This window comes from Sus scrofa, chromosome 2 (genome assembly GCF_054392235.1).
Source record: "Sus scrofa isolate SSC_HxYL_T2T_F1_AM1 chromosome 2, Sscrofa_HxYL_maternal_Yorkshire_Landrace_v2.0, whole genome shotgun sequence".
NCBI classification, from domain to species: domain Eukaryota; kingdom Metazoa; phylum Chordata; class Mammalia; order Artiodactyla; family Suidae; genus Sus; species Sus scrofa.
The window spans coordinates 66,919,949-67,064,127 of NC_139384.1; the positions used below are offsets into that span (position 1 = coordinate 66,919,949).

General features: G+C 40.5%; 3 protein-coding genes and 1 long non-coding RNA gene across 27 annotated transcripts; 2 read left to right on the forward strand and 2 right to left on the reverse strand.

The window, feature by feature from the left end:
- Positions 1–29,162: 29,162 nt before the first annotated feature.
- LOC102164181 (uncharacterized) lies at positions 29,163–82,214 on the reverse strand. Of its 2 annotated transcripts, XR_014837399.1 has the most exons (4): positions 81,977–82,150; positions 32,732–32,843; positions 32,291–32,496; positions 29,163–31,764 (listed from the first exon to the last, which is right to left on the reverse strand). It is a non-coding gene; the product is annotated as an uncharacterized LOC102164181 (long non-coding RNA). The 2 variants fall into 2 exon arrangements; XR_002341589.2 differs by lacking the exon at positions 32,732–32,843 and having other exon boundaries at positions 81,977–82,214.
- Positions 32,085–45,987, forward strand: ZFP62 (ZFP62 zinc finger protein). Of its 4 annotated transcripts, XM_013991854.3 has the most exons (3): positions 32,085–32,155; positions 40,367–40,460; positions 42,129–45,987. In XM_013991854.3, the coding sequence occupies exons 2-3, from the start codon at positions 40,415–40,417 to the stop codon at positions 44,840–44,842; spliced, it is 2,760 nt and encodes a 919-aa protein (XP_013847308.1). In that variant the 5' UTR covers positions 32,085–32,155; positions 40,367–40,414; the 3' UTR covers positions 44,843–45,987. The 4 variants fall into 4 exon arrangements, with proteins under 4 accessions (XP_013847308.1, XP_013847315.1, XP_005653028.2 ...); XM_013991861.3 differs by lacking the exon at positions 40,367–40,460 and having other exon boundaries at positions 32,085–32,227; XM_005652971.4 differs by lacking the exon at positions 40,367–40,460 and having other exon boundaries at positions 32,085–32,159.
- Positions 82,215–82,744: 530 nt separating the features above from the next.
- On the forward strand, positions 82,745–103,316 carry MGAT1 (alpha-1,3-mannosyl-glycoprotein 2-beta-N-acetylglucosaminyltransferase). Of its 20 annotated transcripts, none has more exons than XM_085009820.1 (5): positions 83,029–83,282; positions 83,558–83,653; positions 83,798–84,230; positions 100,128–100,331; positions 100,780–103,316. In XM_085009820.1, the coding sequence occupies exon 5, from the start codon at positions 100,905–100,907 to the stop codon at positions 102,246–102,248; it is 1,344 nt and encodes a 447-aa protein (XP_084865946.1). In that variant the 5' UTR covers positions 83,029–83,282; positions 83,558–83,653; positions 83,798–84,230; positions 100,128–100,331; positions 100,780–100,904; the 3' UTR covers positions 102,249–103,316.
- A 34,405-nt stretch (positions 103,317–137,721) lies between these two features.
- LOC106508549 (olfactory receptor 2Y1) lies at positions 137,722–140,928 on the reverse strand. The gene has a single exon (XM_021083418.2). The coding sequence runs from the start codon at positions 139,184–139,186 to the stop codon at positions 138,251–138,253; it is 936 nt and encodes a 311-aa protein (XP_020939077.1). The 5' UTR covers positions 139,187–140,928; the 3' UTR covers positions 137,722–138,250.
- Between the last annotated feature and the right edge of the window lie 3,251 nt (positions 140,929–144,179).

A 144,179-nucleotide genomic window follows, 5' to 3' on the forward strand; every position in this document is an offset into this window, starting at 1 on the left:
TGAGCAATGTGGTGCCCTTTCCAGAGAATCAAAGTTTCCATGTGGCATGGTGGATTTTTTTCCTGGAAAGGTGAATAATTGTTTAAGTGGGGGTAAAATGTAGATAAGATTATTGAATATCCCCTTCTTTGTGTGACCCTTACTATGCCAGCGACCAGACCACGCCACCCCAAAATACGCCACTTTGGAATAAAGGATTATTTTGAGCTAAAGACAATTCAGAATCACTCAGTACAGAAAAAGAGTTGTCTTCCCTTATTTGCCTTAGAGCAAGGCAAACATTTCCCCATGGGAAAGCTTATATACCTGGAAGAAGAGAGCCACCTTTATCCCAAAGGCGGTCTGCACCACTGATAAGTCTTCAGAAATAAGCATTACTAAAAATCCCAGGAGTTCCTACTGTGCCTCTGAGGTTAAGGACCCAAACTTGTCTCTGTGAGGGTACAGGTTGAATCCCTGGCCTCCATCAGTGGGTTAAGGATCTGGATCCAGCATTGCTGCTAGGTATGATGTAGGTGACAATTGGATCTGAGGCAGAATAACAACTCAGGTGGTCAGTGTGGGAGCATGGACTTCAATGCATTATTTGATATAGCCATTGATTAACATTTGTGGCTTAAGGACTCCAGGTAGTAAAATCCCCACAGGCCTTTTTTACTATAGGGAGTGTATCTAGGCCCAGGTGGACATTAATCCCTAACCGCCTGTGACTCAGTTTAAGGGAAGAAAAGGGCAAAGAAACCATGAGATTTAACAAGATATTTCCACTCCTAAGACCCCTCTCTATTGTACAAGGACTGACATACGTAACTGGACAAGGCCAGTGGAAGAAAGCCACATCTTTCCGGACCTCATGTTGGTACCCCCACACACCTTTAAGGGATAAAAACCCCTATATGACAATGGAGAGTGGGGCCTCTTCTCCCCTCTCCCAGCAGCCCTGGGAGATATTTGCTTTCCTGTAATAAAGACTTTGCTAATCCAACAACATATCAAAAAAATTATACACCATGACCAGGTTGGGTTCATCCCAGGTTCACAAGAATGGTTCAACATACACAAATCAATCAGCATCGTACACCACATTAACAAAAAAAAAAGTCAAAAATCATATGATCATCTCAATAGATGCAGAAAAAGCAATTGACAAAGTTCAACATCCATTCATGATCAAGACCCTCGCCAAAGTGGGTATAGAGGGAACATTCCTGAATATATTCAAAGCCATTTATGATAAACCCACAGCAAATATAATCCTCAATGGGGAAAAACTGAAAGCCTTCTCACTCAAATCTGGAACAAGACAGGGATGCCCACTCTCACCACTGATCTTCAACATAGTTTTGGAAGTCCTAGCCACAGCAATTAGACAAACAAAAGAAATAAAAGGCAACCATATAGGAAGAGAAGAGATAAAACTGTCACTGTATGCAGACGACATGATACTATACATAGAAAACCCTAAGGACTCAACCCAAAAACTCCTTGAACTGATTAACAAAATCAGCAAAGGAGCAGGATATAAGATTAACATTCAGAAGTCAGTTGCATTTCTGTATACCAGCAATGAAACATTAGAAAAGGAATACAAAAATACAATACCTTTTAAAATTGCCCCTCACAAAATCAAATACCTCGGAATACACCTGACCAAGGAGGTAAAGGACCTATATGCCAAGAACTATAAAACTTTAATCAAAGAAATCAAAGAAGATGTAAAGAAATGGAAAGATATTCCATGTTCCTGGATTGGGAAAATCAATATTGTGAAAATGGCCATCCTACCCAAAGCAATCTACAGATGCAATGAAATCCCTATCAAATTACCCATGACATTTTTCACAGAACTAGAACAAACAATCCAAACATTTATATGGAACCACAAAAGACCCAGAATCGCCAAAGCAATCCTGAGAAACAAAAACCAAGCAGGAGGCATAACTCTCCCAGACTTCAAGAAATACTACAAAGCCACAGTCATCAAAACAGTGTGGTTCTGGTATCAAATCAGACAGACAGACCAATGGAACAGAATAGAGAATCCGGAAATTAACCCTGACACCTATGGTCAATTAATCTTTGACAAGGGAGGCAAGAACATAAAATGGGAAAAGGAAAGTCTATTCAGCAAGCATTGCTGGGAAACCTGGACAGCTGCATGCAAAGCAATGAAACTAGAACACACCCTCACACCATGCACAAAAATAAACTCAAAATGGCTGAAAGGCTTAAATATACGACAGGACACCATCAAACTCCTAGAAGAAAACATAGGCAAAACACTCTCTGACATCAACCTCATGAATATTTTCTCAGGTCAGTCTCCCAAAGCAATAGAAATTAGAGCAAAAATAAACCCATGGGACCTCATCAAACTGAAAAGCTTTTGCACAGCAAAGGAAACCAAAGAGAAAACAAAAAGACCACTTTCAGAATGGGAGAAAATAGTTTCAAATGATGCAGCCGACAAGGGCTTAATCTCTAGAATATATAAACAACTTATACAACCCAACAGCAAAAAAACCAATCAATCAATGGAAAAATGGGCAAAAGACCTGAATAGACATTTCTCCAAAGAAGATATACAGATGGCCAACAAGCACATGAAAAAATGCTCAACATCACTGATTATAAGAGAAATGCAAATCAAAACTATCATGAGATATCACCTCACACCAGTCAGAATGTCCATCATTCATAAATCCACAAATAACAAGTGCTGGAGGGGCTGTGGAGAAAAGGGAACCCTCCTGCACTGCTGGTGGGAATGTCAACTGGTACAGCCACTATGGAGAACAGTTTGGAGATACCTTAGAAATCTATACATAGAACTTCCATATGACCCTGCAATCCCACTCTTGGGCATCTATCCGGACAAAGCTCTACTTAAAAGAGACACTTGCACCCGCATGTTCACTGCAGCACTATTCACAATAGCCAGGACATGGAAACAACCCAAATGTCCATCAACAGATGATTGGATTCGGAAGAGGTGGTATATATACACAATGGAATACTACTCAGCCATAAAAAAGGATGACATCATGCCATTTGCAGCAACATGGATGGAACTAGAGAATCTCATCCTGAGTGAAATGAGCCAGAAAGACAAAGACAAATACCATATGATATCACTTATACCTGGAATCTAATATCCAGCACAAATGAACATCTCCTCAGAAAAGAAAATCATGGACTTGGAGAAAAGACTTGTGGCTGCCTGATGGGAGGGGGAGGGAGTGGGAGGGATCGGGAGCTTGGGCTTATCAGACACAACCTAGAATTGATTTACAAGGAGATCCTGCTGAATAGCATTGAGAACTATGTCTAGATACTCATGTTGCAACAGAAGAAAGGGTGGGGGAAAAAATGTAATTGCAATGTATACATGTAAGGATAACCTGACCCCCTTGCTGTACATTGGGAAAACAAAAAAAATTAAAAAAAAAAGACTTTGCTTAATTGCTTCCTGTGTGTTTGCAAAGTTCATTCTTTGGCTGTATTAACAAGAACCCAGATTCTGGTAACATCTTTCTGGCATCAGATCCAGTGTTGCCATGGCTATGGTGTAGGCTGCAGCTGAAGCTTCAATTTGACCCCTGGCCTAAAAACTTCCATATGCCATGGGTGTGGCTGTAAAAAGAAAAATAAAATAGTCCTTATTTTACATTAGTTTTCCCATGTAGTTCCTAGTCACTTATCCAGAACTTGTCCTTCAAAACCCAAAACTTCTTTCCTTTTTAAGAAGGGTATATAAACTCTAAGTTTAATTTTCCTTTCAGTTTTAAAAGTGAGTTCCCCTAAAACCAATTACTGCCAAGTTTATGGTTGATTAACATCACTATCCAAAAGTTTACTCCCTTTTGTATACTTGTTCCCCTTTAGGACTGAGGAGTATCAAAGAAAAAGGAGGATTGAAACCAAGCAATCAAGGACCCTGCATGGCCCTCCTGGATACAAAAGCCCCACCTTGCCTCAATCCCCCTCTTGTTTGTAGAAGGCTTTAGTCTCCTAGGCCTTCCCTGACTTCCAAAGAGCATATTCAAATGTTACTAATTAGGGAAGTTAGGGAAAAGCAGTCAAGAAACAGTAGTTATGCTAAAAAAAAAAACCCTCTTCCCCCTCAAGGGATATATATATATAACAATCTGATACCTATCTTCGAGAATTCAGCAGGAATTAAGATTCCCACTCAGTGGGACTTGACTGCTTACTGAGAACCCCCAAATGGTCAGAACTGGAAGGTCAATGTTTGAGAATTTGGAAAACCATCCTATTACCTCATCAAATAACCAATCAAAAGAAAGCCATGCCCCCTGCTGCCTTCACCTCAGAGAGTTCTGAGCCCCACATCAAATCCCCACACCTGGGGATCAGGCACTGGGAGAAAGAGCCCATTGAGCATCTGGCAATGAAGGCCAGTGGGGCTTGTGCACAGGAGCTCCATGGGACTGGGGGAAATAGAGACTCCATACCTGAAAGTTGTACACAGATATTCACATGCACTGGGTCCATAGGAATCTAGGTCAGACCTGACTGCAGATCTTGGAGGATCTCCTAGGAAAACAGGAGGTGACTCTGGCTTGTTGTGGGGCAAGCGGATTGGAGGCAAAGCTCTCAGGAATATTCATCAGTGTGGTTTATCTGAATGTGGTATTTTGGGAAAATATGTCCCACCCATAAGCATTGAGAAGCCCCAGGACAAACAACAACCCAGGTGGGATCACGGCCCCATACTTCAGTAAATGGGCTGCTCAAAGACCCCCCAGTCACACAGCCTCCTCTAATCCCATCCAGAGACTAAGCCCCACCCACCAGAAGGATAGGAATCAGCCCCACCTACCAGTGGGCAGTCCCTCCCATCAGGAAGTCTACAGCAAGCTCCTGTACCAATTTCAGCCACAAGGGGGGGCAGACACCAGAAGTAAGAGAGGTCACAACTGTATTATCTGTAAAAAGGTCACCACACCAAAAACTGATAAAAATGAAAAGACAGAGAACTATAACTCAGATTAGGGAGAAAGAAAAAAAAAAAAAACAGAAAAACAGCTAAGTGATCAGGAGGTTCTCAGCCTCCAGGAAAAAGACTTTAGACTGTTAATTTTGAAGATGATGTGAGATACTGGAAATAAAATGGAGGCAAAGATTGAAAATTTATAGGAAACACTGAGGAAAGAGATACAAGATATAAAACTTAAGCAAGAAGAGATGGAAAAATATAATAATTGAAATAAAGAATTCATTAGAAGCAGTCAACAGCATAATACAAGCAGCACAAGAATGAATAAGCGAGGTGGAGGACAGACTAGTGGAAATCACTGATGCAGAATAGAAAAGAGAAAAAAAGATCAAAAAGAAATGAAGAGAGTCTCAGAGAACTTGGGGACAATGTTAAATGCACCAACATTCATATTATAGGGGTGCCAGAAGAAGAGAGAGAGAAAGAGACAGAAAAAATATTCAAACAGTATTCAAATACCTGAAAACTTCCCTAACATGGGAAGGAATTACTCACTCAAATCCAGGAAGCTCAATGAGTACAACAAAAAATAAACCCAAGGAGGAACACCCCAAGACACATATTAATCACACTGACCAAAATTAAAGAGAGAGAAAATATTGAAAGCAGATAGGGAAAAGAAACAAATAACATACAAGTAAATATCTATGCACCCAATACAGGATCACCACAATATATAAGGCAACTGCTAACAACCTTAAAAGGAGAAATCAACAATAACACAATAGTAGTGGGGATTTTAACATGCCACTTATAGTAATGGACAGATCATCCATACAGAAAATCAATAAGGAAACACAGGTCCTCAATGAAGCACTAGACCAAATGGACTTAACAGATATTTATAGGACATTTTATCCAAAAGCAACAGAATACACATTCTTCCCAAGTGCACACAGAACATTCTCTAAAAGTAGTCACATTCTGGGCCACAAGCCAAGACTTCAGAACTTTAAGAAAACTGAAATCACATCAAGCATCTTTTCAAAAAACTATGCTATATGACTGAAAATCAAAAATAAGAAAAAGCAGCAAAAAACACAAGCACGTGATGACTCAACAACATACCACTAAACAACAAATGGATCACTGAAGAAATCAAAGAGGAAATTAAAAATTACCTAGAAGCAAATGACAACAAAGATACAACACTCCAAAACCTATGGGATGCAGCAAAAGCTGTTCTGAGTGGAAAGTTTATAGCAATACAAGCCTACCTCAGGAAACAAGAAAAAGCTCAAAAAGACAGTCTAACTTCATATCTAAAGCAGCTAGAGAAAGAAGGACAAGACCTAAAGTTAGTAGAAGGAAAGAAATCATAATGATCAGAGCAGAAATAAATGAAATAGAAATGAAGAAAACCATAGAAAAGATCAATGACGCTAAAAGCTGCTTTGAAAAGATCAGTGAATTTGATAAACCCAGAAAAAAAGAGAGAGAAAAGGAACCAGGATGGGACTAGCATTCCTGAGAGGGAGCTGTGAAGGAGAAAGGGAACCCACACCCTGGGAAGCCACCTAACTGATGGAAAGATCAGCCAAGCCAGAGGGATCTCCAAGATGCCTAGAAAAGCACAGCAGCAGATCTGAGAACTGAAAAGCAGAGTGAGATGCACAGATCATCTGAACCAGTGGCACAGACACCACAGCCTGAGATGTTCAGGTGGGGGCTGAACACTGACACTTAGGTTTCGGAGGTCAGTCCCTGGGAGAAGGCTGGGGATGGTGGTATGGAGACAGCCTACTGCACTAGGGAGTGGTGCACCACGGGCAAGGGGAGAGGTATGCTAAGGGCTGGGGAGTGGAAAGCCACAGCAGAGGCAACCTGGGAGAAGGTCTGGACCTGCAGGAGAGACAAGGTGCCATTGTTGGGGAGGGGAGAAGAGGAAGGGTGGGTAACCATAGAAAACTCCTTGCATGCCAGCATGCACATTTGCCAGTTCACATTCCCAGCTCTGGGGAGCACTTGCCATCTGCTGAAGACTTGCCCCCTTGATTGCAGGAAGCCACTCACCAGCCCACCGTGCTCTGGGCAGCCCCACCCAGAAAAGGGAAGCTGCTCGCCAGCCTGCCGCAATCTGGGCACCCCTGTCCTCCTGTGGAAAGCAGCGATCTGGCCCACCCTGGACTGTGCCAAACTACAGTTTGACTTCCTAAAATTCACAGAAAAAGAAAAACCCAACCAAGATGAAGAAGCTCAGAAAATATTCGCAGTTAAAGCAACAGGGAAAATGACCTAAAGCAGTCAAGAATGAAACAGACCTCTGCAGTCTGACAGACTTTTTGAGTTCAAAAGAGAGTTAGTGAAAATACTGAAGGAATTAAGAGAAGATATGAACAGTAATGCAGATTCCTTTAGAAAGGAACTAGAAAATACAAGGAGGAGCCAAGAAAAAATAGAAAATTCATTTGCAGAGATACAAATGAAGCTAAAGGCAATAAAGACCAGAATGAATAGTGCAGAGGAACGAATTAGTGATGTGGAAGATAGAATAATGTAAATCACCCAATCAGGACAGCAGACAGAAAACCAAATGAAAAAAACATGAAAGCAATATGAGACCTAAGGGATAATATAAAGTGGGCCAATCTACGCATAATAGGAATTCCAGAAGGAAAAGCAAAAGAAAAGGGATTGAAAATATGTTTGAAGAAATTATGACTGGAAAAAAAAGAAAGAAATTATGGCTGAAAACTTTCCAAATCTAAAGGATACTGATGTGAAGATACATGAAGCACAGAGGGCCCCAAACAAGTTAAACACAAAACGGGCCCACACCAAGACATATTATAATAAAAGTGGCAAAAGTTAAAGAGAGGATTCTAAAGGCAGCAAGAGAAAAGCAAAGTGCTAATTATAAGGGAATCCCAATAAGGTTATTTCTCTACAGAAACACTACAGGCCAGAAGGGAGTGGCAAGATATTTTTAAAACTCTGAAAGGAAAAAATCTGCAACCTAGAATACTCTATCCATTAAGAATATCATTTAAAATAGAAGGGGAAATAAAGAATTTTTCCAACAAACAAAAGCTAAAAGAGGACAACAATACAAAACCCATTCTAAAAGAAATACTGAAAGGGTTTCTCTAATTTAAAAAAAAAAAGAAAGAGGAATAAGAAGAAGGAAGAGGAAGAACAACAACAACAAGAACAACAACAACAACTAGGAGTGAGGAAACCACAATGGGAAATCTGTCACTTAAATAAGCCAGCATACAGATCTAAATATAAAGATGTTTAAAAAAGACATCAAAATCATACACTGTGGGCAAGGGAATTAAGAAAATATAGAATTTTTTTTATTATAAGGATGTGTTTGAGCCTATATTACTATCAGGCAAAGCAAGCAGATATAGGAAGGGCTTAACGTGCTTAAAATACAGGGCAACCACAAACCAAAACCAAACATTACCATTCACAAAAACTGAAAGGAAAAGTACTCAAGCATAATATAAATCCAACAAAAAGAAAAAAGAAGAAACATAGAATCAACTAGAAAACAAGGTTTAAAATGGCAATGAATAAACATCTATCAATAATCACCTTAAATGTCAATGGACTGAAGGATCCAAACAAAAGACACAGAGTGGCTGATTGGATAAAAAAGCAAAAATCTTCAATCTGTTGCCTACAAGAAACTAACCTTAGGGCAAAGGATACGTATAGATTGAAAGTGAGGGGATGGGAAAAGATATTTCATGCCAATGGACAAGACAGGAAAGCAGGAGTTGCAATCCTCATATCAGACAAAATAGACTTTAAAATGAAAGCCATAAAGAAAGACCAAGAAGGACAGTATTTAATGGTTAAAAGATCCATTTAAGAAGAGCATATTGCAATCATTAATATATATGTCCCTAATATAGGAGTACCCAGATACCTCCAAAAAATACTAACAGACATAAAAGGAGAATTGATGGGCATACGATCATACTAGGAGACTTTAACACCCCACTCACAACAATGGACAGGTCCTCTAGGCAGAAAATCAATAAAGCAACAGAGATCCTAAAGGAAACAATAGAAAAGTTAGACTTAATATTTTCAGGACATTACATCCAAAAAAAATCAGAAGACAGTTTATTCTCAAATGCCTATGGAAAATTCTCAAGAACTGATCACATACTGGGGCAAAAAGCTAACCTCAACAAATTTAAGAGTATAGAAATTATTTCAAGTATCGTCTCTGACAACAAAGGCATCAAACTAGGAATCAACCACAGGAAAAGAAATGAGGAAAAACCTACTACTTGGAGACTAAACAACATGCTACTAAAAAGCCAAAGTCTGAATGAGCAAATCAAGAAGGAAAATAAAAAATACCTTGAGACAAATGATAATGAAGACACAACCTCTCAAAATCTATGGGATGTCACAAAAGCAGTGCTCAGAGGGAAATTCATAGCAATATAGGTCTTTCTCAAAAAAGAAGAAAAATCTCAAATTGACAAACTAACCAACCACCTAAATGAATTAGAAAAAGAACAAACAAACCTAAAGTCAGCAGAAGGAAGGAAATCATAAAGATTAAAGAGGTAATCAATAAAATAGAGATTAAAAAAACAATAGAGGAAAATCAATAAAACTAAGAGCTTGTTCTTTGAAAAGGTAAACAAAATTGACAAACTTCTGACTAGACTCACCAAGAAAAGGAAAGAAAAAAAAAAAACAAATAACATAAGAAATGAAAAAGGAAAAGCCAAAACAAATACTACAGGAATACAAAAAACCATGAGAGAATACTATGAACAAGTATATGTCAACAAATTTGACATCCTAGAAGAAATGGACAACTTTCTAGAGACTTACAGCCTGCCAAAACTGAATCAAGAAGAAATAGACCAACTGAACAAACCAATCACTAGAAATGAAATTGAATATGTCATAAAAACACTCCCTACTAATAAAAGTTCAGGACCAGATGTCTTCACAGGTGAATTCTACCAAACATACAAAGAGAAAATTATACCCAGCCTCCTTAAACTTTTTCAAAAGGTTGAAGAAGGAACACTCCCAAAGACATTCTATGATGCCACCATCACCCTAATTCCAAAACCAGACAAAGATACCACCAAAAAAGAAAACTATCGGCCAATATCTTTGATGAACATAGATGCAAAAATTCTTAACAAAAGTTTATCCAACCAAATCCAACAACATATAAAAATGATTGTAGACCGGAAGGTTAACAGGGAAGGTTCAACATATGCAAATCAATCAACATCATACACCACATTAAAAAAAGAAAAGTCAAAAAGCACATGATCATTTCAATAGACGCAGAAAAAGCATTTGACAAAGTCCAAAATCCTTTCATGATAAAAACTCTTACCAAAGTGGGTATAGAGGGAACATTCCTTCACATAATAAAAGCCATTTATGACAAACCCACAGCAAATAAAATACTCAATGGAGAAAAGCTGAAAGCCTTCTCATTAAAATCTGGAACAAGACAGGGATGCCCACTCTTATCACTGTTATTCAACATAGTTTTGGAAGTCCTAGCCACAGCAATCAGACAAACAAAAGAAATACGAAAGCATCCAAATAGGATGAAAAGAGGTAAAATTATCACTGTATGCAAATGACATGATACTATACATAGAAAACCGTAAGGACTCAACCCCAAAACCACTTGGACTGATCAACAAATTCAGCAAAGTAGCAGCATATAAGATTAACTAACATTCAGAATCAGTCACATTTCTGTATACTAACAATGAAATATTAGAAAACAAATACAAAAATACAATACCTCTTAAAATTGAACCCCAAAAAATCAAATAACTGGATATACATCTGGCCAAGGAGGTAAAAGACATATGCTGAGAACTATAAAACCTTAATCAAAGAAATCAAAGAAGATGTAAAGAAATGCAAAGATATTCCATGTTCCTGGATTGGAAAAATCAATATTGTGAAAATGGCCATCCTACCCAAAGAAATTTACAGATTCAATGCAATCCCTATCAAATTACCCATGACATTTTTCACAGAACTAGAACAAACAATCCAAAAATTTATATGGAACCACAAAAGACACAGAATTGCCAAAGCAATCCTGAGAAACAAAAACCAAGCAGGAGGCATAACTCTCCCAGACTTCAAGCAATATTACAAAGCCACTGTCATCAAGACAGTGTGGTACTGGTACCAAAACAGACAGACAGACCAATGGAACAGAATAGAGAACCCAGAAATAAACCCAGAGATTTAGGGTCAATTAATCTTTGACAAAGGAAGCAAGAACATAAAATGGGAAAAAGAAAGCCTATTCAGGGAGTACTGCTGGGAAACCTGGACAGCTGCATGGAAATCAATGAAACTAGAACACGCCCTCACACCATGCGCAAAAATAAACTCAAAATGGCTGAAAAACTTAAATATATGACAAGAAAGACACCATCAAACTCCTGGAAGAGAACAGAGGCAGAACATTCTCTGACATCAACCTTATGAATAGTTTCTCAGGTCAGTCTCCCAAAGCAACAGAAATAAAAGCAAAAATAAACCAATCAGACCTAATCTAACTGACAAGGTTTTGCACAGCAAAGGAAACCAAAAAGAAAACAAAAAGACAACTTACAGAATGGGAGAAAATAGTTTCAAATGATGCAACTGACAAGGGGTTAATCTCTAGAATATTCAAGCAACTTATACAACTCAACAGCATAAAAGCCAACAACTCAATTGAAAAATGGGCAAAAGACCTGAACAGACATTTCTCCAAAGAAGATATACCGATGGCCAACAAGCACATGAAGAAATGCTCAACATCCCTGATTATAAGAGAAAGGCAAATCAAAACTACCACGAGATACCACCTCACACCAGTCAGAATGGCCACTGTTAATAAGTCCACAAATAACAAATGCTGGAAGAGGTGTGGAGAAAAGGGAATCATCCTGCACTGTTGGTGGGAATGTAAGCTGGTACAACCACTATGGAGAACAGTATGGAAATACCTTAGAAAACTATACATAGAACTACCATGTGACCCAGAAACCCCTCTCTTGGGCATATATTCAGACAACACTCTCCTTTAAAAAGATACATGTAGCTGCATGTTCATTGCAGCTCTCTTCACAATAGCCAAGGCATGGAAACAACCAAAATGTCTATTGACAGATGATTGTATCTGGAACATGTGGTATATATACACAATGGAATACTACTCAGCCATAGAAGGGAACGAAATAATGTCATTTGCAGCAACATGGAAGGAACTAGAGACTCTCATCCTGAGTGAAGTCAGAAAGAGAAAGACAAATACCCTATGATTTTACTTACATCTGGAATCTAATATATAGCACAAAGGACCCTTTCCACAGAAAAGAAAATCATGGACTTGGAGATTAGATTTGTGGTTGCTGAAGGGGAGGAGGAGGGTTTGGGATGAATTGGGAGCTTGGGGTTAATAGATACAAACTACTGCTTTTGGAATGGATTAGCAATGAGATCCTGCTCTGTAGCACTGAGAACTATTTCTAGTCACTTATGATGGAGCATATTAATGAGAAAAAAAAGAATGTATATATGTATGTGTAGCGGGGTCATCATGCTGCAAAGTAGAAAAAAATTGTATTGGGGAAATAACAATTAAAAAAATTTTTTAATTGATAAACCCTTAGCAAGACTTGTCAAGTAAAATAGAGAGAGGACCCAAATCAATAAAATCAGAAATGAGAAAGGAGAAGTAACAACATACATCACAGAAATACAAAGGATCATAAAAGACTACTATATGCAACTATACGCAACTATACACCAATAAAATAGGAAACCTAGAAGAAATGGACAAATTCCTAGAAAAGTACAATCTTCTAAGTCTAAACCAAGATGAAAGAGAAAAGATGAACAGACCAATCACAAGAACTGAAATCGAAACTGTGTTCCACAGGTGAATTCTATCAAGCATTCAAAGAAGAGTTAACGTCTATCCTTCTGAAACTATTCCAAAAAATTGAAGAGGAAGGGACACTTCCAAATTCATTCTATGAGGCCACCATGACCTTGATACCAAAACCAGACAAAGATACCACAAAAAAAGAAAACTACAGGCCAATTTCACTGATGAACATCGATGCAAAAATCCTCAACAAAATGCTAGCAAACCCAAATCCAACAATACATTAAAATGATTTTACATCATGATAAAGTGGGATTTATCCCACGGATGCAAGGATTCTTCAATATCCACAAATCAATCAGTGTGATACACCACATTAACAAACTGAAGAATAAAAACCGTATGATCCTCTCAATAGATGCAGAAAAAGCCTTTGACAAAATCCAACACCCATTTCTGACAGAAAACCCTTCACAAAGTGGGCATAACGGGAACCTACCTCAACATATTAAAGGCCATATATGACAAACCAAGAGCTAACATCATTCTCAATGGTGAAAAACTGAAAGATCTCCCGCTGAGATCAGGAACAAGACAAGGATGTCTGCTCTGTCACTACTATTCAACATAGTTTTGGAAGTCCTATCCACAACAATCAGAGAAGTAAAAAAAATAAAAGGAATCCAAATTGGAAAAGAAGAAGTTAAACTATCACTATTTGCAGATGACATGATACTACACCCTAAAGGCACTGCCAGAAAACCGTTAGAGCTCATCAATGAATTTGGCAAAGTTGCAGGATACAAAATTAATACACAGAAATCAACTGCATTTCTATATACTAACAATGAAAGATCAGAAAGAGAAATTAGGGCAGCAATCTCATTTACCATCGCATCAAAAAGAATAAAATACTTAGGAATAAACCTACCTAAAGGGACAAAAGACCTGTACTCTGAAAACTATAGGACATTGACGAAAGAAATCAAAGATGACACAAATAGATGGAAAGACATACCATGTTCGTGGATTGGAAGAGTTAATATTATCAAAATGACTATACTACCCAAGGCAATCTGCAGATTCAATGAAATCCCTATCAAATTACCAAGGACATTTTTCACAGAACTAGAACAAAATATCTTAAAGTTTCTTTGTTTGGAAGCACAAAAGACCCAGAATAGCCAAAGACATCCTGAAAAAGAAAAATGGAGCTGGAGGAATCAGGCTCCCTGACTTCAGACTACAAATCTGTCATAAAAATCAGTCATAAAAACCATATGGTACTGGAACAAAGGCAGAAATATAGATCAGTGGAACAGGATATAAAGCCCAGAATTATACCCATGCACCTACAGTCAACTAATCTATGACAAAGGAGGCAAAAATATACAATGGAGAAATGACAGCCTGTTCAATAAGTGGTTCTGGGAAAACTGGACAGCCACATGTAAAAGAACTAAATTAGAACACTTCCTAACACCATACACAAAAATAAACTCAAAATGGATTAAAGACCTAGATATAAGACCAGATACTATAAAACTCTTAGAGGAAAAAGCAAGCACTCTCTGACATAAATGACAGCAACATTTATCTTCTCAGATCCACCTCTTAGAGTAATGGCAGTAAAAACAAAAATAAACAAATGGGACTTAATTAAACAGGAAACCTTAAGCAAAATTAAAAGACAACCCACAGAATGGGAGAAAATCTTTGCAAGGGAATCGACGGACAAGGGATTAATCTCCAAAATTTATAAACACCACCTATAGCTCAATACTAAAAAAACAAACAACCCCATAAAAAAATGGGCAGAAGATCTAAACAGACAATTTTCCAAAGTCATACAGATGGCCAAAAAATACATGAAAAAAAGTGTTCAACATCATTAATTATTAGAGAAATGCAAATCAAAACCACTATGAGGTACCACCTTACACCAGCCAGAATGGCCATCATCCACAAGTCTACAAACAATAAGTGCTGGTGTGGGTGTGGAGAAAAAGGAACCCTATTCCGCTGTTAGTGGAATGTAAAATGATGCAACCACTGTGGAAAACAGTATGGAGATTCCTCATAAAACTAAAAACAGAACTACCATGTGATCCAGCAATCCCACTCCTGGACATCTATCCAGAGAAAACCATGACTCGAAAAGACACATGTATTCCAACGTTCATTGCAGCACTATATACAACAGCCAAGACATGGAAACAACCTGAATGTCCATCAACAGAGGAGTGGATAAAGAAGAGGTGGTACATATACACAATGGAATATTACTCAGCCATTAAAAGGAAAGAAAGAACAGCATTTTTAGCAACATGGATGGATGTAGAAATTAACATGCTAAGTGAAGTTTGTCAGACCATGAGACATCAACATCATCTTCTATTAGTTACATGTGGAATCTTAAAAAAGGACACAATGAACTTTGCAGAATAGATACTGACTCACAGACTTTGAGAAACTTATGATTTCCAAATGAGACAGGTTGGGAGAGTGGGGGGATGCACTGAGGGTTTTGGATGGAAACGCTGCAAAATTTGTTTGTGATGATTGTTGCACACCTATAAATGTAATAAAATTCATTAATCAATTAAAAATAAAATTAATACTGGAAGATTTAAAAAAAAAACACACAGAAGCCACAGAGACCTGTAAAGGATTGGATGGCCTTTGCATCCTGACTGCAATTCTTTACAGCTTTACCATAAGTTTTTGATGATTGGCTGCTATTCTAGGTTCTCTTTAGGGGCTTTCCAGGTAGGACTCTAGTGGTGTAGCATGATAATGGAAGAAAAAGAATGTATACATGTATGTGTAACTGTGTCACCTTGCTGTGCAATAGGAAAAAAACCATATTGGGGAAATAACAATAAAAAAAAGAAATCCTCACAGTTGTCTGTTTGTGGTTTTTCTAAGAATACAGAGAATGTCACTGAATTCCAGGTTAATCATTACTGCCTGGCCTCATGGCTCCATTTTATTTGGGGTCCCTGTTAGCCACACTGGATCAGTTTTCTATGTTTCTTCAACAGGAGGACTCCTGTTAGTTTTACTTTTCCTTGAGGGGTTTTATTTTATCTTTACACCAGGGAGCTCTCTCCCTCTAGTACCTGAAAAGCCCTGAGTTGCATTTTTCCTCCAAAACTCATGTCCATTATATAAAATATTTTTTACTTATGTAGTTTGAGCTTTTCCTAGGACATTTTATTTTTCTTTTCACCCAAGTTTGCACCTATGAGTTAGTGATGGAGTTCCTAATAATTATTTACAGCTAGATCCATCCTTTCTCCTCTTGGCTTTTGTGCCAATAGCTACTACCTCACACAATTGTCCTGGGAACTAAATGAGATGGTTTATGAAATACTAAGTCCCATACTAGACACACAGTAGGTGATTAACAGATTTTGTAAGCAGATAGGGTAGGGAGTTCTCAGAGAAAGAGAACTAGGCATGGCTTTCTTTACATAAGAGAAGCTAATTTTGGCCTAAGCCATTTCGTGATCTATACCTGGCCACGATGCTTGTCCTTGAACAGGTCTCAGTATTAATGATCTTAAAGGAACAAAAGACTGCAGAAAACCATTATTTGTTATCAGGTAAGGGAAATAACAATAGCAAGGACAATGTATCAGTTGTAAAGACTCCCAATTCTCTTTCAACTAGGTAAAGATTAGCCTGAAGTGCTCAATCACCATATCAACTGGAACTTAATGTACGATAATATTGACCTTTTCTTTTTTTTATTTTCCCCCTGTACAGCAAGGGAATCAAGTTATCCTTACATGTATACATTTTTCCCCACCCTTTGTTCTGCTGCATCATGAGTATCTAGATAGTTCTCAATGCTACTCAGCAGAATCTCCTTGTAAATCTATTCTAAGTTGTGTCTGATAAGCCCAAGCTCCCGATCCCTCCCACTCCCTCCCTCTCCCATCAGGCAGCCACAAGTCTCTTCTCCAAGTCCATGATTTTCTTTTCTGTGGAGATGTTAATTTGTGCTGGATATTAGATTCCAGGTATAAGTGATATCATATGGTATTTGTCTTTGTCTTTCTGGCTCATTTCACTCAGGATGAGATTCTCTAGTTCCATCCATGTTGCTGCAAATGGCATTATGTCATTCTTTTTTATGGCTGAGTAGTATTCCATTGTGTATATATACCACCTCTTCCGAATCCAATCATCTGTCGATGGACATTTGGGTTGTTTCCATGTCCTGGCTATTGTGCATAGTGCTGCAATGAACATGCGGGTGCATGTGTCTCTTTTAAGTAGAGTTTTGTCCAGATATATGCCCAAGAGTTGGATTGCGGGGTCATATGGAAGTTCCATATTGACCTTTTCTGACCCTTGTGACCTCAGTCTACTAAAGCTTGGACTCTATCCAAAGCTCCTTCATGAATATGGGTACACTGCCCAAGCCTCTTCATGAATATGCATATATCTTTAGCTTAAAACTTCCCCCATTTCACTGTTCAGGGAGACACTCATTTGGCAAAGGTCCCAATGTTCTCCTTACTTTACTGACTGAAAGTAATAATAAATTCATTCTTCTTTTGATCTTTAGCTTGGTTGTGTCTTTTGGCTGTGCACCCTCCAATAGGCAAACTTAGTTTTTCAGGTAACATGGTTGTTGGTGTATAATTTTCTGTTTCTGGCTCTTGCCAGCCCAGCCAAAGGGCCCAGCCACAAGCCAGGGTCTAAAATCAGTCTCATCTATCTTATCTGAAACACATTATTCAGGCTAACAGTTGACAGAACAACACAAATGCTAACTTATTAATGTACAATGGGAAATCTTGAGTTGGGGATTGAAATATGCACATGAATAGGCATCTCATTTCTGTTTTCCTTGGTAACCAGAAAGCTGAATTCATAGTCAAAAGATCACTAGGATAGGCAATGAGGACTAAGAGGATTTTTTTTAGAACATATAGGTTCTTCCCCCCATCAAAATCACACATAGGAGTAAGTTGGGCTTTGTAGAAGTTATAAAAAGCAAACAGAAATGTCAAAATCCCACTACCAGAAGTAAGTTTCTTTCTGGCCTTTTCAACCCAATGTAGAGAATGCTTTCCTATACATCTCTTTAAATAGCTAGATCAATTATAGTATATTCAGTTTTTTATCCTGCCCTTTCTTTCAATAGGAGTATTTTCCACCTTGCTGTTATGCCTTCTACCTATTTTTTGTAGTCCAATGTTTCTCAGAGGCTAAGAGAATTCCTTGGAAACTTGTAACAGATATAGTTTTAAGTATCACTTGGAACTCGTAAAATGATTTCTGAGAGTGGATCTTCCCAGGATAATTATTTTGTACACTGGAATTGAGAACTGAAAGAGTTCAGACCCATTAACCAGGACTGGTTAGTGATGCTTTTGCTGTGAGTAATGAAAAGACTAACTAAATGGCCTGAACAATGAAAACATTTCATTTTGTCATATTGAAGAGCTTGATGATGCAGACCAGCATTGGGGCTGGTGAAGCCAAGGTGGGATAGAAGGGAGAGAGAAACTAATTTATTACCAGGAATTGGCTCTTGAAGTTGCGGAGAACAGCAACTTCCAAGATCTTCAGGGTGAGTCAGGATGCTGAGATCCAGGGAGAGCCAGAGTTTTAGTTCTAGTCCAAAGGCAGGAAAAAAGGTGAAGTCCTAGTTTGAAGGCCATCAGGCAGGAAGAGTTCTCTTTTATTTTGAAAAGGGTCAACCATTTTGGTCTATTCAGGCCTTTAATTAACTGCATGAAGCCCACCCCAAATCAGGGAGGACAACCTGCTTTACTCCGTCTACCCATTCAAAGGTGAATTTTGTTCAAGGATAAAGGAGATGTGGTGATAAAGGAGATATGCATACATATGTATGTACATATATAGATATATAGATAGATATATGAATATGACTCAGACATTTAAGAAAATGACACTTTGCCACTTTGCAGCAACATGGATAGTCTTGGAGTGTATTGCACTAAGTAGAATGAGTTAGGCAGAGAGAGATGAATACTGTATAACATCACTTATACGTGAAATTTAAAAATACAAAAATCTAGTGAGTATAGCAAAAAGAACACATACTCACAGATATAGAGAACAAACTAGTGGTTACCAGTGGGGAGAGGAAAGTAGGAGAGGGACAACATAAGAGGTGGGGGAATATGAGGTAAACTATTAGGTATAAAATAAGCTACAGGAGAAGACTGAACAACAGGGAATATAGCCAGTATTTTATAATAATTATAAATGGAGTATAACTTTAAAAAATTTTCAATCACTGGGAGTTCCCATTGTGGCACAGCAAGTTAAGGATCCAGTGTTGCCTCTGTGATGGCACAGCCTTAATCCCTGGCCAGATGCAGTGGATCTGGCAAAGGTCGCAGCTACAGCTTGGATTCAGTCTCTGGCCTGAGAACTTCCATATGCTGCAGGTGGAGCTAAAAAGGGAAATTATGAATCACTGTTTTGTACACCTGTATCTTACATAATGTTGTACATCAACTGTATCTCATTTTTTAAGTTTTTAAAAAGTAAATCTCATTCAGAAACACCCTCACATACAGACCTAGAATGATATTTGACCATTTATTGGGCAACATCAGTTGACACAAATTTAGCCACCATACCATAACTTCTGCCTGCCCTCATCAGCAATTTACCTTCGGATCCTCCTGTGTGCTGCCTCATGGTTACAAGGAGACTGGAGGAGCTCCAGGCATCATACAGACCTTTAAGAAGGTAGCAGCAGGAACAGGCAGTATCAGCCAGCTCTCTTCTGTTCTAGCTTTTCTTTTATAATTTAAAACAAAATCTTTCCTAGAACACACAGCAGACTTTTCCTGAACACCTCAGTGAGCCAAATTGGCCACCTGGCCTCTTTGGCTTCAAGGGGGCAGCCTAGGAAATTGACTACCTGAAAAAAAGAGAATAAGAACCACTGTGGTCGGTCATTTTACACCAATCCTAAATAGACTGGGCATATTGCTACCTCTGATTATTTGGAAGCTCTGTTAGCCAAGAAGAAGGGAGGTGAAATGTCTACTGTGGAGGCATCCAACAGTATGATCCACAGGTCACAGACTAAAATCTCATTCCAGACTGCCTCTCTGAGACTGTACTCTGGGCATCTTTGGGGTTTGGCATATTTATAAGCTCAATCACATTTGCATAGACAATTTCTTGGCTTATCTTCTTAAAGCTGATTCTCTTTATTATGCTGAAGTTTAACACTTTTATTCCCAAAGGGTAGCCTTCTTCCTTCTGTTCCTGTGGCTCTTGCAATTGGAGGAGGGTGCCTTGCTATGGACTCATAGATGGCCAAATTGAAACTTCTCAGAGTGAAGGATGAAGGTCCTAGCACTGACTATCAGCTTTGGTGACCACATGGCTCTGCCCAGATCCTAGGTATAAACAGCTCAGTTCCAGAATAACCCTCCTACCCTTCTGCAGTCAGAAGCTTCCTGCTCTCCCCTTCCCCTGCTGGTTCTGGCATGTGTCCTGGATGTGCTCACAGAGGATGCCTGTGCCACCTCCCTGCCCCCAACAGCATATCTTCTGACCCAATGCCCCATGCCACTGTGCCATCTTGGATTGGGCTAGGGCCCATCTCCGCAGGATACATGGGAGATGTTGCTGTTTCCTTGATTCAGATCTTTCAGCAGATGGTGCCCCATACCTGCAGAATGAAGTCCCAGCACCTGAGAGTTTGAGATTTCTAATAAAGTGTGGGGTCCAGTTGCCATCCTTACTGCCACCTCCCCCTCAGTCTGCTCTGTCACAAAGTTCCTGTATGTTTAACTCTCCCTTCAAAACACACACACACACACACACACACACACACACACACACACACACACACGAGGTTTACTTCACCTTCAGTGTAATCATTGCCTGGCCTGAGGCAGGGTCTCTATCACTCTAGTTACGTGCCCTCAAGGACAGATGATGTCAACATCTTCTTTTGGGGAGCCTTTACTATACCACCCCAACCACTTTGTTGTTGCACTTATGAGACTATATCATAATTATTTATATGTCTAAAGTCTAGACTGCTGGGAATTTGTGGCTTTGTTTTATGACCACTGCAATAATTAATGTTACTTGGATGCAAGAGTGACAGGCAGGTCAAAGTAAATTTTGAAATGTATAGAAACACAAAATCACTATATTGTGTAACAGGAAGTAACATAGTGTTGTAGGTCAATTACACTTCAAAACAAATGAAGAAACTCATTAAAAAAAAAAGAGAGAGATCAGATTTGCAGTTACCAGAGGTGGGGGTAGGGGAGTGAGTGGAGAGAATGAAGACAGTCAAAAGGTACAAACCTCCAACTATAAGATAGATAAGTATCAGGGAGGTAATGTAAAACATGATAAATATAACCAACACTGCTATATGTTATATATGAAAGCTGTTAAGAGACTAAATCCTAAGAGTTCTCATCATAAGAAAAAATTTTCTATGTCTATTTCTTTAATATTGTATCGATATGGGTGTTCACTAAACTTACTATGGTAATCATTTCTGATGTACGTAAGTCAAATCATTATGCCTTAAACTTATACAGAGCTGTGTATCAAATACATCTCAATAAAACTAGAAGAAAAAAATAGTGATAGCGTTTACTTCTGCTCTCCTGGAGTGTGGACTGGACTTAGTGATTTGTTTATAAACAGCAGGGTGCAACTTCAGAGACTAGGGCATAAAAATGACTGCCTTGCCCTCTCTCTTGGATCATTTATGCTGCCATGCCATGAGGACAATCAAGTAAGCCTGTGGAGAGGCCCACCCACCTGGCAAGGAACTGAGGCTTTCAGCCAACAGCCAAGTGAGAGTTCCATCTTGGAAGCAGATCTTTTAACCTGGGACACACCTTCAAATGGCTGCATCCCCATCCACCATCTTTTTATTTTTATTTCTATTTCTATTTCTATTTCTATTTTTACAGCCTCATCTGCAGCATATAGAAGTTCCTGGGCCATGAGTTCCAAGCCTGCAGCACAGCCACAGCAACATCAGATCCGAGTTTCATCTGTGATCTACATTGCAGCTTGAGGCAACACTGATCCTTAACCCACTGAGATCGAACCCCCATCCTCACAGAGACAATGTGATTGGGTCCTTAACCCACTGGCCTACAACAGGAACTCCACCCATCCAACATCTTAACTACAATCTCACGAGAGAATTTTAGTCAAAGTCTCAGTCAAGCTCTTAGATTTCTAATCCTAAGCAATTGTGAGATAATAAATTTTTGTTCTTTCAATCCAAATTTTGAGGGTAATTTATTAGATAATTAACACTAAGATTTAAAAAGCAAAATAATTAAAAATAAATTAGAAGAAAACAGTAGTGGACCTTGAAATGGAAAGGCTCCTCTAAACTGCAAGGAAAGATTCCTATGTTACTTGAATATAGGTTTTGCTAGTTTGTGTAACAAGGGAGGCCATTTTTGACCGCATCACTAGATGATGTCAGCTGATGGTGCAAGAGTTCAGTATGATCGTAGAGCCTTTCTCTTTTTCCTTTTTTTAGGTTCCCTGACTGTGGCAAGACTATTAATGTTTACCAAATATCCACAGTCTCCTCAACTTCCCACTCACCTTTACAGGTAGAATGGAGCTATGTGATTTGGTTCTGTCCAGAGATGCATATATCAGTGATGTAAAGCACTTCTAGGCCTGCCCCTTTTAGGATCTTCCAGCCTTCTCTTATTCTACAGTGACAAACAACCCTGAAGTCTATATGTTCCAGATAGTACGGCTGCAAAATGATCTGCATCACACTTTATATGAGCAACAAATAAACTTTCTTACTGTTCAGCCACTGGAAATGGAAGGTTTATTTGTTAATGCAGCCTGGTCTAGTCCATCCTGACTAAGGATTGCCTTTTCCTATTTTCTCTCTTTCTGGGTCTTTGGGATATTCCATGTATTCCTCAGGGCAGGTCCAGATTGTATGCACGTCTACACAGAAGTCCCCTTCAGCTTAGAGTGCCTTGTATAGACAGATTATCTCCAGAGTTTCAGGAACCCTGTTGCCCACCATGAAGGTAAAAATAAGGACCTGAGTCTTTTCTGTAATTTTCCCTAGCCCAGCCAAGACCAGGACATCATGTTTCACAAGATTTCACTATTGGAATGGTAACCTACCACTGGTTACATTTGACATCCACAGACTAGGCAGTCTTGTGGGGCCCCTACAGACACCCCCCAACCCCTGCAAATGCAGGCATGCTCCCCTGAATGCTTCTCTGGTTTCCAAGAGAGCCAGACCCAGGGAGAAAAAGTCAATTTTTGACTCAGCATAGAAATGCACTTCTAAGACACCAGGTCCTGCCTTAATATCTTCCTCTTCCCTGGAGGATGAATGATGATGATCCCCTTAGGCTCTAATGCTTCCAGGAATGTGACCACAGTAATGACAGCAGTTAATACTGGTAAAGCGCTTATTATACGACAGGCTCTGTTCTAAGTGGTTTATATGTACTAGTTTATTTTTCATAGTAATTTTATAAATTAAGAGCTATTATTACCTATCTTCCAGATCAGGGAAGTGGGATCCAGGGACGTTAAGTACCAACACAGGGTTACACAAATATCTAGAAACCTAGATCCCAAAACTGTTTCAAGAGAAATACTTCGAAGTCCCATTTTCTAAGAGCAGGCCATCCAAATCCTTTAATTTTCAACTTCCCCAAGGTCTTATATAACTATGAGTTAATCCATGTGTACAAGAGGAAGTCTAATTCTCTCTCATTTTAAAAAAAAATTTCCCATCTCCCACCAAATTGGCAGAGGCCTTGGTGGCATCCCAGTGGCCTTCTACTTCATCTTGGTATTCTCTGGTCTGTTTGCAACAACTGGAGAAAAATAATAACTCCAGGAGGAGACCAGAAACCTAGGCTTGGACCAGCAGGTGCCAAATATGTTTTCAGGACAGAATGTTTCATAGATGTCAAAGATCCTAGCTTCAAAACTTTCAGCTAAGTATTCTTGGACACTTCACTTATCATCTCTGATCTATAAGGTGGAGAGATATATAGACAGTGCCTTCATCATAGGGTTGATGAGAAAACTTAATATATCAATATATGTAACATATTTAGAACCAGCACAATATACACACCATAACAGTGCTCCCTAGTGTTGATTGTCACTGCCGATGCAAGTTTCAACCAGGACTTCTGGGAAGAAACACATCTACTTTTGCCCCAAAATGAGAACAATGGGAGAACTACTGTCTTTTCCAGGTATTTTTCCAAGAATTGTGAGTTATCCTTTTAGAATCCCAAATAACTAAGATTTCTGCAGGTTCACCACTATCTTTCTTACAGCACAACAGTGCCAACTGCCACATATGAAATTTATACATCCATTCAAAGCTTCCCAATGTGAAAGGAAATCATTGACCTTAAAAGGTAAACAGCAAAGAGAATAGTAACATTTATGGCAAATTCAAAAATAAATTTCTTTAATATAGAATCTATTCCTACAAGATACAGAAACTCCACCAAAGGTGTCAAGGTGATATTTGATCTAAGAAGGGCCAGTAATCACTGGAGATCTCTGTAAGGGTAAGCAAATTAATCAAGACATGACTTTTTGCCTGCAGATTTAGAGAAAAAAGCAAACCTGCTAAATTCTAATCCTTGAGAGGTGAGTGTATAAAGGGCTCTGTATTCATGGTTTGAGGACTCATAAATTGATATAATCCTTCTTGAGAGCAGTTTAGTGGTCTGATTTCTGTAAGTTTTATTATGCTTAAGTTAAAATTTTGAATAAATAATGCACTCTTATGGTTCAAAATGCAAAGAGTACAAAAAGGATATGTACTGAAAATCTTTTTTCCCAACCTTCTCTTCCAGCAACCCAAGAACCTCTCCACTGACAGCCAATGTTAGTGACTTTTGATGCAAACTCTCAGGAATATTTTTATGAACATAAACAAATATGAACATATTATTTGCATCCTTTTTTGTAAAAGTAAAATATATGATAACTTGGAACATTGATATTTTGCATCTTGGAGGTTTTCCCAAGCATTCCGTAAAGAGCAACTTTCTTTTTATGGGTGAATGTTAGTCTATCACATGATGCTATGGATTGTATTTTATCCCCTTTGAAAAGTCTTATGTAGAAATCCTAATTCTAAGTACTCAGAATGTGCCCTTATTTGAAAATAGGCTTATTGCAGACATAATTAGTTAAGATGAGGTCATACTGGTGTATGTGTAACTGAGTCCAGGCTCATACTGCTTGCCGTGTGGCCGCCAGTAAATAAAGAGACAAGTTGTTGAGGCAGGGAATATTGTGTTTTGTTCAGAAGACCTGTAGTCTGAGAAGATGGTAGACTTGAGTCCAAAAAACCATCTTACCTGAGTTAGAAATCAGGCATCTTTTTTACTAAAAAAGGCAGGGGATGTAGCTTGTTTTTGCAAAGTTCTTGATACTAGAATCCTTTGTTTTTGCAGCTGTCCAAGTAGATCTGGTCACAATGTTGCCATAAACCTCCCATAAGACAAATGTTCTCTGTTACATAACTTTTTGATGAAAAAGTGTTATACCTTTAAAGTTCAGAGTCTTGAGTGGGCTAGCCTGTATGTGTCAGGTTCTAGGCAACTCTCTTTTACAGAGGTACAGACCCAGCTTGACTAAGCACAGGCAGCAGAGCACAAAGTTTAGAGCTAAAGGACTAGATTCAACATGGAGCCAGACTTTTTCTCTGTTATATAGGTTGGGCTCTAATCAAATATAACTGGTTTCCTTATTTTATTTATTTATTTGTTTGTTTGTTGATTTACTTTTATGCCTGCACCCACACTATATAGAATTTCCCAGGCTAGAAGCCGAATTGGAGCTACAGCTGCTGATCTACACAGCCATAGCAATGCCAAATCCAAGCCGCATCTGCAGCATACACCACAGCTCACAGCAATGCCAGATCCTTAACCCTCTGAGCAAGGCCATGGATTAAACCTGTCCTCATGAATACCAGCTGTGTTCGTTACCGCTGAGCCACAATGGGAACTCCACTGGTTTCCTTATTTAAAGGGGACATTTGTACATAGACATGCACATAGGGAGAATGCTGCATGAAGATGAAAGCAGGGATGGCATGATCTGTCTGCAAGCCAAGGAACACCAAAGATTTCCAGCAAGCCACCAGAAGCTAGATGAGACGCATGGTATAAATTCTCTCTCACAGGGCTCAGAAGGAGCCAACTCTGCCAACACTTTGATCTTGGACTTCTAACCTCCAGAATTGTAATACAATCTATCTCTGGTATTTAAGTCCCTCCAGTTTCTGGTACTTTATTATGGCAGATGTTTATTTAGTAACTTCCTTACTTTAGACTTTCTAGGTTTCCTTCAATCTTTTACTTTTAAAAATGCTGCAGTGAATGACCTTCACGCACATCATTTCATGAGTGCATGAGTACACCATCATGGTGAATATCTAGAGCAAAATTGCCAACGCAAAGGATGTATGTGTAATACTGTATGATGTCACTTACATGTGGACTCTTAAAAAATACAAGAAACTAGTGAATCTAACAAAAAAGAAACAGACATACAGATATAGAGAACAAACTCGGGATTACTAGTGGGGAGAGGGAAGGAGGGAGGGGAAAAAAGTTTAAGAGGTACAATCTATTATGTATAAAATAAGCTACAGGAGTTCCTACTGTGACTCAACAGATTCAGGACCAGAAGTTACCTCTGTGAGGATGCAGGTTCAATCCCTGGCCTCACTAAAGATCTGAAATTGCCTCAAGCTGCAGCATAGGTACCAGATGTGGCTTAGATATGGTTTTGCTGTGGCTATGACTTAGGCCACAGTTGCAGCTCCGATTTGCTCCCTAGCCAGGGAACTTCCATATGCCACAAGTAAGGCCTTAAAAAAAAAGTACAAGGATATATTGTATAGCACAGGGAACATAGCCAAAATTTTGTAATAACTATAAATAGAATATAAACTTTAAAATTGTGAATCACTATACTGTATTCCGTAACTTTTATAATATTGTATATTGACTATACTTCAGTTAAAAAAAATTTTTTTAAAAAGGATATGTGTGTGATGATCCATACTGCTAAGTGCCTGACCAGGAATTGGGAGAGTTTGCACTCCCTCCAGCAAGGCAGGAGATAGCTTCTTCCCCCGTTTCCATTACCACTGTGTGTCTTCAAACTTTTGGATCTTTGCACATCTGATAAGAGAAAAATAGTGTCTCTGCGCACTTTGGGTTTGCATTTTTTATTATGAATCATTTGTGTATACTTCTCTGTGAACCCATTTTTCTATTGGATTGTTGGTCTTTCTTATCAGTTTTGGAGGAGCTTTTTGTGTATAAGGGAAATATACCTTTTGTGATATAAGATGAAAATACTTTTTCCCAGTTAGCCATTTGATTTTTCATTTTTATTATGGTGGTTTTAAAATTAAATATTTTTTTGTATTTGAAATGACTACTCTCCACTTTTATGGTTTCTGGATTTTGTTAGAGCAACAAAGAACAAAACCTTTTCTATTCCGATATGACCTAAGAATGGTCCAATAACACCAAGTTTCATGACACCAGCTTAATTATTAACATGCTATAATAGTGCTCCCTCATCACTTGTATTTTTTTATTTTTTTATTTTTTGCTTTTTAGGGTCATGAGTTATGGAAGTTCCCAGGCTAGGGATTGAATCAGAGCTACAGCTGCTGGCCTGCTCCACAAGCACAGCAATGCCAGATCCAACCCACTGGGCAAGGCCAGGGATCGAACCTGCAACCTCATGGATCCTAGTTGGGTTTGTTAACCACTGAGCCACGAAGGGAACTCCAACACTTTTTTTTTTTTCAGGCATTTTCTGGCTAGAAAAAAAAAAACAAGCAAGAGTTTGCTCATTTTTCCACTTGAACTTTAGAATCAATGTGTGTTGCTAAAGAAGAAACTGTTGCTTTTTTTAACTGGGACCATTGCAATTATAGATTAATTTAGAGAGAAATTACATTTTCTGATGGTGAGTCTTTACATGACTGGGAATGGTGCATCCAAGAATCTTTCCATAAATTTAATTAATCTTTTTTGAACCCTGGAGCAATGTAACTTTTCTTCATAGAGGTCTTATATATTTTTTATTAATCTCTTATTTTACTTTTTATATATTTGTTTCCATTTTAAATATAATCTTTCCTTCCCTTACATTATTCTAACTCTAGTTTGTACATAAGGAAACTATTGGTTTCTTTATGTTGATTTGGAACTACACCTCTTACAGAATTCTGTTTTTTCTAGTTGTTTTTTAAAGCTAAAAACAAGGGTTTTCCCAAAATAAAATCTATTTATCTACAAATGGGGTAATTATACCCCTGCTTTCCAATGTTTATATTCTGCTTTCTTTTTCCTTATACAGCTGCAATGAGAAATAATGATAGGAGGGATAACATCCCTATCTGGTTCTCTACTCTGATTGCTTCCAATGTTTCTTGATTTTCCTTGCCAACTATTCCAAAGAAAACACCAAAAAAGCTTTTGCACACTACCATGTATTACAGCACTGATTTATTTTTAAGAAAAGACTTTATAAGAACTTCTATTATTAACAACAGAGAAGTTGAAGAGATTGTATTTCAATAGAACACCACAAAGAGGATTTCCCTTGTGGCACAGTAGGTTAAGGATCTGGCATTGTCAGCACAGCAGCGACGTCGAGCTGCTGTGGTATGGGTTCGATCCCTAGCCCAGAAACTTCCATGTGCCACAAGTGTGGCCAAAAAAAAGAATATCACAAAGAGTAACAACATGAAAAATGATAACGTATAACATTATTTGTAAAAACACTCTCTGAAAGTTGCAGATGCTGTACAATTATAACCATCTGAAAAATTTGAAAATTGGGAATAGAAAGGAACAGAAGTTCTCTAAGATGTTAACTGGTTGTCACTAGGTAACAGGAATAAAAGTGAATTGTTTTCCTAATTTTTCTTTTTAATATTTTACATAATGAATTGATAGTATGCCATAGTGGGAGAGAGACTTTCATATAAAAAATTTGTGACCAATTTCAATGACAAAGAGTAGAGTTGGAAACAAGCCCCTTTGGGCATAGCTCAACATTTATCTGCACTTGAACCACTCCAAAGGGGGCAGAAGAACACAAAAAGAATGGCAAACTCTGGACAACATCATGCGGCACTTTTTGACCTTCTGCAGCAACATATAGAAAATAAAATCTAGAATGAAATGCCAGCCATGTATGTGACTTTTGATTTTCTGGTTAGACACATTTATTTTTTTTATTTTTATTTTTATTTTTATTTTGTCTTTTTGCTATTTCTTGGGCCGCTCCCGCGGCATATGGAGGTTCCCAGGCTAGGGGTCCAATCAGAACTGTAGCCACCGGCCTACGCCAGAGCCACAGCAACGCAGGATCCGAGCCGCGTCTGCAACCTACACCACAGCTCACGGCAACGCCGGATCGTTAACCCACTGAGCAAGGGCAGGGACCGAACCCGCAACCTCATGGTTCCTAGTCGGATTCGTTAACCACTGCGCCACGACGGGAACTCCCTGGTTAGACATATTTAAAGTGAAAAGAAACAGGTGAAATTCATTTTAACAATATATTTTTGGAGTTCCCATTGTAGCTCAGCGGTTAATGAATCCGACTAGGATCCATGAGGACGTAGGTTCCACCCCTGGCCTGGATCAGTGGGTTAAGGAGGCATTGTCATGAGCTGTGGTGTAGGTCGCAGAGGTGGCTGCAATCCAGAGCTGCTGTGGCTGTTGTGTAGGCCGGCAGGAGCAGCTCCGATTCAACCCCTAGCCTGGGAAACTCCATATGCCTGGGGTGCAGCCCTGAAAAGACAACAAACAAACAAAAAGCAACATATTTCGCTTAATCCAGTAGAACAAAAGTGTTATCATTTCAGTATGTAATCAACATAAAAATTAATAATGTCTTACATTCTCTTTTTCTACCAAGTCTTAGAAACCCAATGTGGATTCTACATTTACAGCACAGACTGTGTTTCACATGCTTAATAGCCATATGTAAATACTGGCTGCAATATTGGGCAGGGCAGGTCTACATACTACTCTGATTTGTAGATTTCCAGAAAAGACAGGTATTAGATACTAGAAGAAGCACATGTGCCTCTGTGTGTGTGTGTGTGTGTGTGTGTGTAGACACAAGTCTAAACAAAAGGTGCCTGGAGTACAAAAAATCTTGTGGAGGAAAAGAATCATCTAAAATAAAAATCACCTGAATTAAGATTACGTGGGTCTCTCACACTCCCACACTCCCATCTCCATACTACCTTTCACTGAGCAAAGCCACCCCAGCCCGGACATAAATATTTTCCACTTTGCTGCCTAAAGGGAAAAATAAACAAACTAAAAAACAGTCTTTCCTCTGCCATGGGCAACAGGCTGGCCCAATATAGCAACCTTCTATCTGAATCCTTCTAGAGGCATGTGAGGACTGCTCAAAGTAACCTCTAGAGGTGTGCTATCTAATAAGGTGGCTGTTAGCCACATGCGACTATTTAACTAATTAAAAATTCAGATGCTCAGCCAGCTAGTCATTTTTCAAGTGCTCTACATACATTCTAGATTACTTTGGGAGGGTGTATCTCAAAATTATGCATGTGTTTTTACCTAAATCCAGGCAGCCTGAGAAAGTCCTGGTTGGAAGTTACCTGGGTCTTCTCTGTGACAAAGGATTATTGGGTACTCATGGAGCCAAATGGGTCAAACATCCATTGCTACAAGAAAACCCTTTCTATTCCTTCTACTTACCTGCATCTATAAAAAATGAAAAATAGGTATAGAAATGATGCTGAACATCTGCTCACTTCAGCGTTAAATAAAATCCATCCAAGTAATTTGCATATATTGAACTGTTAAAAAATCCATCTTAAAAAGTTGTGCGTCCAAGCATTTCACTTTTTGCCTAAGAATCAATAGTAATATTCTGCAATTTATATACTTCTTAATAATCCAGAAAATATTTAACATAAATACTAATTTTGTTACAGAAATGCATACTGTGGTGAACAATAAACAAAGCATAAAACTATTTTACATTATGATAAAATTGAGTGATGTATGCAGAATGAAAATATTTTTGATTTGAATAAAAAACACGTGAGGGACATAAAAATGTTTAAGGAGAAAACCCATAAAGATGTAAAATTCATCACAAAGTGGATGATAGTATCAAATAGCCACGAATTTAAAGTACTTTGGATACTTTTTTTTTTTTTTTTTTTGGTCCTTTTAGGGCTGGACTCGCGACATACGAAAGTTCCCAGGCTAGGAGTAGAATTGGAGCTGTAGCTGCCAGCGTACACCACAGCCATGAAGAATCTGAGCCCGGTCTGCAACCTAAACCACTGCTCACGGCAAAGCCAGATCCTTAACCCACTGAGGGAGGGCAGGGATGGAACCCGTGTCTTCATGGATACTTGTCAGGTTCGTTAACAGCTGAGGCGCTCAGGAACTACCATACTTTAAATACTCTTATTAAAGAATGAGAAGCAGTTGGTTTTTTGTTTGTTTTTTAATGTCAGTATTCACAATGTGCCCTCCAAATGTCTTTTCCAAGTTATTAAAAGACTGAAAAAAAAAAAAAAAACTATTACTTTAAAAAGCTTTCAAGGCCGGGTTTCAGAACCCGACACAGAGGTTCCAATCCGCTGACGCCGCTGCAGGTTAGGGGTCAGGTCTGGTCAGGAGACAGCCTGGCCGGGAGCGCCTCCCCAGGGCTAGCATAAGGGCCGGAAGCCTGCGTCCGAAACGCCCACCGCTGGAAGACTGGCGGTGTACCCAGGTCCGCGCACGCTCTCCTCCACCATCACTCCTCCCTCCTGGGGTGGCCCTGGGGCCTCTTTCTGTAACGAAATGTGTTTTCAAGAACAAAGGCCTTTAGGTGTTTATTTTACCGACCCACTTATTTGCTTTACTCTCTGTCCCCCCCCCCCCCCCCCCGGCACATAAAGTCATCAAAAACTGTCATCTTCGCGGTAATTTCTCCGGTTCCAGCCCAGTAAGTGCCACTAGAAGAGCTGGGTAAATACTAAAAGAAAAACCCTCCCCCGGCGTCCACGCCCTCGCAGCCCACCACGGTCACATGCCCGAAGGGGGGAAGCGACCATAGAGTCAGTCCTCCAGCTTCCCAGAGAGGACCCGGAAGTTCCCCGGAGCCGGTGTGGGTTTTTCCGGTAGGGCCGTCTGTGCTTTTGTCCCGCCGGCGGCCGGGCTCCCGCGGCGCCGCCACAGCCAGTACGTGAGTCCGCGGCTGCCCGCGCTCCCGCCCCTGGCCCTAGCCTGCCACGCCCTTCCCTTCGTGGCCGGGTCCTGACTACCCGGGGTCTCGGGCGGGATCCGGGAGGAAGCGTGCCCGCTCCCCACACACACCTCAGGAAGCGCGTTCCGAGGGAGTGGAGCGGAGGGTAGACTTCGGGCCTGCGGACGGGTGTAGGGCGCAGCCCTGGAACGTATTTCGGTCCTTGTGAGCTCCACCTCCGACTGTTGGAGCGGGCCAGGCCCGGGTTGGGGCTGCCTGGTGTGTGGAGAAGGGCCGGGGCCTCGCACCGGTGTTTCTCAGTTCTTCACTGCTGTCTCTGGCGGGAGGGGAACCCTGAAAATTAGCCTCTGGTTGTGCCTACGCGGCAGTTAAGTTTTGCCCTGAGATTTGAGAGTAAATACGGGTGTTGGAGGGATCCCAGGGGGTGATCCGATTGGACCCCGCCCCCCTTTTTTTTTCTTGATGGGGGAATGGTGTTGAGAGACTCCTCCTGCAGGTGTGGGTGGAGCTGCTGGTAGCCACTCCTGGTATTCGCCCCAGGGAAAGCTCACCTGTTATACAGGATCCCGCGGGGAGACTGCCTGTCGCAGGGTCCACAAGATGGGAAGGAATTGACTAGGTAGGAAGTAGAAGGTCGAGGAGCCTTCTCGACCTGAGGACAGCCTGAGGGAAACCAGGCGTTGGGTTGAGAAAGAAGAATGAGGAATGCTGGGGCTAGGTGTGCTGCCCTGAGACGTTTGGACAGGGTGGCCACCAGGAGTATTTCTTTTTGAAAGCACGAGAGTTTTCTTTTTAATAAATTTTTGAATATGTATTGTATTCTTAATGGTTCAGGTATTAAGAATATGAAAATGTATCAGTGAAAAGGTTTCTTTCTGCCTAGCCATCTTGCTAGGCCCAACTCCCTTAGATAACCAGCCGCATTTGTTAGTTTCAGTATATCTTCCCGAGTTTCTTTATGCAAACCCTGGCAAATATGAATGCAGTTAGTTCCCCATTTTTTCACACAGGTGGTAGGATACTGTTCAGAGTTCTGCCCCTTGCTGCTTTTGCTTAATCTGTCTTAGAGATCATCCGAACACAAAGACACCCCCCCCCCCCTGCCAAATGATATTGGATTGCCCAGTTGGTCATTGTTTGGATGTTTTGCATGTTCCATAATTTTTTGGATCTATTCGGGCTATTTGGGTTGTTTCCAATTTTGTGTTACTTCAAACAGTAGTGCACTCAATGGCATTGTACTGGGGCATAACTGAGCAAGGATTATAAAGAGGGGATTAAGAATCATAAATTTTTGTTTTACGTTAACTCAGTTATTGGTAGATTGTTAAATATGCCTAATCGCTATTATAATAACACACGTAGAGTGATGAACAAATTAAATCAGGTAGCTTTTCTCTCCTGGAACTTGTGTTTATGACACTTAGCCTTACAGTGGCCAAATAAAATAATTCTATTAGTTATTCTCTTCAAGCCAGTCTTTGTCCCTTTAGCTTCACAAAATCTCTCAGCTTATCTTTCAGAATCCCTTTTGCTTACCTTCTTTCTTAGGATGATTAGAAATATCCTCACTACCAGGTGTGATAAGATTTTATTTCGTTTTTTACTTTAAGGAAAAAAATCATTTTAAATCATAAGGATGAAGCAGTAGAACCCAACTTATGTTAACCATTTATAATTCTGGTACTCATAAATTAAATGCAGTAATAACTAAAGCACAAATGTACCCTTTTCCCATCTGCGTATCATGTGTCTCACTCCTTAGTCTCATCTTTCATTTCTCCCATTCTCCCACTTCTTTCTTCTGAGTAGGTAAGCATTTTGTGCTCACATCCCTGTTTTCTCTTTTTCTTTCTTTGGTCACCTCCTAGTCCAGTATAATATTCAAGAACTTAAGACACAGAATCTAAATGGTAGGTTGACTTGTAGAATATGATTGACACTCTGGAAATCCAAAGTAGCTGCAGGCCTGTTGCATCTGTTGCTTGTTGAAGTCTATTGTGAAGGCAGGAATTTTTAGCCAGAGTGAGCCACAGTTCCTCTCTTGTGAGTTGTCGAGTCTCTGGAGAAATGGCCCCTGACTCTCCTGGGCAAGGATAGTAAGAATTAAGGGCAGGTTCTTAATATTTACATGAACTTTTCTAGGAGGCTTTGGGGACAGAACATGAACAACAGGCACATAACTGCCCAGAGTTTGTGGGTCATGTGGAAGGACTGGACAGCTTCCTGTGGCTGAAACTTAACTGATGGAACCAGGCTATTGGATCATGCTCTCTGTTGAGAACTGGTGAGAGAGAAGTTCCCCATCAGCTTTGAGAACATTTAAGAAATTAAACCTCTCTGACCCTCTCTCTATGCAGGAGTTGTGCTTTTGAGTGATTCTTTTCTTGTGTCATAGAGGCAGATGTGCTAGCCACCACATCAGTCTTTATTGAATTATAATAACCTCCTCCCAGACTCCAAGATTCAGTTCTGTCTCCCCTCAGTCCATTTTTCCACTGCAACCAGTATGAGTAGTCTTTACTGCTTAATTTTATATTATAAAAAACGATAGGAGAGTAAAATAGTACAGTGAATTCTATACATCCATCACTCAGATTCAACAATTATTAGGATTCTGCTTCACTTTTCCCTTTTACATTTTTTTCCCCCATGCCTGCAGCATTCAGAAGTTCTGGGGAAAGGGATGAACTGACCCCACAGCAGCAACCTGACCCTTAACCCACTGAGCCACCAGGGAACTCCCCCCTTTCATTTTCTTTGTTGAAGTATTTTCCAGACATCATGCCATTTCACCTTAGCATACTTTAGTCTAAAGAAAAGAGACACTTCTAACAGCCACAATACCTTTATCTCACACCATCCTAAATTAATTCTGATTCCTTGATATTATCTAACAGGGACTGGCAGACTACGCTGTCCATGGTCTCTTTTTGTATGACCCGCAAGCTTGAGAATGGTTTTTACTTTGCTTAAGGGATGTTAAAGAAGCAAACCCAAAAGAAAAACAAAGAGTAGAATTGTATGTGGCCCACAAAACCTAAAATTTTTCCTATCTGGCCCTTTACTAACCCCTGTTTTGATAGAATAAGTCATCTTCTGAAATGCATATCTGAGTTTGGTACTCTTTGGCTAAAACTCCTCTGGATCAAGTCTGGAATCAGTATGATGGCAGATGTAGCCCTTATTTTTGCCCACCTATCCAGTTGTGCCTGCTATCTTCTGTTCTAGATGTCCAGAGGGTGGTGAACACCAGCCCTTTTGCAACTGCTCTTCCCTCTGCTGCAACTACCTTGCTTGTCCTGAAGCTCTTTCCAGTTCATTGATGAAGAGGCTCTCCCCTTCCCTCATCCATGCCTTCTGTCTGCTATTTTTATCATATAGTAGTTATTTTCCTGCCAGACTCTCCTCTTTGCAAGTCCTTATTGACAGGGACTTGTCTGATTCTTTTTTGCATCCCTAGGATTAGCCTAGTGGCTGGAGAGGAAAGCAGGGTGTGGATCATAAGTTCCCTGGGCTACACCCAACCTTAGAGATAACTGAGGTACAGGAATGCATCCTCAGTATTGTTTGTAAGGATAACTTAATTTGTTATTCTCTTGATTGTCTTTACAATTTAACAACTATCTTATTCTGAGTGAGCTGCTATAAGAAAATACCACAGACAAAGTGGCTTATAAACAGAAATTTATTTTTCAAAGTTCTGGAGGCTGGGAAGTCCAAAATCAAGGCACCAAGGGAGCTCTGTGGGGTTCTTTTATAAGATCACTAATCCTCTTTATGAAGGCTCCTCTCCTGACCTACAAACTCTTCCTATCCAAGTACCATCATTATGTTTTAGTGTTTTTCTGCCTGTGTGGGTTTTTTTTAGTGTTTATTTGTTTGGTTTTTGGCCATATGTGGAAGTTCCCAGGCCAGGGATTGAATCCACACTACAGCAGCGACCCAGGCCGCTGCAATAACAACACCAGATCCTTAACCTGCTGTGCCACAGGGAACTCCTTTGTGTTTTTGACTGAACTTTAATATGAATTTCATTGAAAATCATTTCTTTTCAATGAAGATGCACATTTATATTGCTCTGTTTTGTTTTCAGTTATTAAGAGGTTTGGGTGAGCTACATCAGGTGATGGGAAGCTCTGCTTTCACACAAATAGAGGAGGTTAAGCAGGCCTCGAACAGGGAGACTCCTAGAGGCTGCCTAGGTCAGAGTGGTAAACTGAAGTATTTGTGATTTCATGCAGACCAAGCCACTCAGCAGCCAATTGAACAAGGAATCCCCGAGGAAATGAAGGGTTCTGTCAGAGAGAGGGGAAAGGGTCCATCTGAGCCAAGGATGAGTAAATATGGTATCAGCAAGGGGGGAAGTAGCACAGCCCCTGGTGTCCAGCAAGTCACTCCAGCTGGCCAGATGCTGAAGACTTCAAGCACCACACTAGGTGGCCTGGAAACAACCATTGGGTAGTTCCCAGATATCCATTTTACAAAACTCAACAGCTGTTGGAAGAAGAATTGGACAGGGATAAGAATGAAGGTAGGGAGACTGGCAGAAGTTCAGGAAGGAATTCAGGAGGGCTTAAACTAAAGCCTTAGCAGTGGAGATGGAGTTGGGGGTGGGGATTTGAGAACTGTAGGTGGTGGAGTTAGCTGGTCTTAAGCAGTCTTTTTGATGTGGAATGGTTAGGGAAAGAGAAGGGCCCACTTATGATTTAGGCAAAAGGGAAGACAGGTGGATATGCAGCTCTGTAATTTAAGAGAGTGATCTAGGGGGTGGAATGGATGGGGAGTTTGGGGTTGGTAGATGCAAACTGTTAGATTTGGACACAGATCTTTTTTATAACAGCTTTTCCCTCCAGTACAGATCCAGTTGAGGTCAGGTATTGAATTTAGTGGTCAAATCGCATTACCTTCTTTTATATAGAACATTTGTGTAGCCTTTCTTTGTCTTTCATGAAAATGATACTTTTAAAGAATACAAATACCTTTTAGTAGAATGTTCTTTGTTTTAGATTTATCTAATGTTTCCTTGTGTTTCAGTTCAAGTAATGCATTCTCATAAGTGATGTGTCCTTCTCAGGGTATCACTTCTGGAAACACATGGTGTTTATCTGCCCCCTTCTTGGTGGTATTTAAGACACCAGGCCAAGGCATTATCTAATGTCCCCACTGTGTAATTAGTATTTTTTTCTCATGTGGTCTATGGGAGAATATTTTAAGACCATGCATATACACTGTTCCTTGTCAGAATTTCCCCCAGGTTTAGAATCCATTGATAAATCTCTCCTGATCCTGGCTTTATTCTAATAGTTGTAGAATGCTGATTTTTTTCTTCCAACTCTACCACTCCCTCCACATTTACCAGCCTGCCCTGGCATTATGCTTTAAGTAAGAGGCCTTCCCTTTCACCCCTGTTTGTACCTGTATAGACTCATGAAATCCTATTTTCAATGGTTTATAATTCTTTTCATAATTACTATGGCACCTAAATTGGGCATTGAAGTTGGCTCTTGTGTCTTATGACATGCCCACATCATTTGTTTGTTTTTAGCATCTCCTTATTTGCTGGCATAACAAGATGTCTCATCTCATCTTGTACCTATTCTGCCTCCAGCCTGGAATCATCCTGGTTCCTTTTAGTAGGTAATGGTAGTAGAGACCTAGAACAAGGTGCTAAATAATGTGCTCATTAACTCAGGTATTTTTGTTTCTTAGCTTTTCAGACAGAGCTAGGGAGTATATGTACATTAACACACCTATGCACACAAGTATACAATACATGTGAATATACATGTGTATAATGTGCACATTTATATATAATTTGGAAATCATGAGTTCACACCCAGTCATCTCCACAGGGTTCTTTCGTGTCTTCCCCTATTTCATATTTTTATGATCTTCTCCAGGAGAGCCCAACTAATCAACACAATTACTCAGTCTCATAATAGATATAAAATTGTTCCTGAGTTGCTTTGCCCATTCCACTACAGAAAACAAGCCTGCTAAAAAGAGTTGTGTGTGGCTTTTCCACACTGCTCCCTCCAAGCTTCCCAAGACTGAGAGTATATAGTATATAGTCACATGTTATATACCCAAGTAACATGGGTTAGTTCTTTATTTCTTCTTGTGGTATTGGTATTCACATGAAATACAAGTGAGTTGATTGGTTTCCATTCACTTTCAGGCTTAGTAGCTTTCCCCATTCTTACTGTTTTAATTTTATTCTTTTTGAATCTTAGAACATTATCATGCTTCTATAAGTAAAAACTATACAAAAAGTTCTACTCAGGGTGTCTTTCTCCCCTCTCCCTTCTGTTCTATTCCCCTGCCCTACCCCTCATAGACAATAGACTTCACTGTTTTCTAGATTCTCTCACTACTGAAAAGATAAGCAGTTAATGTGCTTGCTTTTTAGTTTCCTTACATAAAATGTAACATATGCTCTTTTCTGTATCAATTTATAGAAATGTTCCTCATTCTTTTTTAGTACTCTATTGTGTATAAGTGCCATAGTTTATTTAGCCACTGTTCTGTGCTTGAACATGTAGGGTTTTTTTAGATTTTTTTAATTAAAAATAATGCTACAGGGAATAACTTTGTGCATATATACTTTTGTATTATTGGAAGTGTATCTTCAATATAAATTCCTAGATGGGATTTCTGGATTGGAGTACAATACCTACATATTTGAATTTCTTATAGTTGAGTAGATATTGGCAAATTTCCTTCAACAGGAACTATGCCAGTTTGCATTCCCAGTAATGTTCCCTTTAACCTCACCCACAGAATATATTGTCACCCTTTAAAAAAAAAAAAATGTATTTTGATCCTGCTGTGTAGCACTGGGAACTATGGTCACTTATGATAGAGCATGATAATGTAAGAAAAAAGAATCTATACATGTATGTGTAACTGGGTCACCAGGCTGTACAGTCAAAAAAAAAATAATAATAATGTATTGGGTAATAAAAAATTTAAAAAAAAAAGCTTTGGCAAAGTAAAGGAAATTATCAACCAAAAAAAAAATTTTTTTTTTTTAATTTTATGGCTGCACCTGTGGCATGTGGAAGTTCCCAGGTCACGGAGTAAATCCAAGCCATAGCTGCAGCAACGCTGGATCTTTCAACTCACTGAGCTGAACTGGGGATTAAACCTGCTCCTCCCTGGTGACCTGAGCCATTGTAGTGGGATTCTTAACCCACTGCCCCACAGCAGGAACTCCATCAACCTTTTAAATATTTGCCAATCTGCCACATGACAATGGAGATCTTAGTATTATTTGAATTTCTTATTATGAGTGAATTGAAAACATATATAAGGGCCATTTTAGTATTTCTTTTTGTGACTTGTCTGTTCATGTCTTTTGCCCATTTTTCTATAGGCTTTTTTTAGTCTTTTTCTTCAACTTTTAAAAATTCTTTGTGTATTAAAGATATTAGCTCTTGTATATGATGTATGGTGCCAAATATTTTCTTCCACTTTGTCATTTATTTCTTGATTTTGTTTATGGTATTTTTGCCATGGATTTTATTTTTATTTCTATATGGTCAAACTTATCAATCTTTTCTTTTAGCACATCTGGGTCATAGAAGCTTTAGATATAGAGGCATCCACCCATGTTTTCTTCCAGTATTTATATAGTGTCACTTTTTGGGGGGCTGCGCCTGCAGCACACAAAAGTTGCAGGCCAGGAGTTAAACCTGTGCCACAGCAGTAGCTCAAGCCACAGCAGTGACAACACTAGACCCTTAACCTGCTGTGCCACCAGGAACTCCTAGTGTCACTTTTTACTATTTAGACCTCTGCTACATTTGGAGTTTTTTTCCTGTGTGTGGTGTAAAGAATGGATTTAATTTTATCTGTTTTGAAATGGCTTTATAGTTGTTCCAACATTATCAAAAAGAGTATTTTTGCCTCAGTAATTTGATATACCATCTTTATCATGTATTAATTTCTATATGTAATTGGGACTATTTCTGAATTTTTATTCTGTTCCATTTATTTATACACCAATACCATGCTGTTTTAGTTATAGCAGCTTTTGGGTGTATTTAATATCTAGTATGGCTAGTCCACCTCCCTTGTACCTTTTCTTTTTATCCCCCTGCCCTGGCAAATTTTGTGTTTCCCTGGCAAACTTAGGGGATTTGGTTTTATGGCTATAGAAACTTGAATGTCTTTCTCTTCAGAGGGCTGAGTGCGAGTAGAAGTGCAGGGGCCAAGGCCAAAGAGAAGGGATGGAGCCTGATGTGATGGGAGCAGGATTCAGAGCACAGATAAAAGGTGTGTTGCTGTTAATGGTCCAGAATTCCACTGCTAACCTAATAGCCCTCACATTTTTAGTTACTTGGACTGTTCTACCCAAGGTAATAAAGGGAGCAAGGAACTACTCTGTACCACCATTCCTCAGTGACTTCTAATGATCTCTTAGCTAATATTACTTCATAGCCATTTTGTGAAGCTTTCTCAGATGAGTCACCTTTGGTTTAATAGGTCTATTGAGTGATTCTTTATTTTACCTTCCTGGTAATTATCTGAGTTCCTAGTTCCTCCTGTTGTGTACTTTTTAATTCAGAGTTCATCATTCTAATCCCATAGTATAGATTGGATCATGAGTGTGATTCTTTTACATGTTCCTCCAGAGTATATATCTTTTCTTTTATTGCCCCTGCTTCCTCATCACATGCTCATATATAGTTTCTAAGTAAAATTATGGAGTACTGACCAAGAGAGTCTGATACAAAGGGTAAGAGGGGAAGTCTGAATTTTAACTAAGTCTATCTACACATGTCTCATTGTCTAAGTTTGAGAACAACTCGCTTAAAACTGATTATTTTATTCTCAGGAGTCAGTCTTTTAGTAGGTGGGTGCTGATAGAATGCCATGTGTGTGTAGAGTGCCTTCAAGGGAACAAAGAGTCACTGCTTTTGCCCTAAAATCTACTTTGAGAAGAGTTTACCTTTCCTGAGTCCTGTGTTTTATCTTAAGGTTACAACCATGATCCAGTAACCTGACCTTGATTAAATAATGAACTTGGTGATATAGTATATAGAACTAACAAAGTGACCCCAATTGTTCTCTGTGCTTTATATATTTATTAAATGCTCACATCATTTCTATTGCCATCATTTTACAGATCAGGAAACTGGCATTAAAGAAGTTAAATGACTTTCTTGAGATCCTACAGCTATGTATTTGAACCTAGGTAGTATTAGTTCCTTTAGTTGATGGTTTGTGCTTTAGCTTCTGATCTTTGATATGCTCTGACTGCAGTTAGCTTCTTCATAAAGTAGGAGTGAAAGCCTCTTTGCCTGGCATGCCAGAGTCTGTTCTTCAGTGTAGAGTTCCTCCCTGACTAAACCACTCCCCAGGGTCAGTGTTTCCTTGGAGGGGAAATCCAGGAGGCCACACCAACAATAGGAAGCTGCAGCTTGTTTTCTTCCTCATCTCTGACATGACTGTCCTCATGATTTCATAACCAGCTCCCTAGTACCTCCACCCATATACTGATTTCTCCTTTAGTTTTGCCAGCCTTCTGCTGAATGTGTCTTCTTAGCTTTTGTCTTACTTATTAATATTTCTGTCTCCTACTCTTCAGAGAGTCCTTCTACCCATGGTTTTTCCAAAACTAGGTGGCATTTCCCAAAAACTGATCAGTGTTGCTCTTGGTTCTGTATATCATTTTAACCCATTGCAACTTGCCCTTGTGCTGAGCTGTTAGGCAAGAATAAAAGCTGTTCGTTCCATTGATAATCCAAGGCTCTAGCATTTTGACATTAGTTCCATGGGGCAGAAATTTTGACATGTCCATTATTCTATCACTAGCAGTTAAAAATGGTACCTGTCACACAACATGTAGTCAATAAACATTTGTTGAGTGAATGTGGATGTAATTCCTTTGGTTTCTTCTAAACCAAGTGAACAAGTATCATTTTCATTTTCTTGGTTTAGTGTCACATTTGAAGACGAGGGGCACTGAGGATGAGGACTCAACTGAAAATTATGAAATTGGAAATGCAGAATCTTTGTGGCCAAAAGTGGAAGGTCTTCACAAGAATCATATGCAGGAATCTAAGGTTGGTGAAACTTATGATTGGGATAGCAAAATAGAGAATCAGGTGGAAAAGCCTGAGGGAAAACGAATGAAGGAAGACAAAAGTGGCACCAGGGAAAAGATTGGCAAAACCAAGAATACAGCAAATATAAAAATAGAACATGAAGATGAGGCATCTGAAAAAAGCTTATGTCTGAGCTCAAAACATGTTACACACCAGACTGTCCCTATAGAACAGAAAAGCAGTGAACAAGGCACATGTGTGGAGAACATTAATGGAAACTCTCACCCCAGTTTACAGCAGAAAACAACTGCTGTTAAGAAGTCACATAACTGTGATGAGTGTGGGAAATCCTTTAAATATAATTCCCGACTTGTTCAACATAAAATTATGCACACCGGTGAAAAACGCTATGAGTGTGATGACTGTGGAGGGACTTTCCGGAGCAGCTCAAGCCTTCGAGTCCACAAGCGAATCCATACTGGGGAGAAGCCGTACAAGTGTGAGGAGTGTGGGAAAGCCTACATGTCCTACTCCAGCCTTATCAACCACAAAAGCACCCATTCTGGGGAAAAGAACTGTAAGTGTGATGAGTGTGGAAAATCCTTCAATTATAGCTCTGTTTTGGACCAGCATAAGAGGATCCACACTGGGGAGAAGCCCTATGAATGTGGTGAGTGTGGGAAGGCCTTCAGGAACAGCTCTGGCCTCAGAGTCCACAAAAGGATCCACACAGGTGAGAAGCCCTATGAATGTGACATCTGTGGGAAAACCTTCAGTAATAGCTCTGGCCTCAGAGTCCACAAAAGGATTCACACAGGGGAGAAACCCTATGAATGTGATGAGTGTGGGAAGGCCTTCATTACTTGCAGAACACTTCTAAACCATAAAAGCATCCACTTTGGAGATAAACCTTATAAATGTGATGAGTGTGAGAAATCGTTTAATTATAGTTCTCTCCTCATTCAGCATAAAGTTATCCACACTGGAGAGAAACCTTATGAATGTGATGAATGTGGAAAGGCCTTCAGGAACAGCTCAGGCCTAATAGTGCATAAAAGGATCCACACAGGAGAGAAACCTTACAAATGTGATGTCTGCGGCAAAGCATTCAGCTATAGCTCAGGCCTTGCAGTCCATAAAAGCATTCATCCTGGGAAGAAAGCCCATGAATGTAAGGAGTGTGGAAAATCCTTCAGTTATAACTCACTTCTTCTTCAGCATAAAACGATTCACACTGGAGAGAGACCTTATGTGTGTGATGTGTGTGGAAAAACTTTCAGAAACAATTCAGGACTCAAAGTCCACAGGAGGCTCCATACTGGGGAAAAACCATATAAGTGTGATGTGTGCGGAAAAGCCTATATCTCACGCTCTAGCCTTAAAAACCACAAAGGAATCCATCTTGGAGAGAAGCCCTATAAATGTAGCTATTGTGAGAAATCCTTTAATTACAGCTCTGCCCTTGAACAACATAAAAGGATTCATACAAGGGAGAAACCCTTTGGGTGTGATGAGTGTGGAAAAGCCTTCAGAAATAATTCAGGCCTTAAAGTACATAAACGAATCCACACTGGGGAGAGACCTTACAAATGTGAAGAATGTGGGAAAGCCTACATCTCACTCTCAAGCCTTATAAACCATAAAAGTGTACACCCTGGGGAAAAGCCCTATAAGTGTGATGAATGTGAAAAAGCCTTCGTCACATACCGAACACTTATAAATCACAAAAAAATTCATCTTGGGGAGAAGCCCTATAAATGCGATGTGTGTGAGAAATCTTTTAATTACACCTCACTCCTTTCTCAACACAGAAGGGTCCACACTAGAGAGAAGCCCTATGAATGTGACAGGTGTGAGAAGGTTTTCAGAAACAACTCAAGCCTTAAAGTGCATAAAAGAATCCATACTGGCGAGAAGCCCTATGAATGTGATGTGTGTGGAAAAGCCTATATCTCACACTCGAGCCTTATTAACCATAAAAGTACCCACCCTGGAAAGACACCTTACACATGTGATGAATGTGGAAAAGCTTTTTTCTCAAGTAGAACTCTTATAAGCCATAAAAGAGTCCATCTTGGGGAGAAACCCTTCAAATGTGTCGAGTGTGGGAAATCTTTCAGTTACAGCTCACTCCTCTCTCAACATAAGAGGATCCATACAGGGGAAAAACCCTATGTGTGTGATTGGTGTGGGAAGGCATTCAGGAACAGCTCGGGCCTCACAGTGCATAAAAGGATCCACACAGGTGAGAAACCCTATGGATGTGATCAATGTGAGAAGGCATACATCTCACACTCAAGTCTTATCAACCATAAAAGTATCCACAGTGGGCAGCAGCCCTATAATTGTGAGTGTGGGAAATCCTTTAATTACAGATCAGTCCTTGACCAACACAAAAGGATCCACACTGGAAAGAAGCCATACCGATGTAATGAGTGTGGGAAGGCTTTCAATATCAGATCAAATCTCACCAAGCATAAAAGAACCCATACTGGAGAGGAATCTTTAAATGTGACAAGTCTGGGAAGTCATAGTGGCACATTACAAAAAAGAACTCATGAGGTTGGGAATGTTCTAGATGGGACCAAGATGAGCAAATCCCTGTAGGAGGCAGAGCTTACCAAGTATCAAGTGAAAAAAAAAAAAAAAGAAAAACCTTTTAAGAGTAATCTGAGGTCTATGTTCATGGCTTATAATTTACATAGTATAAATGAAAAGAGTAATTTTTATTTCTGTTCAGTCACACCTAGGAAGGAAGGTCCTAGTGTCAAAGTAGTTGGAATATAAAATAATTCATACTGTGGATAAAACATATCAAAGTGATGAAGTATGAAAAAAAAAAAAAACCCCAGACATTTCTGGACAGAAAACACATAAATGAAAAGACTTCTACTAGAAGTCAAATAGTCACAATCAGAAAGTTTATATTTGGGTAAATTCCGTGAATAGAAATGTAGGAGATTCAGGTATAGCTTTGAATCCCAAGTATCCATTAGTCAGTGGAAAAGATTCAAGAAGGACTTCTAATAGGCAAATTCAGGGAGAGAGAGGCTTCAGGGAATATGAATTTATATAGTAGTGATTATGAAGTATAACCTTGATATAATGGAATGATTTGGGGGAGTGATGACAACTTCTGAAACAAAATTTGAATTTCATTTTAGGAAATGTAAAAAGTGTAGCTTATAAATCTAACAGGAGATAGGAGAGAGTCACTCATAAATAAATGCAAGTTTACTGTACTGTTCTAATGTTGTGTTATACTAGTTGAATGGTTGAAACTTAAAAAAATTTCCCAGATGAACCCCCTCAGTGAATGATGAATGTGTGGTAAGTGAAAACCTCACACACTATGCTACACAATGAAGGGTTCTACCATGGAGAGAAATTCAGCACATTCAGTAACTAATGGAACACATCTTCAACATGAATTAGCACCTTACATGAAAAGAATTGATTTAGGGATTCCTATGAATAGGAATGCTGAAAAGGAGGACATTTTATTACAGGAGCTAAAAAGTTGCCACCAGTAATCAAGGGATAGGAGGAAATTCATGCTTCTTAACAATCCTGTCTAAATGTTTGATTGTTTTTGATTGTTACTGTAAAGATTTCATGCACTACATGTGTGTATTGTCTGTTGTAAAATGTTATGAGTGCTTTGTTCAGGGCTCACTCCCTTGGCCACAAAGAGCCAGATAGTTGTGGCAAGGTAAGGTGAAACTCCAATAAAGTTGTTCCTCAAAAATAAACACGTTGTGACATACTTTAGGTAGAGAAAATGCAGAGAAAGCCATTTGTATGTCATATCTTTGTGAGGTAAGTTATACCAGATCCAGGAGTTCCCATTATGGCTCAGTGGCTAACGAATCCAACTAGTATCCATGAGGACACAGGTTTGATCCCTGGCCTTGCTCAATGGGTTAAGGATCTGGCATTGCTGTGGCTGTGGCATAGGCCAATAGCTACAGCTCCGATTCAACCCCTAGCCTGGGCACCTCCATGTGCTGTGGGTACAGCCCTAAAAAAAGACCAAAAAAAAAGTTATACTAGATCCAAACCCAAGGAGGGCAGCAGGAGAACTCATCCTGCAGGGCTTGTAGCTGAGATTTTATGAGAGATAAGGTGGTAGCTCCATCAGAAGAAGTGCAGATTGGATTGATCGTCATACTGGGGCTGGATCACAAGCCCTGGGAGTGGACAGGTTGTGTGAGTGATCAGTCACCATGTAGAAACAGTTCTCTTGGGAACAGATAGAATATAACGAAATATTTTTAATTGTATATAAGGCTGTTAACTAGGTAACTCAAAGAGTAAAAAGAGTCTTCTGAGAATTAAGTAATCCGTCCAAGAATACTGCGAGTAGGGCTTATCAGTAGAGGCTGGAGAATTCTTAAGTCAGGTATCTTTGGCTGCAGAATCCACTTTTTATAAGAGAACATTCTCTGGTCAAATAGTTTCCTGTTTCTATACATATAATTCCCATGCCTTTAGGAGTATTTCACTTTGCCGCCAAACAAGGTAAGTTTTGATGGAGAGGGTAGAGGTGGTGTAGGGTTGATGGTAGAAAAGGAAAAGGGAAAGAACATTTCTGCTTCTCAACTCCACTTTGAAATGTTACAACCACACTTGTTCTTTGTCCTCTCTATACAACACTGGAAAACCTGACCCTATCCACAGGCTTGGATTAATTTATACAGCAAATAACTTGTTGAGGATCTGCTAGGCACATCCTAGGTACTAGGTACTAGGCAGCAGGAGTAGACAGGAGAGAAACAGCATGAACAAAGCTACTTTGATGGGCTCTACTAAACCATGGGCTTTCTGGGGAACATGATCCACCCACTGGGAAGGGAGGCAGCAGTGACATCTAAGCAGGATATTGAATGGATCTTTTTAATTTTTTGGCTGTGCCCATAGCATGCAGAAGTTCCTGGGAAAGGAATTGAACCTGTGCCACTGCAGTAACAATGCTGGATCCTTAACCTGTTGCACCACAAGAGAACTCTGAGTTGGGTCTTTTTAAATAGAGGAGTGGGCATAGGATGGCCTGATTAAAGACAGCATTGGAAATGTTCAGGCATCCTCCAGAGTGGCCAGCCCATGGCAGGTCTGGAGTGCAGTGGACATAAAAGAAGGAGGCCATGGAGTACTGATTCCCAGTAGTCTCTGAGCATTGACCCATCTTTCATTTGCTGAATATAGGACCAGTTATAACTGTTTTGGATGATAGGTTACTTAAGGTTTCCTTGTGGCCAAGGCTGTTGGTGTGCCTCTGGCTTTAGATCCCCAAGTCCCCCCCACCACGCACACACCTACATGAGCTCCATGTGGGCCTAAGGCATCACCTACTTTTGAAAGAGGTTAAAGAAAAAGGGAGAAGAGAGCTTCCACACGAATGGGGATTCTGAGTGCCTCAGCCTACTAAGCACCAGGACATCTTCCTACTGCAGCCTCCATTGACTTGGACACATGGGAAATGGGCCATAGTCCGCTTAAGGCTTGGGCCTTGAGTCTACCTAGTGCCAGATACATGCTGCTTGAACTAATCCCAAATGAGGAAGGGTCTTCAGGTCTCCATCCAGTCCAAGTGGACTTTTTGGTACAGATCCAAAAAGCTGGTGGCTACACCTGTTCAGACTTATCTCAGGACTCAAGCTGGTTTAGGGAACACCAGCCCCCACCCTCTTCCAGGAAATGTCTGTTATGCAAGAAGAAAGAATTGCAAACATGTAGGTAAATCAAAAACACTTATTTTAAACATTGTCTAATTCTCAAGGCTAAAAGATAAATAGAATTGAAATGTGGGACAATAGGTAAATTAGAAGCTGGAAAATCTGCGTGAAAGCAGGCTAAAGTGCCTGTATTTGGGAGTATGGTCAAGATGCCCTTTATTGAGTTAAATGCGGTTATTGTGTCATGGGCAAGCACTAGAAGGATAGAAATAAAATATATGAATCTAAAAATCTGGACTGGGAAACCTCAAATCTAGAAAAGAAAACGTTGAAAAGGTGAGACAATATTTTGTTTCTGGTAGAGGTAGGCTAGGTTTTTTGGGTCAGTTTCACACCAAAAACATTGAAAAAAACATAGTGTTTAAAATAATGGTGTGCCCTCTCCTTGAATGAGATGGAGGCTGAAGAGTCTGCAGTTTAAACAGGCAAATCTGTTTTAAGATGGGATCTTGTCATCAGAGGTGAACATGAAAGCAGATTTGCCCTAGACTGTTGCTGATGCTGCAGTTACGTACAATTTCACCAGCCACCTACAGAGATTGAAGGATAGAGCCAGGCCCACCCAGGGTGATGAAAAAAAAATTTTTTTTTTCAGTGCCCATAGCATGTGGAAATTCCCTGGCCAGGGATGAAACCTGAGCCAAAGCAGTGACAGCACTGGGTCTTTAACCCGGTAGGACACCAGGGAATTCCATAAGGTGATGAAACTTATAAGTGATTTTCAAAGTTAAGTTGGGTTCCCAAAGTGCTTCCCCTAGGACAAGATAAACCAAATCTAGGCCATTCCCCTTCCCCACCACCAGGGGGCTGTAGAAAATGACTTTGTTACTGAGCATAGCAATAAAAGTACAGCAGAAATTGACAGAACATTGTAAATCAACTATAATAGAAAAAATAAAAATCTTGGAAAAGAAAACATCCTTGATAAATTGTGGTCACTTGCCAAAACTTACAACCCAGGTAAATATAACCTGAGGCCTGGCAGAAGCAGATAAAACTTCCTTGGAAGAGGACTTCTTCAATCTAAACCTCAGGCAACACAATAATTTTTCAGGGGCAATCATCAGTAAGCTAAGATCATGAGGGAAATAAGGAAAAAAGGTAGCATGACTGAAAACCAGCAGGAAAGAATGGACCCACATAGACCACACATTAGAATGATTCGGTACATTTGTGAAAACAACTGCTTAAAATATTTAAAGATGTACTTGGCAGTAGATTGTGAAACAGAAAGAATGAGAATTGGTGAACTGAAAGATATGTTTGGAGTTCCTGTCATGGCTCAGCAGTTTGTAATGAGAATTGGTGAACCGAAAGGTATGTTTGGAGTTCCTGTTGTGGCACAGATCTTAGACTGCTCACTAGTGATTGCCCAAAAAAATCACTGTGTTGCCTGAGGTCTAGATTGAAGAAGTCACCATGACTAGTATCTATGAGAATGTGGGTTCAATCCATGGCTTCACTCAGTGGGTTAAGGATCTGGTGTTGCTGTGAGCTGTGGTGTAGGTCGCAGATGCTGTTTGGATCTAATGTTGCTGCGGCTGTGGTGTAGGCTGGCAGTTGCTGTTCCAAGTCAGCCCCTAGCCTGAGAACTTCCATATGCTGCAGGTGCAGCCCTGAAAAGCAGAAAAGAGGAGAGAGAGAGGAAAGAAAGAAAGAGAAGGAAGGAAGGAAAGAAAGAAAAGAGAGAGAAAGAGAAAGAAAAAGAAAGAAAGGAAAGAAAAAGGAAGGAAGGAAGAAAGAAAAAGAAAGAAATGTTTGAAGTGTTAGCCAGAATGCAGCATGGAAATAGAGAAATATGGGGAAATAGAGAAAGTTTTAACATATTTAATCACAGCCTTAAAAGGTAAGGGCAGGAGGAAAGGGGCAAAAGTAATTGAGCTGATAATATTCCAGAACTGATGAAAAGTACAAGTCTATGGATTTAAAACACAACACAAACTAAGGTAAATATATAAAATCACATCTGACATGCATGGTAGTGCAACTGCAGGAAATCAAAGAAAAAAAAATAACAGCCAAAGAGTTTAAAGTTACCTTCAAAGGAACAAAAAACTCAACAGCAGCAGAGGAAGCCAAATGAGTAGAATGAAAACATCAGTATAAAGGTAGAAAATAACTGTCAACTTAGAATTTTATACCCAATGAAAAATATCTTTTATGAATGAGGACAAATATAAGCACATTTTAAGACAATTTCATTTACCCCCTGCTGACCTGCACTAAAGTAAATTTTAATATAGAAGGAAAGGGGTCTCCGATGGGGTTTTGAGGTGCAAAGAAAAATGAAGAGTAAAATTGCTGAGTAAATGTAACTGAACATTTTACAGCAAACAATAAAAATCTAGAGTTTTTAAAATAATCTTAAGGAGTTCCCATTGTGGCTCATGACTAGTATCCATGAGGATGTGGGTTCATTCCCTGGGCTTGCTCAGTGAGTTAAGGATCTGGTATTGCCCTGAGCTTTGGTGTAGGTCAAAGATGAGGCTTGGATCCCTGTGATGCTCTGGCTGTGGTGTACGCCAGCAGCTGCAGCTCTGATTCAACCCCTACACTGAGAATTTCCATATGCTGTACCTATGGCCCTAAAAAGACCAAAAAAAAAAAAAAAAAAAAAAAAAAGATAGATTTAGAATACCAGATGGCAATGACACATAAGTAAAGAGAGAGTAAAAAGGATTGAGCTATTATATTAGAGTGGTTTTGGTTACTCTCATGAATATTGTAAAATCTAGAGGAATCATACAAATAGGACATACATAAAATTTCAATACTGTAGAAAAAAAATTTTAATCGAAAAGTAAAAAAAGTGGTGAGACCAAAAAAATTGTTAATTTTAAGCCCCAAAATACCAATATTTACATTTAATTTAATTTAGTAAACAGAAAAGACTGTCAGAGAATGTCTCGGTCTGTTCAAGCTGCTATAACAAAATACCACAGGCTGAGTGGCTTATAGACAACAAAAATGTATTTCTCAGTTCTTAAGCCTGAAAGAGTGATTGGAGATCAGCATGGTTGCGTTGGAGGGCTTTCTAAAGGGTTGCAGACTTCTTGTTACATCCTCACATGGCAGAAGGAGCTGGGGAGTTGTGTGGGGTCTCTTTTATAAGAGCACTAATCCCATTCCCAAAGGCCCCGCCTTCATGACCTAATCACCTCCCAAAGTCCCTACCTCCTAACACCATTGACACTGGGCAGTAGAATTCCAACCTGTGAATTTGAGGGAAACACAAGCATATAGACCATAGCGCATAGGGAAAAATACAAAACCCCACTACATTGCTGCTTACAAGAGACTCAAATATAAATAACACAAGTTTGAAAGTAAAAGATAAACGAACGGAAGGAAGTTATATGAAGCCAATAGAAAACTGGTGTAGCTCTACTAACAGTAAATGGAACAGAGACTTCAGGCACAAACCATTCCTAGAGATAAAGGGAGTTGTTACATTAAGACAAAAGTTTTGAAGAAAAAACACTAGGAAAATAGGACAGTTTTAAGTTAGCATCTACCTAATAACATAGCTCAAGAGTTGGCAAACACATACAGAACTCAAAGGAGAAGTTTAAAGTCCACAATCAGAATGAGAGATTTTTTTACACCTTTCTCTAATTAACAGGACAAGCAGACTAAAAACTGGTAAAGATACAGATTTAAACAATAAGATTAACAAGCATTCTAATGCATATGTATGGAACACTGCCCCAGTGTATCAAGGATACATATTTTTTGTCAAGCACACATGAAACATTTTAAAAAACTGACCTACACAATGTTATATATCAATTATTTTTCAATAAACCTGGGAGTGAGGATTGACAAATACACCGGAACACAAAGGCAATCTCAACAAATTTTAAATAATTGAAAATAGGAGTTCCCATCGTGGCTCAGCAGTAACGAATCCAACTAGTATCCACAAAGACGGTGCATTTGATCCCTGGCCTCACTCAGTGGGTTAAGGTTCTGGCATTGCAGTGGCTGTGGCGTAGGCCAGCAGCTGCAGTTCCTATTCGACCCCTAGCCTGGGAACTTCCATATGCCGCTAGTGAGGGCTTAAAAAGACAAAAATAAAAAATAAAAAATAATTGAAAATGAATTGGAAATTAATAATTTAAAATACCTAGAACATTCTATTATATTCATAAATTTGGAAATACAGTTTAAAAATATGATTCAAAGAAAGTATTTTCAACTGAATCATAATGAAAATACCACATATCAAAACCAGAATGATATTGCTTAGGAAGCTCTTAAAGGGAAATTTATAGCCTAGAAAGATATTTCAGAAAATCAGACAACCTGATAATCACCTAAGCAACATCTCAAAAAGAGCAATCAAAATAAATCCCCCAAAAAAGTGAAAATAAGGAAGTAATAAATAGCAGAAATTAACTAGATAAAAAAAAAACAGAGAATCAACAGAACCAAATATTTGTGTGGTTAGGAAAGACTAATTGACAAACTTCTGGTGAAAGAAAAAGCCCCACAAATAATCAAAGTCAGAAATAAAAAGGGAGAATATGAAGATCTGTAAAGTTCTCTTTTCTGAACATACACTGACTTCCTTGCTCTCTGCTGCTAAGGGATAGCCCACTCCTAAATTCCTGAGTCAACACTTCTGAGAAGAGGATGTAATAGGCAAGATGAGCCAAATCAGAAACAACTCATTTCTGTTAAGATGGTGATAGCTTCCTGACCAAAACCTACCATAAATGCAGCAGGCAATGCTGCTTTTGTTTCCTTCCTCTATAAAACATCTCTCACTCCTCATGTTTGGAGAGACATTCCCTTTAAAACTTTCCCTGTTGCAACAGTTTGAATAAATCCCCTCGTAGTTGAATTCTCAGTGAATTTCTAATGTTTTATGTTACAAATGCTGCAGGCATTAAAACAAGATATTATATCACAATTTTGGGCCAGTAAATTAGAAATATTATGTGACAAGAAAATTCCTAGAGGGAAAAACTTAACCAAAACTTACTAAAGGGCCACAATTTACAGATGTGGGGCGCATGGGAAAGACTCTGAAGTAAGTACAGTCCTTCTGGAACAAGGAGCAAGTGGAAGGAGAAAGAAAGCAGGAAGGGAAAAAACTTGATAAACAGTGAGATTGGAAAAGTATTCCATAGGCGCTAACAAATTTTTCTGAAAGCGAAAGCCTGAAAAATAATTTCTTCTGGGTTTACATACAGAGACTCTAAGGGTGAGATGATACTGAATACCAGTCATACAATGCAAGGGAAATTTCCCCTCCTGAGATTCAAAAATGAGAAAGGGTCACCTGAGGACCATTTAGCTGAGGACTTTGTGGTTCCCCAGGGGATTCCCAGGTCTGGGAGTTTTCTCAGTGCCTCTTCCCCAGCCTCAGCTAAAGGCCTTGGCTAGACACATGGAGAAGGAAATCAGAATACTTTATTCTTCTTTCCACTGAGTGTTCCCATTTAGACCTGGCAGTTCTTCTTGGGCTATGAATAACATCACTTATGTTCAGGAAGGAGTTTGTGACTCCCATGTACATAGTGTAGTAGTCAAGAGTACAGTCTTCTCCACCATGAAGTCTGGGTTCAAATAAAGACTCTTTCTCTTTTTCCCGGATGACTTTAGGCAAGTGACTAAACTTGTTTTGGTTTTGTTTTCGCTCATATGAACTCCTCTACCTCTTGTTGAGGTAATAATTATAACAATCTCATAGGTTGTAAGGGTTGGAGAAGTTAAGAGTCATTAGAGCCCTTAGAATCATGCCTGGAGGGAGTTCCCATTGTGGCTCAGAGGTAGAGAACCTGACTAATATCCATGAGGATGTGGGTTCCATCTCTGGCCCCACTCAGTGGGTTAAGGATCCAGTGTTGCAGTGAGCTGCAGTGTAGGTCACAGATGCTGCTTGGATCCCACTTTGCTGTGGCTGTGGCATATGCTCACAGCTGAATCTCCAACTCAGCCCCTAGCCTGGGAACTTCCATATGCCACACGTTGTCCTAAAAAGAAAAGGGGGGGGGGTGGAGAGAATAAGTATTTGTAGAAGAGTGTGTGAGTTAAGTCTTGCAGTGTGTTGGCCTCTATCCAGACTCAAACATCTGGACACTCAGGCAATGGAAAGAAGCCCTGTCTTCAAGCCAAGAAAATACCCCAAGGACCATCTCACACAGTTTGAGAAAAATTAATTTTTGGAAATATTTACTCAGTGGTGCCTTTCTACTAAGTTAAGCAATCCATTGTTTCTAAGCAAACATGCTTTGTCTTTTTCATTCTGGAAAAGGGATCAACAGGTGGGGCCTCCAGCCCTAATCCAGCGACAAAGAGTGTTGGGTGAGTTAAAGGCTGCTCCACACTTGCTTTTCTAGCAGGCAACCTGCCCACTCATGCTGTATACATTTTTCTTCCCACACCCTCCCCCTCCCCACCGCCCCCCCCCCCCGGTGTTTTCTTGACAGTAGATGTGCAGAAGATTGCTGGAGAAAGGGTTAGTTAGAGCCAAGATTCCACCATCTTAACAGTGGATGTTTTTGGTGTGTCCTTTAAGGTCTCAAAGAATAAAAGGAGGCCCAGGGATAGGCAGAAATTCCTCTGGTCTTAGATGCAAACATTAGGGCTAGTATTTCAGCAAATGCAATAATTATGTCTATAGTTTCCCTATCTGTAAAATGAGGGGAAAAGAAAAGACCCAACTCACAAGGGTCTTTATTTTGACGATTAATGAAAAAACACTTTGTATTTTGTAAAACTTCATACAAACAAACATAATTGTTAGTCGACTAAGATCTATTTTTTTTAAAGTGCCTGCAGCATGCGTAAGTTTCTGAGCCAGAAGTCAAACCCGAACCACAGCAGTGACACCAGATCCTTAACCTGCTGAGCCACTAGGGAACTCCTGTTTATTCTACTTTTTAAAGTTAAAGGAAGGAGGTAATGAAGGTTAGAGCAAAAATCAATGAAACAAAAAGAAACACAACAGAGAGGATCAAAAGTCAAGGTTGGTACTTTGAAAAGAGTATTAAAATCAATAGACCTCTGGTGTGATAAACAAGAAAGATCAGGAAACACAAATAATTGCAACAGATCCTATAGGTTATTTGGAAGTGTATTTTTAATTTCAGAACAGATAGGGACCTCCTAGTTATATTTTTTTATTTCATTGTGGTCAGAAATCATACTCTATATGATTGCTCTCCCTTTAAATCTGTGGAGATTTGGTTGTGTACTTGTTCTTAATGAAAGATCCATGGCACTGGAAAAGAGCATGTGTTCGGCAGATGCTGGGTGCAGTCACCTAGATAAAGACCTTAGATCAATTTTGTAATATATTGTTCAAATATTCTCTGTTCTTAATGAATTTTATCTGCTTCTTCTATCAATGAATGTGATAATTGTTAGGCTACCCGTTTCTACTTATAGTTTTGTGAATTTTGCTTTATATATTTGAGGCCATGTTATTAAGTGCGTGCAAATACAGAATTGTTATATCTTCCTCATAAGTTGAAACTTTAAGAAGTAAACATTTCTGTAGTAATGCCTTTGGCTTACTTAGGCTATCTTTTTCTGTAGTTAATAACAGCAGCTTCTTTTTTTGATTACTGTTTCCTGGCATAGATTTTTCCATCCTTTCATTTCAGCATTTCTCTATCCTTGTTTTAAATGTGCCTCTCAGAAATAGTACATAGTTGCTGTTGTTTTAATCCAGTTTGACAACTTTTAACAAGAGCATTATATCTTTCATATATAATTTCTGATACGTTTTGGTTTCAATCTTTTTCACAGCTTTTTATTTATCCCACTTGTTTTAAGTTCTTTTATCTCTTTTCTTGCTTTCAGATTAGCCTAGAATTATTCTATTAGAATTCAGTTACAACTCTTCTATTATTCTATTTTTCCCTCTATTGATTTTTCTCTTTTAATGGGCAAAGAATTAAAAATATCCATTCTTGAATTATCAAACCCCAGTATTAATTGATACTTTTATCTTCATCCTAGAAAATGCAAAGATCTTAGGATACTTTAACTGTTTATCTCATATTTTATATGCTATTGCTTTGTGGATTTTAAGTAGGTATATATAAATGGATATAGCTATATATTACAAATACATTATTTTCCATACCAAATGTGTATTTAGGCTTATTGACATATCCACAATAACTTTCCATTGCTTTTCATTCTTTTCTCCTTCCCTAACTTTCCTTGTTGGAGTCATTTTCTTTGTGTTTAAAAAACATCCTTTAAGGCATTCCATTCTATTAGAGGTAAAACCTTCCAACACTTGTTTGCCTAAAAATAGCTTATCCCGCCTTCATTCTTAACAGATTTTTTTTTCTGGGAATAGAATTCTAGATTGAGTATCATATTCTTTTTTTACATTGGAGGCATCAAGCCATTAATTTCTGACTTCCACCCTGGCTGGTGAGCTGTTCATCTGTCTAATATATTCTTTTGTTAATGGCGTCTTTTAAGATTTTTTTATCTGGCTTATTGCAGTTTTACTATGATATGTTTAGGATTTAGGTGTAGATTATTTTTTAGTAAGTAATCCTGCTTGGAATTCTTTGGACTATTAAATTTGTAGATTTGTTATGTTTATTCAGTTTTAATAAATTCTCAGCCACTGTGTGCTCAGATATTAATGCTATACCATTTTCTTTCTCATTTCCTTCTGAGACTCCAAACAAAGCTATGTTAGGCTCTCTCACTGTACCTCTTATGCCTCTGAATTTCTCATTTTCATCCCTTTGTCCCCTCACTTCCTATCCAGGCTTCATTCTGGATATGATTTATCTTCTAGTTCACTATGTAATCTGATGTTAAATATATATTCTATTTTGCAGTTTTAGACTTTCCATTTGCATCCTTTCTCATAATATGCAGAATTCTCAGGTTTGCCTTTTATTTCCTTGAGCATTGCTATTTTGAAAGCTTTCTCCAATGCTGATCTCTGAGTATGTCACCAGTCCTTTGCATTAGATACCCTCCATCCAAATACAGTGTTTAAATGTTCCTGGTTGGAATCTGATGGTGAAACACTGCTGTCTACCAACCTCTCAACCCTGGGCCTTAAACTCTCCATGGAATTCTTTCACAGCCTTTCTTTAGACTTTTGTTTTTTATCTTTTAACAAAAGGGAACTTGGTTCAACACCTATAGATGTTGTGGTCTAAAGCCAAGATTTTAAAGTGAATGCAAACTGGAGTGGGGGTAAGGGGAATTTTCTTTTCAAAGGCTCCTAGTCTTGGTGAAGAATTTTTTGATAACTTTTTTTCCTGGGAGGTACATTGACATTCCCCCCATTTTGTTCCAGTTGGATTTTTACACAGCAAGTTCTTTTTCTCCTTTCCACAAAACAATGTCTGAGATACAGAGTTTAGTTATTTAGTAATAGTTAAGTCATCTTGAGATCATTTCAATTAAGAATTTTTAAATTTTTATTCAGAATTCATTTTTTTAAAAAAGTATTTCTTAAACACTGTCCTCTAAAGATACCACTAAAACAAAACAAGATGTATCAGTGAGGTCTCCTTCTCAGGAGGTTTTTTTTTCTCTAAAGACAAAGATCAACTCAAGCATGTTACAAGAGAAATACTATAGTAGCACTACTACAACTAACATTTTTTTTCTTCCTGTGACCTTACTACCCTCCCCTCACCCAAAAAATTTTTAGCCACTTGCATGGGATGATTTACATAATTTCTCAGTTCCTTCTTACTTTCCCTACATATAGAATTCTGGAGGTTATCTAGTCTGGACATTTACTGACTAGTGGGGCTTTGAGGGCCAACCTCAAGGCTTCCCTCATCCCCTGGCTCCTTGAATCTCTGAAGTTGATTGCCTTTGTCATGGCCCATGCATTTAGGAGAAGCCCTGGGTACACCAGCCCTTGGCTTAGATCACTCTCCACTGTGCCTAACCAGTCAGGGTAGAGGAAGGTGGACTAATACTGTAGTTAGAACTTCTTCACAGAACTTGGCCTTAAGTCACAGTGGCCCCAAGGCCCTCTACCTGGGAATCCTCAGCTCACCTCTCATCTTCCTGATACCCTTTCTTTTAGCCAGTCTCATAACTGCAGTACTTCAGGTGAACTACAGAATGGTGGAAAGGGACCACATGTGTTCATCTAGCGCAAGATCAAATTAAGTTCCCAATTTCATTGACCAGGAATTCAAAAATCTTATCAGAAACAAGATGGCATCTGGGGCAGTGAAGAAGAAGATTCAGCACATCACAGTGAAGCTCTTTGGTGCCCAGAGTACCTTCAGAGGTAGGATCTAACCAGATCTGGAACATTCATTAGTTGTTAGGATACGATCATTTAAAACTCAGAGATAACTATTCTGGAAGAACCTAAACCTAAATTTGTGCATTTACATATTATTAAGGAATTTGTACAATTCCTTTCAACTTTCTCCTGTCCACTGGCTCCTAAGCTTCCTCTTTCAAACATGCTGGCCTTGACCCCAGTTTGAGCCAGCCTTCCTTTACTCTGTTGCACCCTGAAACTCCTTCTCTGTTCCTTTGCCTTCATGAAGTATCAGATGTCAAGGAAGAATAGGTTACAGCTGGGACCTCACTTTTCTCCCCCTCTACACCTTTCTTCTAACATTCAGTCAGGTTTCCACTTCTCCTAATCTAACTGAAACTTTCTGAGCCCCTCCTTGGTGCTAGAGATGAGGCAAGAGTGAGAGGGTTCCAGAGTTCCCTGGTGGCTCAGTGGGTTAAGGATCTGGTGTTGTCACTGCTGTGGGGGGTTTGACTCCTGGCCTAGAACTTCTGCATGCCACGGACTTAGCCCCCATGCCCCCCAAAAAAGTGAGAGGGTTCCTACCCTTATGCTGCTTCCTTCCAGCATATAAATTGTTAGCTGGTCATGATAATGATAGAGAGAGAGGTAATGTTCGTAGAAATGATGGAAATCCAAAGATGGGAGGGAGTGGAGACTGACCTGGTCTGGAGGCTCAAGGAAAGGCCAAATAAAGAGGCAGTGTTCAAGCTGAGGGGTGAGGGGTGAGGCTGCAGGCATTAGCCAAGCAAAGGAGGAGGAAGAAAGTTATAGGCAGATGGATACACTGCTGGAAAAAGACTGAATTTGGAAGGCACCGGCAAGCACATGTGATAACTGGGATCAAGGATGGGTGTGAAAAAGAGGAGAGTGCTCTAGGGACAGGTGGAGAGAAAGGGTTGGGAGTTGGAGGTGGGGTAGGGAGAGGAGTTGTTAGGGAGCAAAATGAGGCAGTGGGAGTTGGAGGGGTGCCCCCAGAGGTCCTAGCTCAGATCCCAATCCTTGCTGCTGCACTTCCCCAGCTGCCCTCAGAAGTGGGACTGGGACCGCCCCTCTCCCTGCTCCATGGCTCTAGGAAGCAGGGGGACTCAGATTTTGGCTGATTTCCATTCTAACTTACAAAAACATGAGAGAAACCAAGAAGATGGGCCACAACGACTGCTTTCCTCCTGGTTTATTTTCCAAAGGTTCTTTCCCCTAGCCACACTGACTCCTGCAGGAGAGAGGGCCAATATATACTGGGCTACTAGCTAGGAAACCCTGTATCTGATTTGCTCTCCTGCGTCCTAAGGGCCAAGCTGTCCTGGGTCTGCTCCACAATGGTCCCAGATATGTTGGGGTGGACTGTGAGCACTGCAGAAGAGCTCTTGGCACATAAAGACTAAGCCCAAATCCTGCATTTAGAGACTTAAACAAACACTAGCATAGTTTTTGACTGCTCAAGGCCATGGTCCTGAAGATCACTATCCAGCCCCCTCAAGTTCCTGCCTGGGAAAACTCAAAAGAATATTCCGTTTGTTCCAGCCAACACTTGAAGGGTCCCTGTCTCCCAGTCTCTGTAGGAGGTTAGAAGCCTAGTCCATAAATGTCAGTTAGCAAGTCCCAACGGCTTAATCGATGCTTTTTTTGTTTCCACTTCTCAGACTCTGCTCCCTTATTTCCTCTTCTCTACTTTTCATTCTCCCTTTAAAATGCCTATTTTTATACAAATTGAAGTGTTTAGTTCACACTGGACCTTCTTTCTTATTTCAGTAGTTATTGAATAAAATGTGTCCTTACTACTTTAACCACTGTCTAGATTTATCTTTGAGAGCTTGAAAGTAGTATTTCACCCACATTCCCCCTCACCAATTGCCACTACTACCACCAGTTAGGATGGTGCTTGATACTTTAAGTGAGACCTTAAATGAAGGTATCTCAGAAAAGATGAGGGTCTGAAACACCAGCCCAGGATGCTATGGTAGGTCTCTAACCATTAGGGACCAGGCTCCCATTATCTTGTTATTCAATTTTCTCTTGTCCCACTGAGCGAAGCCAGGGATCAAACTTGCATCTTCATGAACACCATGTCTGGTTCTTAACCCTCTGAGCTACAACAGGAACTCCTAGTTGGTAATCTTGCATATGTGGCAGAATTCCCCTTCCTGAGTTTTTAGAAGGGCTACTATTCCCACTCACCTTTGCAATTAAGGGTGATCATGTGACTGAGTTCCAACCTATGAGATGTAAGTGGTGTGATACAAGCTACGTCCTGGCTTGGCCCATAAAAAAATTCTGTAACCCCCAGTTCTCTCTCCCATTGTTCCAGTAACCTGACAAGTTCATATTCAAAATGAGTTGATTAGAAGATGGAGGAGCGCCACCAGCACCATATGCATAAGCAAGAAATAAACTTTAAACACATTAACTCACTGAGATTTGGGGTTTATTTGTTTCCTTCTCTAGGATACTTTGTCCAGAGAAAGGCAACATCCATTATTCTCTGTTTTGCTTTTGCTCACAATCACTTCCTCCAAGGCCTAGCACAATGCTTGGCACAGAGAAGACTCTCAGTAAAAACTTGTTCAGTGAATGAATGGTGTATTAGCTAACTTTGGTTCTAAGATGCCACAATACAGATGCAAAAATCAAGCAGTGTAAATGACACATGTATAACAGTCCAGAGGCAGGACTGGAAGAATGGCAGTGTCATCTGCTTCTGGGCCAGCTGACTGCTGCATGCCCTCAATCTAATGGGCAGGGGAAAGGCAGGGCATGCCCAGTCCTTACAAGGAAAAGGCAGGGAGGTTGCACATGTTGCTTCCCCTCATATCCCATTAGCTAGAACTTAGTTGCAAGGACACACCAAGTTTCAAGGAGAGCTGAGGTCAATTGTATTATCTGCCTTCAGTTTTTCCTCTCCTCCCTGCCTTTGGCAAGGTTCACTGAGATGGAGAGTACTTCCCCACTCCATTTATTTTAGGCTTCATCCAGGGGAATATGGGCCAAAGTTCTGAGCCATGGCCTTAAGGGACCCCTTGTGTTCTGCTTGCCCTACTGGCAGAGCTGTCAGCTTATGTTGAGAAGAGCCTGCCCCAGGTAGCCATTGGTTCAGAGGATGAGAGACAAGTGTAGTGGCTCTAAAACAGTTCATAGCCTGAAGCAGAGCTGCCTCTGCTGAACCGCAAGAAAAATAAATGGCTTTTGGGGAGAAGCTACAGGGATTTTTGAGTTGCTTGTTACGCAGCATGAATGCAGCAGAAGTTGAATGCAGTTGCCATGAACTCAGCCTCAACTGAGGAGTTCTAATATTAAATAGGGAAAAACACACATTAGTGTACTACACATATTCTGTGGGTATAAGAAGGGCCCTTCCTTGGACATAGCAGAGACAAGAGACCTGTGGAGGACTTCTTTATGAGTTCAGAGCATTGCCTAGCTGGCTTAGTTAGCATGAGCATAGTCTAAGTGGGCACACTTTCCTGGATTCTGCTGTGGGTGAACGCACTGAAGATCAGCTGATCTGGGAGCAGCCAGCATGGTGAGAGTAGAGGGGGTTGGGGAGGGAGCAACCATGTCTGAAGGCTTCTTGAGAATAAAGAGCAGGCTGTGGGTGGGAGGAATGATGGTAATAGAAAACTGCATCAAAACAAATAAAATAGTCACATAAACAAACAAACAAAAAAAGTTTGGGAAGAGTTTTCCCCATGAGTCAAGAGATGGTACTAATAATAGAAGCCTGAAATAACTGTGTATATTACCATATTAAATAGTTAAATAGTGTCTATCTGTTGCCAATACAGCTGTAAGAATGATGCCAGAAAAGATAACTGATGCCTCCATCAGAGCAATGAAAATTTAGCTCTAAAAAGCAATCTCCACAGTGCCTCAGTACTCACAGTTTGCACACTGAATGCAGGTTTTCAAAGGAAGCAGCTCTCTGTACTACTCGCTGGTTACTGGGCCAACAAGAATTTAGGTGTGCAGAAATGGCATCAAGGTTTTTCTACCTGGGAAATTGCTAGAGACATGCAAGATGTAAAAAGCTTTTGAAAGCAGAGCAGTTTGGATATGATGATCCATTTTGAGGTGGATGAATTAAACCTCGATAAAGTACTGGCTTCTTACTTGAAACTGATTGAGGAAAATAAAACAGAATTTACATTTCTTCATGGAGTTTCTGTTGTGGCTCAGCAGAAACTAATCTGAGTAGCACCCATGAGGACGCAGGTTCAAACCCTGGCCTTGCTCAGTGGGCTAAGGATCCGGCATTGCCAGGAGCTGTGGTGTAGGTCACAGATGTGGCTTGGGATCTTGTGTTCTATGGCTGTGGCCTAGACCAGGAACTAGAGTTCCGATTGGATCCCTAGCCTGGGAACATCCATATGCCACAGTTGTGGCCCTAAAGACAAAAAAAAAAAAAAAAAAATTTCTTCAAATATGAATATATCCTAAATTTTACCTGTTTTTTTTTTGTTTGTTTGTTTGTTTGGTAATCACCTTCCTACACGTTTGTTGTAAAAAGTTAAGAACGCATAAAAATATTGAGAGAACTGGGAGTTCCCATGGTGGCGCAGAGGAAATGAATCCAACTGGGAACCATGAGGTTGCAGGTTGGATCCCTGGCTTTGCTCAGTGGGTTAAGAATCTGGCATTGCCATGAACCGCGGTGTACGCCGGCAACTGCAGCTCCGATTCAACCCCTAGCCTGGGAACCTCCACAGGCTGCGGGTAGGGCCCTAAAAAAAATTAAAAATAAAAAATAAATTAAAATATATATATATATATATTGAGAGAACCAATATATTGATTCAGTGGTTGTTAATGTTTTACCATATTTGCTTTCTCCTCCTTCCCCACCCCCACCACACATACACCAACATATACCAGTTTTGAAACTAAGCTGTCATTATGACATAATGATCCTTACATACTTCAGTGTGAATCTCCTAAGAATAAGGACAATCACATATATAACCACAATGCCACTATCACACAAGAAAATTAACAATCATTCTATAATTACAACTAATATCCAAGCAATATTTTTCAATTGTCCCCTAAAGACTTCTATGCAATTTCCCCCACAGTCTAATTGGGGTTTATACAGTCTATTTGAAGGTTACTCTGGAAAATCTCCCCTACCTTAACTTCTGTTTGGTTTTAACTTATGACATTGACTTTTGAAGAGTCCAAGCCAGGGGATTATAGAGAGTTGCACATTCTTCAATTATGTGATTGTTTCCTGATGGTGTTCTTTTACTTTCATGTTTGTATTGCCCTTAAAATGGAAATTTTGACTGTAGGCTTGATTACATTTGGGTTAAACATTTTTTTGCAAGAATGCTTCAGAGGCATCTAATGAAGAGGATCACATGTAATCCACTACTGGTAATGACTTGGTTGAAAAGGTGACTATCACATCTGCCTGGGCACAAAGACTGAGGCCAAGTTTACTTGACAGTGTTTTATAATGGGTATGAGAGCAAAAAAGGGGGGAAGAAAAGAATTGAGACAGAAAAAGAGGGAGACAAATGAAAGGTGGTTCATTGCTGAGCAGGCAAGGGTTTCATAAGCAGCCTGGCTGGTCACTTAGTCATGTGGGACATCTTTGGAGTTGCTAGAAGATACCCCATCCTGGAGGACTCCTTTGGAATAACGCCTATGGGGTGTTTATACCTCTGTACCTCTGGACCGTGTTACCAGGCACCTCTGGGCAGCCACTGGAAAAAACAGGGCCTCCACGTGTCCTGCTATGTTGGACCTGAGCATGGAAGCTCTGCAGCTTTGGTCCTAGCAGGTGTAATGAGAGACTTGCCAAAGCAGAGACATCTTTCACTGTAGGAGGTGAGGTGACTAGATGAAGCCTGGAGCTTTACAGCCATCACTGGGACCCCACTTTACCCAACAATCAAGGCAAGTGGGTCCTGAGGGACAGGCAGAGCCAAATGCATCTGTGGGGGATCACATATCAAAACACCTTTCCCATTGAAATTAGTAATGATCTGTGGAGTGGCCCTTTTGGGAATAACCTATTGCCCACTACTTTCAGATAATGGTTATAGTACCCATTTGATTATTCTTGCCTGTACCAGTTATTATATTAAGAGATTCAAGATAAGGGGGCTGGTTGGGCTCATTGCTGCTAGGGTGTCGTTTCTAGGCTCCTTCACAAACACAACCAGGAGATTATATAACTACATTCATAGTTGTTTACACACACACACACACAAATACATGGAGAATGAGTGAGAAAGAGGGGGAATATGAATTGTATGAGTTCATATGGTTACAGGCATTTAACATAAAAGTGCTTTTTAAAAGTTCTCTTTTATTTTTTTTCCTCTTATACTGGAAATTCCTGGTTTCCAATAATATTACTATATATACAGTCAGAGAGTTGGATCACTGGTTTAAGATACAATTTTTGGGCATTTTTCCTTTATGATTTACTCTTATTTCTAAATATACAAACTATGTGGTTCAAAAATTAATATTGTAGGAGTTCCCATTGTGGTGCAGTGGAAACGAATCCAACTAGGAACCATGAGGTTGTGGGTTCAATCCCTGGCCTCGCTCAGTGGGTTAAGGATCGAGCATTGCCGTGAGCCATGGTGTAGGTCACAGACACAGCTCAGATCTAGCGTTGCTGTGGCTGTGGTGTAGGTCAGCAGCTACAGCTCCAATTAGACTCCTAGCCTGGGAACCTCCATATGCCGTGGGTGCAGTCCTAAAAAGACAAAAGACAAAAAAATAAAATAAAATAACATTGTATAAACATGTTTAGTCAGAGATGTCTCATCCCCTTGAATATCATCTTCACCCAATTCCAATTTACCGCTTATAGGTAATCATTTTTTAGTAGTTTCTGGTTTTTCCTTTCCTGCATTTTTTTTTCACAAAATAAGCAAATACATAAGTACTTCTTAATTTCCCCTTCCTCCCTACACAAAATGTGGTGCAGTATATACTGTCTTCCTTTTTTACCCTCTTAATTTATATCAAAGTACTCCTTCCATAATTTAAAGTTCATAGATAAGTTAAATGCTAAAATTCATTAACTGTTTATGATATATATTGAGTATATTATTCAGTGTAGGCTAATCAATGCTGCAGTAACAAATACACCCCAAAATCTTAGTGGCTTTACAAGGAAAGTTGATTTTTTGCTTACATAAAGTCTTATGTGGGTTGAGCAATCTTCCTTTGTCTTGTAGCCACATGACCTAAAACATGTAGCCCCACCAGAAGCCAGGATGGGTAGCCAAAACTAAAAATAGTCCACACAATAACCTAGTCACGTGGTCCCAAACTAACTATAAAGGAGGTTGAAAATGTGGTGTCAAGTTCACAAAGAGGAAATGGAAATGGAATTTGGTGAATATATAGCATTGTCTCCACCACACTAGCCTTTACATTTATTCTCTTGAATAAGCCCCGCAATAGCTTACTAGTTAGGTGTCTTAATTTTTCCCATCTTACAGCTAAGGATGTTGAGGCTGCAAAGCCTTGTGTGCCTTTCAAAATCATAGTGTTCCTGTGCATCAGAGTTTGTTTCAAATCCTGGTGTATCTGCCTCCAAAGCCAGTACTGTCCACTGAAACACCATGAGAAATGCATTTCATTCACGCATAAATGAAAAATTTGGAGAAATGGAGATTACAGCAATTGGCATAGGACAATAAGTATTTAGACTTAAGATTCATAAACTATTTCCTATAAAAGAGTACAAGATAAAAATTAAATCCCCAGAATAATAAATACTAAAATGTCACAGGACACGATGTTTCAGTAGCAATGGATAATAAAATAGCTTTATTTATAATTTACGAATCAAGAGCTAATTGTTACAGAAATTTTTTAAAAATTCAAAGTGAAACTGCAAACATTTTTTCTTCCTCTTTCTAAGTAAAAGCATCATATATTCCTCGCATGAGAGAAATTACGACTCTTTCAAAACCATTTAGAGTAGCTCAAGGGAATTATGCCAAGTAATCTCCATGAATTTTAAAGTTGAAAAACCTCCCTTTAGAGGAAGAAATAAAACAAATGTTAAAAACCACTATGGCCATTTGGACAGTGCCTTTAGTGCCACATTATCACTTATATTTAATGCCTAAGATTGGATGCAACAATATTCTATTTCAATGTATGCTTTTAGTAAGTGATTACTGCAAAATAAAACTAGAAATTTTAAATTATTTAAATGAAGTATTGGCCATCTATATGCAGGGATTGCAGAGTCCATGAAAAGATAAAGTGGTCCCAGAGGGTGATTCTTCCAGAATAAGGCAAAGCTTATCCTAACCTGTCAATGTGAAACCAACTCATCTTGGTTGTTGATTCAATACAGTTTTCACAATAATGTCTTGCAAGTCTCAAGGTCATATCGGTGCCTTTCAAATATTTTGGACCCTGACTATAGTAGGAAATGTTGTTAGTTACATACACACACAGTGACTCAGAGACACAAAAGATTTTTTTGAGATAAAATATAGGCAATACAATTTGATTCCCTCCCCTAAAACACACCCTACCACCTACTCAAAATGCTGGCATGACCTGGGTTCACAAACTACAGGAGTTGTAACCTGCAGTTTGAAACCCCTGAGATATTGCCTACTGCTTTGGCTGGCCAATCAAACCAGCCTGTGTAGAGGATTTCTTTTCTCTCATCCCACAGCTCCCAGAGGGAAGAGGGACCCAGTTTTGGAGAGGGAATTATCATCTGGGAGTTAGTAACCAAATTCTAGCACTTGGAGAACTCAGACCATTTACAGAAGTTTCCACTTTTGCCAAGACATGACAAGACCCTACTACTTAAATGCCATCTTCAAAAATGTTAAGGTTCGCTTAGCATGTTGTTCTGTTACTAGGAATACCAGATTTAGCAAAACAAATTTAAAAAAAAAAAGACACCCAATTAAATTTGGATTTAAGATAAACAAGGAATAGTCTTTTTTTAGTGTTAAGTACGTCTCATGCAATAACAACTATTCCTTATGAAATTCAAATTTAACTGGTTGTCTTATATTTTATCTGGCAGCTCAACTGGTTACATGCCCTGTCCCTTTACTTCAAAGGTCCTTAATATTATGGATGGATCTAGGCTGGACAGGATGTGGGCACTGCCTGCAGGAGAAAGGAGGGACATCTGACTCAGCCTCCTTCTGCCCCCCTCAGTTTTCATTGCCGACTGCATACCTTCACTCCCCAGAAGGGTTCCCTCACCCAGCGGGCACCCTCTCAGAGAGGGCAGTGGATTGGCAAGGAGGCACAAACCCTGCTTCTGCTGTGTCTATTTGACCCTTGGGTCCTCGTGAATCTTGGCATGCCCCATCTCTGGGATGCATACTGTCCCACTGCCAACTCTAGCTCATTGGCAAAGGGACAGTTGCCAGCCCTATCCAGCTGTCAAACAGAACCCCAGCTGGTGTCTCCTTCCCATAGTCACTCCAGTCTCTACAAGTGATTTGCTCAGTGAGGTAGAGACCACAAGGAGGGCAGGAATTCATTTTCTACTCCTTCCCTCCAGAGCCAACGGCCCTGGCCTCCCTCCTCCCTCCCCTTGTCTCCAATTCTATATATCCTAAAGAAAAGTCTTGCCTGTCCATCTAAGCCCACTTTCTGTCCCACATAGGCCATGTCTGTTAGTCCCCTCAGAATTAAGACCTCTGGACTTTTTCTTTTTTTCTAATTCTCCCTTCCTCACCCCCTAGCAGAAAATCCGTAATTGCCAAAATGGCTCACAAATGGATGGTTAAGTCAAGTGCTTCAATTTCCTCTGTCTCCCTGATATTCTGACAGTTCCCTTATTGCTTGGTTAACAGAAAGACAAATGTCACTTCCTGGTCAAGGTTTCAGATCCAGTTCTAAGTTCTGGGGCTTTGCAGGGCCTCTCTCCATGCCTGGGTTGTGTTGTGAGGCTGCTGACTGGTCTGTTTGTCCAATGGGTATGAGGACAGGGGCTCCACATTTGTGGAATCAGCACATGAAGTGGCATTTGCTGCAGATAGAAAGAGAGGCAGCTGAAAAGTATGGGCCATGGTCTTTTGTGTTCCTTCCATTTGCATTCATCAAACTTCTACAGTAAAAATGCCTTCTTCCCTCTGACTACGAAGAGCCAGTGAGACCTGCTGCCCAAATCACAATCCCTTCTGGAGCTGTCTCTCCCTTTGTTAACACTTATTTATCCAGACTTTTAGCCAGGGCCATGTGGCAAAGGGGTCTTCCAAGTGACATTTAAAAAAGAGAAATTAATCATTGCTAATGTGTAAGTAATTGTCATTGGGATACATCTGAAATTTTGTATTTTAAAGAAACTAACAGACATTTATTAAGCTCTGCTATATACGCCTCACACTGCAAGGTCACAAAAGGTTAAAAAACAAGTTCCTGAATTTAAGAGCCATACTGGGAAGTTGCCGTTATGGTGCAGCGGAAACGAATCTGACTAGTATCCATGAGGATGAGTGTTTTATCCCTGGCTTCGCACAGAAGGTTGGGGATACAGCATTCCCATGAGCTGTGGTGTAGGTCCCAGACGTGGCTCAGATCCAGCAATGCTGTGGCTGTGGCGAAGGCCAGCAGCTGTAGTTCCAATTCGACCCCCTAGCCTGGAAACTTCCATATGCTGCAGGTATGGCCTAAAAAGAAAAAATAAAAACAAAAAACAACCAAGCAAACAAACAAAAAAAGACTGGAAGACAAGTTTTAAATACATAAAAAGGCATTTAAAAATGACTGAAAGAGGAGTTCCTGTCGTGGTGCAGTGGTTAACGAATCTGACTAGGAACCATGAGGTTGCGGGTTTTGTCCCTGGCCTTGCTCAGTGGGTTAAGGACCCGGCGGTGCCCTGAGCTGTGGTGTAGGTCGCAGACGCGGCTCGGATCCCATGTTGCTGTGTCTCTGGTGTAAGCCGGCGGCTACAGCTCCAATTCGACCCCTAGCCTGGGAAACTCCATATGCCGCGGGAGCCGCCCTCAAAAAGACAAAAAAAAAAAATTAATTAATTAAAAAATAAATAAATAAAAATGACTGAAAGAGACTAGTAGATAATAGAATGCATTTCAAGGGGCTTATAAAGTATATATAATGACAGTGTATTTCATCATGTGTGGAGGATTTGATCAGGTTATGCCTAAGGTTTCTTTTTTTATTATTTAAAAAAATTTGCATTATACTTGATTTACAATGTTCTGTCCATTTCTGCTGTACAGCAAAGTGACCCTGTTTTATATGTATATATATATATATATATATATACACACACACATATTCTTTTTCTCACATTATCCTCCATCATGTTGCATCACAAGTGACTGGATATAGTTTACAGCAGGATCTCATTGCTTATCCACTCCAAATGCAATAGTTTGCATCTACTAACCCCAAACTCCCAGTCCATCCCACTCCACCCCCTCCCCCTAGGCAACCACAAGTCTGGTTTCCATGTCCATGAGTTTGTTTCATTTCTGTAGATAAGTTCATTTGTGCCATATATTAGATTCCAGATATGTGATATCATGTGTTATTTGTCTTTCTCTTTCTGACTTACTTAACTTAGTATGAGAATCTCTAGTTCCATCCATGTTGCTACAATTGGCATTCATTTGTTCTTTTTTATGGCTGAGTAGTATTCTATTGCGTATATGTACCACATCTTCTTAATCCATTCATCTGTTGATGAACATTTAGGTTGTTTCCATTAGAGAAATGCAAATCATTGGCTCTTGTGAATAGTGCTGCAATGAACATAAGGGTGCATGTTTTTTTTTTTTTTTTTTTGGTCTTTCTAGGGCCACACACATGGCATATGGAAGTTCCCAGGCTAGGGGTCAAATCAGAGCTGTTCCGCCTGCCTAGGCCACAGGCACAGCAATGCAGGATCTGAGCTGCCTCTGCAAACTTCACCACCACAGTTCATGGCAATGCTGGATCCTTAACCCACTGAGCAAGGCCAGGGATCAAACCTGTATCCTCATAGTTACTAGTAGGGTTCATTACCACTGAGCCACAATGTGAACTCCATGTGTATGTTTTTGAATGAAAGTTTTGTCTGGATATATGCCCAGGATTGGGATTGCTGGATCATATGGTAGGTCTATATTTGGGTTTCTGAAGTACCTCTACAATGCTTTCCATACTGGTTGTACCAATTTATATTCCCACCTAGTGGTGTAGGAGGGTTCCGTTTTCTCCACACCCTCTTCTAGCATTTATTGTTTGTAGACTTATTATTAATGATAGCCATTCTGACTGGTGTGAGGTGGTACCTCATCGTAGCTTTGATTTGCATTTCTCTAATAATTAGTGATGTTGAGCATTTTTTCATGGGCCTGTTGCCATCCATATGTCTTCTTTGGAGAAATGTCTATTTAGGTCCTCTGCTCATTTTTCAATTGGGTGTTTGGTTTTGTTTTTGCTGTTGAGCTGCATTAGTGATATGTATATTTTGGAGATTAAGCCATTGTTGTAGCGTTTGCAACTATTTACTCCCATTCTGTAGGTTGTCTTTTTTTTCATGATTTCCTTTGCTGCTAAAAAGCTTGCAAGTTTGATTAAGTCCCATTGGTTTATTTTTGTTTTTATTGCTATTGCCTTGGGAGAGTAACCTAAGAAAACATTTCTGCAGTTGATTTCAGAGAATGTTTTGCCTATGTTCTCTTCTAGGAGTGTAATGGTGTCTTGTCTTATGTTTAGGTCCTCAAGCCATTTTGAGTTTATTTTTGTCCATAGTGTAAGGGTGTGTTCTAGCTTCACTGATTTATATGCAGCTGTCCAGTTTTCGCAGCTCCACTGAAGAGACTTTTTCCCATTTTATATTCTTTACTCCTTTATCAAAGATTAATTGACCATAGGTGTCTGGGTTTATTTCTAGGTTCTCTATTCTGTTCTCTATTTGTTCTCTATGTCTGTTTTGGTACCAGTATCACACCATCTTGATTACTGTGGCTTTGTAATATTGCCTGAAGTCTGGGAGAGTTATACCTCCTGCTTGGTTTTTCTTCCTCAGGATTGCTTTGGCAATTCTGGGTCTTTTATGGTTCCATATACATTTTTGGATTGTTTGTTCTAGTTCTTTGAAAAATATCATGGGTAATTTGATAGGGATTGCATTGAACTATAGATTACTTTGGGTAGTATGGTCATTTTAATGATATTAATTCTTCTAATCGAGGAGCATGGGATATCTTTCCATTTCTTTGAATCATCTTTTATTTCCTTGATTAATGTTTTATAATTATCAGCATATAAGTCTTTCACCTCCTTCATCAGGTTTATTCCTAGGTATATATTTTTTGCAGTGCAATTTTAAATGGTATTGTATTTTTATACTCCTTTTTAATATTTCATTGTTAGTATGCAGAAAAGCAACTGATTTCTGAACGTTAATCTTGTATCCTTCTACTTTGCTGAACTCATTGGTCAGTTCAAGTAGTTTTTTGTTGTTGTTGTTTTGTCTTTTCTAGGGCCGCATCCACGGCATATGGAGGTTCCCAGGCTAGGGGTCTAATTGGAGCTGTAGCCACTGCCTACACCAGAGCCACAGCAATGTGGGATCTGAACCACATCTTGCAAACTACACCATAGCTCATGGCAACACCAGATCCTTAAACCACTGAACGAGGCCAGGGATTGAACCCACAACCTCATGATTCCTAGTTGGATTTGCTAACCACTGTGCTGCAACAGTAACTCCAGTTCGAGTAGATTTTGTGTGGAGTCTTTAGGGTTTTCTGTAAATAATATCATGTCATCTGCATGTAGTGACAATTTTACCTCCTCTCTTCCAAACTGGATACATTTATTTCTTTTGTTTGCCTGATTGCTGTGGCTATTTCAAATACTATGTTAAATAAAAGTGGTGAGAGTGGGCATATTTGTCTTGTTCTGGATTTTAGTGGGAAGGCTTTCAGATTTTCTCCATTGCATAGTATATTCACTATGGGTTTGTCATAAATGTCTTTGATTATTTTAAGGAATGTTCCCTCTATACCCACTTTGGTAAAAGTTTTTATCATGAATGGATATTGTATTTTATCAAATGCTTTTTCTGTATCTATTGAGATGATCATGTGGTTTTTAATTTTTCTTTTGCTCATGTGGTGTATGATGTTGATTGATGTGCATGTGTTGAACCATCCTTGTGAACCTGGGATGAGTCTCACTTGATCATAGCATATGATCTTTTTTATGTGTTGTTGCATTTGGTGGACTAAAAGTCTGTTGAGAATTTTTACATCTATATTCATCAAAGATACTGGCCTATGATTTTCTTTTTTTGGTAATATCTTTGTCTGGTTCCAGTATTAGGGTGATTGTGGCTTCATAGAATATCTTTGGGAGTGTTCCTTCTCCTTCAACATTTTAGAAAAGTTTAAGATGGATGGGTATAAGTTCTTCTTTGTATTTTTGGTAAAATTTGCCTGTGAGGCCATCTAGTCCTGGACTTTTGTTTGTAAGGAGTGTTTTTTTTTATTATTATTATTATATATTCAATTTTGTTTCTAGTGATTGCTCTGTTCAGTTGATCTATCTCTTCTTGATTCAGTTTTGGTGGGCTCTATGTCTTTAAAAAGTTGTCCATTTCTTCTAGGTTGTCAAATTTGTTGGCATATAATTGTTCATAGTACTCTTTTATGTTCTTTGTATTTCTGCAGTATCCATTGAGATGTCTCCTTTTTCATTTCTTATTTTATTTGAGTTCTTCCTCTCCTCTTCTTGGTGAGTCTGGCCAGAGGTTTGCCAATTTTGTTTACATTTCAAATTACCAGCTCTTGGCATTGTTGATCTTTCTATTAATTTTTAAATTCCTATTTTACTGATTTTCCCTCTGATCTTTACGATTGCCTTCCTTCTCCTGACTTTAGGTGTTGTTTGTTGTTGTTGTTTCTTTTTCTAATTCTTTTGGGTTGTAGGTTAACTTGTTGATTTGAGATTTTTCTTCTTTTTTAAGGAAGGCCTGTATCATTACAAACTTTCCTCTAAGAACTGCTTTTGTGGCATCCCATAGTTTGAATAGTTGTGTTTTCATTGTCATTTGTCTCGTTATTTTTTAATTTCTCATTTGATTTCCTCATTGATCCATTGGTTTTGTAGTAGCATGTTGTTTAGTCTTCATGTAGTCAGTTTCATTTCCTTTCCTGTGGTTAATTTCTAGTTTCATGCCATTGTGGATAAAGAATATGCTTGAGGAGTTCCCGTCGTGGCGCAGTGGTTAACGAATCCGACTAGGAACCATGAGGTTGTGGGTTCAATCCCTGCCCTTGCTCAGTGGGTTAACGATCCAGCATTGCCGTGAGCTGTGGTGTAGGTTGCAGACGCGGCTCGGATCCCACATTGCTGTGGCTCTGGCGTAGGCCAGTGGCTACAGCTCCAACTAGACCCCTAGCCTGGGAACCTCCATATGCCGCGGGAGCGGCCCAAGAAATAGCAACAACAACAACAACAACAAAAAGACAAAAAAAAAAAAAAAAGAATATGCTTGAAATAATTTATATACTCTAAAATTTGTTCAAGTTAGTTTTGGGCCCCAGTACATAGTCAATCCTTGAGAATGTTCCATGTGCACTTGAAAAGAATGTATATTCTCGTGTGGCTGTAATGTCCTGAAAATATCGATTAAGTCTAACTTTTCTATTGTATCATTTAGGATCTCTGTTGTCTGATTTACTATCTCAAAGATCTGTCCATTGATGTGAGTGGGGTATTAGTCTCCTACTATTATTGTATTCCCATCGATTTTCTCTTTTATGTCTGTTACTATTTGTCGTATGTATTTGAGCGCTCCTATATTAGGGGCATATGTATTGACGAGTGTAATATCCTCTTCTTGAATCGTTCCTTTTATCATTAAATAGTGTCATTCTTTGTCTTCCTTTATGGTCTTTGTTTTAAAATCTATTTTGTCTGATATGAATATTGCATCTCCCACCTTCCTGACTTTTCTGTTCACATGAAATATCTTTTTCCATCTCCTCACTTTGAATTTTTATGTGTCTTCTGCCCTAAGGTGAACCTCTTGTAGGCAGCACATTGTAAGGTCTTGCTTTTTTAACCAGTCTGCCACTCTAAGTCTTTTGATTGGAGCACTCAGTCCATTGACATTTAAGGTAATTATGGATAAATATGTATTTATCCCCATTTTAAACCTTGTTTTGCAGTTGATTCTTTGTGTCTCCTTTGTTCCTTTCTTTTGTTTGGATGATTTCCTTTATTTTATGCTTGTGTCCTTTTTAGTTTTTGTGAATGTATTGTTTGGTTTTGACTTGTGGTTACCCTGTTTTTCAAGTATGTTAACTGCTTTCAATATCTGCTTGCTTTAGCCTGAAAGGTACAGACTCAAAAACATTCTTTAGACTCAAAAACATTCTTTAAAAAAAATATATAGATTTTTTTTTACTTTGCTTCCCATTTTATGATTTTGATGTCACTGAAACTTTGGTTTCCTCTGTGACTGCTGATATTTACTATATCCTGCTGCTGATATTTACTATATCCTCCAGTGGAGTCTCAAGATACTGCTGGGGGTGAGGTGGAACTGAGGGACAAGGAAAGGAGTTAGAGGAAAACTGTACCACAACAAAGCAAGGAAGAATCAGTCCTGATAGCTACTGAGGTTTCAAGGAGGGAGTGGCATTTAAGCTGGTAATAGAAGACTTCTGAGGATCTTGGTGTGTGGAGAAAGAAGCATGGCACCCTCAAGCTGAGGGAAGGGATGAGACAGGATGGGACCTGGGACCTAGGACCCTTTGCTGCAGTGCTTGCACCTGGACAAATGTCTCCCTGTTTCCCCAGCAGCAAAATACAAAGAAACTGCAAGGGACTACAAATAGTTGTGTGCATACAGCTGTTGGGGCAAATTATGGTACAAAAAAACCAAAAACCCAACTGCTACTTCTGAGGAGCTAGAAGCAAAAACAGGATAGTGTATATGCCCCTGCACACAGACAGCACCACCAAAGGGGTGGGCAAACCACTTAAGCCACCCCTCTGGCCCCACCCCTATCTTCACCCCATACAAAGAACCAGCTTGACCCACCTTGAGGAGTGAGCAAGTGTTGCTTGTTTTTGGTTTCTCCTCTCCTTCCAAGACCCAATAAAGCCTTGGCTGAATTTCTAGTTTGGCCTCTTATCAATTTCTATTGATTAGAAAGGCCAAGGACTCTGGTTGGTAACAGATGAATCTGTAGTCGGTATGTTGCTAACATCTACCACCCCTTCTCTCTTCCCTGGAATAAATTGCCTCTGGTGTTTCAGGTACTAACAAGGCCCAGAAAAATAATAAATCAGAATTTTTTCTTGAAATATTCTCACTCTGGCTTGAAGCTAAGTAATGTGATCCATTTCATACATCACACCCAATTCTCTACTGAAATTCCAATTGTTTTTCACCCACTCAAGTAGGCATGTCAGAATGCAAGCAAATTCTGCATTCCCCCAGACATGACCTCAAAGGGGTCTGATTTATTTAGAAAGGCCAATCATCTGAAAAGGTCAGTCCTTTAACAGTAACTAGGAATGAATCAGTGCAGGACACAATGCAGAGGTGACTGCCATATAGCAGTGAGACACATGGGAGGTGGTAGGCACAGGAAGGAGTGTATTATTAACTCCCAGAATTTGGCGGCCTCTTAATTTTTTTTTCCTAGAACAGTTTCCAGATGATATCTAATGTGTATTTCCTGGGAGTGTGGGATTGTTCTTAAGTTGTTCCACTATTCTGGAGGAGCCTAGTATTGAGGAGTGGGTGGATGGGAGAGATATGTGTACCATACCTTTGTCTCAAAATAAGGTGGAAAACAGTGAACCATACACCTAGCAAAAGATGAGAGAGGGCACTTTCAAAGACCTGTGTTTCCCTTTTATGATTAATAAAGACTATTACTAACAAGTATTTAAATGTTTCTAACAATAGGAAATAGTTATTCTGATTTAAAACCCATTTCATAAAAGATAAAGGAACAATGATATGGTTATAATTTTGGTTTGCGAGTACTAGTTATAATTGTAATGGTAATAGTTGTAATTTCCCCCAATTACTTTTCAACTGCTCCTACATGAGGATATGTTTTAAAAGACTTGGTCAGGGTGTGTGAACCTGGTCACTGCAATCAGAACAAACATCCACGGTTCCAACACTAGGCCCAGCTTAGATGATAAGGATCGGAAGTATTTGAGTTTGGCTCTGCTTGAAGTAAAGGATTTATGACCCCTAAACTAGGAGTTCCTCTCTCCTTCTGGTTCCCTTCAAGACCTTGCTGGTGAGCCACCTACCCACAGAAAGTATTCCTAATTAATTTTACATCTCTTTAAACACTTTTTTTTTTTTTTGGCCGCCCCATGGATTATGGAATTCCTGGGCTGGGGATCAGATCCAAGCCACAGCTGCAGCTTAACCCACTGTGCTGGCCCCAGATTGGACCTTCACCCCCTTGCTGCAAAGACAACTCCTGATCCCACTGCCCCACAAACGGAAATCCTAAACACTTCATTCTTTACATCAGCGCTTCTGAATTTTCTTCAGTGTTTTACTTGTAAGTTTGTTTGTTCTTTCTTGAGAACCAGTCTCCACTCTCCCTGGGACCCATAAATTCTAAAGGCAAAAGACAATTCTATTTCAGACTGTTCTCCCTTGACTGCTCCCTTCTCGTCTCCTCCTCTCTCCCACTGCTCCCACCAGTGGAGGCCCAGTACAGGAAAACCCAGTTTCCTGGCATCAGTATCCAAGGTTTCAAATATTCACTAGGTAACTGGACGACCCCTGCTGATGGAGTTGATCTAAGAGAATACTGTTCCTGGTTTAAATGCAAAAATTCACAGATTTAAAAATCAACCAACCCAGTGATCATCATAACTTATAATGTTAAAGAAAGGTGTTTAAAAGCAGACTAGCTTTCTCTATGACATGATCATACTTTGAGAACCTTGAAAAAGGCTCAGATGAGAAACAGGAGCAGCTTCCTGGTAGCGAGGAGGGGATGCTCTGGGTTTTCTTTATTCTCAGATGGAAAGGGCATTGAGGGGTTCTCTCCCGAAAACTAAATACAAATAGCACTCTGGCACCTTCTGAATGCTCTCTGGAAACTTCTACTAAACACCATAGATATTTACATAGCTCTTTTCAGTTTTAAAAGGGTTCCCACAGCCTTGATTTCATTTGATCCTCATGAATGCCTTGTCAGGAATGAAGGGCAGATTTCACCATCTGAGCCTTGGAGAAGGAAACCAAATCTCCCCAATCCATGGAAATCAGAGCAGCCCAGGGGATGAAGAAGAAGGGGTTTGAGGAACTTATTTGGGTGTCTCTGATACAGAGTTGATGATGGAAGCCAAGTGGCTTCTGTGGGATTGATCACCTAAAATGAAAGTGTTGGGTAGAGAATAGGAGGGAGGAGGAAGAAGCTAGTTAGGAAGGCTGAGGAGGAGTGGTCAGAGAGGGAGGAGGACACCCAGGAGAGGGTAGAGGCGTGGGAGTCAAAGGGGAAGAGTGTTGGAAATGCATCCAGTGGGTCAGAAGTTGCTAAAAGGTACAATATGAAAAAGGGAGAAAATGAGTTTGGCTATTTCTTTATGAGTTAGAATTTAAAATTTTTGATACTTGAATAAAAGGACATGTGACAAACTGACTTTTGCACCTATCAGACTCTAAACTAAAATCAGTACAAAGAATACTTGCCAAGGCAGGGAGAAGCCCATTAAATTATAAAAGAATATCTAGTTTCTAAAATGAATCCAAAATAATTATTATCTGGAAAATATACATCTGAAAAAACATATTTGTGAAAAGAGTCAAGAAAACAATGATAAACAAGGTAATAGGGGAAGACTTAAGAAAGTGCTGGCTGGGTGTGAAGAAAAGGACCCTCCTGCCTGCTAGAGTCAAAGCAGTGACACCTTTCTGTACATCTGCTGACAACATGCATCAAAAGCTTTCAACAATGAGTGCACATTTTGACAACAGTTCCAGGATTTTATCCTAGGGAAATAATTAGGGATGTGCACAGAGATTTAGCTACAAGTAATTTCACAAAAGGGAAAAGTTGGAAACAATCCAAATGTACAAAAACAGGGATGATAATTATGGTATATTTGTATAATGGGAGACCACACAGTCATTACAAATATCAAAGAAATATATTTTTGACATGGAAAAATGTTTGCAATGCATTAAGCAATAAAAGCTAATTATAATACAATCTCAAATATGCATATACATATAAAAAGAACAAATCTGGAAAGATTGATGATTTCTGGCTGCTTTACAGATGGTTATTTTTGCATTTTGCTTATGATTTACTATTCTTCTGTAATGAATATATATTTCTTTCACAATAATTTTTTTAAAAAACGTGGTAATTATGAGGTAGAAGGAGCAAAGAAAGAGTTCACCAGAATTAAACTATAACTGATCACCAATAAATAAGCAAACTATAAAGTGCTAACATTTATCTTGAATTAATTTAGTTTTTCCGCCATCAGAGGGAATGAGGTCTAAAATAGAAACTGCCTTGTGTTATAGAAAATAAAGTTACAATTCAGGCATACTTGTCTTTGAACTGTGAAATCTGTACCTGTTACATATGCATATGTGTGTATAAAGAAAATATTTGGAAAGATCTCCATTAAATTTAAGGGTGGTTCAGGAGTTCTTGCTGTGGTGCAATAGGATCAGCAAAGTCTTGGGAGCGCTGGGATGCATTTTTGATCCCCTCCTGGCACAGGGGGCTAAGAATCAGGCATTGCTGCAGCTGTGGCTTAGGCTCCAACTATGGCTTGGATCTGATCCCTGGCCCTGAAACAACATTTGCTGCGGGGCAGCCAAAAAAAGAAAAAAAAAAAAAAAAGTGGTTCTTTTTAGCAGGGAGCGATTAGTGAAGGTAGGAAGATAATTAACTTTCTCTCTGCACAACTCTATTGTTTGACTTATTGTAAAAAGCATGAAAAAGTCTAAGTATATTTAAAAAGCAAAAGTGGTTAACAATTTTGAAAATATTTAGAAACATGATAGTTCTATGGTACAGTGACAAAATACCATAATGCATACTATGCTTATCAGTATGTTCATATATCTGCCGGTGAAAGAGGTCTGCATAAGAATACTCCATTATGAAAATAGTTGTTCAAGCTCATTTATTCCATAAATGTTTGTTGAGCACCTACTAAGGGCCAGGCACATGGCTCTCCTCCAGGCATTTGGGATACAGCAAGGAATAAAGCAGCCAAATAAGCCTTCCCTCATGGAACTGATATTCTAGCAGGGAGAGACAGTAAGTAGTAAGCCTGATAAATATGTTGGGATTTGATAAACGAATGCTACCAAACAAATGGAGCAGGGTAAGGGCGACTGGTAATGCTGTGGGCAAATGCACAGGGGTTAAATAGGTTGGTCAGGGAAGGTCTCACTGAGAAGGTGACATTTGAGAAAAGGTTTGAAAGAGTAATGAAAATATGCGAAGAGCTTTACAAGCAGAGAGAACAGCTAGTGCAAAGGCCCTGAGATGGGTTCAAGGAATAGCAATGATGGTAGTGTGGCTGACACAGAGTAAGGAAAGGGAGAGCAAGTTAGGGGTAAGCAGGCTAGTTGGTGTTGGGCTCTATAGGCTACTGTAAGGACTTTGGCTTTTTATTCTAAGTGAACTGGGGAGCCCTGTGGGGTTTTAGGCAGAGTAATACCAGGATCCCTCTGGCTGCAATGTGAAGATTAAGCTACTGGAGGAGGCAAGGAAGAGCAGAGGAACCTCATTGTTTAGGTGTGAAATGAAGGTGGTTGTGAGAATACTGAGGTGTTGAACCCTAGACATAGTTTGAAGATATAGCCAACAGGACTTCCAGATAGGGTACAGAATGTGAGAGAGGAGGATGAGGATGGCTCTTGGCATTCTGGACTGAGAAAATGAAATGGAGTCATTATTGATGAGAAAGACAGCTGGTTGGAGTAAGTCTGGGGTTGTGCAAAGATCAGGAACTTATTTGTGGATCTGTATTATTTGAGTGTATCAACAATATAAATTTTGTTTTAAGACTGTTTCTAATACTATGACATCTTTCCAAATAGAAAAGTCATTTCAAGATTCCTGACCTAGCAACTATTTACTTTCCCAGTACTGAAAACATGTAAATTGGTCACTGCTAGTAATCTAGAGAACTCATGTGGATAGAAGATATTCCAGAAGACAGTTTTCAAAAAGGGGGAAAATCAGAGGCTACAAATCCATCCACAGCACTGGCAAGATTCTAGAACATATCATTACATGCATGACATATAAACTCTTAAAATTAATAGTAGCTCCTCTTGGATTCAGCCTGAAGTCAAAAGCAAGTCAGATCCATTTATGTACTAGAAAAATCCAGTCTTTTATCCTGTGTGTCTTCTTTACTACTCATACAGAACACTTCACTTCTGACACCAAATGTATGGAGGTGTTCACCAAGCAGTGCTCTGTGACACCAGTTGGTTGTCCTACAATTTAACTCAGTTCTGACATAACCTGAAGATAGCATCAGACCCCACAGGTTAGGGGCCAGGTACCATGAGACTGACTCTGCTTCAGACACCAAATGCAAGTAGTAGGTCCCCAAGTTACTCACAGTTTCTGTTCTACTTGGAGGTTCCCATGATATCCTTCCCCTTGGATTTGATTCCCTGCTAGAGCAGCTCACAGATCTCAGGGAAACACTTACTTATGTTTATTAGTTTATTAAAGGATACAAATGAATGTCAGATGAGATAGGGAGGTCAAGGGCTGGGAGGGTCCTGAGCACAGGAGCTTTTGTCCTCCTGGAGTTGGGGTGTGGCACCCTTCTGAGATATGGATGTGTTCACCAAGCTGGAAGCTCTCTGAACCCCCCGCTACAGGGATTTTAATGCATGCTTCATCACTTAGGCATGACTTATCATTAACTCCATTTTCAACCCTTCTCTCACCTCAAGAGAATGTGGGGGGGGGGGCGCTAAAAATTCCAAGCTTCTTATTGTGTCTTGGTCTTTCCAACGACCATCTCCCATCCAGAAGCTGTCCAGGAGCCCATCCAAAGTTGCTTCCTTGGAACAAATGACACTCCTATCTCCTAGGAAATTTCAAGGATTTCTGGGGCTCTCTGTCAGGAACTGAGTGTCAGACGCCAAGTATCAGAACCAAAGATCTAACTTGTGCTCTTGTCACTTGTGAAATTCCAAAGATTTTAGAAGCTTGGTGTCAGAAACTAGACAAAGACCAACCACATATATTTCTTCTCATAAGTCACAAAACCACAGAATATATGCCAGAAGGCTGGAATCTAGGTTCCGGTTTTAAATAATGAGAAAAAACAAAGGCTGCACATATGTCCATAGTCCTGGCAAAATTCTAGAGCCTGCCATTAAACGGATGACATATGAACAAAAATTAGTACTAGCTCCTCTTACATTCAGCTTGAAATCAAGAGCAAGTCAGACCGATGTACTTAGAAAAAAGCAACAAGGCAAGTTTGGAACTTGTAAGTCCAATGTTTGAAGGTGTGAAAGGTTTCTTTAAGAGGAGACTGGTCTCAGGTGGCTCGCAATAGTGGCAGTGTAGGTTAACTTACTAACTGGGAAATTCGAGTCCAGCCTCTTATCACTTTACAGCCACGTAACCTCGGGCAGAGTTCTCTGTTGCTCAGGGAGTGGTAACCGTGGTCCTGACCTATGGGTACTAATACTTGCAAAGTGTTCTGCACAGTGCGTGCACAATGGAGAACTAGGTGTCTGGGGGCGCGGGGATCGGGGGGACTTACTTTGTGAGTAGTCTCACTCTTTTCTTTCTCTTTTCAGACCCAAGGAAGGTCCCGACTCCGTGAGAGATGCAGTGAGAAAAAGTAAGCGATGAACAAAATAGTACTTTCCTCTAGTACTGCTACAGAGCCCTCAACACTGGAATGGTGAACACAGGGCTTGGGGCTTCCGGATTTGCTCCTCACCTGGACCGACATCCGGAGAGGGGGCGCAGCCCAGGCTTTTTCAAGAACCCGGAACAAGCACACCGTTGCTAGGCGACCGTAAAACCAGAGGACTAAGCGAGACTGCCCCTTGCAGGCTCCGCCCCCACTTCCGCGCTCCTCGCCCCGCCCGCTCCCCGCCCAAGTCCCGCCAGCCCGGCAGTCCAAGCACCAACGCTCGCCACCCCGACCGAGACGTCGTGACGCATGCGCTCTTATTCCCGCGCGTCTCGACGTGACGCGAGCTCCTGTTCTCTGCTACATACTTTGCCCGCCCCTTCTTGCACAGCAGTTACTCTCGTCCCCAGCTCCGTTCTCACCCATACCCCGTCCTGCCTACACCACGTCTCCGGTCTTGTGACTAGTGGCTGCAGAGCAACCTCAAGTCCTGCAGACCCATATCTCGTGTTCCCTTGGTGGCGGTGGTGATGGGCGGGGGGGATGTAAGGCGAGATGACGGGAGGTGGCAGTTACAACAGGCTCACTTCCGGAGGAGGGCGGAAGTGGCTGTGGTGGGTGGTGGGAGGGGGAAAGGAGCGCAAGGGGAGGGCCCGGCCGCCGGGGGTCGAGGGGGTGGGGCCTGGGCCGGCGGTGAGGACCCATCCTGGGGCCTGGATTTGGACCTGGGGGGAGGCCTCAGTTCCCCGCTGAAGTTGGGGGCGGGGGGAGCGAGATTCAGGTAACACCCCAGCGTAGATAAGGCGAGGGTCGTCTGGGCGGCGGAGGAATAGGGGGTCAGAGTCTAGAGAGGGTCGCGTTGTCACCCCCCCTTTCCCTGTGAACACCGAGCACGGGGTTCTGAGGAGAAGGGTGGGAGGAGTTAAATTTTTGGCTGGGTGGGGGGCGTTCTTGTGGACGCCACGCCCCTACAGGAAGCAAGGGCGCGCGCGCGCGCGCGTGTGTGTGTGTGTGTGTGTGTGTGTGTGTGTGTGTGTGTGTCTGTGTGTGTTTAGGAATAAACTTAGAACGGAGGGGGCAGCCGGGCTGGGCTACCGGATTGAAAAATTGGGACATCACTGGGGCTATTGCTGGTAGGACTCGGGCCTCAACATTTCTAGAGAGTGCTCCCAGGAATGGCCCCGGGAAGGAGTTTGACGGAGATTGGGTATTACATTACTTGCACAGTTTTGGTAGTTGGGGGTGGAGGTGAGGATGCAGGGAAGGGAGCAAAGAATGTTTTTAGAAGGTGCCAGCGTCTAGGTCTGGAATGGATTTAGTTCATACCGGGAGAACTGGCCGACTAAACACTCTACACCCTAAGAAGCTTGAGAGATGTAGGGCGATTAGTGTCTGGCACTAAGATGAAAACTGGAGGATGTTCTTTTCTGTCTTTCTTAGAAGACAGTCTCCACACAGCAGTTCTTTTGGTTACTTTTCTAGAGTGGGAATGTGTGCTGTCTCTCCTTTATTCTGAGCCTTAAACATGTATATATATTTACGAGGTGACTGAGTTTGGGGCTGCAAAATGTAAGTGAGGTAGGTATAACCTTGCGGAGTGTTTAGGGAAGAGTTTTTGATGATAGAATAAAGGAATTTAATTTAATTTAGGTAGGGAGTCTTAGGAATCCTTTTGGATATATAATAGATTAGAGAGTGTCATGATGTTTACATATTCTGCAGGTTGATTCAGAAATCAGCTTCCTGGGCCATGCGGGTTCTAAGGCCTGTTTCATCTCATGAGCCTGAGCAGAAGACGGACTGGCCAGTGCTCACAGTGGATGACTTCCCCTCCCTGAACAAGAGATGGGATAGTACCTGGGATCTGCTTGTCACCAGACTCTGGGCTTAATAAACCAGCTGAATGAAGGGATGTAGCAGACCTTTGGGAGGGACGCTGAAGCCTGTAGTGGGGGGGGAGGGGCCTGGACATACCCCTTCCCCCCCAGACTCCTCCCCCTCAGAGTCCACTCAGCCATGGACTTTGGACCTGGCTATGAGGAGAGAAGCTGCACTTTGTTTGGTGTACCTGACTTGGGATTCCCAGTTTTGGAAATGGAGTACTGGATGGGAGTTTGATGATCTCCAGAGGAGCAGCTGAGAGAAGAGAAGAAAGGTAAGGTTCCCGTCTCATTTTCCACTTGATATCTTGCTGCACCTGTGCAATAAGTGTGGGATAGAGTAACTCTTGGGATGCTGTCATACCCCGATGGCCAAACAAGGAGACTTCACCTCTCCTTGACTCTCATGGGTTGCAGGCTTATTCACAGTCTCTCCTTACCTAGGCAGGAGGAGTACCTAGCAAGGGATTGTGAGCAATGACAGTTGTGAGGTTAGGCCAAGGAAAACATGAAAAGAATTTAGGCCTCTGAAGGGAGATTGGATTATATTACCTGTAGGGGCCTTTTCAACATTGAGATAATAGGATTCCAAATCACTTTGGGCTAAGTACAACTCTGGAATGGATTACCCAGGATGAAGTAGGCTGCTGTGTTTTGGGGAGCTAACTGAATACACTATCTTGATGGGGGCAGGTAGGAGATGATCTAGATAACTTCCTAAATTGTCTCTCTTCCTTCCACTATAATCAAGTGAAGGCAGTGAAACCTCATGGAAAGAGCAGAGGAACAGAACGCAGGTTTGAGAATCAGGATTTGTGCTCTAGCCCTGCCTTTCTTAGTGTGTACACCTAGATATGTCGGTTAAGCTCTGCCATGTTCTTTTTACTTGCAAAATGGGGATAATTAACTTTTCAAGTCCGTCACAGGTTGTTAACAAGGAACAAGTGAAATCAGATTTGAGAAGTATCCAGGGTCATGTACATATAAAACCATAACATTGCCATTGCTTGATACAATTGTATAGTTGTTACATAGATAAAAACTCTGTATTAAGGGTTCTGTTCCTTTAGTGAATTAATGCTCTGGCAAAAGCCTTGTTTGTCCTTAATTAAAAGCCTGCTTTAGGAATTCCTGTTGTGGTTCAGCAATAACGAGCCCGACTAGCATCCATGAGGAGGCAGGTTCGATTCCTGGCCTCACTCCTGGCCTCACTCACTGGGTTAAAGATCAGGCGTTGCCATGAGCTGTGGTATAGGTCACAGACACAGCTGGGATCCCGAGATACTGTGACTTGGTGTAGGCCAGAAGCTGCAGCTCCAACTCCACCCCTAGCCTTGGAACTTCCATATGCCCAGGGTGTGGCCCTAAAAAGACCAAAAAAAAAAAAAAGCCCGCCCTGAATTTTTTCTCATCTTGTGGCTGTTAACAATATCTCAGATAATGAAGTGGTGGCAAAGGTTTATGGCTTCAAGGAAAACTGAAATTGAGGTATTCTGTCAGATACCTTGTCGATTCTCAGAGCTCTCCAGTCAGCTTGGCAAGTGTATTTCTTCAGGATAGCAGTGTAAGTTTCAAGGACCAAGTGTCTGATTAGGAGATGGAGCTCCATTTCTTAGCACTGGGCCTTTCCTTCCTATGCCATATCCTGGTCTTCTATCCTGCTCTTTAAGGTAGTGTTTTTCAGACTGCCACTTTTTAGACAGGCTCTCTTCCCACTTGAGGCAGAACCTCTCATGGTTACCTTCTTAACTCCTGCTTGCTCCTTCCTTGAACTCCAATTTACCTATGCCAAGATGTCTACTTTTCTCAGTGACAACAAACAGCAAAAAGGAGGCATGTTGGGAATTTTGATAGACAGTGGGGTATGGTGGCCTGGGCAAGGGGTAGGAAGCTTGGCTTTTAGCATCTCTTTGTCTCTCACTAGTTGTGTAACACCTGTGCGTCACATTCACTGGAGACTGGCAGCACTAACAGAGGTCATTTCCAAGCTGAAAATCATGTATTTATGACTTAGTTTCTTTTTTTTTTTTCTTTCCTTCCTTGCCACAGGAGTCCCTGAGTCCCCCAGTGGCCTGAGGGCTGGGCAGGCAGACTGGCCCTAGATGTTCCTTCTCTAGTCTAATGCCTGGGGTAGCCCCTTTGAGGCCAGGCTTCTGCCTTAGAAGGTATGGATTTCAGGGTGGCATGTCACCTCCCCAGCTCTGCCCAGCAAATTCCTGGTACTAGTCTTTGCTTAGACACCAGGATCATAGTGATCTCCCAGGGATGCATGGTCCCAGAATGCCTCTGCAGCCTCATCCTGCCTGGGAGGCCTATGAGTGCTTTGAAACACTTGAAGTACTACAGACTTTGTGCTGTATTTGTACAGTGCTTACATTATGTGAAGTGTCCAGGCTGTGTGTTGTGTCAGTTTTTCGTCACCACATTGTTCTGAGGAGAACAGAGCAGGAATTATTCTCCCAGTTTGATACGTTTGGGGGAAGCTACAGAAGCCCTGAACAGGAAGGGCTCGCCTGAGTGTGGAGTGGCAGATGCTGTGATTGCTGTACTGCTTTACAGTATTTGACCTGACAAGGGCCGTCCAGATTCTGCTGCAAACCTCCAGGGAGGGGAACTCAAGTGCCCTGTCAGACAGCCTCTCTGGTAAGACGTTTCCTCCCTAGAGTGAGCCAGAATTCCTCTAGCCTGTTGTCGCCACTGAAGGAAATAAATAGTCTTGTCCTCTGCCCAACCCTTCCATGAGACAGTCCTCTCAAGACAGCCATCGGCCTTCTCATTAGGGGCACCTTCTTACAGGGGTGCTGGTATGCCAGGGTACGGCACTTAGTGGATGTCCAGCCACTTAGCCAGGACCAATGATAGACTTAAGCCAAATGTTTTGTATGTGGTGTAACTGATTCATTTATACCCTCTTTCTTCCAAAAGGAATTGTAGGTGGCTAACCAAAAGTTCCATTTCACAGACATTGCTCAGTGATTATTGTGTTCATCTTTTTTCTTTAATATTGATAGGTTGAGTTTCTGGGTCTCCATGGAGAGTGGGACTGTTGAGAGGAGAGGGGAGGGGAAAACAGATACATCATTGATTTAAAACTTTGTTTTTACTTCTACTCATGGTTTCAAGCCAACATCTGTCTTAAGTTCAGACAGATTTTATAATTCTTTCCAAATTATAAAAAGGTTCAGGGTATCTTGGGCATAGTTTATGGGAGGATAGTTTCTTGGAACAGTTTTCACTTCCTTATCTTTCTAATACTCTTTTAGGAGTTGATGGGACCAGATATTCCCATTTCTTCCATTTTCATGTAATCTAATCCTTGTTTCATTTCCCAAATTCAGGTACCTGGCTCCTTTTTTCTGCCCTCTTTCCCCATAACCCCTCTCCATGAATCCTCTATTAAGATCCTGGGGCCTTTTTTCCCAGGTCAATTTGGCACTCATCATCCTGGCTTCTTGCCCCTGAGACCAAATGTTTTCTCTAGCTTCCATCCAAGAATTCAGTTCATCCTGATTCTCAAACCAGGCCCTTTGTTTTGGGAGAGGCCTTTTATAGTCAGGGAATTTCTACTCTTAGATTTTCCTATGAGCCTTGGAATTTAAACAGAGGACTATATTGATGGGGTGTGAGTTTTGGTACAGAGTCATCTGTCCTGTTCCCCAATGAACAGCCTTTGATAGAGAAGGACTATTGGTCGAGGCGGGAATCTGATATCTCATGGGCTAGTTGGTTTCCCCACCTTTCAGCATCCCATTGCATTGTGTCCTTTGTCTTAGTGATTTTCCATCCTGATGTCTTGGATCTACAAATAGTGTTTCCCAACTTCTTACACTTTTAGAAAACTTTATGGTTTTCTCTTTTGCCTTGACATGGAGTATTAATATGTAGGCCTTCCGTATCTGTTTCATGAAGAAAAGCTTAGGAGTTCCTGTCGTGGCTCAGCAGAAACGAATCTGATTAGTATCCGTGAGGACACAGGTTTGATCCCTGGCCTTGCTCAGTGGGTTAAGGATCCAGTGTTGCCATGAGCTGTGGTGTAGATCACAGATGTGGCTTGGATCTGGTGTTGCTGTGGTATAGGCCAGAGGTTACAGCTCCGGTTTGACCCCTAGCCTAGCCTGGGAACCTTCATATGCTGCGGGTTTGGCCCTGAAAAAGACCCCCCCCCCCAAAAAAAAAAAAAGAAAAGAAAAGCTTAGAGTGCTGAGTTACAGAAATATGGGGTGCTGGCTGGCACGTGAGCCTGGCCTCCCATCTCCTGTCACAATCCACATAGTCAGCTAAAACTGGAGACCTTGGACACACACACTGTCCAGCCTCACTGAGATGTCAGCTCTTTTCTCTTTCAGGGCTAGGGTTTTCCTGCTGTCTCACTGTGTACCTGCCATTGGACATACAGCTATCTCAAAGAGCATTTGTACCCAAGGCTGTGTGAGGAGAGGGAATGAGTGCCATCTTTGGAAGCTGGAACTGGGTCTAAAACTTGGCCATGACCCTCATTAGGTCTTATAACCTTCAGCAAATTGGCACTTAACCCAAGCCTCAATCTCTTTATCTGTAAAATGGGACTGTGTGTACTCTGTGGATCTGTTAGGAGGGCATGGTGTGTGGGGAAGTATCTAGCATGTGGAGGTCTCTGCAATTTCATTTTAGCTTCTCACTCCCATGCAGGGAAATTGTGGCATACCCTGCCTTTGTTTCTCTAGAACCCTGCATAATTCCTAGTTTTCACCTAGAAATAAGTTAGTGAGTGAAGTCAGTAACCACATACCACAAAGTTGTGGCCTTCTCTAGGCTCTGGAACACAAGGAGGGAAATGGATTGGGGCAGGTGCCAGTGCCGGAAGAGTGTGTTCTGATCACATGGTAGACTAGCTAGCTGTGGACTCAGTCCTTCTCATGAAAGCCATCAGCAGGAGTAGCCAGTAGTTCTTAACTCCCCACCCTCACTTCTTAGGTTCAGATAGAGACATCTAGGCTTTTCTAGGGTCCTCCCCCATCGCCTTTCATAGGGTTACCAAAGGCCTAATTGTGGCCTTTCCTTTTTAGATCTGCTGAGTCTACCTTAGGGAAAGGTCTGTCTCTCTCTGTTCTTGTACTAAGAACTAACAGCTCTCATTCCTCACCCTGAAAGAAAGAAAGGAAAAAAAACAAACAAACCGAAAGCCTCCAGCCTGCTTTTTCTTGATTTTGGCTGCAGGTGTTTCCTCCGTGGCTTCCTTTTTGGCACCCTGGTTCCTGTTCTCACTTCCCTGCACCCTTGCAGCCCCCCTCTGTGGCCCCGGGCTCCTCCCACCTGGAAGCTAGGAGTTGGGGGAACAGGCTCCCAGACCCTTGGCTTTGGGAATCGCCCTACTGAGGTAGGCTGCTCGGCCTACCTGGGCTCTGGGGCTAGGGAAGTTTGGACAGGAGTGGGTTGAGTGGGGTTGGGTTCACGGGTATCAACAAGTTGGGTTGACTAGTTGCGATTGGGAGCAGGGAAGGGCCCAATGGTAACAGCTGCCTCCACAGCATCTCCCGAAGTTGGGGACCCCGGAAAACTTGGGGCGTTCAGACCGCGAGTCGTCCTGAGAGGTCGGGCAAGGGAGGCGGGCACGGAAGAAGGGGCCCGGGGCGGGTAGGGGCGGCCGGCCCCGCCCCTCGGCCGGCCCCGCCCCGCCCCGCTCCGCCCCGCCCAACCCCGGGAAGGGCCACGTTGCCCGCCTGGCGGTCCGGCCCCCGCGCGCTGCAGGAAGGGCCGGCCAGGCGGAAGGTGCAGGCAGCACGAGCGCCTGGAACGCGCCGGGGCACCGGGCTCCCCACGCCCCGGGGCGGGCCAAGTTCGGGGCCGGGAAGTTGGAAGGAGTTGGTGAGTAGGGGCCGGGGAAGGCCAGCAACCTTCAGTTCTGTGGCTTGTCCCCGGAAGGCGACCGAGATCTGACTGAGGGAGGCCCCTCGGGAGCGGAGAGGGCGCTCTGGGGGCTCGGGTCACTGCTTGAGAAACCCTTCGTGTCCCCCGACAGCCCCAGTGGTTGCGAGCCCCAGCGGGAGGGACTTGGCCCGGGCAGTCCCGGGTCCCGGACGCGCGCCTCCTCCCGAGCCGGAAAGTGGAACTCTGCGTTGCGCTTTCGGAATCCCCGGGCCTCCAGCTGTTGGAAAGAGGACGGGCTCCGCGGGTTGAGGGACGGTTGTGAAACAGCTGCTGGGCGACGTGGGTGTGGGGGCCTGGTAGAGCTGCGATCGCTAGAGGGAAATGTGAGGTGGCCTCTCCCCAGACCCTACGCCAGCATCCTTTCCACAAGTTACCAGGGGTTCTTTCTCCTCAGCCTTGAGGAAGAATTGACTCAATGTGTAAATGTGTACATTGTCAAGGAAACTTTTTCTTACCTGTTGGCCAATGTTTATGGATTAGGGGGCCCCTGAAACGTGAAGAGCCCCCATCTTATAAACTCTAAGCCTAGAGGCCGTGGCCGGCTGGTCTACTGAACATTGAGCCTCGGAGAAGGCTTGGTTAATCTTTGACCCTGTGATGTGTTTAATTAGCCTTTACTTTGCATACATCACTGGCTGATACTGTCCAACTTTATTTTCTGTCGTTTATGATACTTTATAAACCGCATAGCCTTTTCTCTTAGATGCTTACACCCCCCACCCCCACCTTTGCCTCCAATCGTGAATCACTTCTGCCTGACCTCCTTGCTGGAGACCATTGAGCTCTCCTATATCCTCATTCTCTGTCCTTTTCTCGGGTTAGAGAGTAATGTAATGTGTCTTAGCTCAGTGGCATATGTGACAGATTAAATTTCTGTTTGAGACATTGGAGAAAATGTCACTATCCTTTTCATCATCAGAGCCCAGAGACCTTGGAGATGATCCAAGTCAACTTTCTCCTTGTTCAAATGAGGAGCCAAGGTACAAGTAACGTGCCCGGGGTTACTTGTTTTCCTAGGCCTTCATGCTCTTTGCTGCACTAGCATCGTATTTCCCTTTAGCCTTTTCTTTTCCAGTATGAATAACCTGCATCCCGTCCCTCCTAGGTCTTATTCCCTTAAGCGTTTGAATTATTTAGTGTATTTTCTTTGATTCCCTTTCAGTTCTTCCATCCTTCTGAAATTATGGATCCTGATACATGGTACAAGAGTCTAACAGAGGTCTAATAATGAACCAGAAAGTAATTCAGTTAGATCTCCATTACCTATGGTGTGTTCTATACTTTCTGGTTTTCCTTAGGCAGTGCTTTTAATGTACTAAGCAAGATAGAAGAGAAGGTCTGCCAATGTTCTTTAAGCTTCCATACTTCCTAAAAGCTAAATAAGACTTCTTTATTATTGTTCACAATGGGAAGTTGACTATCTGGTGTTCTCTTGCTGTTTAAGAAACATTTTGCCACAGAGAGAGAACTGGCTGGAGAATACCATAGGCATCAGTGTTAGAAAAGAAACAACTCATGGGCAGTTCTTCAGAGGAAGAAACTTGAGATCCACAGGGGTTGGTGGGACCTGCATAGGGTATCCTGAGGGTTTTATTCTCTAAAAGGCTCACTCCTCAACTCCCACCACAGAGCAGATATCTTTGTACTTGGTGTTGTGGACCAACTGTGTAACTTCCCCTGAAGGAGTTTTGAATACTCTGGCAAAACAAAACCAGTCTGAGTTTGTGCCTTGCAGGCAAATGTCATTAATAAAGCAGAACATTAGGGACTCATGTCAAGGTTAAGGACTGTTGCTCTATTTTAGAAAAGGAAGATGTGACAGATTGTATTTTCCCAAAATGGCCACACCTATTCTACAGTTGTTACAGTAGGACATTACCCTCCTCCCCACTGGCTGGTGAGGGTCTGTGTTCCTCTTCCCTCAAGTATAGGCAGCAACTCCTGATACCCCTGACCTGTGAGTAAGTCAGAAGTGATCCAAGGTTGGATCATGAAAAGGATACAGTTGCACCTGACTTGTGCCTTTTTTGGGACATTCACTTTTGGAATTTAGCCATTGTGTTCAGAGAATGAATAGGGCATGTGGAGAAGCCACATGGAGGTGTTCCAGCCAGTACTCCAGCTAACATCTCAGCTGTTGCCAACATCACCCTGCAATCATGTGAGAAAATAAGCCTTTAGAGGAGTCTTCCAGCTGAGGTCCCAGACATCATGTATGTGCCCCACTTTTCCACATTCCTGACCTATTGAAACTGAGAAGGAATAAATTATTGCTCTTGTTTTAAGCTACCTTTTTTTTTTTTTAATTCAGCAGTAGATACCTGATAAGGAAGGAAATATAAGTAGGGGCAGGCCCTCAGAATTTGGACTTGGGGTCTGAGTATAGAGGGCAGGAGGAACACTTGCCCTTCTTATCAGTGCCACTTAGATTCTGTTTTACTCGTTGTTTCAGGTAGTTATCACTGCATAACAAATCATCATAAAACCTAGTGGCTTAAAAAAACGAAATTATTTACTCTTGTCTCAGCTATGTGATTCTTACTTCTGGTCTTTCATGCAGTCGCAGTTAGGTATAGCTGGGGCTGGAATCACCTGGAAGGTCTTCTCCCTTTGTCTAGTGGCTGATGCTGACTGTCAGCTGGACCTTAGCTGTAGTTGTCAGCTGGAATTCCTATAGGTATCTTATCCATGGGGCCTAGGCCTCCTCTTGCCTTGGTGGCTGGGTTCTAAGAGCAGGAATCTCGAGAGCACCAAGTGGAAACTAAACTGTATTGCCTTTCATGAACAAGTCCCATAAGTCACATAATCATCACTTCCTCTGTCACATAATCATCAAAGAGAGAGAACTTAGATGTCAGCTTCCTCAGCTCTAGAAGGAGGAGTGTCATTGTCAATTTGAAAGAAGGGCATGTAGAATGGGATAGGTGGTAGTGATCTTTGGAAATGTAATCTTTTACTGTTAGGCTGCTGGTTTGGTCTTCTTTCTCCTCAATTAAGGTAATAATGCAAACATTCCTTCATATAGCTACTTGAACTTCATACATGTGCCGGGCTGTATGAACCATATTTTGATAAGTTTAGAGGTTATAGAACCCTTTTAGGAGTAAGGTGAGAGCCAGGTAAGTATAGCCACAGATTCTGTTACAGTGTGGAGCGAGTACAATGGGAGTTACGTGTGGCTCTGCCTGGAAAGGACTCACCTGAACCTTGTTCTTAAGAATGTATGGTGCTTGCAGGTGGGGCTTTGGATAATATTTCAGGATGTGGGACCAGCTGGAACAAAGATAGTAGGGTATAAAGTGTACTTATTGGGGGAAATAGCCTATTGAGGCCAGGGTACCTGGTTCACAGGGTTAGTGGTTGGAAGTGAGGTTGAAAAGAGATGTTTGAATCAGTTTGTCGTGAAGGCTCTGTGTGTCATAATAATGAGTTTGAGTTTTGGGACAGTGGCAGCCTCTGGTGGTTTTTAAGGCATGTTAGTGTTGTGACCAGGAGTGTACTTTAAGAAGGATGCTCTGCTGCTCTTAGGAAGATTGCTTAGAGGGAAGTAAGGTTAGTGATAAGTAGACCAGCTAAGAAGCTACATGAAGAGCTGAGCATTTCAAATAAGGAAAGAGAGTTCAGGTTAAAGAATTCGAGGTCTTGGAATGAGATAAAAGCAGCGAATGAGTAACTTTCTCTTCCATTTTCCTAATTCTGAAATTTTGGGGGCTGGATGTGTTTCAGAATTTAAATTTTTTTTGGATTTGAAAAAGGTGATTTTTTTTAAGATTAAAAAAAGGGCATTTAAAAAAGGGACATTTATGATGTGTGTAAGGTTGGAATAGCATATCATAATCCAACATGTTTATTTCTGTAGCAAAATGGATGAATGGGATAAAAGACTATAAGTAGCCCCGCATTAGATCAGGTTTCCTCAAATGAGGTTAGGCCAAATGACTGTGGAAAAGTTCTGTTTTTTACTTGGGAATTGCCATTAAGGGATTGTATGTGCCATCTACTCGGAAGTCACTTTTTAGGTTTCAGGGAAATCTCTTGAATATCAAGGATCCTAGCATAGCAGCTTGGCAGAACTGGGGGAGCAGGTCCCCATCTTTGAGTAGCTTGTAGCTGAGGGGAATTGACAGATGTTGAGCACAGAGTTGTGCTGATGCTGATGGTTGTGAGGGAGACATGGACCTTATATGGTCTTAAGACATCAGGGAAGGTGTCCTGGCAGAGATATGACTCAGAACACACCATGTTATGGAGAGAGAAGAGCAGACCAGGCATACACACACATGCAGAGGCCTTGAGGCCAGCTCAAGTGTTTGGAGCCCAGAAGGAATCTATAGTGGAGCAAAGAAAGCCAGTGAGAGAGGGGACAAACCAGTGACTGGCTAGCATTTATGTTGTCATATGCCAGGCACTATTCTAAACACCTGATGTGGATTATCTTACACAATCCTCACAGCAACCCAATGAGGTATTCTATTATGGTTTCCATCTTAGAGGTGAGAAAATTGAGTCTCAGTGATACGAAAAAACTCAAAGTGATGCCATACACTTCCCTGGGTTAGTTGGCTTACCCTTGTTACTGCCATACCCTCCTGATGTTAGGATTCAGAGCAGTGCTTCCTGCATGAGTTCATGGGCCCCACTGGCCAACGGCTGGCCTTCTGGACTTGCTCATCCCTTGGGGCACGACCGGTTGTTGGAGAGTGTGTGCACCTGTGTATTCACACACTACTGACTTCTAGACAGAGTGGAGGATCCTGTCCTGGAGAATAAATATGTGGAGAAGCAGTAGGAAATGGTATGGGGACTCTGTGTGTGAGTCTGTATGGAGAAGGGGTAGAGCCTGGGAATAGGTGTGTCATGTTGTCTTATGGCAAGAAGAGCAAGTTCTGTTTGAGAATTTGTGGAAAAGGGTTGTAGGGTAGAAAACAAGGGCTTATGGGCTTAGTGGAGGACTGGGATAGCTGTTTCCTGGGAGCCGTCAGCCATTCTCTGTTTATAGACTTTGCTAAGAATATAATCTGAAGAGGGACTGAGAAGATTGCCTTGTTCTGCATCGCTTCTCTGGTTGTGGGCCAACTAAATCTTTTTATTTATTTATTTATTTATTTATTTATTTATTTATTTATTTATTGTTATTTCCCCAATACAGATTTTTTTTCTACTGTACAGCATGGTGACCCAGTTACACATACATATATACATTCTTTTTTCTCCCATTATCATGCTCCACCATAAGTGACTAGACATAGTTCTTAGTGCTACACAGGAGGATCTCATTGCTAATCCATTCCAAAAGCAATAGTTTGCATCCATTAACCCCAAGCTCCCAATTCATCCCACTCCCTCCCCCTCCCCTTCAGCAACCACAAGTCTATTCTCCAAGTCCATGATTTTCTTTTCTGTGAAAAGGTTCATTTGTGCCATATATTAGATTCCAGATATAAGTGATATCAAATGGTATTTGCTTTCTCTTTCTGACTTATTTCAGTCAGGATGAGAGTCTCTAGTTCCATCCATGTTGCTGCAAATGGCATTATGTCATTATTTTTATGGCTGAGTAGTATTCCATTGTGTATAAATGCCACCCCTTCCTAATCCAATCATCTCTCGATGGACATTTTGGTTGTTTCCATGTCTTGGCTATTGTGAACAGAGCTGCAGTGAACATGTGGGTGCATGTCTTTTTTAAGGAAAGTTTTGTCCAGATATATGCCCAAGAGTGGGGTTGCTGGGTCATGGTAGTTCTATGTATAGTTTTCTAAGGTACGTCCATACTGTTCTCCATAGTGGCTGTACCAGCTTACATTCCCACCAACAGTGCAGGAGGGTTCCCTTTTCTCCACACCCCCGCCAGCACTTGTTATTTGTAATGATGGCCATTTTGACTGGAATGAGGTGGTATCTCATGGTAGTTTTGATTTACATTTCTGTAATAATCAGGGATGTTGAGCATTTTTTCATGTGCCTGTTGGCCAAATATAATACTCAATGGAGAAAAGCTGAAAGCCTTCCCACTAAAATCTGGAAAAGACAAGGATGCCCACTCTCACCATAGTACTGGAAGTTATTCAACACAGCAGTCAGGCAAACAAAAGAAATAAAAGGCATCCAGATTGGAAGAGAAGAGGTAAAACTGTCACTGTATGCAGATTACATGATTCTATATATAGAAAACCCTAAGAACTCAACCCAAAAACTGCTTGAACTGATCAACAAATTCAGCAAAGTAGTAGGATATAAGATTAACATTCAGAAATCAGTCGCATTTCTGTATACCAACAAGGAAGTATTAGAAAAGAAATACAAAAATACAATACCTTTTAAAATTGCACCCCAAAAACCAAATACCTGGGAATACACCTGACCAAGGAGGTAAAAGACTTATATGCCGAGAACTATAAAACATTAATCAAGGAATTTATTTTATTTTATTTTTTTAGGGCCACCAGTGCGGCATATGGAAATTCCCATGCTAGGGGGTGAATAGGAGCTGTAGCTGCCAGCCTACACCGCAGCTACAGCAACGCGGGATCCAAGCCAAATCTGTGACCCAAACCACAGCTCACAGCAGTGCCAGATTCTTAACCCACTGAGAGAGGCCAGGGATTGAATCTGTGTCTTCTTGGATCCTAGTTGGGTTCATTTCCACTGAGCCACAATGGGAACTCCTGTGGGCCACCTAATTCTAATGTCTACTCTGAGTTAAGTGAAGGCTTTCATATGTCATCTAAAGGGTAGAGAGGAGTTTTGCCACCATTCTGCAAGCTGAGGTCTGAGGTTGCTCATTGATAAGTCAGAGACAGGCCTGCTCCTCCAGCCCTGAAACCAACACTTCAGCTGATGGAGTTCATTTTTTTTCCTCCCATCCCTTTACCTAAAGACTTTTCCTGCCTAGCCAGGAAGCAGGACGCTGGAGATTAGGGGATCCAATATTGACCATATCCTGGGGAAGGAGACTATATCCTGAGGAAGGGGAGTGAGGAAGAAACCTATGTGTGCCTCTCTTCTAGAAAACGCTGATTAGCACATGAGTACTGATAAAATGAAAATGTAATGACACAGTAAAACGGAAATGGACTTTGAGGTTTCTGAGAAGACTGGTGCTGTGGAGTTGTGAGGGTTGATGGTTTCCAGGAGGAAGACATGGGGTGGTAGTGCTTGCAGGGGCTGCAGGAGTCTCCCAGTAAGGAGAGAAAATCCATTCCCCTTAGAGACCCTTCAGGATCAGCCTTTTTATCCTTTAATTATTGGATGTGCCTGCTCGAGAGCCCAGGAACACCGAGATGAGATCTAGGATCTGAGGTTTTGGCTAGGATTAGAGAAATGGGCTGTGAGGCAGAGGGTAACTGGTGGATGGAGCAGCCAACACAGGAGAACACATACCTGAAGCTTTTGGGTGTGAAGTATTGAGAACAAAAGGAGTGCCAGGGAGAGAGCTGCTGATCAGGAATGGCAGTTGTCCCAGATTTGGAGGGTGTGGTAAATCCTTTCAAGTCTGCTAGAGAGAAGTGGTTGGTGGGACCATGCCTTTTTGTTATTGGATGTTTGTCCCAGTCCCTTCCCAGAGCCTAGCAGACAGCAGATGTATGATGTATGTCATTGAGTGATTGAGGAGCTTAGGATAAATGGATTGTCCAAGTTCACCTTAATGATGTGCCCATCTGGGATCATATTGCACGAAGCTAGTCAGAGTTGTGAGCAGTGTCCCCATATTTGACTTCAAGAAATTTTATTCGAAAATATATTTACTGAAAATAAACTATAAAAACGTTGCAAGAATAAAAACGGTTTAAGGACGCTCATCCTGACATTCCCTTTACTCAGATTTACCTATTAACATTTTGCTCCATTTGCTCTCTCTCTATATACATGATATTTTTGTTCTGAACCGTTTGAGAAGTTGCATTTACCATGACCTTCTACCCCTAGTTACCTTAGTGTGTATTAAGGTATGGGGATATACCTTTTATATATCCACTAAGAATGGGGATATTCTTTTATATAACTACAGTATGGTTATCAGTCAACACTGATACATATATCTGTTGTCTACATTCCAGTTTTGTCATTTGACCCAATAATGTCTTAAAAAAAACAGTTTTATTGAGGTATAAACGACATACAGAAAACTTTATATATTTAAAGTGTACATTTTGATAAGTTTCATTGTATGTATACACTTATGAAACTATCACCCCACAAAGTTTCCTGATGTCCCTTTGTAATACTTCCCCCCCATGTCCTCACTGCCCCTATCCCCAGGCAACTACTGATCTGCTTTCTGCCACTGTAGATGACTTTGTATTTTATGGAGATTTATGTAAGTAGAATCATAGTGTATATGTTCTTTCGCATCTCGCACAATTATTTTGAGATTCATCCATGGGTTATGTGTATCAATAGTATGTTCCTTTTTATTGTTGAATATTATTCCATTCTGTGGGTAAACCACAGTTTATTTATCCATATTCTTATGTTGATGGGCATTTAGATTGTTTCCACTTTTTGGTAGTTATGAATAAAGCTGCTCTAAACATTTCATATAGGTTTTTGTATGGACATTTGTTTTCATTTCCCTTGGGTATATATCTAGGAGTGGACTTGCTGGGTCATATGGTAACTCTCTGTTTAGCATTTTAACAAACTGCCAAACTACTGTAAAAGGACATTAGTACTATATCTCACACTGTATACACAAAAAGACTCAAAATGAATCATATCCTAAATGTAAAACTGAAAACTATAAAACCTAAAAAAGAAAACATAGGGAAAAATCTTTGTGACTTTGGCAAAATTTCTTAGATACAAAGCCAAAAGCATGATTCATAAAAGAAAGAAAACCGATAATTGAACATCATCAAAATTAAGAACTTCTATTCTTCAATTGACATTGTTATAAGAATAGGACAAGTGTAGGAGTTGCCATTGTGGTGCAGTGGAAACAAGTTCGACAAGTGTCCATGAGGATGCGGGTTCAATCCTTGGCCTTGCTCAGTGGGTCGAGGATCCAGCATTGTCCTGAGCTGTGGCATACATAGGTCACAGATGCAGCTTGGATCCACATTGCTGTGGCTGTGGTGTAGGCTGGCAGCTGTACCTCTGATTGGACCCCTAGGCTGGAAACTTCCATATGCCACAGGGTGGCCCTAAAAAGCAAAAGAAAAAAAAAGGGCAAGTGTGAATTTTTACCAGGTTTGGTGAGTGAGAAATTTTCTTTGTATAGTTTTAATTAAAAATTTTTTTATTATGATTGAAATGGACCACCTTTTCATATGTCTAAGGTCCATTTTAGGTATTTGTTTCTGTTTTTTGTGTGTTTCCTTAGTCTTTTAAATAAGCAGTTTTGGTTTTTTTTCCTCTCAGTTTTACAAGAATTCTTTGTCTCTTAGGGTATTGGTTTTTTATTTGTGGTGTATGTTGCAGATATTCTCTCGCAGTTGGTTATTTGTCTTCACTTTGGCTTATAGTGTTTTTAGCTATACAAAAGTGTTCTATTTATTATTATATCTGTATTTTAAGTCAAATTTAGAAAGCTTTTCTTTATACCCAGGTTATAGAGGAACTGACCCATGTTTTCCAGCACTTGTATAGTTTTATTTCTTATATTTAGATGTCTATTCCACTTGGAATTTATTCTTGTATACAGATCTTACTTTTTTCCCAGATGGCTCTTAATTGTTGTAACACTATTAATAAGATCATTTTTCTTTTGCCCCAGTAATTCTAAATATCACCTTTATCATACATTAGATTTCTTTGTGTGGTTGTGTCTATTTCTGGAGTTTAAATCCTATTCCTTCGGATGATCTGTTTTACTTACCTACCAGCACCACATAGTTTTAATTATAGAGGCTTTGTAATATGTAGTGTATTAATATCTGATAAGGCTAGTCCCTTCTCATAGCTCATTTTCATCATTTTCCTAGATGTTCTATTTATTTTTTCATGTGAACTTTAGTGCCAGTTTGTATAGCTTCATAAAAAAGTATTTTTATCTAGATTTTTGATGATGTTGAGATGTCCTAACCAAGAATAAGGGATATTTAAGTCTTCTTTGTGTCTTTCAGGAATTAAAGAATTATAGGTTCACAGAGGTTTTGAATGTTTCTTGTTAAGTTTTTTATTTTTTATTTTGTCTTTTTGCCATTTCATTTTTTAATGAGTTGTTTGTGGATATGAAGACTTTTTATTTTGGCATGTTAATTTTTATATCCCTCTACCTTGCTCAATTCTCTGATTTTTGAATTTATCACTGATTCTCATAGGCACGTTTTCCCAGCATATTGTGTCGGCATCAGCACATTGAGATGGTTTTGCTTCTTTTCTTCTACTTCTGCCTTTAATTGTGTTCTGCAGTCCAGTTGCATGGGCTGATCCCTCCAACAGAATGTTAAATAGTCGTGTAGATCTTGGGCAGCTTGGCTTTGCTCCTGACCTTCGTGGAAATGCCTCTGGTGCTCCTTATTTAGGTAAGGTGCTGGCTTACTCTAAGGTGTGATATTAGAGTTTTAAAATCAGTAATCTTTGGGCAGTTTGATTTGAGGAATGAGGCAGATGTTTTTATCCCCACCTCTCCTAAACTGTGGAAGATGGGAAACAAAATCTGTCAGGCGGGGAAGAGGGAGGTGGGTTGCTTTCTCTTTTCCATCAATATCACTTTCTACAACCGCCCCCCACCCCACCCCCAATGTCCAGGAGCATGTTATCCTATTCTTGTTCTCCCTTACAGATTAACCTTAGCCCTCCAGATTAGGGAATGGGCATCTCTTTTCTAATAGAGTTCTGGAGTTAACCTCCTGGCCTTCCCTGTCCTGAACTTTCTCATCTGTTCCTATATACCTGCCTCCCCTATTCTTCCACCCCAGGGCAGCACCATGCCTTTGTGATGATGGTTGGTTTTCTCTCTCCTCTATTCAGGTGCATGGCCACTTCCTAATCCCGGAGCCCAGAGGAAGCATCCCTAGAACTGCAGGGGTGTGAGCCAGGCAAGCCGAGGGCAGCCTTGAGCCCCACCCTTGCCTGCCTCCCCCGTGGGGGCCAGGATGCTGAAGAAGCAGTCTGCAGGGCTTGTGCTGTGGGGCGCCATCCTCTTTGTGGCCTGGAACGCCCTGCTGCTCCTCTTCTTTTGGACACGCCCAGCGCCCGGCAGGCTGCCCTCAGACAGTGCCCTTGATGATGACCCCGCCAGCCTCACCCGTGAGGTGATCCGCTTGGCCCAGGATGCTGAGGTGGAGTTGGAGCGGCAGCGGGGGCTGTTGCAGCAGATCAGGGAGCACCATGCTAGGTGGAGCCAGCGGTGGAGGGTACCCACTGTGGCCCCCCCTGTGCCACCACGTGTGCCTGTGACCTCTGCGCCAACTGTGATCCCCATCCTGGTCATCGCCTGTGACCGCAGCACTGTCAGGCGGTGCCTGGACAAGCTGCTGCATTACCGGCCTTCAGCTGAGCACTTCCCCATCATCGTCAGCCAGGACTGTGGGCATGAGGAGACAGCCCAGGTCATTGCCTCCTATGGCAGCGCTGTCACACACATCCGGCAGCCAGACCTGAGCAACATCGTAGTGCCACCCGACCACCGAAAGTTCCAGGGCTACTATAAGATTGCTCGTCACTACCGCTGGGCGCTGGGCCAGGTCTTTGAAAAGTTCAAGTTCTCAGCGGCTGTGGTGGTGGAGGATGATCTGGAGGTGGCTCCGGACTTTTTTGAGTACTTCCAAGCCACATACCCGCTACTGAGGGCTGACCCGTCACTCTGGTGTGTGTCTGCCTGGAATGACAATGGCAAAGAGCAGATGGTGGACTCGAGCAAGCCCGAGCTGCTCTACCGCACAGACTTTTTCCCTGGCCTTGGCTGGCTGCTGTTGGCTGAGCTCTGGGCCGAACTGGAGCCCAAGTGGCCCAAGGCCTTCTGGGACGACTGGATGCGCCGGCCTGAGCAGCGGCAGGGCCGGGCCTGTGTTCGGCCTGAAATCTCCAGAACGATGACCTTTGGCCGCAAGGGTGTGAGCCATGGGCAGTTCTTTGACCAGCACCTCAAGTTTATCAAGCTGAACCAGCACTTTGTGCCCTTCACACAGCTGGACTTGTCATACCTGCGACGGGAGGCCTATGACAGGGATTTCCTCGCACGCGTCTATGGTGCTCCCCTGCTGCAGGTGGAGAAAGTGAGGACCAGTGAGCGGAGTGAGCTGGGGGAGGTGCGGGTGCAGTACACAAGCAGGGACAGCTTCAAGGCCTTCGCCAAGGCCCTGGGAGTCATGGATGACCTCAAGTCTGGTGTCCCCAGGGCCGGCTACCGGGGCATCGTCAGCTTCTTATTCCGGGGCCGCCGTGTCTACTTGGCTCCCCCTGAGACCTGGGATGGCTATGATCCTAGCTGGAATTAGCAGCACCTGCGTGTCCCTCCTGGGCCCCCTCCTTGATGTATCAGGGGCTAAGATGGGACTGCAGTCCCTGGGCTGCATCATCCTCTGTGTTTCACCCTTGGGTCCATGTATCCTTTTTTTTTTTTTTTTTTTTTTTTTCTGTTTTCAAGTGGCATTCAAGGGCACAGATGATAGTTAAGGGTTATTCTGTTCTCCAGGGGGTCAAAGGAATCTTTCTGGGGTAAGTCGGGGGGCAGTTATTAAGCAGGAAACCACTGTGTGGTAGAGAAAGACTTGGCTTCTCGGGCCACAAAATTCCGTGTTATAGGTTTCCTCCTATGACAGTTGCAGAGAGGTTGGCAACTTTTCTCTTGACCAGGCCTCTTTTCTCTGTCCTGGCTTTTCCAGCTAGAGTATAAGCCCTCCTCCTGTATGTTGATACCTTCCCATACACATACACACCTTCCCACAGTTGGAGCCTGGGGATGGGCTGGATCATGTGAAGAGGCCAAAATGAGACTAACCAAAGGGGTTTCATCATCAGTGTCCAGGTGGAGCTGTTAGGTTGTCAGGGTTTACTGCCACCTGTCTGTGCTTCACTTCTTCCTCTCTCCTTTATTCCTGACCTCCTATCAGCTCTTCTTTCCCTGCAGCCTAGCAATTCATGATTCTAAGATGAAAAGTTGAAGGGGAAAAGCAAGATCTCACCTCAGCTCATCTACCATTGTGAGGGAAAGCTTTGGGTACTGGGACACCACTCTCATTCTTGTCAAAGAAACAGACTGTCCCCCATTCCTTCCTTTCTAAAAACCAATCCTTCCCCTGTTGCTCTAGGATGATGTTTCATGCTGGCTTGGCCCATGGCTTCTGGAGGCCCTCTCAGTTTGAGGTAGAGCAGCCAAGACCCATCAGCCCAGCCTCCTTCCCTTCTCCCCCAAGCATTCCCCTTTGCACAGATTAGGTTGCAGATGGACGGTTCAAGAGCAACACGCGTGTTTTTGTTTCTTGCCTGACCTCCGTTCATGGAAGAAAGTTGAAGCTACAGAATTATTTTCAAAAATAAAGTAAAGGCTGAAATTGTCTGAAAAATTGTGTGTGTGTGTGTGTCCTCAAAAAGGAATAGAGGTGGAAAAGGAGCTGAAGACTGGAGGAAGAAAGAAAAAAGTGAATGAGGATTAAGGGAAGGGGCTGGACAGAGGAAGTGGATCAGCTGAAGGAAGGAAGACAAGAGTAGGGAGTGGGGGAAAAGGCATAGGAGAGCTGAGGAGGGGCCTGGCCTGAAAAAAAAGGCCAAGCTTGGAGGTGGAGAGGGTCCATGTCTTCATTCCCCTACTGCTAATCTTCTCTAGAGGTAGGCTGTGGGGCCCTGGGTGACTTTGTGCTCCCAGTGAACAGAGGAAGGCTGTGTCTGTACCTGAGACCCTAAGTAATCCCTCCTTGTGTGGGGTGCCCTCTGCTGGCCCAGGCAGCATTTCCTGGGCATCCTGCAGCACCTGCCCCTGTGCTCCAGATTGCAGAGCTGATTCCTGGAGTCTTGAGCATGACCCCAGTGAAAATGCCTTTTAACACCGCCACCCAAAACACCCACACAAGCAAACTTTTCCTGAAACTATCCTGAGCGTTTCTATTTTCAATTAATTAAAAAAAAAAAAAAAGAGATGTGCCTGTGACCCACCAACTTGACTTCATTAGTGGGTTTGAAAACCCTAGGCTAGATGACTGTTGACAGAAACCATCTGCTCATCAACCACGTGGGTGAGTTGTGGAAAAGGTGTCACCAGTTTACTGATGGAGCAACTCTGGCCTCCCTTCTGAGCTCAGGAATTCCCTGTGTGCTAAGGGGATATTCATTTTAACCTTTGGAACTTTTTTGTAGAACTAGTTTTGTCTTCCCATGTGCTCTTAAATGAATTACTTAGTCCTGTTTTGGGATAGGGAGATGGTCACTATCCACATTTTGCAAGGCTCTCTGTCTCACCTGACGTTGAGCCAGATGTACTTTGGCTTGCCAGAACCCATGTTCTTAGCACTAAACTGACTTAACAATTGCTTACCAAGTGCATTGTTCTGAGTGCTCTACAATTAATATTAACTCATTTATTCCTCAAAGAGATCATGGCTGGTAAGTATTGCTTGGGTTTTATAGGGAAGGAAATGGGCACAGAGAGCTTCCTTTGCCCAAGGTCACATGCCTGTTGAGGTGGAGCCATGCTTCTAATGGAACCCAGGCTGTTAATCACTACTTAATCAAGACTGTTCAAGTGTTCCCTGGTGGCCTCATGGTTAAGGATTCAGCATTGTCACTGCCGTGGCTCAGGTTTGATCCCTGGCTCCAGAACATCTGCATTCCACAGTTGGCCCCAAAAGAATCAGACTGTTCCCTTTCTATCCTTTACTGCCTTTCCTCCAAGGCCATCTCCTCAGCCTTCCCTGTACTCTGGTCTTCCCTCTCTCAGGCCCCAGAGTGGTAGGTGGCTAGGTTGCCAGACCAGAAAGCAGATGGAGGTGAGGGGAGGACAACCATTCCAGAGAGATTGCAGTGGAAGATACACTCAGAAGAATTCAGGCTGGTTCCTCCTCATGTGAGGAGCACTTTTCAGCAGTCTCAGTGTCCTCTTTCTCTTTTGATGTGGGTCTGCGGAGAGGACACATTCACCATGCCAAGGCATCCTCAGTTGTGATGCATGTGTGCATGGATGCTGCCCCTCATAAACCACCATCCTCCTGTGGATAACAAAGGGAGCTGAAATACCAAATGGATGGAGTCATTAAATCCTGCAGAATTCTGCTAACCTTGAGTTTGGCAATTAAAGTTAATTCCAAAGGGCTCAGCCAGCTCAACGTGGCTCCCAGGCCTGGTGGGCCCTCACTGAACCATGGACTCACTATGGTTGACTGGCAGGGCACTTGCAGGTTGCAGGTCCCCATGGATGGAGGGTTTGTCTGGGTGGTGCTAAGGGTCCCAGCTGCCCACAGGAGGTCTCAAGGGGACCTGGTTCTTTGTGGGCCTGGAAGCAGCTTGGGCCAGCCCACCACTCCTCTGCCTTGGCCTTGGCCCTCTCCCTCTGCCTGTGAACCACAGCCCTTGTTCCTCCACTTCCTGCCATTCTTGCCAACCACTGTTGTTTCTGCCTTCCCTCCACAAGTCTCTAGGCCTTTGTCCTCTTTTACCTGGGTTCTGGTGGGATCTCATTTGTGGGCTGAGTCACCTCTGGTGTAGACAAATGTGTTGGATGGTGTCTCCAGCCTGATGTTTCAGTTGATCCCCTGGGGTTTATTCAAATTCCAGCTAAAGCTGGGAGTCGAAGCCTGGGGCCTGATAGGGGAACATGGCCTTTGAAGGCAAGGTTGAAGATGGGGTAGGAAGCAGAGGAAGGCCGAAGGAGGGGCAGGGTTGCAGTCTTCTGCATTTACATACCCTTTTAAAGTGAAAGGTATCATTTATTTTTTTCTTATAACAAAAGCAATACATGCTCATTTTAGAAATCAGAAAGCAGATAATAAAATGTTCACTTTCCATTACTCCTGCCTCTTCATGTTTACTCCTATCAGGCTTCTTTCTCACACATGTAAATAAATACATAAAACATCTATTAAACCCATAAAGTTACACAGATATTTATTTAGCTTTATGTGTTAAACATTTATATATACCCTGTGTATTGTTTTATAACCATGACAAATATTCACCTTCACCATAATTTTTTAGTCATTTCCTCTTCCTTAAATATCTTTAACAAACACTTGGGACTTCAGGCTTCCTGAAGGGATTTCCTTAGATATCAGTGTTTTGCCTCCAGCCAGGTCCTTGAATCTTGTCTGTTTTCCCACGCACCCTCCATTTAGGAGCAAAGGTCAGAGCCCTTGCTGGTGTGAAGATAGGCACCACATCTGTCTTGAGGCATAGAGTCTTGCTTGACTGCTTTCTTTTGTTTCTGCATTTTCTCACTTCTCTGATTAAATTTTCTCCTTGTAACTCAGGGAAGGCCTAGGAGGCTAAGTTTTTTGGTTTTTGGTTTTTGGTTTTTGTTTTATAAGCAAGTGGCGGGGAACATGGAGTGGGGAGGTGTCTGTCCCCAGAAAGGCCCCACAAGATCCTGCTCTGTTTCACAAGGATCTGTGTGTCCCTTCCAGGAGATACACTATGCACTTATATTAAAAGCAGATGACTTTTACCTTACAGGGTGTCAGTCTGGCAGCTGAAACAGAAACCCAGCATGATTGTGGCTTAAATAAGATGTTTATTTCTCATTCACTCAAAAACCCAGGCAGAGGAGTTCTCCTGGAGGCCCATCAGTTAAGGATCCAGAATTGTCACTGCTGTGGTATGGCTTGGATCCCTGGCCCTGAAACTTCCACATGCCACGGAAACAGTGGGTGGGGTTTGGAGGCTGCTACAGCAGATTCACACCCCCAAGAACTCAGTTTTCTATTTCTTCATCCCATGATCTTCAACACATGGTTCCCAGCTCCCAGTCAAAATGGTGCCCTGGTGTCAGAAAGGAGGAAAAGAAAGAGAAGCAGGGGGTGGGGCACAAGCCTCTTTCTTTTTAGAATGAAAACTAGAATTTGTACATATCTCCTTCCCTCACCTCCCACTCATGAGAACTTGGTCTAGCTCCCTTCATTCAGGAGAGATAAGGAAAAGGAGTGGTAGCCATAGGTTTAGCTAAAACTTCTTACTGTAGTGGCACCAGCCACTTTGGCCTACAGGAAGACATGTGGTGGGCAGGAGTTGAGACCCTAGGTCATGAAAACGGACCTGGCTTTTGCCTTCTTTGCTGGACTGAACAAGCTCTGAGGCTTGAGCTGTGTGGAGCCATCTTGTAAGTAGTCTAGTGGTCCTGAGACAGCATTGCTGCTGCAAGTCAGCCACATTGCATATCCAGCCCAGGAGCCTTCAGACGTCTGCTGCCCTGATGACACCTGCCTGCATCTGCATTGGACACCCCACGTGACAACTGAACAGCCAAATCCTTCCTGAATTTATGACCCACAAATAGTGAGCAAAGAAAAATTGTTGTTTTACGATGCTAAGTTTTGGGGTAATTTGCTAAGTGATAATAGTAGCTAGTACTGTCACAGAAATGTTAAAAGATTTTATGTAACCAGAAGGGAATGTTTAAATAAATATTTTGACAATAAGAATTTTAAACATTTACTCATAAATCCCTAGGGATGAGGATATTAGTATCCAGGAGACTGGCTCTATTATACAAGTGGAAGTTGGCCTTAAATTAATAGATGTGAATGTCTTTTTTTCATCCCCAACCTTTTTTTTTCAATTTTATATTCAAAATACTCCCCAAGTTTTTATTATGAAAAATTTCAAACCCATAAATAAGTTTAAAGACAAGTACTAATAAGGTTCATATTTCTTCCACTGAGGTGATATAATAATTATTTTGCCATATGGCAAATATAAATTTTCTGTACAATTTGACAGAATGTTGCAGAATATCTTATTTTTACATATTTTTATGATCATATAAGTAATGTATGTTCATTGTATAACTCTTGTAAAATGAAAAGAGAGAGAGAGAGAGAAAATAAAGAGAAAATAAACTTCATAACTCCACTGCCCAGATTAACTTCGTATTTAATTTGGTCTTCATTAAGCAGGGGCGCCCTCTGCTGGTGGTATGGTGAATTGTCAGGTGGTTCTATTTTCATTTACATAGTCTATTGGGGGTGTTGGCGGAATTGATATCTCAGACTCATTACTTGTGAATGAATCAAGAAACCAAAGTCTCTGAAATGCAAACCTGAGCCCCAGGGTCAGCTACCTGTGGATTTTATCCATAGTCTTGGGCCAGTCCTCACCTGAAAAGCTAGTCTGACCTACCATTCCTTGCTATATTTCTCCCTTTCATTGGGGCCCAATGAGATGGACATCCAGCTCCAATCCATATCCTGGCAGTTACACATCCAGTTCCAGGGCACACAACCCTCTCCCCAACACCTCTCCCCCCAAACTGGACAAATGATTGTTTTTTCCTAGGTTCTATTTCTTTCTTTGAGTCATCCTTTCTATATCTTTTCCTCCAATCACATCTTGTCTTCTTTACACTTCCCACCTTCTAGGGCCTCTGGTAAACTCACTTCACTCTTGTTCTTTTTTCTTTTTTTACAATTTTAATTATTTTCATTTCTTCTTTCTCTCTGTCTGTCTCTCTGTCTCTCTCTCTCTCTCTTTTTTTTTTTTTTTTTTGTCTTTTGTCCTTTTTTAGGGCTGCATCTTCGGCATATATAGGTTCCCAGGCCAGGGGTCCAGTCGGAGCTGTTGCTGCCAGCCTACACCAGAGCCACAGCAACACCATCTTGTTCTTTTTTCTATCAACATTTGCATTACTGAAAATTAGCGCTCTCATGTATTCACATTTATAAAGCCCTTTGTAAGGTTTGTAAAGAAAATCCTCTCTCTTTCCATAACCCTCCCCCTATAGGAAGTCACATTCTCCCTGAAAGTTATATTCTGCCTGGTCCTTTGGGAGTTCCAAATAGCCATAATAGCCATCACGGTGAGCTCACACTGAATTATTTTTTCTGCCTCCATTCCATGCTAGACAGGAACTGAGTGATTTTATAGTTAAGGTGAATGAATAAAGTAATTAAACATTTTCAAAGTTTATTTTCATACCCCTTCTATCAGGAGAAATTCCAGGGAGATAGTTTGGCTCTGTGGTAAGAGTGTGGGGAAAAGAGTGAGGCATTCGAACATTCCAAACACTGGAAGCATCAATATAAAGTGGGCTGAAGTAATAATGAAGAGATGGGACTGCGTTGCTCTCAGCTTTTTTGACCAAGAGTCTTGTCTTGATGCCTCTTTTAAACTTATGTCACAGAGATCCTTCTCAAGGGGCTCTAGAGCCTCATGCTATGGAATATGAAACAGTCTCAAACCCTCTGCTTGTTTGGCACATTGAGGTCCATGATGTGACATCTAGAGGAGATGTATCTCTCTCAGTGCTCTCTGCTTAAGCTAACCTGGACCTGCTCTTACTGTCCCTCCCCTTGCAGGTGGGGAGCCTTCTTAAATACCTGACCTCTGCCAGTGTCCATGATGTCAGACCCAGCTTTCGATGTGTCTCAAACAACTGCCCTGCCCCAGGCCACATAGAGTTCTTTGGGCTTCAAATGTGTGGAAATAGTTTAGTTCCATCTAGATGAATCTCAGACCCCTATTTTTGTTTTTCAAAACACTCTCCATTCTGGTCTACTCTGATGTTTGCAAAGTGACATAGACAAGGAGCACTTTTTTATTTTTTTTAAATTGAAGTATAGTTCATTTACAGTATTATGTTAGTTTTAGGTATACAACATAGTTATTCAACATTTATGTAGATTATACTCCATTTGAAATTGTTATATGTTGGCTGTATTTCCTGTGAAGCACATTATATCCCTATATCTAATTTATATTATTCCACAAATAAGTGAAAACATACACCACTTTCTTTGTATGACTTGCTTCACTAAGCATGAAATCCTCCAGATCCATCATGTTGTTGCAAATGGGAAAATATCATTTTTTATGGTTGAGTAATATTCCATTTTATATCTGTCTGTCTATCTATCTATCTATCTATGTCACTTCTACTTTATTAATTCAACCATTGATGGACACTTAGGTTGCTTCCAAATCTTGACAATTGTAAATAATGCTGCTATGAACATTGGGGTGAACATTTTTGAATTAATGTTTTCATTTTATTCAGATAATGGAAATTCTATTTTTAGCTTTTTGAGGAACCTCCATACTATTTTCTACAGTGGCTGCAACAATTTACATTCCCACCAACATTATACAAGTGTTCCCTTTTCTCTATATCCTAGCCAACATTTGTTATTTGTGGCTTTTTGATGATAGCCACTCTGGCAGATATGAGGTAATATCTCACTGTGCTTTCAATTCTATATTCTCTGATGACTAGTATGTTGAAAATACTTTCATGTGCCTGATAGCCATCTGTATGTCTTCCTGGGAAAATGTTTACTCAGGGATTCTGCCCATTTTTTGAATTGTTTTGTTTGTATCTTTGATATAGGGTTAGATGGGCAATTTGTATGTTTCAGATATTAACCCCTTATTGGACATATCATTTGCAAGTACTATCTCCCATTCAGTAGGCTGGTTGTCTTTTCATTTTGTTGACAGTATCCTTCTCTATACAAAAGATTTTAAGTTTAATTAGACTTAATTTGTTTGTTTTTGCTTTTGTTTTCCTTGCCTGAGAAGACAGAGCCTAAAAACTATGGCTAAGACTTATGCCATAGAGTGTATTGCCTATGTTTTCTTCTAGGAGTTTTATGGTTTCTGGTCTTACATTTTCAGGTCCTTAATCTATTTTGAGTTAATATTTGTATATAATGTGAAAAAATGCTCCAATTTCATTGTTTTACATGTAGCTGTCCAGTTTTCCCAACACCACTTGTTAAACAGTCTTTTCCTCATTGTGTATTTTTGCCTCTTTGTCATAGATTAATTGACCATAGATGCATGGATTTATTTCTGAGTTCTCTATTCTGTTCCATTAATCTATGTGTCTGTTTTTTTGTGCCAGTACTGTTTTGATTACTATAGCTTTGAGTATAGCCTAAAGTCAGGGAGAATGGTACCTCTACTTTGTTCATTTTTTTCAAGATTTCTTTGGCTGTTTGGGAATCTTTTATGGTTCCATACGAATTTTAGAATTATTTTTTATACTTTTGTGGAAAATGTCATGAGCGTTTTCATAGTATCACACTAAATTCTTAGATTGCTTTGGAGAGTATGGTCATTTTAACAATATTAACTCTTCTAATTTATGAACATAAGATAACTTTCCATTTCTTTGTATCATCTTCAATGTCTTTCATCAGCTTTTTCCACCTCCTTGGTTAACTTTATTCTTTGGTATTCTTTTTCTTTTTAGGGCCACATCTGTGGCCTATGGAAGTTCCTGGGCTAGAGGTTAATTTGGAGCTCCAGTTGCTGACCTATGCCATAGCCACAGCAATGCTGGATCTGAACCACATCTGTGACCTATGTTGTAGTTTGTGGCAATGCCAAATCCTTAATCCACTGAGAGAGGCAAAGGATTGACCCCACATCCTCATAGACACTTTGTTCTTTTTTCAGCCCACTGAGCCACAACAGGAACTGTGGTATTTTTTTCTTTTTAATGTGGGATTTTAAATGGGATTGTTTTCTTGCTTCCTTTTTCTGATAGTTCATTATTAGTGTATATAAAAGCAAAAAGTTTATTTTATTTTATATATAGATACATTCTTTTTTCTTGGGGGGTGCACCTACACCACATGGAAATTCCCAGGCTAGGGATTGAATTGGAGCTGCAGCTGCCAGCTTAAACAATAGCAATACCAGATCTGAGCTATGTCTGTGACCTATGCCACAATTCATGGCAATGCTGGATCCTTAACCCATTGAGTGAGGCCAGAGATTGAACCTGCATCCTCATGGATACTAGTTCGGTTCTTAACTTGCTAAGCTGCAGTGGGAACTCCAAATACATTCTTTTTTTATATTATTTTCCATCATGGTCTATCCCAGGAGATTGGATATAGTTACCTGTGCTATAGGACCTTGTTGTTTATCCATTCTAAATGTAATAGTTGAAAAGCAACAGATTTGTCTGTATTAATCTTATCTTCTGAAACTTTACTAAATTCATTTATTAGCTCTAATAGTATTTTTTTTGGTCTTTTTTTAGGGCCACACCCATGGCATATGGAGGCTCCCAGGCTAGGGGTCAAATCAGAGCCTTAGCCACTGGCCTACACCACAGCCACAGCAACACCAGATCAAAGCCGCATCTGTGATCTAAACCACAGTTCATGACAGTGCAAGATCCTTAACCCACTGAGCAAGTCCAGGGATCAAACCTGAGTCCTCATGGATCCTAGTCAGATTTGTTTCTGCTGAACCACAATGGGAACTCCAGTATTTTGATACAGATTTTAGAGTTTTCTATATAAAGTATCATGTCATCTGCAAATAGTAACAGTTATAATTCTACCTTTACAATTTGTATGTATTTTATTTCATTTTCTTGTCTGATTGCTACATTAAATAGAAATGGTGGGAATAGAAGTTCCTGCTGTGGTGCAGTGGGTTAAGAATCCCAGGGCAGTGGGCCAGGTCACTATGGAGGCATGAGTTTGACCCCTGGCCTGGTGCAGTGGTTAAAGGATCTGGTGTTATCACAACTGCAGCATGGGCCACAGCTGTGGCTCAGATTCAATCTTTGGCCTGGGAACTTCCATATGATGTGGGTGTGGCCATGAAAAAAAATGGTGAGAGTAGGTGGAGAAGCTTTAGCTTTTCACTACTGAGTATGATGTTACCTGTGGGTTTGTCATAAATGGCCTTTTATTATGTGGAGATATGTTCCCTCTATAACAGCTTTGTTGGGAGTTTTTATCATGAATGGGTGTTGAATTTTGTTGATTTTTTTCTGCATCTGTAGAGATATCATGGGATTTTTATCCTTTGTTTTGTTAATGTGGTGAATCACAGATTGATTGGAAATGGTGAATAAATCTCACTTGATCATAGTATATAATTGAATTTAATTTGCTAATATTTTGTTGAGGATTTTTGCATCTATAAACATCAGAGATATTGGACTGTAATATTCCATTTTTTAGTGTCTTTGTCTGGTTTTGGTATTAGGGTAATGATGGCCTCAGAGAATGAATTCGGTATTTCATGCAAATGGAAAAGACAAGAAAACAGGGTTAGCAATACTCATATCAGACAGAATATACTTTAAAACAAACTCTATAACAAAAGATAAAGAAGTGTGTTACGTAATGAAAAAGGGAGCAACACAAGAGAAAGAGGATATTACACTCGTTAACATATACACCCACAATATAGGAGCACATAATTATATAAAGAAAATACTAATATAAAAGAAGAAATTGACAAATACACAATAATAGTAGGGTACTTGAACACCCCCACTGATATCAATGGACAGACCATCCAGACAGAAAATCAATAAGGCAACAGCACTCTTAAATGATACAGTAGACCAGTTGTACTTAATTGATATCTGAGGACATTCCATCAAAAAACAGCAGACACTTCAAGTGAACACACGAGGTTCTCCAGGATAGATCACATTCTTAGTCACAAAACAAGTCTCAACAAGATTAAGAAGATAGAAATTATATCAAGCATTTTTTTTCTGACCAAAATAGTATGAAACTAGAAATCAACTACAGAAAGAAGAATGGGGAAAGAACAAACTTGTGGAGCCTAAACAACATATTACTAAAAATTGATGAGTCAGTGAAGAAATCCAAGAGGAAATAAGAAAATACCTTGAAACAAAAGAAAATGGAAACACAACTGTCCAGAGTCTATGAGAATTCTAAGAGGAACATTTATAGTGATACAGACCATCCTCAAGAAATAAAAAAACTCAAATAAACAACCTAGTCTACCACCTAAAAGAAAAGGAATAACAAAAGAAACCCAAAGTCAGCAGAAGGAAGGAAGCTATAAAGATCAGAGCAGATATAAATAAATTAGAGATTAAAAAAAAAAAAAGAGAAAATTTCTCTGAAGCCAAGTTTTTTTATAATTATTTACTTATGTGAGTGTTTTGTATGTTTGTTTGTTTGTTTTTGTTTTTTTGCTTTTTAGGGTGCACCCATGGCAATGGAGCTTCCCAGGCTAGGGGTCTAATCAGAGCTGCAGCTGCCGGCCTACACCACAGCCACAACAAGGCCAGATCCTTTACCCACTGAGCGAGACCAGGGATCAAACCCACAACTTCATGGTTCCTAGTCAGATTCATTTCCGCTGCACCACAATAGGAACTCCCCAAGTTTTTTTAAGAGAAGCAAGATTTCTAAAACTTAAGCCAGGCTCACCAAAAAAAAAAAAAAAAGAAAGAAAGAGAACTCAAACAAACAAAATAAGAAATCATAGGGGAGAAATGACTGATACCACAGAAATACAAAAAAAAAAAAAAACCATGAGAGTACTATGAACAGCTATATGCAAACAAATTGTACAACCTAGAAGAAATGAACAAATTTCTAGAAACATAAAGACTGCCAAGACTGATTCAAGAAGAAACAGACAATTTGAACAGACATATCACTAGAAGTGAAGTTGAACTTGTAAACAAAACAAAACAATAACAACAAAAAACTCCTAACAAACAGAAGTCCAAGATCAGATATCTTCACAGAGAAATTCTACCAAACATATAAAGTAGAACTAATACCTATTATTCTCACACTATTCACAAAATAAAAGAGGATGGAGTACTCTCTAATTAATTCCATGAGGCTACCATTACCCTAATACTAAAGACAGACAAAGACACCCCCCAAAAAAGGAATATTACAGGCCAATATCGCTGATGAAAAATCCTCAACAAAATATTACCAAACCAAATCCAACAATACAAAAAAGGATCATACACCATAATAAACTTGGATTTCTTCCAAGAATAAAAGTGTGGTTCACAAATCAATAAACGTGATACACCAAATTAACAAAAGCAAGGATTAAAAAAATCACACTGTCATCTTAATAGACACAGAAAAACCATTTGACAAAATTCAGTATCCAATCATGATAAGAACTTTCATCAGAGTGGGTATAGATGAACATACATCAATATATAAAAGGCCATTTACAACAAGCCCATGGCCAATACAATGTTCAGTGGTGAAAAACCTGAAAACTTTCCCACTAAAATCAGGAACAAGGCAAGGATGCTCACTATAACTTCTAATGTAGATAACCCTAAAGTCTCCACCCCAAAACTATTAGAACTGTTGCCAAAACTTGGTCTCTATCCACTGGTACTGAATAGAAATGCAGAGAAAGAGTTGTAGGCAAAGGAGAAAAAAAATAGTTTTTATCACTTTTTCAGGCAATCTAGGCCACAGCAGACTAATGCCCTAAAGACTGTGCCCTCCTTTGTGAAAGAATATGGAGTGGTTTTATAGTTTTGGAATGGAAAATAGGGCCACAGATAAAAATCATGGTAGATTCAAGCTTGTATACTTCTTCAAAGTTTGTGTTTAGTGGCCCCAGGATTGCTTCTGGTGGTCTTGGAATGAAGAATGTTTCATCCGATTGTTAACATCTTCCATTTATTGGAGGCTTTTGTTCTGCAAAATAACTTAAAATATTTTTATGTATATTCCTTGAGGAGGAACCAGGAACCTGCCCCAAGTTTGGAGTATTGTTTCTTGACTGTCCTCCCTTGTCTCTGCATCCCCTTCCTTCCCTGATTAGCAACTGTTTGAATTTACTCTTTGGAACTCAGGGAAGGTCATGAAGGCTGAATGAGGCCTCCGTCCAGAAATAAGAAATGGGGGACACAGAAAGTCTTTTGTGCCCAGGAACTCCACAGAGCCCTGCTCAGTTTCAGAACTAATAAATTAATTCAGGAAATTTCAGGATAAAAGATCAATATATATAAATCTGCTGCTTTTCCATATACTAATAATGAAGATTTAGGAAAAGGAAGTGAGAAAATAATAGCATAGAAAGTCATATAAAAATAATTAAATTCCTAGTAATAAACTTAACCAAGCAGGTGAAAGATCTATATGTTGAAAATTACAAAACATAAATGAAGGAAATTGAAGATGACACAAAGAAATTGAAGCATATTCCATGTTCATGAATTGGAAGAATTAATATTGTTAAAATGTTCATACTCCCAAAGCAATCTAAGCATTTAGTGCAATCCCTATTAAAATGCCCATGACGTTTTTCACAGGATAGCAACAAGTAATTCTAAATTCATACAGACTCACAAAGACCAAAATAATGAAAGCAATCTTGGTGAAAAAAAGCTGGAGGTATAACACTCCCAGACTTCACACTGTACTACAAAGCTACAGTAATCAAAACAGTGTGGTACTGACATAAAAAACAGACACACAAATAAATGGAAAAGAATAGAGAGCATGGAAATAAACCCATGCACCTATAGTCAATTAACCTATGATAAAGAGGCAAAAGAACGTATAATAGAGAGAAGACAGTCTCTTCAAAAGTGGTGTTGGGAAAACTGGACAGAATACATGTAAATCAAGACTGGAACATTCCCTCACACCATATACAAAAATAAACTTAAAATGGTTTAAAGACTTTCTCTTTCTGACTTACTTCACCCAGTATGAGAGTCTCTAATTCCATCCATGTTGCTGCAAATGGCATTATTTTGTTCTTTTTTATGGCTGAGTAGTATTCCATTGTGTATATATACCACACCTTCCTAATCTTGTTCTTGTTCCTCCTTTTCATCACCTCAAATGTATCTTGCCACTTCGTTCTGCCTTGTGGAGTTCATGCTAAAAGATGAGCTGTTATCCTTATGGGGATCCCCTTATGTATGACTTGTTGCTTTCCCCTTGTGGCTCTTAATATTTTTTCTTTGAACTTATTATGTTTTTTCAGTTTGTTTAGTATGTGTCTTGCTGTATTTCTTCTTGGGTTTATTTCATATGGAATTCTCTGTGCTTCTTCCACTTGAGTGAATGTTTCCTTTCCCACATTTGGGAAATTTTTGGTTGTAATCTCTTCAAATATTTTTTCTGGCCCTTTCTATCTCTCTTCTCCTTCTGGAACCCCTATGATGTGAATGTTGGTACATTTAATGTTGTCCCTGATGTCTCTTGGACTCTCCTCAGTTTTTTTCATTCTTTTTTTCTTTATTCTTTTCTGTAGTGGTTATTTCCACCACTCTGTCTTCCACCTCACTTATTTGTCCTTCTCCCTCTGTTGACCTGTTATTGGTTCCTTCTAGATTTTTCATTTCAGCTATTGTACCATTCATCTTGCTCTTTAAATCCTCTAGCTCTTGGTTAAAAATTTCTTTTAAATTCTCAATCCGTGTCTCCATTCTTTTTCCAAGATCTTGGATCATCTTTGCAATCATCACTATGATTTCTTTTTTCAGGTATATCCTCATCATTTACTAGTTTTTATGTGTTTTTGTCTTGTTCCTTTGTCTGAAACTTGCTTCTTTGTCATCGCATAGTGTCTACCTTTCTATCATCACTTTGACAGTTGGTATGTAGATGTTGAAGCAGGTACCCAGTCCTGGGGTTCTCAGCGGGTGATAGCAGTTGACATATAACTACAGCATGTTTTGGGAGCAGTAGTATCATACTTCTTCTCCTGTAGCTGGGTGGGTACTAAGGATAAGATCTGTGAGGCAGGTGGAAGTGATTAACCATTCACAGGATTGCTTTTGTAGCTCGAGTGGGTAGCAATGTCTCTCATAGCCCCTCCTGCTAGCAGGTAACTTTCAGGGCAATTTTTCATAGCTTTCAATAACAGCAGTTTATTCTTCCACCCCTACCTTTGCTGGGAAGACTCTAGTGTCTGCTCTCTGTATGTATAAGAGCAGCTGCTGCTGTTCTGCCAGTACTCCCCTTGCTTGACTACTCTAGGGATCTCTCTCTAAAGCCCAAGGGGTGGGGGGCTTCTCCCTAATTGTTGCTAAAAGGCTCTCTCTAGCTGCAGTATGTGTGTCTCTTGCTGCTGGTAGGAGTGTTTTCTGAAGCCCTGTGGATCAGAATATGGGTTAATGGGCCTCCCCCAGCTCCCTTGGTGTGGAATGAGTACTACTGACATGTGCCTTTGCAGGGCCAATGGCAGAGACCCTGTATCTTGTGCTTTTCTCCAGTCAGGCAGCCCATATCTCTGGCAGGGAGTGGCACAACTCGTCCTCTCACTGGAATGGGTGCCACTGCTGGCAACTCTTCTGGTACTAGTCGGGCACCACTGGTGCAAGCCTCTTCAGATTCTCCTAGGAGTGGATTTCCTAGCCACTGCTGGCAACTCATCTAGCACAGGTTGGGCTCCACTAGTGCAGGGGCCACTCGCAGGAACCTGGAACTTGTGTTATTCCTCCAGGAGGTTACTCCACATGCTCCATGAAATCTGTGGCCCTAAGGGCAAGGCTGCTTCCCAGCCATTGCTAGGCAGCCACTGTGCCAGGTGTTCCCAGAGCTGAAGCAGACAGTGTCCTGAATCTTGAGAAAGCACATACATGGAACAAGTCTATAGTGGGTCCCACCCCTTTCTTCCAGCACCCCCAAACAATTGTGGCAAGTCTCTAAGCACAACTGGATTGCTTCTGCTTAGATTCTCTCCATTGCGGTTGCCTATACTCTATTCCCTCCATACTGTTTCTACATGGCCAACCCCAATTTTTTTCACCACATAGCTAGTCCCACCCCTCTCTTTGGGTCTGATCTCTAAGGCCAAAGTTTTAGATCCCAACACCTGCTGACACCTTGTTATTGTTGCCTATTGCCAGTGGCACTGACAGTTTGTGGAGGACTGTCTCCTTTTTAACTGCTTCACATCATTTGTCTAGAGTTCCTCCTACAATTTTGGTTGATTGCACTGGTGTGGGAACTGTCCAGGGTGCAGGACCTATTTATCTTTCCAGCTCCTTCCTGGGAGAGCATGAGTAGGAATATGTGGTATATATACACAATGGAATACTACTCAGCCATAAAAAAGAATGACATAATGCCATTTGCAGCAACATGGATGGAACTAGAGAATCTCATTCTGAGTGAAATGAGCCAGAAAGACAAAGACAAATACCATATGATATCACTTATAACTGGAATCTAATATCCAGCACAAATGAACATCTCCTCAGAAAAGAAAATCATGGACTTGGAGAAAAGACTTGTGGCTGCCTGATGGGAGGGGGAGGGAGTGGGAGGGATCGGGAGCTTGGGCTTATCAGACACAACTTAGAATAGATTTACAAGGAGATCCTGCTGAATAGCATTGAGAACTTTGTCTAGATACTCATGTTGCAACAGAACAAAGGGTGGGGAAAAAAATGTAATTGTAATGTGTACATGTAAGGATAACTTGATCCCCTTGCTGTACAGTGGGAAAATACAATACAATAAAATAAAATAAGTAAGAAAATTATTTAGCAAAACTAAATTAATAAAATTAAAAGATGTTAAAAATAACATAAAGAACATAAATATAGATATCACAAAGCTGAAAAATCATACATAATTTTATGCTAATATATTTAAATTTTAGAAGATACAAATAATATCCTAGGAAAATAAATAAAAATTGACTCAAGAAGTTATAGAAATTCAGAATAAATCAAAAACCTTGGAATTGATAATTAACTATTCTCCTAATGAATAATCTCAAATAAACTAACAGTAAAATTTTAACCAAGTTTCAAGGAATTGATCATCTATATCCTACTCCAGTCATTTCAGAGAATAGAAGATGAAAAGTTATTTAACTGCATTCTGAGGCTTTTATAATCTCAGTAAAAAATAAATCAAGGATATTACAAAAATGTATAGATTAATATCATTTTGAAAATAGATTCAAACTCATAAATAAGATATTAACTGTAGAGAGATAAATACAAACAAATTTAAAAATCATAATTAAGGTGGATTTATCAGAGCAATATAATTATATCTAAATATTAATAATTCTATACAAGGACAACAGCAAACCACAGACTAAATGATAAACATGATACTATTATCTCAAAATGTATAGAAAAGTCATTTCTACTTTTTTTAAATTGTGAGAATTCTTCTATTTTTTTTAAATTAAATAATATTTTTATTTTTTCTATTGTTTCTTTTCTGTTTAGTTTATCTGACTGCTATGGGTAGGACTTCCAATAAAATGTTAAATAAAAGTGATGAGAGTGGGCATCATTGTCTTGTTCCAGATTTTAGAGGGAAAAGCTCTTATCTTTTCTCCATTGAGTATTATATTTGCTGTGGGTTTGTCATAAATTGATTGTATTATGTTATGTTCCCTCTATACCCACTTTGGTAAGTGCCTTATCATGAATGGATGTTGGACTTTGTGAAACCCTTTTTATGCATCTATTGAGATGATAATGTGGTTTTTACTTTTCTTTTGTTTTTATTTCTTTTATTGTTTTTTTAATTGTTATTTCCGCAATACAGTTTTTTTTCTAATATACAGCATGTATACACATACATGTATACATTCTATTTTCTCACATTATCATGCTGCACTATAAGTGACTAGACATAATTTCCAGGGATACACAGCAGGATCTCATTGCTAATCCATTTCACAGGCAATAGTTTGCATCTGTTAACCCCAAGCTCCCAATCCACTCCACTCCCTCCCCATCCCCCTTGGCAACCACAAGTCTATTCTCCAAGTACATGATTTTCTTTTCTGTGGAAAGGTTCATTTGTACCATATATTAGATTCCAGATATAAGTGACATCATATGGTCTTTGTCTTTCTCTTTCTGACTTAGCTTCACTCAGGATGAAAGTCTCTAATTCCATCCATGTTGCTGCAAATGGCATTATGTCATTATTTTTTTATGGCTGAGTAGTATTCCATTGTGTATATATATCACATCTTCCTAATCCAATCATCTGTCAATGGACATTTGGATTGTTTTCATGTCTTGACTATTTTGAATAGTGCTGCAATGAACATGCAGGTACATGTGTGTTTTTCAAGGAAAATTTTGTGTAGATATATGCCCAAGAGTGGGATTGCTGGGTCATGTGGTAGTTCCATATATAGATTTCTAAGGTACCTCCATACTGTTCTCCATAGTGGTTGTACCAGCTTACATTCCCACCAGCAGTGCAGGAAGGTCCCTTTTTCTCCACATCCCATCCAGCGTTTGTTATTTGTGGACTTATTAACAATGGCCATTTTGACTGGCATGAGGTGGTATCTCATGGTAGTTTTGATTTACATTTCTGTAATAATCAGGGATGTTGAGCCTTTTTTCATGTGATTGTTGGCCATCTGTATATCTTTTTTGAAGAAATGTCTATTGAGGTCCTTTGCCCATTTTTCTATTGAGTGGTTGGCTTTTTTGTTGTTGAGTTGTATAAATTGCTTGTATATTTTAGAGATCAAGCCCTTGTCAGTTGCATCATTTGAAATTATTTTCTCCCATTCTGTAAGTTGTCTTTTTGTTTTATTTTTGCTTTCTTTTGCTGTGCAGAAGCTTGTCAGTTTGATTAGGTCCCAGTGGTTTATTTTTGCTTTGATTTCTGTTGCTTTGGGAGACTGACCTGAGAAAACATTTGTAAGGTTGATGTCAGAGAATGTTTTGCCTATGTTCTCTTCCAGGAGTTTGATGGTGTCTTGTCTGATATTTAAGTCTTTCAGCCATTTTGAGTTTATTTTTGTGCATGGTGTGAGGGTGTGTTCTAGTTTCATTGCTTTGCATGCAGCTGTCCAGGTTTCCCAGCAATTCTTGCTGAACAGACTTTCTTTTTCCCATTTTATGTTCTTGCCTCCTTTGTCAAAGATCTATTGACCATAGGTGTCTGGGTTTATTTCTGGGTTTTCTATTCTGTTCCATATTGGTCTGTATGTCTGTTTTGGTACCGCTACCACACTCTTGATGACAGTGGCTTTGTAATATTTTTTGAAGTCTGAGAGAGTTATGCCTCCTGCTCGGTTTTTCTTCCTCAGAATTGCTTTGGCAATTCTGTGTCATTAGTGGACCCCTAAAAATTTTGGATTCTTTGTTTTACTTCTATGAAAAATATCCTGGGTAATTTGATAGGGATTGCATTGAATCTGTAGATTGCTTTGGGTAGTATGGCCATTTTTACAATATTAATTTTTCCAACCCAGGTGCATGGAATATCTTTCCATTTCTTTACATCTTCTTTAATTTCCTTGATTAATATTATTTAGTTCTTGGCATATAAGTCCTTTACCTCCTTGGTCAGGTTTATTCCCAGGTATATGATTTTTTTGGGTGCAATTTTAAAATGAATTGTATTTTTGTATTCCTTGTTTAATATTTCCTTGTTAGTATACAGAAATGCGACTGATTTCTGAATGTTAATCTTATATACTGCTACTTTGATGGATTTGTTGATCAGTTCAAGGAGTTTTTTGGGTTGAGTCTTTAGGGTTTTCTGTCTGTAGTATCATGTCATCTGCATACAGTGACAGCTTTATCTCTTCTCTTCCAATTAAGATGCATTTATTTCTTTTGTTTGTCTGATTGCTGTGGCTAGGACTTCAAATACTGTGTTGAATCACAGTGGTGAGAGAGAGCATCCTTGTCTTGTTCTAGATTTTGGAGGGAAAGCTTTCAGCTTTTCTCCATTGAGTATTATATTTGCTGTGTATGGTTGTAAATGGCTTTTATTATGTGAAGGAATGTTCCCTCTATACCCACTTTGGTAAACATTTTTATCATGAAGCGATGTTGGACTTTGTCAAATGCTTTTTCTGCGTCTATTGAGATGATCATGTGCTTTTTACTTTTCTTTTGTTAATGTGGTGTATGATGTTGATTGATGTGCATATGCTGAACCATCCTTATGATCCTGGAATGAATGCCCCTTGCTCACGGTGTGTGATCTTTTTAATATGTTGTTGGATACAGTTGGCTAAAGTTTTGTTGAGAATTTTTGCATCTATATTCATCACAGATATTGGCCTATAGTTTTCTTTATTGGTGGTACGTTTGCCTGGTTTTGGAATTAGGGTGATGGTGGTGTCATAGAATGTCTTTGGGAGTGTTCCTTCTTCGACCTTTTGAAAAAATTTAAGGAGCATGGGTGTATGTTCCTCTTCGTATATTTGGTAGAATTCACCTGTGAAGCCATCTGGTCCTGGACTTTTGTTTGTCTGTAGTGTTTTTATGACATATTCAATTTCCTTTCTAGCGATCAGTCTGTTCAGTTGGTCTATTTCCTTTTAATTCAGTTTTTGCAGGCTGTAAGATTCTAAAAAGCTGTCCATTTCTTCCAGCTTGTCAAATTCATTGGCATATGGTTGTTCATAGTATACTCTCATGTTTTTTTTCTATTTCTGTATTATCAGTTGTAACTTCTTTTTAATTTCTTATTTTATTTATTTGGGTTTTTTCTTTCCTCTTCTTGGTGAATATAGCCAGAGGATTGTCTATTTTGTTTACCTTTTCAAAGAACAAGCTCTTGGTTTTATTGATTTTGTGTATTGTTTTTGAATCTCTATTTTATTGATTTTCTCTCTGATCTTTATGATTTCCTTCCTTCTGCTGATTTTAGGGTTTGTATGTTCTTCTTTTTCTAATTCGTTTAAGGTGGTGGGTTAAGTTGTCTATTTAATATTTTTCTTCATTTTTAGGAAGGCTTGTATTGCTATGAATTTCCCTCTGAGCACTGCTTTTGTGGCATCCCATAGATTTTGAGTGGTTGTGTCTTCATTATCATTTGTCCTGAGGTATTTTTTAATTTCCTTCTTGATTTTCTCATTGAATCATTGGTTTTTTTAGTAGCATGTTATTTAGTCTCCATGTAGTAGGTTTTTTCTCATTTCTTTTCCTGTGGTTGATTTCTAGTTTCATGCCATTGTGATTAGAGATGATACTTGAAGTAATTTCTATGCTCTTAAATTTGCTGAGGTTAGCTTTGTGCCCCAGTATGTGATCAATTCTTGAGAATGTTCCATGTGCACTTGTGAAGAATGTGTATTCTAATATTTTTTGCATGTAATGTCCTGAAAATATCAATTAAGTCTAGCTTTTCTATTGTATCCTTTAGGATCTGTTGCCTTATTGATTTGCCATCTAGAGGATCTGTCCCTTGATGTCAGTGGGGTGTTAAAGTCTCCTACTATGATTGTATTCCCATCGATTTCTCCTTTTAAGTATGTTAGTAGTTATTGTAGGTATCTGGGTGATCCTGTATTAGGGGCATATATATTGACGATTGTAAAATTCTCTTCTTGAATGGATCCTTTTATCATTAAATAGTGGCCTTCTTTGTCTTTCTTTATGGCCTTCATTTTAAAATCTATTTCATCTAATATGAGGATTGCAACTCCTGCTTTCCTGCCTTGCCCATTGGTGTGAAATATCTTTTCCTATTCCCTCACTTTCAATCTATATGTGTCCTTGGCCCTAAGGTGAATTTCTTGTAGACAGCAGATTGAAGGTTTTTGCTTTTTATCCAATCTACCACTCTGTGTCTTTCTGATTGGAGCATTCAATTCATTGAGATTTAAGGTGATTATTGATAGATATGTATTTATTGTCACTTTAAACCCTGTTTTCTAGTTGATTCTATGTTCTCTTTTTTTCTTTTCTTTTTTTGGTTTGATGGTCCATTTATTTTATGATTAAGTACTTTTCTTTTCAGTTTTTGTGAATGTAATGTTTGGCTTTGATTTGTGGTTGCCCTGTTTTTTAAGTATGTTAACCCCTTCCTATATCTGCTTGCATTAGACTTATAGTTATATAGGCTGAAACACATCCTTATAATAAAAAAAGATTCTATATTTTCCTACTTCCCTACATTGTTTGATTTTGATTTTTTTTAAACATCATGTTTAGATCTGTATGCTGGCTTAGTTAAGTGACTGCTTTCCAATTGCGGTTTAAGGCATCCTAACTCTTCCTCTTTTTTTTTTTAATTTAGAGAAGCCCTTTCAGTATTTCTTTTAGAATGGGTTTAGTATTGCTGTCTTCTTTTAGCTTTTGTTTGTTGGAGAAATTCTTTATTTCCCCTTCTATTTTAAACGATATTATTGCTGGATAGAGTGGTCTAGTTTGCAAATTTTTTCCTTTCAGCACTTTAAATATATCTTGCCACTCCCTTCTGGCCTGCAGTGTTTCTGTAGAGAAGTTAGCGGATAGCTTTATAGGGGTTCTCTTATAATTAACACTTTGCCATTCTCTTGCTCCCTTTAGAATCCTCGCTTTATCTTTAACTTTTGCCATTTTCATTATAATATGTCTTGGTGTGGGCCTGTTTGGGTTCAACTTGTTTGGGGCCCTGTGTGCTTCCTGTATCTTGATATCAATTTCCTTTAGATTTGGAAAGTTTTCAGCCATAATTTCTACAAATTTATTTTCAATCCCTTTTTCTTTTTCTTCTTCTGGAATTCCTATTATGTAAAGATTGGCCTACTTTATATTATCCCATAAGTCTCTTATATTGCTTTCATGTTTTTTCATTTGGTTTTCTGTCTGCTGTCCTGATTGGGTGATTTCCATTATTCTATCTTCCACATTACTAATTCATTCCTCTGCATTATTCATTCTGGTCTTTATTGCCTTATGCTCAGTTTGTATCTCTGCAAATGAACTTTCTAGTTTTTCTTGGCTCCTCCTTATATTTTCTAGTTCCTTTCTAAAGGAATCTGCATTACAATTCATATCCTCTCGGAGTTCCCGTCGTGGCACAGTGGTTAACGAATCCGACTAGGAACCATGAGGTTGCGGGTTTGGTCCCTGCCCTTGCTCAGTGGGTTAACGATCCGGCGTTGCCGTGAGCTGTGGTGTAGGTTGCAGACGCGGCTCGGATCCCGCGTTGCTGTGGCTCTGGCGTAGGCTGGTGGCTACAGCTCCGATTCAACCCCTAGCCTGGGAACCTCCATATGCCGCGGGAGCGGCCCAAGAAATAGCAACAACAACAACAAAAAGACAAAAAGACAAAAAACAAAACAAACAAACAAAAAAAAAACAATTCATATCCTCTTTTAATTCCTTTTTATTTTCACTATCTCCCTTTTGAACTCAAATTCTGTCAGACCGCAATGGTCTGTTTTATTGTTAACTGCTTTAGGTGAATTCTCCTGTTCCTTTAACTGGGAATGGTTTCTGTGCTTCTTCATCTTGCTTGTGTTTTTCTTTGTCTTTGAATTTGTAGAAGCCAAACTGTACCCTTGTAATGCTACCTATATGCAAGTATACCCCTTTGTATTTTTGTGGGGGTTACTATTCATTTTTGGTGTGGGATTTTGAATAGTTGTTGTCTCTTTCTTCAGTATGAGCAAGCTGTTATCCCCAGGATACTCAGTGTGTTTTCAGGGAGAAGGAGGCAATGGTTGGGGGCAGCAGTGTCTGGTCTTTGGGCTCTCAAGAGCAGCAAGGACCTGCAGAAAAGTGGTATAGGCTACTCCTAGTTGCAGGGCCCTGGGAAGTGGTAATGAGCTCTAGGCAGATCTACAGGGTTACCAGAGCATTTGGCAGTAACAACAGCAGGGTTCATGAGTTCCCAGGGTATTGGGAGAAATATCAGCTTGTGTTCTATTGCAATGCCCTCCTCTGAGGTGATCGGAACTGCAGGTGGTGCCTGTTCAGGCACCCCTATTGGGAGTGGACCATGACTGTCTCTGATCAGTGATAACTGCAGTGGTTTTCCCCCCCGCCATCTGCAGACCATGCATGAAGCAACCTGTCTCACTTAGCCCACATAGGAGGTGCTTCACAGGCTGCTCCTGGTGGCAGGATCCTGGGAAGTGAGAGATCAGGTGTGTGAATACTGCCTGGAATTTTTGGCAGTGGCAGCCGCAGGCAGGTCTGTTCCCAGGGGTGCAAGAGCACCCACAGGTGGTGTTCAGTCACAATGCCCACCTCTGTGGTGTCCCTAAGGTGAATTGGGCTGCAAGTAATTTTTGTTCAGGTATCCCCAGTGGCCATGGGCCATGCCCATCTCTGGAATCAGGGATAACTGTGGTGGTTTGCCCCCACTGCCTGCAGACCACGCAAGAAGCACCCTGTCCCACTTAGCCCACACAAGATGTGCTGCACCAGCTGCTCCTAGTTGTAGGGTCTTTGGAAGGGACAGTCACCAAGTGTCTGGGCACTGCCCAGAGTGTTTGGCAGTGACACCTGCAGGGCAGGTGTGTTCCCAGGGGAGTGAGAGAAACAGCATATGGTGCTTGTTTACAGTGACCTCTTTTTTCTTTTTTGCCAACCCCTGAGGTGACTGGGGTCGCAGGTGGAGCCCACCCACAGACCCCAGTGGTGGCAAGCCATGCCTCCCTCTGTCCTCTGAGTTGACTGCCGCAGTCTGTCCCTGCCACCTGTGATCCTGCAAGAAGCACCACATCACACTTAACACCCTGATTCCCTTAGCCCACAGAAGAGGTTCCTGGCCACTGGTAGCCTGCACGAGAAGCACCTAATATCCCCTAAACAAGCCAGAGGCTTTTCACCACCGGTAGCCTGTGCCAGAGCTACTCTGCTCTTTGAGAGCCCCATGGGCATGCACACACTCTGAGCAGGGAGTTTCCTATTGTGTCTGCCTCTCCTCCTCTTGCCCTCCACAACAATGGTGCCTTGCCTCTCCTGTGGATTCAGATCTTCTCCCAGATTCCCTTTGCAGTGGTGTTTCCCTCCTCAGCCTGTGGTGCACTTCTCCTTAGCCCCTCATGCCATCCCCAGTCCTCTCCTCAGGACTGACCTCCAGAGCCTGAGTCTCAGTGCCCAGCCCACACCTGAGCATCTCAGGATGTGGTGTCTGGGCCAGTGGTTCAGATGATCTGTGCAGCTCTCACTATGCTTTGCTGTTCTCAATCTGGCTGCTGCATTTTTCTTTGTGACTTTGAGGTCCTGCCGACTTGGCTGATCTGTCAGGTGGCTTCCCAGGGTGTGGGTTCCCTTTATCCTTCACACCTCCCTCTCAGGAATGCTACTGCAGTTGTGATTCCTTTTTTTCTCTCACTCTTTGCTTTTGTTCTACCAAGTTATATCAGGAGTTTTTTGCCCTTTTTGGAGGTTTAAGTTCTTCTGCCACCATTCAGTTGATGTTCTGTGTGAGTAGTTTTACATGTAGATGTGTTTGTTTGATGTGTTTGTGGGAGAAGGTGAGAGTGACCTCTTACTCTTCTGCCACCTTGCTCCACCTCTCCCTCCACCTCTCTACTTTTCTTCTGTTAATGTGGTGTATGATGTTGAGTGATTTGCATATGTTGAACCCATCCTTGTGAACTTGGGATGAATCCCACTTGGTTGTGATGTATGATGTTGTTGGATTTTGTTGGCTAAAATTTTGTTGAGAATTTTTGCAGCTATATTCATCAAAGATATTGGCTTATAATTTTATTTTTTGGTAGTATTTTTGTCTGCTTTTGGTATTAGGGTGATGATGGCATCATAGAATATCTTTGGGGGTGGTCTTTCTTCCTCAGCCTTTTAGAAAAGTTTAAGAAGGATGAGTATAGGTTCTTCTTTGTATGTTTGCTAGAATTCTCCTGTGAAGCCATCTGGCCCTGGACTTTTGTTTGTTGGGAGTGTTCTTATTACATATTCAATTTCATTTCTAGTGATTGGTCTGCTCAATTGATCTATTTCTTTTTGATTCTGTTTTGGCAGACTGTTAAGTCTCTAGAAAGTTGTCCCTTTCTTCTAGGCTGTCAAATTTGTTGGCATATAATTGTTCATAGTATTCCCTTATGCTTTTTATATTTCCGCTTTTTTTTTTTTTAACATTTCCATTGAGATTTCTCCCTTTTCGGAGTTCCTGTCGTGGCGCAGTGGTTAACGAATCCGACTAGGAACCATGAGGTTGCGGGTTTTGTCCCTGGCCTTGCTCAGTGGGTTAAGGATCCGGCGTTGCCGTGAGCTGTGGTGTAGGTTGCAGACGCGGCTCGGATCCCGCGTTGCTGTGGCTCTGGCGTAGGCCGGTGGCTACAGCTTCGATTGGACCCCTAGCCTGGGAACCTCCATATGCCGCGGGAGCGGCCCAAGAAATAGCAACAACAACAACAACAACAACAACAACAACAAATGAGATTTCTCCTTTTTCATTTCTTATTTTGTTTATTTGGGTTTTTTCCTGTCCTCTTCTTGGTGAGTCTGGACAGAGTTTTGTCAATTTTGTTTATCTTTTCGAGGAACCTGCTCTTGGTTTTATTGATTTTTTTCTATTCTTCTTTGAATCTCTATTTGATATTTGATTTTCTCTCTGATATTTAAGATTACCTTCCTTCTGCTGACTTAGGGTTTGTTTGTTCTTCTTTTTCTAATTCATTTAGGTGGTAGGTTAAGCTGTAGATTTGAGATTTTTCTTCTTTTTTGAGGAAGGTCTGTTTGGCTATGAACTTCCCTCTAAGAACAGCTTTTGTGGCATCCCATAGATTTTGAATGGTTGTGTTTTCATTATCATTTGTCTTGAGGTATTTTTAATTTCCCTTTTGATTTACTCATTGTCCCACTCTTTTTTTTTAGTAGCATGTTGTTTAGTCTCCGTGTAGTCAGTTCTCAACTCTTTTTCTTGTGATTGATTTCTAGTTTCATGCCATTGTGGTCAGAGAAGATACTTGAAATCATTTCTATACTCTTAAATTTGAGTTTAGCTTTGTGCCCCAGTATGTGGTCAGTCCTTGAGAATGTTCCATGTGCACTTCAAAAGAATGCGTATTCTTTTTTTTTTTTTTTTTTGTCTCTTTGAAAGCCATACCCATGGCGTATGGAGGTTCCCAGGCTAGGGGTCTAATTGGAGCTGTTGCTGCCAGCCTATGCCAGAGCCACAGTAATGCCATATCTAAGCCTTGTCTGTGACCTACACCATAGCTCATGGCAGTGCTGGACCCTTAACCCACTGAGTGAGGCCAGGGATCGAACCCACAACCTCATGGTTCCTAGTTGGATTCATTTCCATTGTGCCACAATCGGAACTCCAAAAGAATGTATATTCTGATTGGTATTTTTTTAGTGTAATGTCCTGAAAATGTCAATTAAGCCTAACTTTTCTAATGTGTCATTTAGGATCTCTTTTGCCTTATTGATTTTCTATCTAGAGGATCTGTCCATTGATGTCAGTGGGGTGTTAAAGTCTCCTACTCTGATTGTATTTCCATCAATTTCTCCTTTTAAGTATGTTAGTATTTGTTGTAGGTATCTGGGTGATCCTATATTAGGGGCATATATATTGATGATTGTAAAATTCTCTTCTTGAATGAATCCTTTTATCACTAAATAGTGGCCTTCTTTTTCTTTCTTTATGGCCTTCTGTTTAACTTCTATTTTGTGTGATGTGAGTATTGCAGCTCCTGCTCTCCTGTCATTTACATTTGCATAAAATATCTTTTTCCATCCCCTCACTTTCAATTTATATGTGTCCTTTGTACTAAAGTGAGTCTCTTATGGACAGGGTATTGCAGGCTCATGTTTTCTGTATCCAATTTGCCACTCTATGTCTTCTGATTGGAAGTTTCAGTCCATTGACATTTAAGGTAATTATTGATAAATATGCATTTATTTCCTTTTTAACCTTGTTTTCCAGGTGATTCTATGTTTTTTCTTTGTTCCTTTACTTTTCTTGGTTGGATGATTTCCTTTTATTTTATGCTTGTGTCTGCTTCTTTTTAGTTTTTGTGAATGTAATATTTGGTTTTGATTTGTGGTTGCCCTGCTTTTCAAGTATTTTAACCCCTTCATGTATTCAGCCTGATAGTCATATAGGCTCAAACACATTATAAAAAAGAGTTTAGATTTTCTTACCTTCTTTCCCCACATTCTGTGATTTTGAAGTTCTTTTTTTAACATTTTCATCTTTGTCCTTTTTCTGTCCCTTGTTTTTATCATCTTTTTCCAATAGGTTTTTTTTCTTTTAGATCTGTATACTGGCTTATTTAAGTGATTGCTTTCCCATTGTGATTTCCTCCATCCTATTTCTTCTTACTTCTTTTTTATTTAAATAGCCCTTTCAGTAGTTCTTTTAGAGTGGGTTTAGTATTGCTGTACTCTTTTAGCTTTTGTTTGTTGGATAAATTCTTTATTTCTCCTTCTTTTTTAAATGATATTCTTGCTGGGTAGAGTATTCTAGGCTGAAAATTTTCCCTTTTAGAACTTTGAGTCTTGCTACTCTCTTCTGGCCTGTATTGTTTCTGTAGAGATATCAGCTGATAGCCTTATGGGCATTCCCTTATAATTAAGTCTTTGTTTCTCTCTAGCTGTCTTTAGAATCCTCTTTTTATCTTTAACTTTTGCCATTTTCATTATAATATGTCTTGGTGTGGGCCTGTTTGGGTTCAACTTATTTGGGGCCCTCTGTCCTTCCTGTATTTTGATGTCTGCTCTCTTTAGATTTGGAAATTTTTAAGCCATAATTTCTTCAAATATATTTTCAATCCCCTTTCTTTTTCTTCTCCTTCTGGAATTTCTAGTATGCATAGATTTCCCACTTTACATAATGCCATAGATCTCTTATATTGCTTTCATGTGTTTTCATTTGGTTTTCTGTCTGCCGTCCTGACAGGGTGATTTCCATTATTCTATCTTCCAAGTCACTAATTCATTCCTCCACATTAATCATTCTGCTCTTTATTGCTTTTAGCTCAATTTGCATCTCTGCAAATGAAGTTTCTAATTTTTCTTGGTTCTTCCTTATATTTTCTAGATCCTTTCTAAAGTCATCTTCATTACTGTTTATATCTGCTCTTAATTTCTTCATATTCACCCTTAATTTCTTCAGTGTTTTCACTATCTCCCTTTTGAACTCAGTGTCTATTATACTGCAGAGGACTGTTTCATTATTTACTCCTTCAGGTGAATTCTCCTGTTCTTTTAACTGGGAATAGTTCCTGAGTTCCTTCATTTTGCTTATATTTTTCTTTTTCTGTGAGTTTATGGAAACCAAACTGTAGTCTTGGAGGGCTATTTCTATGCAACCACGGGTTGTGCTTAGTTGAATTGCCTTTTTTTTTTTTCCTGATCTCTGAGGTGACTGGGGTGCAGGTGGAGCCTTTTCATAGACCCCTAGTGGTGGCAGGCCATGCCTTCCTCTACTTTTTAAGCTGACTGCTGTGATTTGTCGCCACCACCTGTAGATCACACAGGAGGCACTACATCATGCTTAGCCCCCCAGCCTCTCTTACCACATTCAAGATGTTCCAGGCCACCTCCTGTAGCCCACACAAGAGGTGCCTAGTCTCCCTTAGCCTGAGAAATTGACCTCACCACCCACAGCCTGCTCCAGAGGTCCCCCACACTCTGATAGTTCACACATGTGAAGAGAAAGAGTTTCCTATGGTGGTCTGCCCCTCCTTCCCTCCTCCCCAACAATGGCACCTTGCTTCTCCATGGGCCCAGACCTCCTCCTGGGTTCCTTCAGTTGTGGTGTTCTGTTCCCCAGGCCATGGCACACTGCTCCCTAGCCCCTCAGACTGTCTCCACTCAGACAGCCTTAGTCCTCTCCCCAGAACTGACCTCCAGAGCCTGTATCTGTCTCTAGCCCCCACCCTAGCATCTCAGGCTGTGGTGTCCAGGGCAGTGGTGCAAATGATCTGTGCAGCTCTTACTCTGCTTTGCCCTCCTCAATCCAGCTGCTGTGCTTTTCTCAGCAGCTTTAAGGTCCCTCCATCTCTGCTGATCTCCTCATCATTTAGGTGGCTTCTCAGGGTGTGGGTTCCTTTTCTCTTTTGCAGCTCCCTCACAGGAATGCTAGTCCCGTCCTGATTCCTTTTCTCTCTCTGTCTCATTTTCTTTTTTTCTACCCAGTTATATGGAGGGTTTCTTTCCCTTTTTGGAGGCTTAATTTCTTCTGCCAGCATTCAGTAGCTGTTCTGTGCAATCATACTACATGTAGATTTTTTTTGTTGTTATATTTGTGGGAAAAGGTGAGCATGATGACTTACTCCTCTGCCATCTTGATCCTTTCCTCCCCCTACATTTACTTTATATTTGCCTTTACTGATGAGCTTTGTCATTTGCAATTTTCTTGTTTCTAGTTTTGGGCTTTTCTTTTCTGCCTAAATAAGTTCCTTAACATTTATTGTAAAACTGGTTTTGTGGTTTTGAATTCTCTGAGCTTTCCCTTGTGTGTGTGTGTGTGTGTGTGTGTGTGTGTGTGTGTGTGTGTGTGTGTGTGTGTGTATTTAAATTTCTGTTTTGAATCTGAATGAGAGCCTTGCTGGGTAGAGTATTCTTGGTTGTAGGTTTTTCCCTTTCATCTTTTGAAATATGTTATGTCATTCCCTTCTGGCCTGCAGAGTTTCTACTGGAAAAAAATTCATCTAGTAACCTGTGGGGATTCCCTTTTATGTTATTTGTTGTTTTACCCTTGTTGTTTTAGTATTTTCCTTTAATTTTTGTCATTATGATTGATATGTGTCTCATCATGTGTGGGTTTATCCTATATGTGACTTGATGTGCTTCCTGGACTTGAATGAGCATCTCCTTTCTCAATTTAGGGAGGTTTTCAGGTATAATCCCTTGGAATATTTTCTCAAAGCTCTTCTCTTTCTCTTCTCCTTCTGAGACCCCTATAATATGAATATTAAATGGGTCAATATTGTACCATTTAATATTGTACCAGAGATCTCTGAGACTGTTCTCATTTCTTTTCATTCTTTTTTCTTTATGTTATTCCATGGCAGTGATCTACACCACTCTGTCTTCCAACTCACTTATTCATTCTTCTGCTTCAGTTCACTGCTATTGATTCTTTCTAGTGTATTTTTCATTTAAGTTATTGTTCAATGTTGTTCATCTCTGCTTCTTTGTTTTTTAGATCTTCTAGATCTTTGTTAAACATTTCTTGTAATTTCTCAGTCTATGCCTCCATTCTTTTTTGGGGGGAACATGCCCTTGTCCTGTGGAAGTTCTTGAGCCAGTGATCAAACCTGTGCCATGGCAGTGACCTGAGCCCCAGCACTGAAAACAACAGCTATTTAACCTGTTAAGCCATCATGGAATTCCTATGCCTCCATTCTTTTTCAAAGATTTTGGATCATCTTTGCTATAATTATTCTGAATTCTTTTTCAGGTAGATTCTCTATCACCATTTCATTTACTTGTTCTTCTGGGGGTTTATCTTGTTGCTCCATTTCTAACATATTTCTCTGCCATCTCATTTTTTCTAACTTGCTGTTTTTGTGGTCTCTTTTCTACAGGCTGTGGGGTTGTAGTTCTTCTAGATTCTGCTGTCTGTCCCAGGTGGTTGAGGTTGGTCCAGGGGCTTGTGCAGGCTTCCTGGTAGTATTGACTGGTGCCTGCTCAATAGTGAATAGAGCTGGGTCTTTTCCCTCTGGTAGAGAGGGCCATGTCCATTGGTGTGTTTAGAGGTGACTGCAAACTCAGTACAGCTTTAGGCAGTTCATCTGTTGCTGAATCATGCCATGTTCCTATCCTGCTGGTTGTTCGTCCTGAGATGTTCCAACATGGGAGCCTACAGGCTGTTGGTTAGGTCTGGTGCCAAAATCATAACTTCTGGTAGAGCTCATGCTAATCAATATTTACTGGGGCCTCCTTCACCAGTGTCCTTGCCCATTTAGTGAGACTTGGTTGACCTCTGCCTCTTCAGGAAACATGCCAAAACCAGTGGGTATATCTAGCCTAGGCTCTTGTGGAGTTACTGCTTTGTGCTGTGTCCCAGTGCACATGAAAACTTGTGTGTATCCTTCACTAGTGTGGTCCCTTCCTTAGTTCAGTTGAGCTCTTTTACTTAAGTCCGACTGGCCTTTGAAGCCAAATGGCCTGGAGCATTCTCTTCCTTATGCCATCTCTTCAAACTGTGTAGCCTGACGTGGGGCTTGGAACTCTCACTACTGTGGGAAAACCTCTGCAATGTAATTATTTTCCACTTGGTGAGTCACCCATCTTGTGGGTATGGGATTTCATTATATCACAAAAAAATGACCCTCTTACTATCTCATTGTAGCCTCTTCTTTGTGCTTGAATAAAAAAACTGTCTCTTTTGTTAGGTTCCAGTATTTTTTGTTGATGGCCATTTAGCAGTTTTTGTGATTTTGGAGTTTTCCTGAGGGGGAAAAAATGAGCTCATCTCTTTCTACTCCACCAGCTTTTCCTGAGTTGAGAGGTTGCTTTTAGTTTGGATGCTTGCTGACACTTTCCTCGGTATGATATGAGGTGTGCAGGTTTGTCAGCCTTTGTGCTGGTGTGCCCCAAGGAAAGTGGGGGCAGGGCTCAGTGACAATTCATGGGTTCCAAATGGTGGATGTAACTCATGTACTCCCAGGACAGGAGGGGCAGTTTTCAGTGCCCATTTGCAGGTTTGACAGATATGTCTAGGGCTCACAGCATTCCTGAGACAGTTGGGAAGGGCCTGGTACTTATCACATGTTTTTTCAGGTGCATCTACAGCTGATGTACTCCCAGGACAGCTGGTGAAAATGCCACCACTCATAAGTTTAAGACGGGTGTTGGGCCTCACTTACTCCTGGGAGAGTTGGGAAAGGACTCAGCATCTGCTTTTATGTTTTGCAATGTTACCTGGGGCTGTCACCTTCCTGGGATGGGAAAGCTGTGCTCATGGCCTTCTTGTAGGTCCTACAGGGGTAACTGGGGTTTGTTCACTCCCATAACAATGGTGGTAAGGCCCACAGCCTGCTCACAGTTTTCACAGGGGTTTCTAGGGCTCACTGCAGTTCCGGGACAGTGCTAGTAAGGTGATGCACTCATTCACTGGTTTTGCAGGAGTGTATGGTCCCATGCACTTGCAAAAGAGTGGTGACAGGGTTTGGTACCTCCAATAGGTCTCCTGTGGCTGCCTGCCTCTAGAGCCCACAACAGTGGGAGAGGCTTTTGCCTGTCATGCCCTTTTAGGTGGTGTCTAGTTGCCTAAGAGCACTCACAGGAGAAGAAGCTCTTATGAAATCTTGCCCCACTCTTCAATGCCCCCCAACAATGGCACCTTGCTTCTCCAGCAAGAACAAGTTTCTTTTGAGTACATGCTCTGTTGTCACAGTCAAGTCTCTTCAAGGCTGTCTCCTTATAGCCAAACCTGGTCCTATCCATGTGTCTGACCTCTGAAGCCTCAGCTTCAGCTCTCAGCCCCTACTATCATCAAAAGATGAGCATTTCAGGCTGGGGAGCACAGGACTTCAGGGATGACCCTCTTTGAAGTTTCTTCCCTGGTTTTTCCTTCAATAAACTAGCTGCTGCTCTCTCCTCCTAGGCTCCAAATCCCCCCCTCCATCCAGGCTGATTTCCCCATTGGTGAGAGGGCTTCCTATGATGAGGGAAAGTTTTCCCCCTCACAGCTCCCTTCCTGGGTTGCAGACCCCATCCAAAATTACCTTCTCTCTCCCTTCTTTTCTCTCTCTCTCTCTACCATTTTTCTTTACATTTTTGTTCTTTTCCCCTTTATCCTACCCAGCATTGTGGGTGTTTTCTTGCCCTTTTGGAAATATGAAGTCTTCTACCAGCATTCATTAGATGTTCCATGTGAAATATTCCACTTGTAGATGTACTATTACTGCTTTTGTAGAAGAAGGCGAGCTCCACTTCCTACTCTTCTGCCATCTTCATCACTTTCCTCCAGTGGCCTCTTAAAATTACTTGTCTATGGGATATGTACTCCTTAATAAAGGTGAGTGTCTATTTTTCTGCATGCCAATTGAAAGAATAAGACAATAACCACAAAATAATTTTATTAAATTCTGTCCCGCTAGTTCAAATAATCCTTTTTTTTCAATTAGGTTAATTCATATGCTGGAATAGTTTGAACCTTGATAAACCAAGATTCTTATTTATGTCTATTATTTAGGAGAAAAATTATTGTTCCATGTAGAATGTTGGTTAGTTCCTTGGGCTACTAAATATAAAAAATATGGATTCTTAAATAGTGACTAGGTGGGTAGGATTTCAAATAAGATAGACCAGATTCAAATCCTGGCTCTCTGTTTAATACGCAAATAAACTGTGATGTCACACAAAATATAATCTAAATTTTGCATTCTTGACCTGTAAAACTAGTGAGGGGAAATAATATCATATTTCATGTTGTAAGAATAAAGTATGACATTGTATTGATACATTTTATGTATGGCATAGTGCATGGTGCTTGAACTATAGGGGTTAAATAAATAAAAACTATGATTACGGGATATATTAGGTCTATGTATGGAAAATATTTTTCTCTAATGAAAGAATATGTAACTCAAAAGAATCCAGAAGCCTAGCTGGAATCAGCTAAAGTAAAATTGTGAAGTGCACTAAGCTCTCATTTAATTCACGCCTATCACATTTCTTTGAAACCTCGATCTTTCCATATTAAAAATTCATTCTCAAAAAGGAAAATTGGTAGGGTATGGTAGCATGGGTTGGATTTAGGATGACAAAAAGCTGGATTTCAGGCTTACTCCATATTTGCCATGTAAACTTCGAAAAGTTACTAAAGCCCTTGGAACCTCCCTTTCATCATAAATAAATAGGGAAGATTAAAAAATCTCTCACAATGCTGTTGTAAGGAATAATGACAGTTTATACAAAAATGTTTTTTAAACATTAAAAAATAGCTATAGTTAACATTAGTTACTGTTAATGAATTAAATATGATTGACTCAAGGTGAAAATCATTGAAATTCTAAAAGATTATCAACAAGGATATATACCCTTTGATGTGAAAGCAACATTTGTGTATATAGACTGGAAGGACAATGCTGGAAATTCAAGTGCTCAGTACCTACTCCTCTTTCTCTAGAGTATCTTGACATGCCCACCACTGCATATCACAGTAATCTCTTTTTTCCTTTTGTCACTACCTTCTATTCGTTTTCATTTTCTATATCACTCCCTCATTGTTTTTATACTAATGTCCTCTCTATTCTTCTCTCACATAGAAAAGATCTTTTCCATGACTCACATCATCATGACAAGACTCTTGGTGCAATTAATAGGTTGATGTTTCTAATTACTCAATGCTGTATTAATGGTTTTGCATTTTTCTTCATATATGTCAGTGACATCCATATCTGAGACTATACATACTCCATGAAGTAACTGTTTTCATGATATTTTTATTCTCTCCAAGTTTCATAGAATGGTAAACATCAAAAGAAATCTTAAAATTGCCCTGAGATATGAGAGGACATGTCCAGGGTCACAGTTAATTAAAAGAGCAGGAGTGAACCCATGTCTTCTATCTTTTGACCACAGTGCCATCTGCATTGCACCATGTTGGGAATCATTGACTTTGGAAAAGTTGCTGTCATTCCAATCAAGTCTTCTCTCACAGTCAAACTTGCCAAGAAGCCAGCCCCACTCTCCACAAGGGCCACAACTATTTTTCCCAAAGTCATTCCTTTCAAAAGCTCTGATACAAATCAACACTTACTTCCTTTTGCACAATAGTAATTGACACTGAAGTGGAAAGTCTTCTAATAGATATTCACTTCTAACTGCCAAACAAGGAAGGCAATAAACCCTGGCCTACAGAAGACTATTTCTACTGACCAACCACCCTCCAGGGATCAGGATGGACTCCATGATCTGAGATGTCTGACAGATTATTGGCCCTTCTTTCCTCTTCTACCCTGAGTATCTTGTCCATAACACCTTCATCAAAGCCACTTTCACATCCTTATTCCTTAGGGTATAAATCAGAGTGTTAAGCATGGGGGTAATTATGGTATAAAAAAGGGCAGCAAACTTTCCATCAGTCTCAGAATAACTATGCATAGGCTGGAGATATGTATACATGGCTGAGCTATAAAAAAGGGAAACCACCAAGAGATGGGACCCACAAGTCCCAAAAGCCTTTCTTCTCCCAGCCGTTGACTTAACATTTAGCACCACCTGAACAACGTATAGATAGGACCCTAGAATTAGTGCTGTAGGAACAATCAAGATTATGGCTCGAGCCACATACATCTTGGCCTCTGTCCCTTCTCTGTTCTCACAAGCCAGCTTCAGGAGTACAGGCATCTCACAGAAGAAGTGGTTCAGGAGATGGAGGCCACACAGAGGCATGGCCATCATGAGGCCTGTATGAATCAGAGAATTCATGAAGCCTCCTACCCAGGAGGCAATAACCAGTATATGGCAGAGGTGGGATTGCATAATGGTTGTGTAGTGGATTGGATGACAGACAGCAGTATAGCAGTCAAAGGCCATCACCACTAGGAGCACACTCAGAGTGGAGCCCAGAGCAAGAGAGATGAACAGCTGAGCCACATACCCCCCATAGGTAATGGTCTGGTCAGGTCCATAAAGGTTGATCAGAAGCTGGGGCATAGTGCTGGTAGTATAACAGAGATCCAGGAAAGAGAGGTGGCTGAGGAAGTAGTATATAGGTGTGTGCAACTGAGGTTGCAAGAGGGAGAGTGTTATTATGGTGGCATTGCCAAAGAGGGTTAGAGAATAAAAAATTGAAATAAAGACAAAAAGGATGGGTTCCAGTTGAGGCCAATCTGAGAAGCCCACTAAAATTAAGCCTTCTCCAAAACTAGTATTGAAATTTCCCATAACTTTTTGCCTGCTGAAATAGCAGAGGAGCAGAGGACAACTTAACAACTCTTATGAAGAACAAGGTTTTAAAAATTATTTCACAATTCTCCATAAATATTCCTAAGTAATGCATTTTACTGTCTGTTTTGCTATTCAGCTCAATTCAGACCAGTCTTCTGTTCTTTAGAGTGAAGGTCACAGATTAGAAATGATGTGGCCTTTGTTTGAACTCCAGTCCTGTTACATGCTGTTCCATGACTTCAGCTAGGCCACTTAATGCTTTGAACTGGATGTTTCTTTGTCTGAAAGTAGAGACAATCTATCACCACCCTCACAGCACTGAGGTTAGAACAAAATGCAGTGATGTGAAAACTTCTTTTAAAAATCTAAGATATAAAAATGTAGCATGTAGGAGTTCCCATCATGGCTCAGTGGTAACAGACCCCACTAGTATCCATGAAGATGTGGGTTTAATCTATGGCCTCACTCAGTGGGTTAAGGATCTGGCATTGCTGTGAGGGGTGATGTAGGTTGCAGATATGGCTTTGATCCCTGCATTTATATTCTGGCATAGGCTGGCAGCTATAGCTCTGATTCAACCCCTAGCTAGCAAATTTCCATATGCTGAGAGTGTCGCCCTAGAAAGAACCAAAAAAATGTAGCATGAGTATTCTATGTTGGGTTTTTTTGTGGGGGGTGAGGGTTTTTGTTGCTTGTTTGCTCATTTTCTTGGTCTACTAGGTAGCTTGCTTCTGTCAACTAGGATACAGGGCTAACCAGGCTTAAATTACAAGTTTGATCTCAGAGTACTCACTTGCTTTCTCTTGCTCCAGAAATATGCTCAGTGCACCAGTCTTGGAACTCTGCTGCAATCTGTTGAAAATAACTGAAAAAAACTGTAGATCCATCCTTTTGGGGAAAAAATTAGCAAAAAGCTATGTTCTTTATGATGGGTTATGAAACCCAGAATACCTGTCCCCTTCTTTAACTAATAAATCCATCACTCTGCTCCCTGGGAAGGATTGTTCCCTCCCTTCTAGCTCAATTCTCTGTGCATTTTTTACAGTACTTTTCACACTCATTTAAATTATTTTTACTTATCTTGTTCCTCTCTGAGTTGTCAGATTCTTAGTAATTGAGAAAAATACTGAATATAAAAATAGATAATAGTCTCTTCCTTTATGAGATACAAGAGTGCTAAATGAATATTATTTTTTCCTGGCATGTAGTCAGTATTACAAATACTTTGTTAAATGAAATACATGACTCTCCCTTCAATCTCATGAATATTAATTTCCCCTAAGAAACACATAGACAATTATGAAGGAAAGGTATGTATAAAAAAGTTTTCCCATTTAGAAAAAGAAAGTCTATTCAGCAAGCATTGCTGGGAAACCTGGACAGCTGCATGCAAAGCAATGAAACTAGAACACACCCTCACACCATGCACAAAAATAAACTCCAAATGGCTGAAAGACTTAAATATACGACAGGACACCATCAAACTCCTAGAAGAAAACATAGGCAAAACACTCTCTGACATCAACCTCATGAATATTTTCTCAGGTCAGTCTCCCAAAGCAATAGAAATTAGAGCAGAAATAAACCCATGGGACCTCATCAAACTGAAAAGCTTTTGCACAGCAAAGGAAACCCAAAAGAAAACAAAAAGACAACTTACAGAATGGGAGAAAATAGTTTCAAATGATGCAACCGACAAGGGCTTAATCTCTAGAATATATAAGCAACTTATACAACTCAACAGCAAAAAAAACCAATCAATCAATGGAAAAATGGGCAAAAGACCTGAATAGACTGTTCTCCAAGGACGATATACAGATGGCCAACAAGCACATGAAAAAAGTGCTCAACATCCCTGATTATAAGAGAAATGCAAATCAAAACTACCATGAGATACCACCTCACACCAGTCAGAATGGCCATCATTAATAAATCCACAAATAACAAGTGCTGGATGGGGTGTGGAGAAAAGGGAACCCTCCTGCACTGCTGGTGGGAATGTAAACTGGTACAGCCACTATGGAGAACAGTTTGGAGATACCTTAGTAATCTATACATAGAACTTCCATATGACCCAGAAATCCCACTCTTGGGCATATATCCAGACAAAACTCTACTTAAAAGAGACACGTGCACCCGCATGTTCATTGCAGCACTATTCACAATAGCCAGGACATGGAAACAACCCAAATGTGCATCAACAGATGATTGGATTCGGAAGAGGTGGTATATATACACAATGGAATACTCCTCAGCCATAAAAAAGAATGACATAATGCCATTTGCAGCAACATGGATGGAACTAGAGAATCTCATACTGAGTGAAATGAGCCAGAAAGACAAAGACAAATACCATATGATATCACTTATAACTGGAATCTAATATCCAGCACAAATGAACATCTCCTCAGAAAAGAAAATCATGGACTTTGAAAATAAACTTGTGGCTGCCTGATGGGAGAGGGAGGGAGTGGGAGGGAGTGGGAGGGATCGGGAGCTTTGGCTTATCAGACACAACTTAGAATAGATTTACAAGGAGATTCTGCTGAGTAGCATTGAGAACTATGTCTAGATACTCATGTTGCAACAGAACAAAGTGTAGGGGGAAAAAATGTAATGTATACATGTAAGGATAACTTGATCCCCTTGCTGTACAGTGGGAAAATAAAATAAAATAAAAAGTTTTCCCATTTAGAGCTTATTTTTTTCTGGTCGAAATCTACACAGGATTTTTAAAATTATGCCAGAAGGCAAAAAAGAAACAGGTGATCAACAGTAGCCTAGCATATCCTCAAAGTGAAGAGTTTTTGCCAAATTATCTCACTGTTATGTTTTAATTTTACTAAACTTTAAAGATCATCATCAATAAATCACTGCTGTATCAATGATTCCAGCATGGTATTTAGATGCAATCTTGATTTTCTTGTGTAAAATACAGAGAAAATGTGATTTAGTAGTAATGAATGTTAAATCGCATGTAGTTTGACCAATACAACAAATCTGCTTTTCTGTACTTTTTAAATTTTATATAATTTATTTAACCTAATATTTTTACACTTGATAGTTAATATAAATATTTTAATTGGTCGAAAAATGACAATGAGGTTGAACAAGGTATGGACTTCTTCCATCTTCCTATTCACTGTTAATCATATTCCCCTTTGGAAATTCCTCCTCCACTGACTCCCATAAGACACAACTCTTTTCATTTGACCTCTCTGTGTACTTAAGTTTATTCTCATTTGATTTTTCCTCTTACTTCAATCATAACTTAAATATTATCTTTCCCTTGAACCTACCTGGCTCTCTCATTACCCTACCCACTCTCTCTGAAGATTCCCCTTAAGGCTTCATCTACCACTGATGACCTCCAAATATCAATTTGGGCCAACACTGCTCTTCAGAATTTCAAAATCATGTATGTCTCTTCTTGCTGGACATCTCTACCCAAATGATCCATAGGCAACTCAAGTACAATATGTTCAAATCTCATATCTTTCCCCTTTTGGGGAATTCTTCTGCTGCATTTCCTTGGTCATCAAGTGATATCCTCTCCCAAACACAAAATTTTGGGGGTTATCTGAAATCTCTCTCTCTTTCTTTCTCACTTCCTCTCCCTCTCCTTCTCTCTCATCCTAAAATTGATTGTTCAACATGTCCTATTGATTCTATAGACTGAGTAAATTTTAAATCTTTCTCCTTTTCTTCTTTACTTTCAATGACTTGATTGATGACTTGATATTTCTATTACATTCCAATATTGTTTCTACTTTAGAGACTATGAATCTACTCTTTACATTGTAAGAATAGCTTTCTTAACATCCAAATAAAATCATGTCTTATTCAGAAATCTTTAATGCTTCTCCCATCAAATCTCATGGAAATATCCAAATTTCTTAGAATACTCTACATAGCTCTTTCTGATTAAGTTATTTCTCAAATGATCACCACAGTAGAGTACAGTGAACATACAAGTCCATAGTCAATTTCCTATGGAATCAACTCTAAAATTGATGAGCTATGCCACCTGTTCTGAAATTTTAACTCCTTTGAGCCTCTAAGAGAGAATTAAATATTTTAAATATTTAATTAAATATTTAAATATTTTATATTTAAAATAGAGGAAATAACATTATTTCACAAGATTTTGATTGATATTTTGATTTTTATTGATATGGTGCATTTACAAGTTGAAAACAATATGTATACACATTTTTAACAGTTCTCAACTGCTAATCTTTAAGTTCCATGAAACTGTGTTTGCTTTTGTTCACATTTTACCTCCATCTTTCAGTTCAGTTCCTGATGAATAAAAGGCTTTCAACAATATTGTTGAATAAATCAATGAATACATTCCCAAAGCTGGTACCATCTTGACACATACAAATGTTCCAGAAATATGTTCCCTTTGCAACATGAAAGAATTAACATATCTGCAATGTGGCAAAGATTTTTAATCATTCGTGTTATTCCAGTATTTAGTGGAAAATATTTGTAACAATTTCTGCTCCATAGGTTTATCAGAAATTTCTATGACACCATAGAGATAAACTTAATATGTTTGCAATTGAACAAAAGTATAAAATATAATTAATATAATGTATGAGATAACAATAATCCAAAGAAATCTCATGAAGAAAAAAAGAGCCCTAAACCAAGAGATAAGATAATAACTAGATCTTAGCTTATAAACCTCAGTTGGATATGAGAATGGAGGAGATTAAACTTAACCACAATTTACTTACAAAATAGAAGACACTACTAAGGGTATACTGACCAAAAGCAATGCAAGTCAATGTCCACTCGATTGCTGAATTTTACCAAATGTCAGCTCTGACTAGATAAAAATCTAGTCTAGACTGTAGCATTTTTAGCTTTGAAGGAAACTTAAATGTCATTTCCATGTTCTCCCTTGAACCATTTAATGAATGACTCCCACAGGATCTCAAACTCAGAACATTTTTTTAGATTTTAACTTTTTATATTATAG

Excerpts from the sequence above, each read along its gene's own strand:
- LOC106508549 (XM_021083418.2), bottom strand. The coding sequence starts at position 139,186 with ATGGGAAATTTCAATACTAGTTTTGGAGAAGGCTTAATTTTAGTGGGC.
- MGAT1 (XM_021082378.2), top strand. The coding sequence starts at position 100,905 with ATGCTGAAGAAGCAGTCTGCAGGGCTTGTGCTGTGGGGCGCCATCCTC.
- ZFP62 (XM_013991854.3), top strand. The coding sequence starts at position 40,415 with ATGGAGCCTGATGTGATGGGAGCAGGATTCAGAGCACAGATAAAAG. Across the intron at positions 40,461-42,128 it reads ATTCAGAGCACAGATAAAAG|TGTCACATTTGAAGACGAGG; the intron begins GTGTGTTGCTGT and ends TTCTTGGTTTAG.